The sequence below is a fragment of the Phyllobates terribilis genome, unplaced genomic scaffold (genome assembly GCF_046119375.1).
Source record: "Phyllobates terribilis strain yellow unplaced genomic scaffold, ASM4611937v1 Scaffold_8__6_contigs__length_399053987, whole genome shotgun sequence".
Classification (NCBI taxonomy): domain Eukaryota; kingdom Metazoa; phylum Chordata; class Amphibia; order Anura; family Dendrobatidae; genus Phyllobates; species Phyllobates terribilis.
In genome coordinates, this window is record NW_027362768.1 from 276,609,818 (window position 1) to 276,732,836 (window position 123,019).

The following is a 123,019-nucleotide window of genomic DNA, read 5'->3' on the forward strand; positions in this document are numbered from 1 at the left end:
GTTTTTGGTTGTCATTAAGATTTAAAAAGAGAAAACACAGTAGTTTGACAATAAATGGCTTCACCCAACCAATAACCATGAGTGGAGAATTTTTTATTTTGTTATCATTCATATTCTCTGAAACAAGGCCAAGAAAGCAAAAATTTTGCCAGGGTATGTAAACTTTTGAGCACAACTGTATAAAGCAGAAGACGGCTTGTGCGTAGCGGTACGGTCACTTTATTGAAGCAACGTGTTTCAGCACCATATAGCTGCTTACATTAGGCAATGTGAAACCTCCTGTATGAAGCTGAAACATGTAGCCTTAATAAAGTGACCGTACCTCTATCCATGAGCCGTCTTTTTTCCAGTAGCGCCCAGTGGTTCCTTGTTTTTCGTTCACACCCTGCATTACTCATCCCTGTTGCCATGGGGCATGACTGGCACAAGGAGGAGCAGCAGCCATCCACTCTTTACAAACTGTCACACAGAGTTCTGATAGTTTTAAGCACATCTCACCAAGGTGAGCAGTTCAGCTTACTTTCAGGGCTCGCTCACACGAGTGTATAAAACGGCCGAGTGCTAACCAATGTTTTTCGGATAGCACTCGGCCCAATGTTATCCTATGGGGCAGTGCCGACTAGCGCTTTTTTTTCTCATGCCAATTCGGCTTGAGAAAAAAATTGCCGCATGCAGCGAGTGCATCCTATCGGACCATGCGCACCCATACAAGACTATGGGTGCGTTTAAAACACTGGACTGCACTCGCATGTCATCCGAGTGCAGTCTGATGTACGTGCACAGAGACAATGGAGAAGATGGGGAGATTAAATTCTGTCGTCTCCACACATGTGATATGATTTTTTCATGTAAGGGAAGTGGATCACAGTAAACTGACAATGTGCTCAAACTCTGACAGAGCTTAGGCTGAGTGTCATTAGCATAATTGGCCCGATTCTCTAGCACGAGAAAACATACGATTGTCCGACAGTCCCTTGTGGGTCCCCACAGCCAGCCCCACTTAGGTCCCCACAACCAGCCCCACGTAGGTCCCCACAGCCAGCTCCACGGAGGACCCCACAGCCAGGCCCATGTTGGTCCCTACAGCCTGTCCCACGTAGGTTCCCAAAGCCAGACCCACATATGTTCCCACAGCAAGCCCCACAACCGGCCCCACGTAGGTCCCCACAGCCAGCCCCATGTAGGTCCCCACAGCCAGCCCCATGTAGGTTCTCACAGCCAGCTCCATGTATTTCCCCACAACTAGCCCCACACATTTCCCCACAGCAAGCCCCACATAGGTTCCCACAGCCAGCCCCACGTTGGTCCCCAGAGCAGCCCCATGTAGGTCCCCACAGCCAGCCCCACGTAAGTACCCAAAGCTAGCCCCACGTATTTCCCCACAGCCAGCCGTACGGAGATCCCCACAGCCAGCCCCATATAGGTCCCCACAACCAGCCCCATGTAGATTCCCACAGCCAGCCCCACGTAGGTCCCCAGAGCAGCCCCATGTAGGTCCCCACAGCCAGCCCCACATAAGTCCCCACGGCTAGCCCCACATATTTCCCCACAGCCAGCCCTATGGAGATCCCCACAGCCAGCCACATGTAAGTCCCCACAGCTAGCCCCATGTATTTCCCCACAGCTAGCCCCATGTATTTCTCCACAGCCAGCCCCACATAGGTCCCTACAGCCAGACACACATAAGTCCCAAAAGCTAGCCCATGTATTTCCCCACAGCTAGTCCCACATACAGTACAGACTAAAAGTTTGGACACACCTTCTCATTTAAAGATTTTTCTGTATTTTCATGACTATGAAAATTGTACATTCACACTGAAGGCATCAAAACTATGAATTAACACATGAGGAATTATATACTTAACAAAAAAGTGTGAAACAACTGAAAATATGTCTTATATTCTAGGTTCTTCAAAGTAGCCACCTTTTGCTTTGATGACTGCTTTGTGTCCAAACTTTTGGTCTGTACTGTACGTCCCCCAGCCAGCCCCACGTATTTCCCCCCAGCAAGCCCCACGTAGGTCCCCACAGCTAGCCCATATATTTCCTTTCCCCACAGCTAGCACCACGCAGGTCCCCACAGCCAGCCACACGTATCCCCAACGCTAACCCCACGTATTTCCCCACATATTTTTCATAGCCAACCCCATGTAGGCCCCCACAGCCAGCCACACGTAAGTCCCCACAGCCAAATACACGTAAGTCCCCAAAGCTAGCCCTATGTATTTCCCCACAGCTAGTCCAACATACGTCCCCACAGCCAGCCCCATGCATTTCCCTCCAGCACCCCCCCCCCACGTAGATCCCCACCGCTAGCCCCATGTATTTCCCCACAGCTAGCACCACTTACAGTCCTGCTCATTGTTGGCACCCATGAAGTTTAAGTACATACCGTAATGTGGAATATCTCCTGAAAAAAATGAATTAAGTGAAACAGTTTTTTGTATAGAGCACTCGTGTTAAATACAAAAGAGCAAATGATAAACAATAATTTGAAACCAAAAACAATGGGAGGGAAAAATAGAAAAACCTAAAGCCTGCTGTGACACTGGTATTGGCACCCTTTACATTAATTTAAAAGAGAGATCACTCTCTCTTTTAAATTGATTTTGTGATAAATCACAGAAGAATCACAAAAGAGATTCTTCTGTGATTAATTGTCGATGCCCATGTGACATGAATTATCCAATGAATGATGACTTCAGTGTTTTAAAAAGCCACATGGTTCCTTTGTCACAATGGTGAAGACAAAGGAGCTGTCTGAGGACATCAGAACTGCTATTATTAGCAAACACGAGACTTCCAAAGGGTATAAAGCCATCTCCAAAGACCTTGGTATCCCAGTTTCAACAGTGTGCAATGTTATTAAGAAGTTTACCAAGCATAGAACCGTCAAGAACCTCCCTGGACATGGGGGAAGGAGGAAAATTGACAAGAGATATCTTCAAAGGTTGGTGTAAATGGTGGGAAAACACCATGTCAAACATCCAAAGATGTGAAGGCCACCCTGGAACAGTCTGGGGTCATGGTTTCAACAAGTACCACACGCCGCACACTAAACCAAGCAGATCTTTATGGGTGAAGGCTAGGGAAGAAATCATTGCTGAAGAAAAGACATAAAAAGGAATGACTGATCTTTGCCAAAGAGTACCTTGACAAACCATAATCCTTCTGGGAAAATGTTCTGTGGACAGATGAAACAAAAATAGAGCTTTTTGGCAATGCAAAGCAACAGTTTGTTTACAGACGGCGCAATGAAGCTTATAAGGAAAAGAACACCTTACCAACAGTTAAGCATGATGGAGGGTCCATAATGCTGTGGAGTGGCTTTGCTGCGTCTGGTACTGAAGGCCTTGACCATATCACAGGAATCATGAAATCAGAGAATTATCAAGAGATTTTAGAGCGAAATGTCCTACCCAGTGTAAGAAAACTTAGCAAAGAACATATCCAAAAGTACACAGGAATGGTTGAAAAAGAAAAAAAATGAACCGTTTGAAAATGGCCAGAAATGAGTCCTGACCTTAACCCCTTTCAGACCTTGTCAGTAATAGTATGTAGCTGTGCCCTGGGATTTATGGACCAACTACGTATTATTACGCGCTGCGATCGCGCCCGCACACAAGCGGTGCGGGGTGATCGCCGCCGGGTGTCTGCTGATTGTCACAGCTGACACCCGATGCTATGTGCTGGGAGCGGTCCCACACCGCTCCCGGCACATTAACCCCTGCAATGCTGTGATCGAAGTCGATCGCAGCATTGCGGTGGCAAGGGGGGAGGTGATCGTTATACTCACCTCTCCTGCCGGCATCCAGCGATGTCTGCAGCGGCTTCCGGTTGTTGCCATGACGACCCGATGTCGTCATGACAACATCCGGGTCACCAGGAGGCAGGACGTTACTTTGGTCATGCGCAGTGCACGACCAAAGTAATGTCTCTCCTGTGTGCAGCGCTGACAGGCTGCATGGCATAGGCAGCCGATCAGGCTGCAAAAAGTGAAATTCCCATAGTGGGACAATGTGTAAAAGTAAAAAAAAAAAGTAGAAAAGTGAAAAAAAAAATAAAAAAATTTTTAAAAATATTAAAAAAATAATAAAAAAAAAAATCCCCCAAAAATAAAAATATATTGAACCCATAATATTTATTTATTATGAAAAAAAATAAACCAATAAAAGTACACATATTTGGTATCGCCGCGTCCGGAAAGAACTGACCTATAAAACTGTCCCACTAGTTAACCCCTTTAGTGAGCACGGTAAAAAGAATAAATAAAAAACGAGGAAAAAACAATGCTTTATCATCATACTGCCAAACAAAAAATGGAATAACACGCGATCAAAAAGACGAATGTAAATAAAAATGGTACCACTGAAAACGTCATCTTGTCCCGCAAAAAAAAAGATGCCAGACAGCTCCATCAGCCGAAAAATAAAAAAGTTATAGCTCTCAGAATAAAGCGATAGAAAAAAATTATTTTTTCTAGAAAATCGTTTTTATTGTGTAAAAGCGCCAAAACATAAAAAAACCTATATAAATGCGGTACCGCTGTAAACGTACTGACCCGAAGAATAACGATGCATTATCAATTTTAACACATGCGAAACAGAATAAAAAAAACGCAAAAAAACAATTCCTGAATTGTTGGCTTTTGTTTATTCGGCCTCCCAAAAATCAGAATAGAAAGCGATCAAAAAATGTCACATGCCCAAAAATGGTACCAATAAAAACGTCAACTTATCCCGCAAAAAACAAGCCATCACACGACCCTGTCGGCCAAAATATTGAAAAATTATAGCTCTCAAAATATGGTGATGCAAAAACTAGTCTTTGCAAAAAAGAGTCTTTTAGTGTGTGACAGCTGTCAATCATAAAAACCCGATATGAATCTGGTATCGCTGTAATCGCACCGACCCAAAGAATAAAGTCGTCTAATCACTTATACCACACGAGGAACGGTATAAAAAAATAAACTCTAGGGTTAGGGTTGTGCTAGGGTTAAGGTTGGGGTTAGGGTTGGGCTAGGATTAGGGTTGGGCTACGGTTAGGGTTGGGGCTAGGGTTAGGGTTGGGGTTGGGGTTGGGGCTAGGGTTGGGGTTGGGCTAGGGTTGGGGTTGCATTAGAGTTGGGGTTGGGATTTTTTCAAAAGTAAAGAAAAAAAAATGATGAAAATATGGCGACCATCTAGATAAGTTCCCTGAGGGGTCTAGTTTCCAAAATGGTGTCACTTGTGGGGGGTTTCCATTGTTTAGGCACATCAGGGGCTCTCCAAACGCAACATGGCGTCCGCTAATTATTCAAGCAAATTTTACATTCAAAAAGTCAAATGGCGCTCCTTCCCTTCTGAGCCCTGCCGTGTGCCCAAACAGTGTTTTTTCCCCACGCTCAGGGGAAATTGCAAAACAAATTTTGGGATCTATTTTTTCCTGTTACCCCTGCAAAAAATAAAAAAATTGGGGTCTAAAGTAAACATTTTTTGTAAAAAAAGTTAAATGTTCATTTTTTTCTTCACCATTCCCAAAATTCCTGTGAAGCACGTGAAGGGTTAATAAACTTCTTGAATGTGGTTTTGAGCACCTTGAGGGGTGCAGTTTTTAGAATGGTGTCACTTTTGGGTATTTTCTGTCATAAAGGCCCCTCAAAGTCACTTCAAATGTGATGTGGTCCCTAAAAAAATAGTTTTGTAAATTTTGTTGGAAAAATGAGAAATCACTGATCAACTTTTAACCCTTATAGCGCACTAATAACAAAAAATTTTGGTTCCAAAATTGTGCTGATGTAAAGTAGACATGTGGGAAGTGTTCTTTATTAACTATTTTGTGTGACATATCTCTCTGATTTAACGGAATAAAAATTCAAATTTTGAAAATTGTGAAATTTTCAAAATTTTCGCCAAATTCCAATTTTTTTCTCAAATAAACGCAAGTGATATCGAAAACATTTTACCACTATCATGAAGTACAATATGTCACGAAAAAAACAATCTCAGAATCAGGGGGATCCGTTGAAACGTCCCAGAGTAATTACCTCATAAAGTGACAGTGGTCAGAATTGTAAAAATTGGCCTGGTCATTAACGTGCAAACCACCCTGGGGGGTAAAGGGGTTAATCCCATTAAAAATCTTTGGGGTGACCTGAAATCTGCCATTGGGAAATAAAACCTTGCAAACTTTCAAGAGCTTGAACAAACTGCAAAGAAAGAGTGGGAGAACATTCCAGCTGAGAAGTGCAAGAAACATTTGGAGGCTCTCAGCAATGCCAAAGGGTGTGCAACCAAGTATTAATAGGGGTACCTTTATTGCTGCACATGCTATTTATTATGTTTCTCTTTGAAATTGCAAAGAAGCTAGCCCCACGTACATCCCCACAGTCAGTCCCTCTTGCTATGTCCACCATTCATTGGCAAACTAATAAGAAAAAAAAAAAAAAGCTTATACTCACCTAATGCATGCTGCCGTCCTGCGCAGCCTCGGTCTTTTCTTCTGTCTTGTGCAGCAGTGGATGCTGAATGGTGCGATGACGTCACTGCATCGCGCCGTCTGATGTCCCTTGCATGCCCCGTCTCCTTCAGTGCCCAGGCCAGAAGTGGCCTGCGTTCTGCTGGAGTTCCCAGGAGGAGCAGGGGGCTGATTAGAGTGAATACAATTGAGTGCAGGGAGGGAGCGACGGCCGGGGCGCTGGCAGAAACAGGAGTGAGCAGCGTCAGTGACTGACACTGCTCCCCTGTGTGCCTGCACTCCGGCCGTCGCTGTGCTGTAACAATGTCACTTTTTTCCCCAAAAGTTCTCCCTCCTCGGGGAGGCAGGAGGTAGCGCCATAGGCAGGTGCCTACCCTTCATCCCGGCCCTGCTAAAACATCTACAGTATGGAGCTTCGCTTTTTTGTCGTTTTCTTTTAGAATCAGTGGTGTGGACGGGTTATACAGAGCTCAGCATTGTGAGGACTAGCAAAGCTGCAGCAGATAAAACAGTGAATTTATCAAAACTATAGCAAAAAGCAGAGTTATTGATACATTGCTGGAATCATTGTCTCTGTCCCTAATTTATGCTGTTCTCAGATTGGGAAGAATAAACCTTGTGACAGATTCCTTTTAAAAAATGATGGCATAAAATAGGACCGATGATGTGACCCAAGCATCACCATGTTCTAGCTGGTGAGATCCCAGAAGCAATGTATATTATTGGGAAGCCATTTATAGTATATTGGTAGCAGAGCTATACCTAGCTATGATGAGGGCATGCCACATAAGAGGTATGACAACAGGGAACTTTGCTGGATGTAACTTCAGCAGAAGTATCACAGACATTTTCCCACTTTTCTGCAGCTAGGTAAGAACACTACGGTTGTCTTCTCCCGAGTCTGCAATGTTTGCCTACAGGGAGCAATCAATTACATCAACTGCACATCAAATTCTTTAAGGCATGGGAACCCAACATAGCAAACTATTTACATTGAATCCAAGCTATTAACAGGGTTTTCCATTTTCAGAAAACCTCTGTCTCAGGTACACTTTGTTTTAAAAATAAACTGTGCTTTGCTCTCCCTCACCTGGTCCAGTGCTGCATCTCCAATGCTGCTTTGGCGTCTTTTATTGTCTGCAGCGTTGATTACATGTCTTCGGCACTGCAGCCAATCATTCCATGTGTGTAGACGGCACGAGCCACTCACAGCCACTGAGCTCACCGATTGGCATCAGCGCTGCAGGCAATAGTATACATCGGGAGCAGCAGTTGAAGGAGACTCAACACTAACTCTGGCGAAGTGAGTAAAGTGCGTTTTTTTTTCAAAGTTGCGCCTGTCCCAATGATTTTTATGGAAATAAAAAAAACCTTTAAGAGTTTTCAACTTTTTTAAAATTGGTGACCACTTGGGGGGGGTCACTTCAATATTTACGCTGCTCTTTATACCATATAGTGGCTATGTGTGGTATTGCAGTTCATTCACATTCACTCGAGCTGCACACAGCCCCCAATAGACCTAATGATAATAATAATAGACCTAATGGATAGGCTGCCAATTTTATAAGACAGAACACTATAAATGCTAATTTCAGCTAAGTTTGCTTTTTTGTAAGTGTGACATGGGATCAGACTACAGGGAATTAGCATACAGCCTGATTCTGCGGATAATTTTACAGGACATCTGTGTGTAAACGTGCAGTATTTTGTCAAATAGGAAGAGAATTATTATTTTTTGTTGTATATTTTTTTGTTTGTGAATTTCCATTTCACGTGGAAAGAGAAACTAGTGGGTTAACATTGCTCACACCTTCCATTACAGACACCACTGCCGGTAGAGGCTTCGTATGAACATCAAAGTTCTTCTTATACCGAACGTCGGAGCAGAGAGGTAAAAACTTTTTTCACTTATGAGAGGTCACACTTTTTATCAATATCAGGACATCAGATGCTGGGGTGTGTCTGATGCTGATGACTAATGTTAGAGCCCCTTCCTCTACTTAGAAATACAGGTTTACAAAACATCACAGCAAATATTTCAAGAACGTGGAACCTTTCTAAAACCTGTGGTTGTTCAGCTGTCGAAAAACTACAAGCCCAAGCTTTCCATAACAGCCTGTAACTTTAATGGCATTCTGGTATTGGTAGTTTTTAACAATAACTGAGAACCAGTGGTCTCGAAGACATGACCATTTCAGCCCTGAATTTGTTGTTTCAAGGGCATTTACGTAGTGTGTCTAATGACACTTAGGCAGAAACAAAAAGCCATCATTTTTGGATTTTTTTCCCATATAACCATGATTATATATATGAATGTTCTATGCAATGTATTTAATTTACGCTTAAAAGTGTTTTCTGGGATCTTACATTATCCTTGTGAATAGGCAATCAATATGTGATCAATGCAGTTGCAATTTCTGGGATGCCCCCTGATAAATGGAAAGAAAGGGCAGGGTCGCTCTCTAGGGTGTCTGAACACTTCCACTATAATTCTAACATAGATTGCACAAGGCCCAGAACTCGCTGAGCTGTGCCCCCTAAACAGTGTGATGCCCCACAGTAGTATCATACTGTATGATGGCCACACAGTAGCCCCCACACTGTAGGATAGCCACACAGTAGCCCCCACAAAAGGAGCCCCGACCAAGTATTGAGTGCATTTACTGAACATACATTTCAGTAGGCCAACATTTTGGATTTTAAAAACATTTTTCAAGCTGTTGTTATAAAGTATTCTAATTTACTGAGATAATGACTTTTGTGTTTTCATTGGCTGTAATCCATAATCATCAACATTAACAGAAATAAACACTTGAAATAGATCACTCTGTTTGTAATGACTCTATATAATATATGAGTTTCACTTTTTGTATTGAAGAAGTGAAATAAATTAACCTTTTGATGATATTCTAATTTTGTGAGAAGCGCCTGTATTTTATCCTATACATAAGTGTCAAATCCTAGAAAACCCTTTGAATCTCCTTGTTACGCTTTCTCATGAATATAGTCAAATCAATTAAAGTACTGTATAATAATTGACAATGAAGACGGTGAGGCGACACAGTGGCAGCGTGGCAAAAGTTTCGCTAAGCCACGACGGGCCCAAATGAAACAAAGTTGTGCCGCAATTGGCCATGGCAGGAGGTAGAGTTTTGGCTGCACTGTTTGGTCCCACACTAACACTATTTAGGCACATCCTTAGGCCTACATAAAGCAGTAAAAAGAATATGAGGTGGCAATGTTTAACCTGTGTCATAAATTATTGTGAAATGGAAAGCAATGACTTTGTGTCTGCGTCAGTATATACGAGAAACGTGCAAAAGGGCAAATAAAACATATCACAGGTCTATATACTCCCCAGCAGATGATGCACTCAACCACCTAGAAAACCAGAGGTGTAAAACTGCACATGTAAGATCACAGTACAGGGAGGTACAAAGCTTAAATAAAACACAACATTTACATTTCATATCAAGTTGTAATTGAAAAAAAAAAAACCTATGGACATAAATTATAAAAGAATATATTTTACTAACCCGTTACAGGGATCAAATTACAGGAATTATAGAAGTAAATTGCCTGTAGTATATACACTGCTCAAAAAAATAAAGGGAACACTTAAACAACAGAATATAACTCCAAGTAAATCAAACTTCTGTGAAATCAAACTGTCCACTTAGGAAGCAAAACTGATTGACAATCAATTTCACATGCTGTTGTGCAAATGGAATAGACAATAGATGGAAATTATTGGCAATTATCAAGACACCCTCAATAAAGGAGTGGTTCTGCAGGTGGTGACCACAGACCACATCTCAGTAGCAATGCTTTCTGGTTGATGTTTTGGTCACTTTTGAATGTTGGTTGTGCTTTCACACTCGTGGTAGCATGAGACGGACTCTACAACCCACAGAAGTTGCTCAGGTAGTGCAGCTCATCCAGGATGGCACATCAATGCGAGCTGTGGCAAGAAGGTTTGCTGTGTCTGTCAGCGTAGTGTCCAGAGGCTGGAGGCGCTACCAGGAGACAGGCCAGTACACCAGGAGACATGGAGGGGGCCGTAGGAGGGCAACAACCCAGCAGCAGTACCGCTACCTCCGCCTTTGTGCAAGGAGAAACAGGAGGAGCACTGCCAGAGCACTGCAAAATGACCTCCAGCAGGCCACAAATGTGCATGTGTCTACACAAACGGTTAGAAACCGACTCCATGAGGGTGGTATGAGGGCCCGACGTCCACAGATGGGGGTTGTGCTCACAGCCCAACACCGTGCAGGATGCTTGGCATTTGCCACAGAACACCAGGATTGGCAAAATCACCACTGGCGCCCTGTGCTCTTCACAGATGAAAGCAGGTTCACGCTGAGCACATGTGACAGGCGTGACAGAGTCTGGAGAAGCCGTGGAGAGCGATCTGCTGCCTGCAACATCCTTCAGCATGACTGGTTTGACAGTCGGTCAGTAATGGTGTGGGGTGGCATTTTTTTTGAGGGCCGCACAGCCCTCCATGTGCTCGCCAGAGGTAGCCTGACTGCCATTAGGTACCGAGACCATATACTGGTGCGGTTGGCCCTGGGGTCCTCCTAATGCAGGACAATGCCAGACCTCATGTGGCTGGAGTGTGTCAGCAGTTCCTGCAAGATGAAGGCATTGAAGCTATGGACTGGCCCGCCCGTTCCCCAGACCTGAATCCGATTAAGCACATCTGGGATATCATGTCTCGCTCCATCCACCAACGTCAAGTTGCACCACAGACTGTCCAGGAGTTGGCGGATGCTTTAGTCCAGGTCTGGGAGGAGATCCCACAGGAGACCATCCGCAACCTCATCAGGAGCATGCCCAGGCGTTGTAGGGAGGTCATACAGGCACGTGGAGGCCACACACAATACTGAGCCTCATTTTGACTTGTTTTAAGGACATTACATCAAAGTTGGATCAGCCTGTAGTGTGTTTTTTTCCACTTTAATTTTGGGGGTGACTCCAAATCCAGGCCTCCATTGGTTATTAAATTTGATTTCCATTGATGATTTTTTTGTGATTTTGTTGTCAGCACATTCAACTTTGTACAGAACAAAGTATTCAATGAGAATATTTCATTCATTCAGATCTAGGATGTGTTATTTGAGTATTCCCTTTACTTTTTTGAGCAGTGTATTTCACTACTTTGGTTTTACAGAAAAATTATTTTTATTACATATGCTAATGACGGGTCCTCGGTGTAACCTTTAGCGTGGCCAAGGATGCAGTGCTTGTTCTATCCCCTCAGTTAGCATCTTCTGCACTTCCCCTTAGCTTGTTTGCCAGAGCAAGCGCTGCTTCAATTGAATCCATAACCCTGCACATCCCAAGTGCGCGCACACACAGTATCAGTGCACTGTTCTACCCACTCACTTAATATCCTCCATTGCAATCCATAGCTTGATTGACAGTGCTCGCTTGCCCAGGGTGAGTGCTGCTTGAGGGCATCCTCTCTGATACTGCAGGTGCCCAGCGAGAGCGCACATGAACAGAGTCAGTGCAGGAGCGTTCTCATCCCTCTCTCCTGTTTGCATCGGCCGCCCGCTACTGTGTGATCCTGTATACTTCAAAAGGCCAACAAGAGAGAAGGATGAGAGCGTGCCAGTACTGACACAATGTATGCATGCACTCACCGGGCACCTGCAATATCAGTGAGGATGTCCAGAGCCGGGGATTTAAAGGGAATCTGTCAGCAGATTTTTGCTATGTAATCTGAAGACAGCAGGAAATAGAGGCTAAAACATAGAATTCAGCGATGTGTCACTTGTCAAAGAGCGTGCTGTTGTTTACTAACTGTGAAGGATTTATCACTAAAAGATTAACATTGCTGGACTGCACTAGTCTGGCAACGCCCCCTCCCGTGATAAGCACCTCACTGTCTATGGATATTGTACACAGAGAGCCTGGTGTGGGCGGGGCTAGCTTTCTCAGCTCTGCTTCATTCTAAATCTAAAAGCTCTGATTGTGTCAGAACGGCTGCATCCTGTAATCTAAGAGACATATAGTTGGATTCAGGGTCTCTTTGCCTACATCAGGCTGCTCTCAGCTTTGGTAGCAAAAACCTGCTGACAGATTTCTTTTAACTCAAGACAGAGCTCTAGCAATTGAGAGCAGTCAATCAAGCTAAGGGGGAGAGCGGAGGAGGCTAAGTGAGTGGGTAGAATGGTGCACTGAGCATTTGGTCACATCAAAAAGTGCACCGAGGACCAGTCATTTGCATATGTTATAAAAAGGTTTCTATGTAAAACTAAAGCCTTGAGTCTATAGGACAGGTATTTTTTTTATAGGGTCTAAGTTCCCTATATGGCTGAAAAAGTGGTTACATTTGAAATTTGGGGCTGAAAGACTCCAATTAAATAACGAAAAAAAATACAGGTGATACATTTCCTTTAAGCTGGAAGCTGCAGAAAATAGCATCTTTGATTTTCAAAACGGACATATCCTCACATTATTTTTAAAGCAATCCTACTGTTACTAAATAAACGCTCAATCACTCTGTAGGCGAATGTAGATATACTGCATGTTGATGTAGTAACAGAATATCATGTAACCTGCACAGTTTGACTTTTTCCTTCACCTCTGCTGGTTTCTGCAAATGTATATTTTTCCCTCTGTGCTTGCTGGGTGGGCAGGATTTTTCTGGTGTCATGTAAATCTGCAAACAGCTGTCCCCCTCCCTTCATGCTAATTCGCTGAAGCATTGAGAAGCTGCAGCTGCATCCCCTTCCTCTCCCCTCCTCTCTTTCTTCTATTTACTGTTTTTCACGTCACACATTTTCTATTCAGTTAAGTAGGTTTTCGAACATTTATAGAAAGCAGACTCATTTACAGACAGATTTATTGTGATTGCCACATTTGGAATCGGGAAGGCTTTTCCTCCTTCCTGTGGATCAACAGAGCACCATAACTTGAATTAGATAGACTTGTGTTTTTTTTCAAAATATCCTCCCAAATGTCTTGTTTAGCTGTGTTTTTGAAAAAGCAAAGCAGACTTCTCATACTAAAAGAAATAATTTTTTTGATAATTCCCCCCCCCAGAATTATCAAACAAGTATCTCAAGAACGTCTGCAGAGCCAACACTTCGCCACTTTGACAGCTCACAATATCAAAAATCTGAGAGGTCCCAAAAAGTGGAGCAGCAGTATAAACCATTGCCTACTAATAGCACAGAGTCATATTACACTGGATCTAACCACTTACATCACACACAGCGTTCTCTCTCGTATGGGTCTCTTTACGAAAATGAGCAGCTCTATACTGAAGCCAACTCTATACAAGATTCAAAAAATGTCGGGTGGTCACAATACAAGCCTGCGGGGCCACTTTCTTGCCACACACCAGAACTGCAAAAACAACGGTTTTTGGGTTTTTCTGAAATTGAAAGTTTACCTCTTAAAATCGAACTGAGGGCATGTGGAACGCAAACAGAAAGGGAAATGTCAGCAAATGATACGGTGCCGTGCAAAGGAAGCCCACCGGAGTCTGGCAGTATAAAATCACAGGGCCCACCATTATTATCAGACACTAAATTACCAAATACTCAAGATCCATCATTCTTTCCACCAGAATCTGGCAACAAGTCTCCACCTGAATTTATGAAATGGGAACTGGAAAGGATACAAACCCCCTCCTCAAATTTTAGCAGCTCCCCCAAATCATATGCTCATTTAAGTGAGCCTAATCATAGTAATCTGAAGGATTTACATAACCCCAGAGCACCTGAGATCGTCCATAATGACACCGTAAGCTCACCAATGAAAAAATCCCCTAGGGTAGAATCTTCAGTATTAGAAAAGCCGGTATCTCAGCACTCCAAACTTGAGAAATCTCCTTCTAAAGGAATGATAGAACTAAACAACAGAGATGGCCCTTATGAAGAGGAAAGTCTACAACCATCACATCCACCATCATCAAGTTCTTCTCCAGAAAAGGCCGACAGTAACGAAGAACCAAAGTATCACCCAGGAAGGTCTCTGTATAAGCCAGCAGGTCCTCTTTCTTGTTTCAGGCCAGAGCCACAGAACCAAGTACTTGTGGCATGGTATAGTGGCACTGAAAGCCCGCTGTCCAAAGTTGTGCTAAAGCCAACTAGAACCGTCATCGAGACGTCCACAAATGTTACTTCAGAACCAGCAGAAAACAACTGCAACGATTCACATGATATGGATGCCCGAAAAGAGCCAACGTCTCAGAGTATCTTGGATGGGAGTGAATGTCCACCAGAAGCAAGAAGCAGGCCTCATACTCCATCGGAGAACAGGAAAACGGGTTCTGTGGAGCTACAAATAGCTTCAAAACATACCTTTCAGAAGGATTATCAGAGCCCCCCTTCTCCAGAGTATATCACCTATGACCTGAAGGAATTAGACTTGTCTGATGCTTGTGAGATGCTTCACAATGTAATAATGTCTCCTCGCTCTAAGTCACCTTCAGATGAAAAGTCATTCACTACAGGAATTATACATGTGCAGGACGGTGAATACTCGCCTGCTGATAGCAATTCAGAATACGAAGAGGACTGTGACATTGATCTGTACCTGAACACCATGGCCAATCACAAACAGGTAAGTGCCATAATGAAGCCTTCCACTGGCTGATATTGTTTGTGCAATACACATTTATTAAAGGGGTTGTCCAGGGCCCGTGACTTTTATATTAATGGCCTATTCTTAGGATAGGTCATCAATATCTGATCGGTGGGGGTGTGACACCTGGTACTCCCACTGAACAGCTGTTCTCGGTGCTGGATGGATGTGCTGAGTTGCGAAGCTGCACAGCGCCATCAATTGTATAGTGGCCGTGGCTAGGTACTGCACATCCACCTCATTGATTCGAAATAGCGTGTCGAAGTGCAGTACCTGACTGTAGCCACTATGCCGCTGATGGAGCTGTGTAGCTATACAATTGAGCACTTCTGGCTGCACCAGGAGCAGATGATCGGGGGGGGATGCTGGGCATCTGATTTTGGCAGTACTAAGTCTCTAATTTCTGCCATGAGAAAAGATAAATTATTTTGGCTTCAATGATGACGTCACAGTTTGAAGAGCAATCCCACATTAATACTATATGTTAAAGTGAACCTGAGTTGTTACTTTGTAATTATATTGCTTTATTCATTTTTCATGTGCCCCAAAATGTGCCAATGTACCTAAGAGAACTGTATTCTCAAAGCTTGTACTCTCCTGACTCAACATGCCCCCACAGTAGCTTAGAGCAGGTTTCTCAATGTGTGAGATGTAATGACACAGCTCTGATCTCCTGGTCTAACCTCCTGCATGAGTCAGTGTGGGGGAGGGGCAGTGCAGCTGAGTTTCCATGTGTCACATTACAAACCCTACTGAGAAATTTCCTCTAAGCTATGGTGGGGGTATGTTCTTCTGTCTTTTAAGTGAAGTGTTGCTGTCTGCTTATGCTTGGTCAACATCATACAGGGAGAAGTGAAAACTATCTGATAACTTTCTTAAGTCCAAATGAGTGGTAACGCATTAGGTGCTAAATACTTTGATTGCTAATATCTCTGCAACGAAGAGGTGAAATTAAAAACATTTTATTTCACTCTGCAGCCACTATTCCATTGTTTGTCCAGTTCAACATGACAAATTTAGTGAAAGGCTCTCTTTAAAGGGAATCTGTCACCACTTTGGAGTTATCAGACCTCTACTATGGGCATACAGAGTATAGAAAAGTAAATCTATACATACCTGTATGGCCCATAGTAGAGGTCTGAATGCAGAGAAATGTAGTTTTATCTTCTTGGTGTTTCACAGGCTTGGTGTCCTCCGGATGCCAAACTATCCCCGCCCATCTGCTTATTATTCCACCAAATCCCTGCCTATGTGCTCGTTTACCATATTTCCCCCCCTCCACGCACGTCACAGGGCCCTGTGACGTGCGCTTTTTTCCCTCACCTCCCGACGCATGCGCAAAGCGTGGCTCACAGGGAGCTCGCTTTGTTTTTTCCTGGGCCCGTTTGGCTGAGCACAATGCAGCAGTGCTCTATTGCGCAGGCGCTGTGATGTTACAGTGACTCGCCGGCGCCTGCGCAATAGAGCACCGCTGCACTGTGCTCAGCCAAACGGGCCCGGGAAAAAACAAAGCGTGCTCCCTGTGAGCCGCGCTTTTCGAATGCGCCGAGAGGTGAGGGAAAAAACCGCACGTCACAGCGCCCTGTGACGTGCGTGGAAGGGGGGAAATATGGTAAAAGTGGACATAGGCGGGGAATTGGTGGGATAATAAGCAGATGGGCGGGGATAGCTTGTGAAAAACCAAGAAGATAAAACTACATTTCTCTGCATTCAGACCTCTACTATGGGCCATACAGGCATGCATAGATTTACTTTTCTATACCCTGTATGCCCATAATAGAGGTCTGATAACTCCAAAGTGGTGACAGATTCCCTTTAACTCTGGAGTCATTTTTTTTTCCTGAAATGCATTCAGTTTGCCTAAAACTCATTTTCTCAATTTGGTCAACTATTTGGCTTTTGGATTTTTTATGTTTCACAAGTCAAAGCAAGCTGCAGAATTCTGTACACTGGCAAATCAGATGTGCTCTGTTATGACCAGTCTCAATTGCCTGTCTCTTCTTCTGAACGATATACAGTCATGGCTGAAAGTGTTGGCACCCTTGAAATTGTACCAGAAAATTAAGTATTTCTCCCAGAAAATTATTGCAATTACACGTTTTGTTATACACGTTTATTTCCTTTATGTGTATTGGAGCAACAGAAAAACAGAGAAAAAAAGACAAATTGGACATAATTTCACACAAAACCCCAAAAATGCTCTGGACAAAATTGTTGACACCCTCAACTTAATATTTGGTTGCATACCCTTTGGAATAAATAACTGAAATCAATTGCTTCCTATAACCATCCACAAGCTTCTTACACCTCTCACCTGGAATTTTGGACCACTCTTCTTTTGTAAACTGCTCCGGGTCTCTCATATTTGAAGGCGCCTTCTCCCAACAGAAATTTTAAGATCTCTCCACAGATGTTCAATGGGATTTAGATCGGGACTCATTGCTGCCACTTCAGAACTCTCCAGCGCTTTGTTTCCATCCATTTCTGGGTGCTTCTTGAAGTATGTTTGGGGTCATTGTCCTGCTGGAAGACCCATGACCTAGGACGCAAACCCAGCTTTCTGACACAGGACACTACATTGCGACCCAAAATCTGTTGGTTATCTTCAGATTTAATGTTGCCTTGCACACAGTCAAGGCACCCAGTGCCAGAGGCAGCAAAACAACCCCAAAACATCTTCAAACCTCCAACATATTTGACTGTAGGTAATGTGTTCTTTTCTTTGTAGGCCTCATTCCGTTTTCAGTAAACAGTAGAATGATATGTTTTACCAAAAATTTCTATCCTGGTCTCATCTGTCCACAAACGCTTTCCCAGAAGGATTTTAGCTTAATCACGTACATTTTGGCAAACTGCAGTCTAGCTTTTTATAACTCTGTCAGCAGCGGGGTCCTCCTGGGTCTCCTGCCATAGCATTTAATTTCATTCAAATGTCGACGGATAGTTAGCGCTGACACTCATGCACCCTGAGCCTGCAGGAGAGCTTGAATTTCTTTGGAACTTCATTGGATATGCTTATCCACCATCAGGACTATCCTGCGTTGCAACCTTTCATCAATTTTTAACCACCGTCCAGGGAGATTAGCTACAATGCCATGGGTTGTAATCTTCTTGATTATGTTGCGCACCATAGACAAAGGAACATCAAGATCTTTGGATACGGACTTGTAACCTTGAGATTGTTGATATTTTTCAACAATTTTGGTTCAAGTCCTCAGACAGTTCTCTTCTCCTCTTTCTGTTCTCCATGCTTAGTGTGGCGCACAGACACAATGCAAAGATTCACTCAACTTCTCCCCATTTTATCTGGTTACAGGTGTGATTTTCATATTGCCTACACCTGTTACTTGCCACAGGTGAGTTTGAATGGGCATCACATGCTTGAAACAAAGTTGTTTACCCACAATTTTGGAAAGGTGCCAATTTTGTCCAGCCCATTTTTCAGGTTTTGTGTGAAATTATGTTTGGTCAGTGTTTGTTTTTACCATCACAGTTTCGTTAGAGTTTCAGAAGTATTTCTCAGATGAAAAAAAGATGATTCAGGTTTTTCAAGCTTCTCAAATAAAACAGTCCATGAAAACGGACAGTACATGGATGACAACAGAGTGCTAACTTTTTCCTGAACTCATAGACTTGCATTGGCGAGTTTGATCTGAGACTTGGATCAAAATCGGTCCTGTCTCAGTGATTTTATATTTCTCACCAAGTCCGGAAGACAACATGGACATGTGAACAGCCCCACAGACTAGAATAGATACGAGTTCTAGCCATGAAAACACTGAGATCTTCTGAGAAAAACTCACGTCTGAATGCCCCTTAGGATTCTAGAGGAACTTGTAAAGCTTAGGTCTCATTCAGACGTCAGAGATTTCCATCCACTTCTAGCCCATGTCTCCGTTATCACATCAGTGTGAAATCAGTTCTTCATGACTGCACAAAAACCAAGACATCCAGGATTCTTCTATCCATTAGGATATGTGCACACAACTTTTTTTTTCAGAAAAGCCCTAAAAAATTACAAAAAGATTCAACATAATCACTGTAAGGTCAAAAAGACATTGCTGTGCATGTTTCATCTTTTGTAACTTCTTGTAACCACTTTGGGCTTCGGAAGCTGTGCAAGACGTGACCGGTCCATTCTCCTGGCGGCTTCTGCTTGGAAGCTGATTGTTATGTTATATATGGTATGTTAGAAAACAACGACAGCGGCAAAGCTGCTGCAAAGGACGTCCAGAGACGTCAGAAAGGACACTTTAGGGAACACACCTGGTTTTCCTGAAGGGTCTCCTGCGTGGATGACACAGGGATGGCAGTGCGGGCTGTCAGAGATCTTCACCGACCTGTTGACTTGAATGGTCAAATTTGATCCATAACTTAGATAAAAAAAGGAGGTGTGAACAGCCTCATAGACTATAATGGGTACGGGTCCTATCGGTGAAAAAGATACATAGAACTTGTATGCGGAAAACGGACGTCTGACTGAGAGAGAAAATACCGTGTGCCGGTCCGCACAGCAGGCGGGCGTGGAGCAGCTTATTACACTATGCTGTCAGTAAAATAGTCTAGTGCGGTGGTGACTTTTTCGATCAACATATAAGGTACAGTTCATCTGATGCACACAGACCCTGACTGTCACTGACTGCCATGTCCTGGGGCAGCAGAGCTAAGCCCTATGATTGTACCCACAGCCAGTGGTTTCCAGGTGCGGCTCACAACGCCCTGCCCGGGTGTCTGTAATAGGGTCCTCTGTGCCGCCATACAGACGTCAGGTCACCTGCATGGTCGGACAATGAGCCACCAGCCCCATAAGGAATAGCATGAAAGCAATGCCATGACTGATAACACTACAAGTCCCAGCAGCTCCTCCAAACTTCTGGTTAACCACAAGGCCTTGTGACACTACTGCCCCCATTATGGCCAGTATGCTGGGAGTTGTCGTCTCACAGGCGCTGCAGACGGGCTCTCTTCCTGCCCGGTATGTGCACGGTGTGGCAGCAGCTCCGGCACAGTGTGCCAGTTCCTGCAGTCAGCGTGCACTTCCTCTGCGACCTCCCTCCTCCTCCCCGCCGGTTCCTCCTTCCTCGCTCGGGTACTTTTCCTGTCCCCTCCCAGGAAGTTTGTAAAGAAAAAAAAAAATTATTGGAAACCCAGAAGGGAAAAGTTCCTAAAAACGACGAAGTTGAGGAGTTTACCGTGAAGCCATTAGAAGAGGCGGGAGCCGCGTCCGGGCGTGCGAGAGCGGGAGGAGACATGACGGTGAGACCGCACGGGGTGCAGCACCTCACCTGACGGCACCGGCCAGTACCGGGGCAGGGGCCGCACTGTGCACACGGCCGGGCACTGCATGTGGGTGACCGGGGACGCCTGCTGCATCACCTCTGTGCCACCTCTGTGCCCCCCACCCACCATGTCACCTCTGTGCCCCCTACCCACCATATCACCTCAGCATCACCTCCGTATTACCTCTGTGCCCCTTATTACCTCGGTTTACATCTGTGCTCCGCACCTATACGACCTCTGCACTCCCCCACCCACCATATCACTTCTGTGCCCCTTGTTACCTCTGCACCCCCCTCATATCGCCTCCTCTGCCCACCATATCACCTTGTCACCGCCTCTGCGGCCGGCCCCCCCCCATGTCACCGCCTCTGCGGCCGGCCCCCCCATGTCACCGCCTCTGCGGCCGCCCCCCCCCATGTCACCACCTCTGCGGCCGGCCCCCCCATGTCACCACCTCTGCGGCCGGCCCCCCCCATGTCACCACCTCTGCGGCCGGCCCCCCCCATGTCACTGCCTCTGCGGCCTCCCCTCCCCCCCCATGTCACCGCCTCTGCGCCCCCCCCCATGTCACCGCCTCTGCGCCCCCCCCCATGTCACCGCCTCTGCGGCCGGCCCCCCCATGTCACCACCTCTGCGGCCGGCCCCCCCATGTCACCACCTCTGCGGCCGGCCCCCCCATGTCACCACCTCTGCGGCCGGCCCCCCCATGTCACCACCTCTGCGGCCGGCCCCCCCATGTCACCACCTCTGCGGCCGGCCCCCCCGTGTCACCACCTCTGCGGCCGGCCCCCCCATGTCACCACCTCTGCGGCCGGCCCCCCCATGTCACCACCTCTGCGGCCCCCCCCATGTCACCACCTCTGCGGCCGGCCCCCCCCATGTCACCACCTCTGCGGCCGGCCCCCCCCATGTCACCACCTCTGCGGCCAGCCCCCCCCATGTCACCACCTCTGCGGCCCCCCCCATGTCACCACCTCTGCGGCCCCCCCCATGTCACCACCTCTGCGGCCCCCCCCATGTCACCGCCTCTGCGGCCTCCCCTCCCCCCCTATGTCACCGCCTCTGCGCCCCCCCCTATGTCACCGCCTCTGCGGCCCCCCATGTCACCACCTCTGTGCCCCCTGCGCCCCCCCCCCCCATGTCACCACCTTTGCTACCACCATTGCTCCACTTCTGCGCCCCCCTCACCATCGCCCATGCCCCTGCACTTGTGTATCCTCAGGGTAGCAGTGCTTCCCCCTCTGTGTGACATGCCACCACTACAGGTGTGCCAGCAGTGCAGTTACAGTATGTGTGGTGGTCACTGTAGTGGTCACACCCGGTCCCAATAGAGAAGAGAAGCCGTAAAGACCGGTGATAACTGGGGGCCCTGTTGGAGATTTTGCATCAGGAGCTTCATATTAATTCTTAATGACAAACCCTGCAGCCGCTATAATGGCGCCATACTGCCATATAGTTATCCAAAAACACATGAATAAAGGGGGTTGTCCGCTTTCAGAAAACCTTTGTCTCTTGCTGCAGTTTGTTATAAAAAAATAAAACTAACAAAAACTGTGCTTTACTCGAGGAGTCTCCTCCGCTGCTCCCGATCTGTTATTGTCTGCAGCGCTGACTTTCTCTGTACGGCACGGCAGCAGTCAGTGAGTTCAGCGGGTCTGCCCGAGCTGATTGGCTGCTGCACTGTGAATGGGTTGGCAGCGCCGCAGCCGATACTGGACAGCGGGAGCAGAGCTGGACCCGGGGAGGGTGAGTAATGAAGTTTTTTGGTTTATTTTTTACATTCACTTACATTATATACTCCTATGTAAATGAGACATAAATAAGTGTATATAGATTCAAACAAAGTTTATTATAGAATTATACAAATATAAAATGAACATTTAAAAGGGGTACACCTACAAAAATAAAAAGGTGAAGGGATATGTGGAGTAGCTATAGCTGCATATAGTTGCTGTGTATCAGTGCACATATGGTTGTGGCTGGATGAATCAAGGTATAATGGATACAACTGGAGGAACATCTGGCTGTATATGAATAAAGAGTATTTGCGCATTAGGCCACGGCCCCACTATCAGTATTCGGTCAGTATTTTTCTCAGGAGTGGGAGCCAAAACCATCTGAGGAACAATCAGAGAAAAGGTATAATAGAAACAAGTCACCAATTCTGCATTTATCACCCACTCCTGGTTTTGGCTTCCACTCATGAGAAAAAATACTGACCGAATACTGGTAGTGGGGCAGTGGCCTTACATGCAGAGAAATAAATGTATAGAGCTGAGTGGAAAAACAGCAAGTATACAGTGTGATCACATAAAAGTATTGAGAAACGATCGTCAAAGCCATCAGTGAAACGCGCGTTGGGCCCCTTCTCTGGGTGCTGGATGTTAATATATGTCTAACCTATGATATGCTGCATATTTATATATTTATGAGTGAAATTGCTGCTGGTGACTATACTGCACCATTTAAACAATTTTCCAAAACCTCATCTTTGCATCTTGTGACTATACCAGATATTTACATATCGGCACATGTCACTTTCTGTACTACTCCACATGGCTGTTACTCTGACCAATACTTCACACTTATATTTAATGTTTATTATATTTTAATATTGGTTTCACAATACTTTTATGTGATCACACCGTATACTTGCTGTTTTACACTCCGCTCTATGCATGTAATGCTTATACGCATGAATGTGAATACTATTTATTCATATGCAGCTAGATGTTCCTCCAGTTGTATCCATTATACCTTGATTCATCTGGCCACAACCATATGTGCACTGATACTCAGACAGCAACTGTATGTGCATTTACTTACCACTATGCAGCCATAGATACTCCACCTATCTCTTCACCTTCAGCTTTTCATTTCTATTTTTGTAGGTGTTCCCCCTTTAATGTTCATTTTATGTTTGTATAATTCTATAATAAACCTTGGTTGAATCTATATACACTTAGTTATGTCTCATTTGCATAGGAGTATATGTTTTTTCTGGACACATAACTATATTATTATTTTTTCTTATTGATTCACTTCCATTATGGTGCAATGTTATCGGCGGCGGAGTTCCGTCACTGGCGGCGGAGTTCCGTCACTGGCGGCGGAGTTCCGTCACTGGCGGCGGAGTTCCGTCACTGGCGGCGGAGTTCCTTTCCTGACAGACATCCTTGGGTCATGTGCTGTCACACTATACTAATGTTCGGCTGTTGTGCTAGTGCACACGGGAGATTTTTGATCCGTATGCAAAAAATGTCAGCGCTCAGTATTCTGGTCCGATTTACAGAACAGACTGGTGCATGTAAATAATAGGCAGCACCTGCAACCGTCCGCTATCTGGGCGAGCACACTGAGGCAGACATGTCCGCTGTTTATGAATGTGACTGGTCAGCAAAATTCAGTGCTTGTCTGAACTTAGCCGTAGGCTTTGTGCACTGACTGCATCCAAGAACGGGAAGAATTGTTGTTTTTCCCATCAAAATTAATGACTTCATTATTAATTACTGGGGTCTGTTGGGGGCTGCTGGTATTCATGGTATGACTGGCTGTGCTGTCTGTAAACTAACATCAGCCGTACATTTTATTTATTTTTTTGGGGGTGGGGTTGGGGGGGGCGAGGCGCTTTAGGAGGAAATGCTGCAACATTTCAGTGATATGACACTTCCTAGAAGTCAATAAACTTTCACATTGTCTGGCATTAGAGCATTTTCTATTTGTTACTACTACAATGACATGTAAAATTTGGGCACCCCTGCTCAAAACTACAGTCATTGTGAATAGTTAAGTAAGTTGAAGATTAAAGAAGTTGTCCACAAGTTGGACAACTCCTTCTCATACCCCACGTTTGGCCCCGATGAAACAAGAAAACCTATACTCACCTCCCGCGCTGGCATCGTTCCCGCTGTGTCGTCACTCGCTTTCCCGGGGGCTGCTGTGATGTTGTGACACGTGACCCCAGCGCCCAATCAGCGCTGGCCTCACTGTCCCCGCCTACATACAAATTGAACATGAAGAGGAAGTCAGAGATCAGCTGCAGCCCGGACTTTCTCTTTGTGTTCTGTTCGTACAAAGGCGGGGACAGTGATGCTAGCGCTGATTGGGCGCCGGGGTCACATGACACTGGAGCCCCGGGAAGAGCAATGGCGCCAGCACAGGAGGTGAGTATAGGTTTTAATATTTTATTTAGGTGAACATTTATTTCAAGAAGGGGTTGCCCAAGTAGTGGACAACCCCTTTAAATGATCTCTAAAAGGCCTAAAGTTAAAGATGACACATTTCCTTTTGTATTTTAGGCAAAAAAATATATATACCGTATTTTTCGGACTATAAGGCGCACCGGACCATAAGACGCACCTAGGTTTTAAAGGAGGAAATTAGGAAAAAAATATTTAAGCAAAAAATGTGGTCATGATGCCCTGTTATGGGAGAGGGGGGTCTGCTGCTGACACTGGTATTGGGGTAATGTCCCCCAGTTCTGTTAATATCCTCCATCCTGGTATATATGGTCCCTCCTTCCTGGTATAAGTGGCCCCCATCCCATCCTGGTATGCATGGCACCCCTTGATTCCCCCCCCCCCCCGTCCCGGTGTGCATGGCACCCCTTGAGCCCCCATCCTGGTATGTATAACACCTTCTGAGCCCCATCCTGGTATGTATGGCATCCTCTGAGCCCCCATCACGCTGCCTACAAAAAAAAAAAGAAACACTCATGCTCACCTCCTCTCTCCTCCAGCGCTGTCCCTCTCTGCTGCCGACACTCTCACTGTGTGAGCAGCGCATGGCGTCCCTGACATGCGCCCTCACACAGTATGAGACGCTGTGCTGGAATAGTCACTGCTTCCCACGCCGGCACTCTGTGCGTGGGGAGCAGTGACCATTCAGTCTCTTCATTAGCCGGCACACTGTACCGCAGCGCGGCTCCTGCTGCCGCTCTGTGGTCAGTGTGCCCGCTATTAAAGACCATGGATATTCACTACAACCCATGGGAGTGGGTTGTAGGGAATATTCATGAGCTTTAATAGCGGGAACACAGACCGCAGAGCGGCAGCAGGAGCCATGCTGCGGCTCCAGTGTGCCGGCCATTAAGAAAAATGAATATTCATTGCTCTCCACGCCCATGGGCTTGGGGAGCAGGGAATATTCATTTTCTTTAGTAGCGGGCACAGCGTAGGCTGCAGCAAGTGGCTGCTGCCTCCTGTGCCCCGCTGATCCACCGCTGCTGCTCCCCCACACCCACCACCATGCGGCCATACTTATAGTATTATATATAGTATTCGGGACTGTGATGAAAGCCGGCCGGTGGGTGCAGCTCTCTGGCGCCCCCTTACCTCTCAGGTCAGTCAAGGTACTGCACCTAGAGAAAGTAGTGCCAGGAAGCTGCAACCAGCGCAGGGAACACGGTAGTGTGTTATCCCTTCAACGTCACTAAACCGTAACGTCACTACACAGCACAACTCGCTAGCGCCCTCTTAGCCTCAGGTCAGTCAAGGAACTGCACCTAGGATAAGCGGTCGCCAGGGAGACTGTCCTGTAACCTACTGGGTATCGGGGCCCTCTGTAGTGAGGGCGGTATATATATCTTCCTTGGCCGCGCCAGGAATATATATATCTGAACCTCCGACCGTCACTACCAGCCTTCCCCAATCCCCAGTTGGTATGCTGCCACCAGTCCCTATTTTAGATATACGCCCAGTCCGTGAATGGGCCTATATCGGGTCAGGAACCAACCCTGGGTAGCGTTTTGGCTTGAGCCGAGCTCACACGGACGTGCGTTCGTTATGCAGAATAAAAGGCAGGCCCACAATTACTTGAGGTAATTGATTATAATAATACACTAGATACACGATATACAACTAAATATACACAGGTATAAGGTCAGGCTAAACTATACAACAATGGAATACAACACACAGAATCACCACAGCATATCAGTTACCGGTTTCTTGATTTTCTTGTGACGCAGGGAGAGGATTCTGCGGTCGCAGGCACGGTTCTTTGTTACAGGCTGAGGCCTACCACCGCATGGTCAAACTGCTCCTCCCCTTGGTGGCCTCAGCTGGTGCTCAGATGTTCAGCACACCACTCTTGGGTCAAGACTGACTTGTCTCTTGTCTGTCCTGCTATCTTACCTGCCCTGTCCCGCCCACTGCTGGTGAGGTCAGCTGACTCAGTCTCCACCCTCAGGTCTAACTTCGATCAGAAGCCCAAATTCTATGGAACCCAATAACTTCTTCTGGGATGGTCTCATGATACCCCCAGGGGTTCCCATGGATTCGGGCCGCCGTAACCGACCTTTTGATATCAATTATGATACCATACGGTCCTCAGGAATGGCTCCGCGCTATATCTTGGCTTCCAGAGCACGTACAAACGTCTACCGCGGAGGCTTGTGTGCGCAATGGCTCCGGGACGCCGTGATATTTTTTTATTGGCCCATCCCACGCAACATGCGTGTACTATTCATGTTTCTATATCTTATGCCTCCATGCTTGTGACAGACAAAGAAACTAGTCCTATGGGACAAATGGTCAGGTACAGATAGACGAAGCACCCCCCCCTGCTGGCTGTGTTTCCTCTCGAAGTCTTTGAAGCTCCTAGCATTCAAGTGTTAAGTAGGCTTCTTATCTTACAGGAGCCTGGATGGGGGGAAACTATCTAGTTGACGTTTTAACAGAAGGTCCCAAGGGTGGGGGCTGCTGAAGTGTGGCCATCCCTGGATATGATTTATCATTACCAAGATGGCGGCTACAGGTTCATCACACCTCCCCCTATACGAGGGCGCGAGGGGGTAGCACATTCCTGTGTTCCCCCGTGCGTCCTTCTGCACCCTCCCCTTGCCGGGATAACCCGTCAGCGTTACCGTGGTCACGGCCTCTTCTGTGGCGAATGGAGAAGTGGTACTGCTGGAGAGCGAGGCTCCAGCGTAGCAACCTGCCATTCGACCCAGAGACCGTGTGTAACCAGCTGAGGGGGTTGTGGTCCGTCTCCACGGTGAAATGGCTCCCGTACAAGTAGGGCTGCAGACGCTGCAGGGCCCATACAATTGCCAGGCATTCTTTTTCCACCGTGGAGTAAGCCACCTCCCGGGGCAGTAGCTTCCTGCTCAGGTACAAGACAGGATGTTCCTGGCCTGTCGTGTTGACCTGACTTAGCACAGCACCGAGGCCAAAGTCACTGGCGTCGGTCTGTACCACAAACGGCCGGTCGAAGTCGGCAGCTTGCAGTACAGGGGAGCTACTTAGGGCGGCCTTGAGTGCCCCGAAAGCTGTCTCGCAGGCGACTGTCCAGTCGACTGCGACGGGCAGCTTCTTCTTGGTGAGGTCCGTCAGGGGCTTGGCCAGGATGCTATAGTGTGGGACGAACCTCCTATAGTACCCGGCGGTCCCCAAGAAGGACATCACCTGCTTTTTGGTCCTAGGAGTGGGCCAGGATGCGATGGCATCCACTTTCCCCGGTTCTGGCTTCAGAACCCCCCCGCCTACCCGGTGACCCAGGTAGAGGACCTCACTCATGCCCAGCTGGCACTTTTCCGGCTTGATGGTCAAGCCTGCCCGGTGGATCCGACCGAGCACCTGCCGCAGGTGCTCTAGGTGATCCTCCCAAGTGGGACTGAAGACTGCAATATCGTCCAAGTACGCAGCCGCGTACCCTTCAAGTACCTCAAGCAGCGTATTGACCATCCGCTGAAAAGTGGCAGGGGCATTCTTCATGCCGAATGGCATCACTGTGGACTCGTACAGTCCAAAAGGGGTGATAAAGGCAGAGCGTTCCCTTGCCGCGGGGGTCAGAGGAATCTGCCAGTACCCCCGGCTCAGATCCATGATGGTCAGGTACTTAGCCCCGGCCATCCGATCGAGCAGGTCATCGATGCGTGGTATGGGGAACGCATCGGTGGCCGTTACAGCGTTGAGCCCCCGGTAGTCCACGCAGAACCGTGTAGTTCGGTCCTTCTTTGGTACGAGGACTACAGGCGAGGCCCACGCGCTGCTGGATGCCTGGATCACCCCCAGCTTCAGCATCTCGTCTATCTCTTGGCGCATGTTTCCCTGCACCTCGAAAGAGACCCGATATGCTGAACGCCGGATCGGCGGGTGATCGCCAGTGTCCACGTCGTGGACAGCCATCTCAGTCCTTCCGGGCAGGCTGCTGAACAGCCCCCGGAAGGGGTGCAGGGTGGTCCCCAGCTGGGACCGTTGGTCCTCCGTGAGCTGGTGGCCAACCCCCACATCCTCGATGGACCCACCCGCCTTGGCTTGGGTGAGCAGATCCAGGAGGGTTTCTACCTCTCCTTCCTCGGGAAGGTTGCACACTGGGTGGGCAGTCGCTTCCCGCTCATGATGAGCCTTCATCATGTTCACGTGGAAGGCCTTCCTCCTTCCACGGGCGTGATCCAGGGTGACCAGATAGGTGACGGCATTGAGTTTCTGGTGCACGAAGTAGGGACCTTCCCAGGCTGCCTGAAGCTTGTTCTGTGGTACGGGGACCAGTACCCACACCTTTTGACCCACCTGGTAGGTCCTCTCACAAGCATTCTGGTCGTACCACCGCTTCTGGTCGGCCTGGGCCTGGGCCATATTGTCCTGCACCAGCTTTGCCAAGGCCATCATCCTGTCCCGGTGGCGCACGACATACTCGATGACCGACACCTCGGGGGTGGCCAAATCCCCTTCCCATGCTTCCTTCACCAGAGCCAGGGGGCCCCGTACCCGTCGCCCGTACAGGAGCTCAAAGGGGGAGAACCCCGTTGAGGCCTGCGGAACCTCCCGGTAAGCAAATAGGAGGTGTGGGAGGTAACGCTCCCAGTCTCTCCCGTGGGAGTCGACCAACATCTTAAGCATCTGCTTTAAGGTGCCATTGAACCGCTCACACAGGCCATTAGTCTGTGGGTGATACGGGCTGGCCACCAGATGTTGCACCTGCATTTGCTTACAGAGGGACTCCACCAGCCGCGACATGAACTGGGTCCCTCGGTCGGTGAGCATTTCTTGGGGGAAACCCACTCTGGAGAAGATCTCCAGTAAGGCGGTAGCCACCTTGTCGGCCCGAATGGACGACAAAGCTACCGCTTCCGGGTACCGGGTGGCATAGTCCACTACCGTGAGTATGAAGCATTTCCCGGAGTGGCTGGGAGTGGACAGAGGTCCAATAAGATCCACAGCGACCCTCGAGAAAGGCTCTTCGATGATTGGCAGAGTTACCAGTGGGGCTTTGGGGCGCGGCCCCGCCTTCCCCACCCTCTGACAGGTGTCACACGAACGGCAGTAGGCACCCACCGCGGCTCCCATCCCAGGCCAGTAGAAATGCTGAGCTATCCTGGCCTTGGTTTTAGTGATCCCTAGGTGTCTGGCCATCGGAATCTCGTGTGCGATCCGCAACAATTCCGCCCTGAACGGATAGGGTACCACTAACTGTCGGTCCCTGGGCCACGCCTCCGGTGAACCCTGCTGGACCGTTACCCGGTACAGCCGTCCCTGGTCCCAGACCACCCGCTCGCAGTCTGACTCCATGGGAGGCTGTGCCGCCTGTTCCTTGAGAGCTTTCAGGCTGTCGTCTGCTTCCAACGCAGCCTGAAATTCCTGACTTGATGTGGCCAGAATCGACGAAACTGCCACATCCTCTGTCAGCCCCTCCGGGCATGTCACCTGGCCGCTGTCTGACCCGGCAGACACTTGGTCAGAAGTGGGGAAGCCGTCGGACCTCTGCAAGGCTCCTTGGGCTCCGGCGCTCCCACTCCTGGTGACAGCGGCTATGACCGTTGTGACCGTGGGTAGTGCCTGCTTCCCCTCTGTTTCTGACCAAGCCGCCCGATCAGGCAGGCTTCCTAGGCCTTTGGACATCTCGGATGTGGGGAACTCCTGCCCTGGGGTCTTACCTGGCGGCTCCTCTCTTGGGACACCCCCACCTCCCATGGCCTGTTCCTCCCCCTGCAGTGGGCCTATACTCAGCAGCCTGGATACCCCTGGGAGCCCTACACTGCCGGTAGCTGCCCCCCTCTCCATCCCTGAGCTTCCCTCTACAGAATCCTGCCCGCCCCCTCCCTCACCGGAGGACAAGAGGTCACGGCACGCCGGCTGAGCACCTCTGCGGGCATCCCCACACTCCCCACCTGCTTTCACTAACCCTGTTTGTGTTGTGTCTGTGCAGGTGTTACCCTCAGGTTTCACTCCCTCCTCCTCAGCAGGACACACACTACATACAACATGGTTGGCATTAGCAGCAGACAAATCAATACACTCTTGGGGGGCCGAACTTGGGGGTTCAGAGGGTACATACTGCGATACTAGACGCCCCAAGTCGGTCCCTAATAAAACATTTGCGGGAATATTTGGCGTTACTCCCACCTCCCGCATCCCCCTTCCAGCACCCCAGTCCAAATACACCATGGCAACGGGAAGTGCCGGCTCCACGCCTCCAACCCCGGAGACGGAAAGAGTCTTTCCTGGTACCAAGTCCTGGGGGGACACCACCTCAGGCCGTACCAGTGTTCGTTCAGCGCCCGTGTCCCGCAGTCCCATGACCGCAGAACGGCCTATGGTGACGGGTTGGATGTTGTCCAGGGACCTACCACCACCCCCTCCCACACACAAAACATTGGGCGCTCTCTGGGACTGGGATGGGGTCTTTTGGCGCTGGGGACACTCAGCCCTAAAGTGTCCTGGTTTGTTGCATAGATGACAACGTCTTACGTCTGGTCCTTGCCTGGAGAGGGCAACAGGGGGATACACCCCTTGTGTTCTAGGGGCCGGGGAAACAGGGGCATGACTGGGCTTACCCCCTCTCCAGGTGCTGCTGGCAGACTTCTTCAGCTCAGGCGCCCTGTTATTGGCATACTCGTCTGCCAGGGCGGCTGTAGCAGAAGCCCCTGTTGGTTTTCGGTCACGGAGGAACTGTCGGAGGTCCTCTGGGCAGTTCCACAAGAACTGCTCCGTGACGAACAGTTCCTGGACCTCCTGGCGGGTAGTAAGCGCTAGACCCGAGGTCCAGTGCTCTGCGGCTCTCAACAGCGCCCGCATATGATCGGTCCAGGTGTCCTTGGGGCCACGCAGCAGGCTCCGGAACTTCTGGCGGTACGACTCGGGAGTGAGGTTGTACTGCCGGATCAGGGCCCGCTTGATGCAGTCGTAGTTCTGTACCTCCCCGGCAGGTAAGTCCCCCAAGGCATCCAGGGACTTACCCCTCAAACGGGGGGTCAGGTATCTGGCCCACTGATCCCGGGCCAGATGGTGCTGAAGACAGGTCCGTTCAAATGCCACCAGAAAGGAGTCCAGGTCCCCATCCTTCTCCAGTAGAGGGAAGTCCTCAGCTCGGACTTTGGACGACTTGGTCTCCTGATGGGTTGGTTGCTCTAGCGGAAGCCCCCGCTGGGCCAGGTCCAGTTGGTGCTGGCGCTCCGCAGCTCGCTCTGCACGCTCCGCAACCTCCCGGCGCTCTGCAGCTTCACGCTCCGCAGCCTCCCGGCGCTCTGCAGCTTCACGCTCCGCAGCCTCCCGGCGCTCTGCAGCTTCACGCTCCGCAGCCCGCTCCGCAGCCCGCTCCGCAGCCCGCTCCGCACGCTCCTCCTCCGCTGCCTTCTCTGATGCTGCCAGGAGGGTTTTGTAGACGGCATCGCCATGAGACTGGAGACTTGCCATAGCCGCTTGTAAAAGGGCTTGTGATCTGGACAGGCTGGGCTGGGTAGGTGGTGGGCAGCCCACTGCGGGACCGTATACTGGGGACTGGCTCCCTGAGGTGCCCGGGCTGGACTCCTCCTCGCCATGAGTAACAATGTCCTCCCCTCCTGCCACACGGACCGTAGCATTAGCCTCTTGCAGGGTCTTGCTCCTGGTGCCGTCTGCCATCTTGGTAACCGACACCGCTGCAACCCTGAGTTTGCACACACCTTGTTATACTTTTAGCCTGACCGTCTAACGTTGGGCTGACCTTAAGACTCCAGCAGTGGAAGTTACCACTGGCAGTCTTTAGTGCCTGGGAGTAGGGGTCCCACAACACTATTATTCTGCAATCCCACCGCTCTGCCACCAATGTTATGAAAGCCGGCCGGTGGGTGCAGCTCTCTGGCGCCCCCTTACCTCTCAGGTCAGTCAAGGTACTGCACCTAGAGAAAGTAGTGCCAGGAAGCTGCAACCAGCGCAGGGAACACGGTAGTGTGTTATCCCTTCAACGTCACTAAACCGTAACGTCACTACACAGCACAACTCGCTAGCGCCCTCTTAGCCTCAGGTCAGTCAAGGAACTGCACCTAGGATAAGCGGTCGCCAGGGAGACTGTCCTGTAACCTACTGGGTATCGGGGCCCTCTGTAGTGAGGGCGGTATATATATCTTCCTTGGCCGCGCCAGGAATATATATATCTGAACCTCCGACCGTCACTACCAGCCTTCCCCAATCCCCAGTTGGTATGCTGCCACCAGTCCCTATTTTAGATATACGCCCAGTCCGTGAATGGGCCTATATCGGGTCAGGAACCAACCCTGGGTAGCGTTTTGGCTTGAGCCGAGCTCACACGGACGTGCGTTCGTTATGCAGAATAAAAGGCAGGCCCACAATTACTTGAGGTAATTGATTATAATAATACACTAGATACACGATATACAACTAAATATACACAGGTATAAGGTCAGGCTAAACTATACAACAATGGAATACAACACACAGAATCACCACAGCATATCAGTTACCGGTTTCTTGATTTTCTTGTGACGCAGGGAGAGGATTCTGCGGTCGCAGGCACGGTTCTTTGTTACAGGCTGAGGCCTACCACCGCATGGTCAAACTGCTCCTCCCCTTGGTGGCCTCAGCTGGTGCTCAGATGTTCAGCACACCACTCTTGGGTCAAGACTGACTTGTCTCTTGTCTGTCCTGCTATCTTACCTGCCCTGTCCCGCCCACTGCTGGTGAGGTCAGCTGACTCAGTCTCCACCCTCAGGTCTAACTTCGATCAGAAGCCCAAATTCTATGGAACCCAATAACTTCTTCTGGGATGGTCTCATGATACCCCCAGGGGTTCCCATGGATTCGGGCCGCCGTAACCGACCTTTTGATATCAATTATGATACCATACGGTCCTCAGGAATGGCTCCGCGCTATATCTTGGCTTCCAGAGCACGTACAAACGTCTACTGCGGAGGCTTGTGTGCGCAATGGCTCCGGGACGCCGTGATATTTTTTTATTGGCCCATCCCACGCAACATGCGTGTACTATTCATGTTTCTATATCTTATGCCTCCATGCTTGTGACAGACAAAGAAACTAGTCCTATGGGACAAATGGTCAGGTACAGATAGACGAAGCACCCCCCCCTGCTGGCTGTGTTTCCTCTCGAAGTCTTTGAAGCTCCTAGCATTCAAGTGTTAAGTAGGCTTCTTATCTTACAGGAGCCTGGATGGGGGGAAACTATCTAGTTGACGTTTTAACAGAAGGTCCCAAGGGTGGGGGCTGCTGAAGTGTGGCCATCCCTGGATATGATTTATCATTACCAAGATGGCGGCTACAGGTTCATCACAGGGACTATAAGACGCACCCCCCACTTTCCTCCTAAATTTTGGAGGAAAAAAAGTCAGTCTTATAGTCCAAAAAATACGGTATTTTCATCTGTTACTTTTTAAAAATGGAAAATGGGCTGATTCAAAAGTTTGGGCACCCTGCATGGTTAGTACCTAGCAGCACCCCCTTTTGAAATTATAACAGCTTGTAAACGCTTTTTGTAGCCAGACAAGAGTCTTTCAAATCTTGTTTGAGGGATTTTCATCCATTCTTCCTTGGAAAATTCTTCCAGTTCTGTGAGATTCCTGAGTCGTCTTGCATGCACTGATATTTTGAGGTCTAGCCACAGATTTTCAATTATGTTCAGATCAGGGGACTGTGAGGGCCATTGTAAAACCTTCAGCTTGCGCCTTTTGAGGTAGTCTATTGTGGATTTTGACGTGTGTTTAGGATCATTATCCATTTGTAGAAGCCATCCTCTTTTCAACTTCAGTATTTTACAGTTGGTGTTATGTTTGCACCAACAATTTGTTGAAACTTCATTGAATCCATTCTTCCCTCTACCCGTGAAATGTTCCCAGTGCCATTGGCTGCAACACAACCCCAAAGTATGATTGATCCACCCCCATGCTTAATGGTTGGCGAGATGTTCTTTTCCTGAAATTCTGTGCCCTTTTTTCTCCACACATACCTTTGATCATTGTGGCCAAAGAGTTCTATTTTAACCTCATCGGTCCACAGGTCTTGTTTCTCAAATGCATCAGTCTTATTTATATGTTCCTTTGCATACTTCAGACGCTGAATTTTATGGTGAGGACGCAGGAGAGGTTTTCTTCTGATGACACTTCCATGAAGGCCATATTTGTGCAGGTGTCTCTGAATAGTAGAACAATGTACCACAACTCCAGAGTCTGCTAAATCTTTCTGAAGGTCTTTTGCAGTCAAGCGAGGGTTCTGATTTGCCTCTCTAGCAATCCTACAAGCAGCTCTCACTGAAATTTTGCTTGGTCTTCCAGACCTTATCTTGACCTCCATTGTTCCTGTTAACTGCCATTTTGAACTGAGGAAAAGGCAACTTGAAAAGTCTTTTTATAGCCTTCTCCTGCTTTGTGGGCCTCCACCATTTTCATTTTTAGAGTGCTAGGCAGCTGCTTAGAAGAGCCCATGTCTGCTGTTTTTTTGGCACAGGATTAGAGGAGGCTGAGTTTTTATAAAGCCGGGAAATTTGCATCAGCAGGCTTTTCCTAATAATGATGGTGAACAAGACATAACTCTAACAGGCTAATTAAGGTCTGAAACCTTTATCTGAGCACACAAATCTCTAAGGGTGCCCAAATTTTTTCATCAGCCCATTTTCCTTTTTGTCATTTTTAAAATGTAAAAAATGACAATATATAATTGTTTTGCCTAAAATACAAAAGAAATGTCATCTTTAACTTTAGGCCTTTTAGAGGTCATTTCATCTTCAGCTTGCTTAACTGTTCACAATAATAGTAATTTTGACCAGGGGTGCATAAACTTTTACATGCCACAGTATACTATAATGGTCTTCAACCTGTTGCTTATCAGAAGGTACAAAACTACAACTCCGCATCTGGGGAATTGATAACGACTGGGGAGCCATAGGCTGCGGACAATCATTGTAACTGGAGATGGGTCACAGTGCTCTGCTCCGCTTGCTCCCAGCGTCCGCCCTGTGGGGCTCCATGGACATCAGTGACTGGGTCCTGAGCAAGAAATCATAAGGTGCTGGCTGTTTTTCCAGCAAAATCAGCTGTTTGTCCAGAGTCTCAGCAGCCCCCCTGTTAAAAGCATTGTCTGTGATGAAACAACCCCTTTATATAATTTGAGGAAGAGCTTGTTACAAATAGTAACAGACCGTCATCTAACTGGGGCAGTTTAATAGGAGTTCCTCCCTCATTCTGCCTGTCAATCTGTGCTGTCTGTATACTCTCCGCTGCTGTTCGCGGTCTTTGTTGTCGTCTGCAGCTCTGACGTCAGATCAACAGCACTGCAGCCAATCAGTGAAATGATGGCACGAGCCGCTTAACTGGCTGATTGCCTGCAGCGCTCAGCAATGCAGACAACAACAGACACTGGGCACAGTGGAGGGGACCCAGCGCTTGACATGGGTGGGTGAGTAAAGCACAGGGTTTTTTTGTTTTGTTTTTTTCAAACTGGAAATCCCCTTTTAGTTGACCTAAATGTAGCATTGTTTAGTAAAAAGATTTGGCCCAACCGGAGACAACAACAGATCCCGGTGCTGGTGTGTGCACCTACATGTCCTTTACCAGGCAGAGGAAGGGGGGACCCAGTGCCGGACCATTCACTGTAGTGTTAGAGGAGAGGACACCGTCTATGCATCTAAAGAGAGAAGTCATGGAGACTGACATCCAGCTGTAGGTTGTACGCTGCTTGTCATCCCCTTATTAATTGCCCCAAGGTGCTGCATAGAGTGAATAAAAAATATATCCACTTTCCTCCAGGACCGGTACTGACCCTCCGATCTCAGCACTGAGCCCCCTGCCACCACTGATCGGCTGCAGCCTTTACCTCTCCGTCCAAGTGGAAGAAACTGTTTTTTGTCAGGAGATCAGCAGAGACACAGGGCTGACAGCGGAGGAGCGGTGCTGGTCCAGGAAGTAAGGCTATGTTCACACATCATGTTTTTTTTTTTGCGTCAATTTTCTGCAGCAAAACCTGATCTCCCAAGGGGGGTTTGTTCAGGATTTTTCTTGGTGCGTTTTTTTTTTTGTATTTTTTTCAGCTTTTTTTTTCACTGTCCTTCTGTTTCTTTTTATGCATGTACATAAAGTTCAGTGAAAAAAAAACATTCTATTTTGGCATCAAAAATGCTGAAAAAAATTTATCTGCGTTTTTTTCACCACCCATTACTTCCTATGGATGAAAAAACGTTGAAAGTAGTGACATGCTCTATTTTCCAAAAAACCGTGCAAGGCACAAAATACGCAACAACAAAAAAAAAAAACCATGATGTGTGAACAGAGAATTCTGGTTTCCTATAGACTTTGCTGGTACTGCAAAAGGCAGCTGAAAATGCGCATAAAAAACTGCATGAAAAAAACAGTGAAAAAAACATGATGTATAAACATAGCCTATAGTTTATTTCTTAAATGCTTTATGCAGTTTTTTGTGTTTTTTTTCGGAGGAGTTGAGTGGGGGGAGGGGTCACTTCCTTTTTTTTTTTTTTTAATATATTCGCAGTCATTTGTTACACCACATCTTTAAAAATGTCACAAGCAGTTCATTAATTTTGCGGAAAGTAAAAAAAATCTTTTTAAATTAAAAAAAAAAAAAAAGTCAGTTTGCAAAAAGTTTCCAAAGTTGTGCAAAAAAATTTGTGGCGTACATAAAATTACTCCAGAGGAAAGACTGGAGTACATTTTCAGACTTTTCAAAAAGTTGCAAATGATGAATGAGGCTAATCCACCTAGTAAGCCCACAGCGGTGACCTAACCCCCCCCCCCCCAGAATAATACATGAAAAAGTGACTTTAAAAAAGACACATATGAAAAGATGAATTTGGCGCAAAAGTAATAAGGAATCAGTCCCACTGACTTAGAGGTTCCTTTATCAGACAATGGACACCGGACCAGTGCACAGAAGACAACTTTTTATCTTTTATGTCCATCACAGGCATAAAACTGATATTTGGGAGTGAACTCTAAAGACAACGTTCATAGACCATATAAATCAGTCCAGAAAGTAGTAATAGATATGTGACGTTTACCCCAGGGCTATGGACATCTGTGATGCTGGAATTATTTATGGCCTGACAGGTGTAGGATGCCATTATCAATTAATTACATTAATTAGCATTAATTATTGCCTCATCAGAATGCCATTAATAGTAAGGTGAGGTGTAATATGCACATTATTGCCCTTTTTATGATTAGTTATTTTCCTCCCCCTCTGTCCATGACTCAATGCTCTGCATGTTACTACTGGTATTATGTAATACTAGTATTTCCAGGCTCAGTAATACACGGTACAGCTGCCATTCATGGTTTTCGGCTGGTTATTGCTTTTTACTATGTCCGCCCATCCCTTGAGTTCAGTGTGTGCTGTTGCCCTGAGCGTCTCCCATTGTCATTGTGTCTCTCTGCTCTTCTTTCTCTACTGATGTTTGGTCGTGAATCGCGCCGTACGTGGTGTGTTAGCGACAGGTTGTGTAATTTGATTTATTATTCCTGTTTCTTGTGGTCCTGTTGTGTACACGGTCCCCTCACACACACCACTAGTCGGGATCCCTTTTCTGTGATGGTTGTACTGGGACTTAAGTGTCAATATGTCATCGACAGGAAAGTAATAACTTGGTAGACCACGCTACATTCATTAAAGGGTTTTCCCATGATCAAAAGTTAATTTTAATCTACAGATCTTGGAATAAGAATAATTTCCATAATTGAATGTGTTTAAATAAAATGTTCCTGTGCTGAGATAATCTGATAAATGTGCCCCTGCTGTGTAATGGCTGTGTCTGACTGTACAGGGACATAGTCTGATCATACCACAGCTCCTGGGCAGGGGAGGAAGAAAGCGTATACAGACATTACAGCACAGGATTGTAGCTGATTCTGTGAGGTAAAACATTGTTTAAAAATAGGCAGGAAATGTTTTACCTCACAAAAATAATCTGCTGTGATCCCATGCGGTGCTATCTGTATTCTCTCTTTTGCGTCCTCCCCTGCCCAGGAGCTGTGGTATGATCAGACCATGTTCCTGTACGGTCAGACACAGCCATTACACAGTACACAGCAGAGACACATTTATAAGATTATCTCAGCACAGGAACAATTTATTTAAACACATTCAATTATGGAACTTATTATTATTCCAAGATCTATTTATTAAAATGAACTTTTGTTCTTGGGAAAAGCCATTTCAAAGGGGTTTCCAGGAATGTAATACCTATTCTTCATGTACACCATCAGTATCAGATTGGCAGGAGATTGACCTGACTCACTGACTGCTCGTGGCACACCTCACTATATTGTATGGTGCCCGTGAATGGTACTGCATGCTCTAACACACAGGTGAATGGCAGATGGCTGGCAGTACGACACAATGGATGGCGCTGTGTCATCCTTATTTGGCTAACCTTTGGGGTGCCCGCCTATGCGTAGGATGGGTAATCAGTATCCAAGGCCAGGAAGCTCCCGTTAGATACTTTTTGATGATGCCGCTGTTGCTCTGTAACACTTTGCGCTGTATAATTACCATCTTACACATCCTGAACATGTCCTATAAACAAATCTTGCTATCGCACCATGACCATTGATACCTGAGCCCTGTAGTGTGTAGCGTCCTATTAACCAGCTGCATGCTGACAGTTTCTCTGATCATTCAGCGTCTCCTGTACACCAGTGAGGTATTGGGTGTCTGAAATGCTTATGCTCTCTATGGGGCAGTCTCACTTTTCGCCCGTCTCATGTGGTATTCACAGGGTGAAACCGAATCTGCTACATCCGTCGTATGTCTCTCTCTGCCCCCCTTTGCCCTCAAACCAACGGGACTGTGGCCAAGGGGCGGGTGTCACCAGCGTCCCTGCCATGCAGACAACAGCTCTGTAACTGGAGAAGGAAAGGGCTGGAGAGAGGGACAGAACCAAAAGTCAGATCAGACTCTCGTGTGCTGGTGAGATAGAAGAAAAAATAGAATATGAATCCCCTGAATGTATAGATGGACTGGAGGAAGTCTGTAGGACACGGCCTGCGCTGCTATGACTGGAGAATTGCCTTCCAAGAAGGACATCCTTCATTGAGCCACAGAGGTGGTGAGACGTGCCCATGTTGCCCAGTAATGCACCCTCCGAGAGAGGTGCCAGCTCAGACCTGGAGGTATGGAGTCCTCCTCCAAGGACCGTGTCTGTACGGCTGTGGTGTTGCATCCCTTTCCTGTTCGGTCTCTGTTGTACACATACATAGTCGTATTAACCCCTTCCACTCTTTTTGTACTACTGAATGTTCAGTTGCAGTCCATGTGTGTTTTTTCTCAACAGCCCGACCTGCTGAACTTCAAGAAGGGCTGGATGTCCTTGCTGGATGCAAATGGAGAGGTGAGTGTGGATCTGTAGATCTGTGTGCTATGCCTTTTATTACGTGGTCAGTAGTGGTGTGAGCGGAGCTCAGTTGTGGCTATAGTCTCGAGTCACCATAGCCAAGTGCACATAGGTTTGGCCATGTAAATGAAATGTGTACATATGGGCCAACATTTGTGGCCAGGCATTGCATACTGTGTCCTCTGACCTGTAAGAGAATGTTTATTCTTTCATGTTCTGTTTGCTGTATCCCTGGAGCCGTTGTTTTTCAGGCCATTTACCTGCTGCCGGTGTTATCCAGGTGTATATAATGTTAGTTACCAGCCTGATATACAGGGTATTACAGCGCAGACCTGTCCGGATCAGTGGATGCATATAATTACACCTGGTGCAAATCTGTGGCTGCCGGACGGGAGCCATGAGATTCTCCTCCTACCTCCCGGCATCCACAGCTCTTCTTTTATTTAGCCGCCCTGGTTCAATGTCACATGTGCTTTATGCCGCAACAACAATGTCGCACCAGGCCAGCAAATAATAAAGCCTCAAGGTAGCAGTCGCTTCTCGTAGCTCCTGTCTATCTGACCCAGCCGCTGGACCAGGTACTGTGAATCGATTGGCACTAAGTCTACATATAATCATACTGAGGATGTAAATGACTTTCTTCTTCCTTCCTCTTAGTGGAAGAAGCACTGGTTTGTCCTGACTGATTCCAGCCTTAGATATTACAGAGACTCCAATGCTGAAGAGGTGAGGATCTAGTTTCCGACTGCGCCATTTTCTGTTTTTGATGTAAAGTGTTAATGTATTAAAAGAATTATCCAGCCTTACGGTACAAGTCTGCAGTCCATCTATGTGACTGAAGACTTGTGAATCTTCACAGCATGCATGCTGCGAGGATTCTCCAGTGCCGGCGGCGGACGTATGGCCGCAAGTATGTGATTTGTATACATGCGGTCACTTGCCAACTAGACATGCGCAGCCTTGCTCATTGCAAGTGCATTGAGTGAGGCTGGACACGTCTAGTTGGAATGTTATTATTATTATTTATTATTATAGCGCCATTTATTCCATGGCACTTTACATGTGAAAAAGGGGTATACATACAAGAACAATTACAATAATCTTGAACACAATGTGACTGCAACTGGTACAGGAGGAGCGAGGACCCTGCCCGTGAGGGCTCACAGTCTACAAGCGATGGGTGAGGATACCGTAGGTGAGGGTAGAGCTGGTCGTGCAGCGGTATGGTGGAGTGGTGGTTACTGCAGGTTGTAGGCTTGTCGGAAGAGGTGGGTCTTCAGGCTCTTTTTGAAGGTTTCCACTGTCGACGAGAGTCTGATGTGTTGGGGTAGAGCGTTCCAGAGTTTGGGGTGAAGCACGGGAGAAATCTTGTATGCGATTGTGGGAGGAGGAGATTAGAGGGGAGTAGAGAAGGAGATCTTGTGAGGATCGGAGGTTGCGTGCGGGTATGTAGCGGGAGACTAGGTCAGTGATATATGGAGGAGACAGGTTGTGGATGGCTTTGTATGTCATGGTTAGGGTTTTGAACTGGAGTCTCTGGGCAATGGGGAGCCAGTGAAGGGATTGACAGAGAGGAGAGGCCGGGGAATAGCAGGGGGACAGGTGCATTAGTCGGGCAGCAGAGTTTAGGATGGATTTGGAGGGGTGCGAGAGTGTTGGAAGGGAGGCCACAGAGCAGAAGGTTGCAGTAGTCAAGGCGGGAGATAATGAGGCGTGCACTAGTGTTTTTGCAGATTCATGGTTGAGGAATGTGCGGATCCGGGAGATATTTTTTGAGTTGGAGTTAGCAGGAAGTGGAAAGGGCTTGGATATGTGGTTTGAAGGAGAGTTCAGAGTCCAGGGTTACCCCAAGGCAGCGAGCCTGAGGGACTGGGGAGAGTGGGCAGCCATTGACGTTGATAGATAGGTCAGTTAGGGGGGTTGAATGAGATGGCGGAAAGATGATGAATTCTGTTTTGTCCATGTTAAGTTTTAGAAATCTAGCAGAGAAGGATGAAATAGCAGACAGACATTGTGGGATTTTGGTTAGTAAGGAGGTGATATCGGGTCCAGAGAGGTAGATCAGCATAGAGGTGATACTGAAAGCCATGAGACTCTATGAGCTGTCCCAGGCCTAAGGTGTAGATGGAGAAGAGCAGGGGTCCTAGAACTGAACCTTGGGGGACACCGACAGATAGGGGGCGAGATGAGGATGGTCTGTGAGTGAGAGACACTGAATGTCCTGTCGGTTAGGGATGAGGAGATCCAGGATAGGGCCAAGTCTGTGATGCCGAGAGATGAGAGAGTTTGTACTAAGAGGGAATGGTCCACTGTGTCGAAGGCAGATGACAGGTCTAGGAGGAGGAGGACAGAGTAGTGTCTCTTAGATTGGTGACTTTAGTCAGTGCAGTTTCAGTGGAGTGGTGCGGTTGGAAACCAGATTGTAGGCGGTCAAAGAGGTAGCAGGAAGAGAGGTGGGAGGACAGCTCAGAATGGATGTGTTGTTCCAGTAGTTTTGAGGCATAGGGGAGAAGTGATATGGGGTGCTAGCTAGACAGAGAGGATGGATCAAGGGAGAGCTTTTTGAGGATTGGTGTGATTGAGGCATGTTTGAAGCATGAGGGGAAGACACCAGTTGTTAGTGACAGGTTGAAGAGATGGGCTAGGGCTGGGATGAAGATAGTGTTAAGGTTTGGGATGAGGTGGGACGGGGTTGGGTCAAGTTTACAGGTGGTGAGGTGTGATTTGGAGAGTAAAGAGGAAAGTTGATCTTCCGTAATGGTGGAGAATGTGGTTTTGGAGGAGGAGGGTTGAGTAGGTGTGGGGAGGGGCTGTGGGGACTTTAGTCAAAAGCTTTGTCTGATGGTGTCAATCTTCTGCTTGAAGAATGAGGCAAAGTCTTCGGCTGAAATATGAGGAGAGGGAGGAGGCACTGGGGGACGGAGGAGAGAATTGAAGGTGTTGAATAGTTGTTTGGGGTTGTGAGACAGGGAGGATATGAGAGATGAGAAGTATGTTGTTTTTTTTTTCTGCAGTGAGTGTGGACTTGAAGGTAGTGAGGGACTGTTTGAATGCGATGAAGTGCTCATTGGAGTGGGACCTCACCGGAATGTCACTGGAAGTATGTAAATCACATACTTGCGGTCTCATGACCGCCAGCACCAGGTGCCAGAGCATTCTGACAGCACGCAGTGCACGTACTGTGAGGATTCACAAGTCTGCAGTCATGTAGTTGACTGCAGCATTGTACGCAAAGGCTGGAACAACCCCTTTTAAATGATAGAAGTATTTTTCATTTGGCCATATTCACTTGTCATTCACTGGTGCTCGAGCTGTCAGAGCATTTTATATAAGATGTTGCTGTAGACATATTTGTGGGATCTTTTAACCTCTGTTTGTCTGGTATGAAATATCAGTGATGACATTGTGATGGATAGCGCTGTATGCACTATAAGGAAATTATAGTGTTTAATGGTGCGTGATACTTGGTTACATCATGGACTGTATGAATCTTAGTATAATTGTGGAAATTACCCCCAGGAATCAGCTATAAGTGACTGAACCGTGGATGGGCACTTTGGGCCATCGTGTATGGGATATACCTATCTAACAGTTGAGGATGCTCAGTGAGGATTGCCCCTCCATCCATTCAAGATTCACTGCAGAGTTATTTAAAATGGACTTTGTAATCAGACACTCAAGTGAAATGGTTTCTGACGGGTGAATACATTCATATTGCTTGTTTTATTCATCTGTAAATTGGCAAACATAGAAAGCAATTACATGAATGGGAATGCCATAATTTTAACCATGCCCAGGTTACCTTTTTTATATGTACATTGGAGCAGCTTGCCTGGTTTAGGCACAAAGAAATGCTCCGCCGGGATGCAAAGTGCAACATGAGATGCACAGCTTCAATCTACACAATCAAAAATAACTCCCCTACCCTGATTACTCTGTGCGGAAAATACCCTCCTCCACTTTGAAATTGCAACACAAAGAAAATCATGGAATAATGTAAATCACAGAATGGCTAGATATGTTGCTCATCGGCAAATGATGAAAAACTGGAAACACCGATTTCAAAACATCTTGATTTATTCAGTATCAAGTATGAGCATCACACTCGGAGATCCCCTCACTTACACGTCTTGGCTGCTATCAATGAGGTTATTAAAGAAGCCCTCCCATGAACTTTCCCCTCTAAATAAGAGTATATGTGTATGTAGTATCAGTGTGATTATGTACTCGCCTACCGCCGCCTTCTCCAGCATCCATCACAGCTCTGCTCCTTTTCTCAGTGACATCACTGCTTTGCAGGCTCTCCAGATCACACTGTGCTCTGCGTGACCCAGAAGTGACTTTTACAATGTAAGTCCATGGAGCGTTAGAGCGAGGTGACAGGCTTACACTGTAACAGAGACTACTGACTCACACATAAAGTGACCCGGAGTATCTGAAGAGCTCTGACGTCACCCAGAAGAGGAGCAGAGCTGTGCTGGATGCTGGAGAAGACGGCGGTAGGTCAGTACATTAACAGATTGACACGACATTATAATCACATATACCCAGAATTAAAGAAAACAGGTCATTGGAGGGTTTCCTTAATGGATGTCTGGGAAATGTTTTGCCACGCTGAATTCACTTGGGTAAATCATCTAGATCCTCTGCTGGCAGCTCATTGCAATTGACGACCAATGACGTCTCAGATGTGTTCGATGGGAGACTCTGCAGGCCATGGTAGCATGTTTAGGCTAATGTGTGCATAGGTAGAAATCTGCCTATCAGTGGTGGTTATACAGAGCTCATGAATATGAAGAACTACATAGCAGCAGGTTTACTAGTCTTCTAGTGATGATATCCAGCTGATAAAACTGTGGTTTTATGAAAACTACTGTGAGCAGCCCAGTAAGTGACATATCGCTGGAATCGGGGGTCTCTGCCTCTACATCATGCTATTCTCAGATTAGGTGGCAAAAACCCAGTGACAGATTTCTTTTTAAGTTCTTCATTGTATGTTTCATGGATCATTACTCTAGAAGGGAAAGGGACGTAGGTTGCTTCCTTCATTAAAGGAGGAGTTGTCCCGGCCTTAGACTACAAGTCTGCTGTCACTCTATGTGACTGCGGACTTGTGAGCCCTCGCATCGCGCGCACTTTGAGAATTCTTCTCTGCCAGCGCCGGGAGCGCAAGTGTGTGATTTGATTGCTTCCGACCACATTTCGACTAGACGTGTACAGCCTCGATCAATTTATTGAATTGTGTGAGGTCGCACACATCTAGTTGGCACGTAACTGCATGTATGCAAATCGCATACTTGCGGTCACGCGCCTGCCGCTCACAGTGTCGACACAGCAGAGTCCTCACAGCTCGCTGTGCACGCCATATGAGGATTCACAAGTCTGCAGTCGCATAAAGTGGCTGCAGACTTGTACCCTAAAGCCGAACAACCCATTTAACATGCTCATTGTCCTTGGGCCTTCTGGAGCTTGCCTTACTGACAACAAGTACGAGTGACATGCCATTGAGGGTACTGTAAAATGCAGCATTTTTTTACGCATGAGTGAGAACATCCATTTGCGCTGCGTTTCTTCCACATGGAAAATTTGCAATGTGTACATTCAGCATTAGTGTGAAATGCTGTCCCCCAGCCCCTGGCATGGATTGTTGGCAGCGTGCCACCACCACTAACAGGCCCATCCATATACATCTGTATCCAGCTCATATGCAGGAGCACTGACACCTAAGGAAATATGTCTAGAAGCTACTTTGTATAATTGTAGGAAACAAAAATGTGTCCTTGGCTGTATAATAACTGTTGGTTTGTGTCCGGATCACTTCTGGGAGGCATTTGTGCAAGTTTTGAAGAATTCATCAATCAGGGATAAAAAAGAGTAAAACAAACAGTCATTATGGACGTCGGCCAAGTTGTAATGTAAGAAACATAGAAATGAAGGGTTATGTGCAGGTTACATTACAGTGGAGAAATACTGTATGTTCTGGGCTCCTCCAAGTTCTTTCCAAAGTGGAGCAGAAATAAGTAGGAAACCACTGAGGTTTTCTGTAACGTGGTCAGAGGTCATCATACACAAATAGTTTTCCTAGAAAAAAAACAGATATTACATTTAATGAGTTTGCATTAGAAAATGCAGAATTTTTAGCGTTTGCTGTAACTACATTATGCTCCAACCATCTGCTCTTTCTGGTGCATATTTCCCCATTTGAAGAGGAAGGAATTTTGGTAAAAGAACAATTTTATAATGGGGTTTTGTCATGCTAGGTATGGGAAGAACCCAACATACAACGACTGGAAAAGGGTGAGTGGAGACCCCTAGGCAGATCTGACAACACAGTGACTCCCCTATCGTCCCTAAATGGGTTCCGCACCTATCGCCAAGCAGGATAGCCCTGGCTGACCCTAGAACTAGGCCCTATGTAGGCAGGGGGAAGGTGAGCACTAGTCAGCCCCCACTGCAACTAAAGACAAACAAGGGAAACAGACAAGGGGATACACTTAGCTTTGAGAAGACACCAGAGAGATCACAACTACAATCCACAAAGGAACTCTATGGAGAATCTAGCCGACTGCTAGAATTCCAGAGCTGGACAGAGGAATTAACTTTATCACCAGCACCTCTCTGGAGAAACTGAGTGTATTTAAAGATCCAGCAAGGGTGTGTTAATTAGCAGCAGAAGGTGGAGATCACCGTTGGGTCCTAGAGAGGGAGGGATGATGAAAGGATCAAGAGTGTCTGCAAGGCAAAGCTCAGCAACCTTCTACCGCTGAATCCAGAATGACTGTCAGTCAAACCAGATACACCCGTGACGGGTTTTGATACAAGTACACTGTCTACAGCAGCACCACCGTTAAATGTGGGGGAGGCTGTGCCCAGGATTTCAGGTTTATTGGGTCTGTGTGATATATATACTGAAGGATCTGCTTTTATTGTGACTATATTTAGGGTTGAGTTTATTAGTCAGTTATGTGGTGTTTCGATCACCATCTACCAGTCGCTTAACACTATATAGCTGTAACATTCCTGCACTATATTACAGTTTTCTGACTCATCCCTTGGCTGCGTTATTGCTGACCATTTTGTGCAGGGCTTTGTGTGTAGATCAGCACACAGATAGCAGCTTTATAAGAAAAGAAAACGTGAATGCATGTGGGGAGCAATGGTGCAAGTTTTAACATATTTTCCTCTACTCCTCAGGCAGATGAATTAGATGGGGAGATTGATCTCCGAACTTGTACTGACGTGCCGGAGTTTGCTGTACAGAGGAATTATGGCTTCCAGATTCATGTGAGCTGAACACGAAATGATTTGCAGAAATTACATGTTTATATGTCAGTGTGTTGTAGTATTTTATGTGTGTGATATTTGATCTAGAAGAAAAACGGATATGGGCAATGTTTGGTAATGGACAATGGTAGCAAAAACTGTCTGCACCACCTGTCTTTTGGCCAATGCCTTTTTATGACAGTAGTCTAAGACTCTATGCAATCAAGGCTTTATCTGACTTGTATTAACATTACACATTGCTGAATGTTATAGCTGGTACTTGTGGAATAAAAGGATATTTTATATTACTACGTCTCTGGCAAAGGAAAGGTAAGCTCCAGATAACATTCCTGTACTGCCTGCAGTAAGACGACGCTTCAGGTCTCCTGTCACTTTTTTTTTTTTTTTTTTGAGCCTTTATATAAGGGACGAACATATAGTACGGTATTTGATACACTGCCAATTTTGTAAATTTTCCTACCTACAAAGAATGGAGAGGTCTGTAACTTTTATTGTAGGTACACTTCAACTGTGAGGGACAGAATCTAAAATAAAAATCCAGAAAATCACATTGTATGATTTATACATATAACTAATTTGCATTTTATTGCATGAAATAAGTATTTGATACAATAGAAAAGCAGAACTTAATATTTGGTACAGAAACCTTTGTTTGCAATTACAGAGGTCAGACGTTTCCTGTAGCTCTTGACCAGGTTTGCACACACTGCAGAAGGGATTTTGTCCCGCTCCTCCACACAGATCTTCTCCAGATTTTTCAGGTTTCGGGGCTGTCGCTGGGAAACATTGAGTTTCAGCTCCTTCCAAGATTTTCTATTGGGTTCAGGTCTGGAGACTGACTAGGCCACTCCAAGACCTAGAAATGCTTCTTACAGAGCCACTCCTTAGTTGCACTGGTTGATGGTATCGGGTCATTGTCATGCTGGAAGACCCAGCCACGACCCATCTTCAATGCTCTTACTGAGGGGAGGAGGTTGTTGGCAAAAATCTCGCGATACATGACCCCATCCATCCTCCCTTTGTTACGGTGTAGTTGTCCTGTCCCTTATGCTGAAAAGCATCCTCAAAGTATGTTGTTTCCCCCACCATGCTTCACGAATAGAACATTGTTCTTGGGGTTGTAGTCATCCTTCTTCTTCTTCCAAACATGGCGAGTGGAGTTGATAACAAAAGTTCTATATTGGTCTCATCTGACCACATGACCTTCTCCCATGCCTCCTCTGGATCATCCAAAGGGTCATTGACGAACTTCAAACAGGCCTGGACATGTGCTGGTGTGAGCAGGGGGACCTTGCATGCCCTGCAGGATTTTAATCCGTGACGGTGTAGTGTTACTAACGGTAGTGTTTGAGACTGTGCAATTGCAATTTTAATTATGTAAGAATCATACAATGTGATTTTCTGGATTTTTTTTTTTTAGATTCTGTCTCTCACAGTTGAAGTGTACCTATGATAAAAAATTACAGACCTATCCATTCTTTGTAGGTGGGAAGACTTGCAAAATTGGCAATGTATCAAATACTTATTTTCCCCTCTGTATATACTTTGCATGTCACAGGGCATATAGTACTTATGACCTACACTTAGGATATCTATCAATGTCAAATTCAGCTTTGCTGGATGTAAACATTGAATGAAGTTGAACAGCTAAGCTCTGTTCATTGGGTAGTGGCCGCTGCTGAGGACTGCAGATCAGCTCCTGTTCTATTAAATAGGCCAGAGTTCTTAGATCAGCTGATCGGTGGGGTGCCAGGTGTTCACTCCTCAGTGATCTGACATGAATGTCATATTGTAAGGATAGTTCACCATTATTATTTTTCTAGACAAGCCATGTTTTTTTTTTAATCCTCTTATTCTTCTAGACAAATGAAGGTGTATTCACACTTTCTGCCATGACATCTGGTATAAGGAGAAACTGGATCGAAGCACTGAGAAAAAATGTCCACCCAGTTTCCATCCCTGATGTGACCAAGTAAGCTGCTGTTACACTTCTGATAACCAAAAAGAACATTGGAAGAGACTTAGAACAATTTAGATCTATACGGGGTCCAAGTTATCATGTGACTTTTACTCAGTCTGGATGGCCTCTTAGGTTGGGGATACATGCCCCCTCTCTTCTCAAGACTAAGTAATTATTTAAGTCCTTCCTCACAACTACTTTGTAAAGTGGTAGTAGTACGTCCCTGTGATATGAGTCCATGTTTAAGAAAAAAAAAAAAAGTATACCGCATGTAAAATGGTCCTAAATGATGAGCTTGTGTGCAGCATGGCCTCACACGGAGCGATCTTATAACTCTTGTGTGTGAGGAATGGAGAGCTCTGTGTCCAGAAAAGCGAAGCTCTGACCACCATAAAGGAAAGAAGGGCTTGTGCAGCACCTCTCTCCTGTCTAATCTGACATGGCTGCTGCACACCAGGTGAGATAGTTGTCCCTGCAAAAATCCTACATCCAGGAGTTTGTCTCTTATTCTACAGGTCATATGCCCAATACTTGATCAGAACTTGATCAGAACAGATTGATTTTATCCTTTTCGTTTATATCTGTTTATTCCAAAATAGTTGAAAACCTCTTTAACTAGTATATATTTCATAAATAGATTAGGCAAAAGGTCTATAAGACAAGGGAGTTACTACTGAACCCTTTGGCTATGTTTACACATTGCTTTTTTGCTGCTTTTTCTACCGCCAAAACCTGATCTCTTGGCAGTGAAAAAAAAGCTTCAGGCTAAAAGCATGTTTTGCTTTTTTTTTTTTTTTTTTTTTTGCTGCTTTTCTTGCTACGTTTTTCACATGAACACTATAAGGTGTTAAGTCACCAATGCAAGACATATGTGACACCATAACATATATATATTTTTTTAAAAAGGCACTGTGATCAAATTGTTTGATGGAAAAGGTTTTTTACGTCTGAAAAAAATAGTGACACTTTTCTGAACAAAACAGCTGGATTCGTGTATGAAACGTGTCTGTGAACTAAGGTTATATGAGTCCATGAAAAAATACACAATTGCAAAAGTAAAAACAGCAGAGAAAGGTGAATCTGTCGGGCATAGTTTACCTGACACATTGGCAGTGCATTGAGTTGGTCAGGCTTTGTTTACTTTAACACACCACTAATTTAAGGGGGTTGTCCACTACTTGGGACAACCCCTTCTCATTCCTCATGTTTTGTTTTAACAATTTTGCAATAGAGATTGATTTTATCTATTCACGTGGGCTGGATTCCCTACTACCTTGTAATCTTCTGTGTGGTCACTGATAGGAAATCCCACTTTACCAAAAATCCCAGAAAGAGCAGAGGATTAAATGATTAAATCACAGGTTATATGAGCCTTTTCTCACAGACTATATCAGTCTGCCCCGCTTCCCCTGCCTATAACATGGTCAGTGCAGATTGGGCTGTTTTCATGCTGAAGGTTCCCTTTAAGGAGTTCTGTTGTTGATAGTGGCACTGCGGTCTGTACATTATACCTGACGCTTCTGCACATTTCTCTTTTTCAGGCTGTCGGAAAGCAACAAGGAGAATACATTTGTTCCCACGCGGCAGAGTCATAGACCAGATGAACTCCGGCTTGGCTCAGAAGTCCGAGCCAGGAAAGTGGAGCTGGCAGGATCTCGCCAAGGTTCCTTTGATTATGTGGAGTTGTCTCCTCTGTCCCCCGGAGAAGAGCGGGGTCAGAGGTCAGAGGAGCGCAGGCGCTGGTTTGAAGCGCCCCCTGGAGGAGATGCCTCTTCTACACGTCGTATCGCACAGACACCACTCACAGAGGAGCAAAAGCAACGGCTCAGTGACGATATTGAGGCTAAATGGAGGGAGCTGGAGAGGCTGCCACTGCGAGACACAAAGCAGACGTCCCTTACGTGTCTACTAGGTGGGAGCAGAAACCGGACTGGTGGAGAAAGCACAGCGGCCCTCGAGAAACAGGTACCTACAGTGCTGTTATTTTATTTCTACTTTAATGCATTTCGTTGTGTCTTGAAGCTTGTATTGTGCAATGCAATAACATGGCTTCAGGCGACACGTGAGGAGATGAGAAATTTAGGGAGAGAAGCTGGAATTGGTCTCCTGGTGGAAACTGTGGTCTCTTCTGGTAAGGAACCTACTGACTGAGCACGAGATAATGTAGGAGAACCTGCCGAGGTCCAATAACACCGGGCCAAGAAGGCTTCCTGCCTTGGGCCAAACAAGCCAGAAAAATGTGTCTGTAAGAGGCTACAAGACTCCATATTGAGGCTAATGGCACCTGCAGGGAGAACACACATCTGATCGTATTCTTAGGGTGGATAGTCATTAGTTATGTCACACACTTTAGCATGTTTTCAGACACAAGATTAAAATATATTTATGCTATTTTAGGCTTTCTGATTGTTCTGTTGCAGTTACATACATCAGGCTCAGTCTTTATTGGCTCCATCACTTTTTACAGTATCCATAAGAAACAGTCTGTTTCTTTCAGATGTTTGGGTTTTTTTTGTTAGGTGTCATCCTAGTCACATTTATATTTTTTTTTTCTCACTGAAGCAGGTAGACTGAACCTTTCTTTTTCTTTATCTTTATTTTTTATTATTTATTTTTTATCATTGACTCTGAAGAACGCAGTAGGTCTTCTGTGTGTCCTTTGTTTTACAGGATCCCCATAGACTTTAATGGCCAAGCCTGATCGGCAAAAGAGATGAGAATAGGACCTTCTCTGAGCCTCATGGGCCGGAGACACCAATCCATTTTTTTTTTAACTGATGTGTATGGATCAGTGAAACTCTAGGGGTCCATGTGCTGTCTGAGGACAAGAAAAAACAAAAACTCAGTACTAGGAAATGTGATCACTGCCTAAGTGGCATTGGGGTACCATTGACTTATGAAGGGTCCAAGTGACAATAATGGGGCCAGACAGAAGCGATCTTTGACGCCAGTGTAGATGGAGCTATACTTTATCAGTAGTTGAAGGGCTTTATGGTGATGAATTACTTTGCATTGCTGATATTTAGATCCAGAGTTTAAAGATGCAGTTGGAGAAGGCGAAGAAGGAAATGGAGACTCAGAGGGGAGCGGGCGAGGGGTCTTTACCTCAGAATTATATATCTCAGGTAAGTTTCCCATAGATAGCATGGCTAACATAGTGTGCCACAGGAATATTATTTCTTACATTTGCTGCTGGTATATGGTTAGAATATGTCTTAGATTAGTATTAAAATGATTTCCCACTAAACACATTTATCACTTATTGATGGAATAGGCTATAAATCTGCTATGTGATCGCTGGGACCCTACAAATCTTGAAGAATGGATCTCAAAGTCCTCTCTGTGGTTAAAACAATGTTTCTCGTGTGACCGCCACTCTATTCTTTTCTATGGGGCTGGTGGAACAGCGATGTCATAGAAGTGAATAGAGTAGGGTCTGCCTGTCTGACCACTTTCTCCATTGCCACAATGGGGTCCCAGTATACGTACCATCCAGTAGTCATGCATTAAAGGGAATATGTCAGCAGGATTTTACTATGTAATCTGAGAGCAACATGATGTAGGGACAGAGACTCTAATTCCAGCAATGTGTCACTTACTGGGCTGTGTGTTGCTGTTTTAATACAATTGTCAGTACAGGACTAGGTGTTGGGTGCCTCCTAGTCATTCCTCTCTGTATATCCCCGCCCCCACAGCAGCTTTCTGTCTATATACAGTGTACACAGAAAGTGGCCAATCAGTGGTGTGGGCGGGGTTATACACAGCTCAGCATTTAGAGCTCTGCAGCAGAGAAAACAGTGATTCTATCAAAAGGACAACAAGCAGCCAAGCAAGTGATACATGACTGGAATCCGTCTCATTCCCTACATCATGCTGCTCTCAGATTACATGTCAAAAAAATGGTGACAGATTCCCTTTAATCACCGATCCTTCTAATGTATTTAGCAGACCGTGTCCTAATAGAGAATGTTTCAGCAGTGTCACTCTACACTTTATTTGCAGCAATTTTCTGTATTGCACCAAATTTAAGAGGGGGAACATGGCAGATCAAATCTGGCACACCAAGGCAAACTTTTTTTTTTTTTTCTTCATCTTAACCACATCATGGCAGGCATAAACTTTTTTTTTTTTTTTTTCCTCTCGTTATTTTCTGTACATCCATAAGAAGTTGTCACAGCAATTATAAAATACAAATAGTTCATGATTTGGCACTTGTCCTCCTCCTGATATGATTCATTTGCTCAGTACTCGTGGCTAATGATAAACTATTATAGATCACTTTTGTCTGAATATTCAAAGAAATTCATTTGGACAAGTAGAATCTAGTAGAAGAGTTTTGTTTCCAGAAAGGATAGAAAGTGTCCTGTGCCTTGTCATTGTCTAATGGCCATTCCCTGTTTATCTTTCCCATCATCCACACTGCACAGAAATGCCCTCCGGCTGTTCTTGTAGGTAACAGCGCCACCTAAAGGCAGAAATAAGAAAAATGTGGAAAGGAGAAAAAGACTAAAACGTTCAGTAAAAGTTCTCACTTCTATACAGCTTTCTCATAAAACATGAATAAATGTGACAAAATAGAGTAGAGATGCCAAAATCTCTGGACTGAAGTGGAACCTGGCTGCGATCGAGCAGTCCTGCTCAGATTCATGTTGCTCGAGATTTGGGCAGCAGGAGTCATATGAAAGGGTCTCTTTAAGGCTGCGTTCCCACTATGCGTTTTTCAAGCGTTTTTGCCGCGGAATTTCCGCAGCGAAAACGCTTAAAAAATGCTTGGTAATACATGCCCCATGGTCCCCAATGATAATCCGCATGTGCTGTGCACATGCTGCGGAAATTTCCGCTGCGGATTATCATTGCGGAAAAATCCGCAACATGTCCAGTAATTTTGCGGACACGCAGCGTAATCCCCGCCATTGACTTGCACTGAAACGCTTAATGTCCGTGTCAGCACATTTGCACAGACGGATATTCTATGTGCGGATGGTACCTGGGTTTGGAGAAGAGGAGACTCTCCTCCAGACCCAAGTACCATAGAATCTGTAAAAAAAAGAATTTTAAAATAAAAAATAAAGATTATACTTACCTTCCGATGTCCCCCGGCCTCCTCAGCGATGCGTGCGGTGTGTTGGGCGGCTCGCAGTGGTGTGAGGACCTGACGTCATTGAGTCATGTGACAGGTCACGCGACCACTGACGTTGGCGGTCGCGTGACCTGTCACATGACTCAATGACGTCATCGCAGGTCCTTCACACCACCGCGAGAGACCGGGGAGACCGGACGCATCTGAGAAGGAGATCGCGGGCCATTGGAAGGTAAGTATAATCTTTATTTTTTATTTTTCTCCATTCTTATTCTTTTTTTTAACTATTACTTGGTCACACTATATAAATTCATGCCGGTTGCATGGATTTATATAGTGTGACCAAGTTGTCAAGCACTTTTCCAAGTGATGCTAAAATCGCTTGGAAAAAACGCTTGACAAACGCTTCTACCTGGCAGGAAAAAGGCATGTAAAATCCGCATGCGTTTTTCCTGCCAGGAAGAAGCGGAAAAAATATGCAGCATTTCTGCATCGTGGGCACTTAGCCTAATTATGACAATTCGCATCCAAACTTCCAACATTTCCTTGATTTCAGGACTCTGTGATGCATGTACATCATGTATAACCGCAATAATGTTGTAAGCACACCTTCTCCTTTACTCTGTATTGCAGGAGGCATGTGAGCACAGCCTGTCTCAGATGGAGAACTCACACAAGCAGCTCTTGTCCGAACTCCAGAGACACCATGAATGGGAGATCCAGAGACTGCGGCAGGAGAAGGATCAGCTGTTAGCAGAGGAAACTGCAGCCACGGCATCTGGTATGGCGAGGCCAGGAAGCCATGTTCTTTATTCTAGTACAATAAATCTTACATGTGGATGTTTGTTCAGGGGGAATTTCTTAACCCTAATCTATTTGACAGGAGTTGTCAGAGGTCATCTGCAAAGTAATGAAATTACTTCTGTTGTCAAACGCCAATCAATATGGAATTGATAGCACCTATTGTAAAATCGCTGCATGTACACACCTGCTACATAGGTGTCTGCAAGCATCGAAAGAATCAGATTGCGGCTGGAGGTTTCCAGAATTCTAGTGTAAAATTTTATTAACGCGGGAGAAACCCACACCGTTATATACAGACGAATGGTGCAATTGTTTGTATTCTTTTTATAGAGTGGCTCCATCACACACTATAGCTTATGTCAGGGCAACTGGAGCCAGATCTCCAGACTGATGTCTGACATGCGTTACTAATTCTGAAGGTAAGATGTATAGATTTTTAGTATCCTCTTTGCTTTTCCACAGTGATTGAAGCCATACGGGCTGCTCACAAGGAAGAGCTACAAAGAGAAGTGGAGAAGGCTCGGACATTCCAACACGGCGGCTCCTCAACAAATGAGATGCTCCGGCGGCAGCACCAGTATGCACTTTTGTTTTTGATTTAAAATATACATTGGACACATCACAATTTTACACTATGACCTGAACACTGGGTGTAGAGAAGACGCCATTACCAAATTTAGAGCATAAGTATGACTTTATACCATAAAGTGTGATGGACAGAAGACTGTGTGAAACCATAAAATAATACAGCCATATAGGAGAAGATCATCTGAGCACTAGCAACCATGTGAAAGGGATCCTCCCTAAGATGTCGTAAGGGAAAAAAATAGGGGCGCTATGTTGCTTAGATGGGTTGTTCTTTTTTATTTTATTTTGGGCATGTTCACATATTGCGTTTTTTGCCTTGGTTTTCCACACTTTTTTGCCACAAAAAAGTTTTACCGTCCCAGCAAAGTGAATAAACTTTCTGAAGTGTCATGTGCTGGCTGCTTACTTTTTCCTTGCAGTTTCATATCTGCAGCTTGTCTATTCTTTAAGCTTTTTATCATCATTTTTCACCCTTTCAAATGAATGGGGAAAGAATGCAACAAAAAGTCATGCAAAAAAATGCATCAAAAGTGTGCGTATTTTACAAAGCGTTTTTAGTGCAGAAGGGAGTGTGAGTGGACTTTTAATGCAGAAATCTCTGTGGCAAATACTTCATCTGTGCACATACCTTCAGGGAATGCTGCAAATACTGAAGTGTTGCGTAAAATGTGCACGTTTTTGCGTTCATTTTCAATGCATTTTTTTTCCCATTTATTTGAATGAGTAAAAAACGCAAGAAAAAAAAAATGCTGAAAGAATTGACAAGGAACTATGTGACATCTCATTCACTTTGCTGGTTCAGTAAAACACTGCGTGTTGTGTTTTTTTTTCTGGAAAAACGTAATGTGTGAACATACCCATGTACCACAAGAAATATTTCTTTTTGGACACACCAATGGCTCATCCATGCATGTTTAGCGTGTTTTGCCAAGTGATGCATTATGGTATCAAAATGTCCTGAAGGTTGCTTACAGGTTTTCTATTTTTTTCTTTCTTCTCTGGGCAGGTCTGATATGGAAGCACTAAGGCGGGAGCTGCAGACTTTGTCAGAACGTTACTCACAGAAGTGCTTAGAGATTGGAGCACTGAACCAGGCTGCATCAGAGCGAGATAGAGAACTGCAAAAATACCAGCTAGAAGTAAAGGAGCTGCTGAGGCAGAATCAGGCAAGTGTTAGTCATTAAACAATATTTCCCATCACAATGTATTATATTCTATTGCCTAATCAGAATCCCAAGACTAAGGGCTCTCCCCCAATTGTGATTAAATCGGACGAATGCAATCCAATAAAAAATCTGATTGCATTCGTACCAATTTAATCCTATGATGGTGTGCTCAGTGGTGCTTTTTTTTCCAGCTCCAATCGGAGCGCAGTCGGACTGAAAAAAAAATCCCAGCATGCTGGATTCAGATCGCACACACCCATAGAAGCATGGGCGCGTGTAAAACCTCGCACTGCACTCTGATATCACCCGAGTGCAGTGCGATTCCCGCCGACGCCAGCAACAGAGGAGATGGACAAATTACTTTCTCCGTCCCCTTTGCAGATGTGCTGCGATCCTCTCCATGCGAGAGGATCGGAGCACCGAGCTCTGACACTCGGCTCCCACTCGCAGCAGAGCATATCGTATGGGATGCTATATGCTAGTGGGACCTCGGCCATCGACTGAAATCTGCAAGTTCTCAAGATTTGTGGACATGTCAGCTATTTGATTCATAATGCAATATCCTAACCAATCATGTCTATAAATGATAAACCTGGTAGAAAACTTATCATTGGTCAGTTATTACATGACCACCTTGAGGATCCTATTTTTGTCTCGGCTGTCAGTTCATGTGTATGAAATAAGGAGAGCCCCATCCCAATACGATGTTCACATCACGACCTGGTCCATGCTGTGCACTATGTTGCAGATTTCTACCGGAAATCACTGAAAAATACTGTTTCTCTATTGCTTCATGGGTGTATGCTGCTGCCACTAGGCAAAAAAAGTTGTCCTCTTCAGCAGGTTATACCCACCAACTGGCAAGGAGCTAATCTGTTTTAGCTTGGTGTCAGTAGGAGGTGGTCACTGGTCTGCTCCCAGACCTGTTTCTTCCTTTTAGGGCTTGTTGTGTTTTTATTAATCTTTTGCTTGCAGATTCAGCTTGTGACTATGGGTCAAAAGAGTGTAACAGCTCACTCTGATTTCCCACCTAGAGAATGAGAGAACAGTGTGGTCTGATCCACATCGTACCCTCTTGTGTCTACGTGGCAGGATCATACACCCCTAACACATAAAGGGTGTTTCGGGGTGGCACGGAGGACTGTACTTGCCACCAAACCTCAGCCCAGTCGTTCGCCATAGCGTGCTTGGGGAAGACGGACCAATCACAGTGACCCCTGGACTCGGGCTTCCTGAAGACTATCTTCCAGCCTGTCAAGGATTCTGGATCCTTCACCGGACCGGTACTCCTTGCCTCCTCACACTATCCTTCCCTGCTTGGGTATATAACTGGGGGCTCCTGGGCTCACCTATGCAGGTCTCATTGTTCTCTGTGGTCACTCTCCACTTGAGTCTCTAAATCAAAAACAGGCTCCACCTGGGCCAAGCTCCTTTGTCATGGCATCCTTTCAGTGACCCCACCAAAAGAACTGGCTGATCTCGCCAATCAAATTGCTCACTCAGCTAAATAACTCCTCACCGCTTCTCTTGATGCTGCAGGTTGCTGGGCGCTACCTTCCAGCAACATCGTGGCCACTCGCAGAGTCCTTTGGATCAAGGCCTGGAAAGCCTATGTGGCCTCCAAAAAATTCCTCACCAGTCTCCCCTTCCAGGGTCTACGCGTGTTCGGGACCAGACTGGATCAAATTATCTCCGATACTACCGGAGGGAAGAGTACCTCCCTTCCCCAGCAGGGACCCAAGCATCCCAAGCCAGAAAACTCATCCTGCAGTTTCGCTCCTTTTACGAATTTTCAATTGCTGGGGTATCCAACTGTTAGGACTGCTCCCCTGCACCGCAGGAGGAGAAGAGACGCTCCTCTTTAAGCCAGCTCCTTCTTGGCCGCCGCGTGGCAGTCAAAGCAAGCCTTCCCGATCTAGGTCGAACAGATTTTTCCTTCTTCGTGACCTGGCAGGGCTGTGGAGTCGGTGTAAAATGGACCGACTCAGACTCCTAAAATATATAATAAATTGAGTGCAGTAGTTCAATGCAGGATGCGTTGTAAATGTTTTCAAAGGAATTTGGGAAAGTTATGAAATGTCCTATTAATGTCTGTTCTGTTCCTGATCTAAGGATCTCTGCTTTTAGTTGAGGTGAATCTGTGCTGCACTTTATGTACATGCTCAGTAGTGAGGCAGTGCTGTGGAGTCTGAGTCGGTGGTTTGGCTTACCGACTCCTCAGCCCTACCACTTGGGGACTCCCCCAGGGTGGGCGGCCATCTGCTCCTATTCAGATACCCGTGGCTTTCCGTAGTTGACGATGCCTGGATCAGAGAGGTCATCTCCACGGTCACAAAATAGAGTTGTCGGCTCTCCCATGCTATCGCTTCTTCGGGATCCCTCTCTGGTTCCTGTTTTCTTTCAGGCAATTACCTCCCTCCTCCAGTCAAGTGTCATTGTCCCTGATCCACCTTAGGAATGCTTCTAATCAAACCTGTTTGTGGCGCCAAAAAAAGGATGGTTCTGTCAACACTATTTTGGACCTCAAATTTCTGAACAAGCGAGTGCAGCTTCGCCGTTTCAGGATGGAGTCCCTCCGCTCCGTGATTGCCTCTATGGAATTGGCGGAGTTTCTCTTTTCGGTGGTCATTCAGGATGCCTGCCTTCACATCCCAATCTCGCCAAAGGTTCCTCTGTTTGGCAGTTCAGGATTCCAACTTCCAATTCACGGCGCTCCCCTTTGGCATAGCATCTGCCCCCAGGGTCTTCAAGAAGGTCATGATGGCTGTCATGGCTTTCCTTCACCCCAGTGGAATTCTATTCATTCCCTACCTAGACAACCTTCTGACCAAAGCTCCTTCCTAACAGTATTACTGTGAGAGTCTCCATCTGGCTCTCAAGACTCTGTCTCGCCTGGGCTGACTCGTCAACAGGGCAAAGTCATCTCTAACCCTGGCCCAACGCCTAATGTTTCTAGGCATGCTTTTTGATGCCGCACGCGCCAGAGTTTTCCTTCACGAAGAAAAGGTCTCTTCCTTTCTTCTGAGGATTCGCTCTTTCAGATGCCCATTGCCCTGCCCGCTTCGGATCTGCATGAGTGTGCTGGGCAAGATGGTAGCAGCTATGGAAGCAGTTCCCTTCGTGCAGTTTCACACTCACCCACTTCAGCTTTCTCTTATATCATGTTTGGACAAGAAGATTTCCTCCCCATCCTCTTTCTCGTATAAGTAAAACAGTCACTTTCCTTGTGGTTTCTCACTCCTCTCGTCTGCCGTGGGATATCATTCCTCCTGTTAAACTCTCAGATCGTGACTGGTCAGTATTTCACCAGGTCATGGACCAAGGTTGCTGAGCAGCTCTGGAACCTCACTGAACATCTTTGAAATCAAGTCCATCTATCTCACCCTCCGACACTTGCAGGACCTCCTATTGGGCAATCCAGTGCGCATTGTCAGACACTGCCATGGCTGTCGCATGCATCAGTCGCCTAGGCAGAACTCAAATCAAATTTGTCATGTCAGAAGTCTCTCGAATCCTTGCATAGGTGAACAGGGGGTACCCGCGATGTCTGCAGTCTACATTCCCGGAGTGGACAACTGGGCCTCCGATTTTGTAAGTCGCCAGGGCCTCTCCTCGGGCAAGTGGTCACTGAATCCATCGGTGTTCAGACAGATCTGTCAAAGGTGGGGCAAACCAGACTCCCTCGCGGTTGGCTCCGATGGCTTGGTTCTCCAGTGGTTGGAGTACTGCCTGGCATATCTTTTTCCACTTCTGCTGCTGATTCCCAGGCTCATCAAGAAGACCAAAGTGGAGGGAATACCAGTCATCCTCGTGGCTCCCAACTGACCCAGAAGAGCCTGGTACGCAGAAGTGGTCAACCTCATTGCAGGCATCCTGTGGTTTCTTCCAAATCATCCAGACCTCTTTTCTTAGGGTCCCATCTTCCACCAGATTTTGGAGTCTCTCATCAATTTAACGGCATGGCTATTGAAGCCACAGTCCTAAAAGACGGAAGCTTCTCCGACCAGGTTATCCAGACCATGATCAAAGCAAGGAAGCCCTCTTGCGTCTATCATCACACTTGGAAGTCGTTCTTTCACTGGTGCGAAGCCCAGGCTAATCCTATGTCAATCTCTCTCCTTTCCCTTCTGGTTTTTCTTCCGTCAGGTCTCGAGTCTGGTCTGTCTCTGAGCTCCCTTAAGGGTCAGGTCTTTGCTCTTTCTATCTTGTTTCAGAGAAATCTTGCTTCCCTCTCCCAACTCGGGTAGGAACAGAATGAGCGACGCCTGTAACAAGGCCCAGAACGCTCTGCAGGGTCCCCCCTTTTGAGCCTCTTCAGTTCACCTTTCTCTTTGCTTTCCTGGAAGGTAGCCTTACTTGTGGTAATCACCTCCATCAGGCACGTCTTGTAACTGGTAGCCTTATCATTCTGTTCTCCCTTCCTTGTCCTCCATTAGGACAATGTGGTGCTGTGTCCAGTTCTTTCTTTCTTCCCAAGGTGGTGTCTCCCTTGCACCTTAATTAGGACATCGTCCTTCCATCTTTCTGTCCATCTCCAGCTCGCCCCCGGGAACAGTCCCTTCACAAGTTGGATCACGTTCGAGCCCTGTGTCTCTATCTTTCCATAACAGCATCACTCAGACTCCTTGTTCGGACAGACAGCCCCGCCCCAGGGTCCAGGCTTACTCCACACGTGCAGTGGGGCCTTCTGGGCCATTCATTATCAGGCCTCTCCGTCACAACCCTGCAAGCCTGCCACATGGGCTTTAGTGCATACCTTCTCAAGGTTCTACAGAGTGCATACCTATGTCTCGGCTGATGCGACCGTGTGTAGGAAAATTCTGCTAGCTGCAGTCGCCTGGGCTTAGACCTCTTCTGGGCCTTACTCCATTTTCCACCCTTGGGATTGCTTTAGGACATCCTATGGTCTCCTTTGTCCCCTAATGAAGCGATGGATAAAAGAAGGTTTTGGAGACTCATCGTAAAATCTATTTCTCAGTCTTCATTGGGGGACACAGGCACAACAGGGCGGGTTCTATGTTGGACTTCTTCAAGTTGTTGTTGCTTCTCCTACTGCTTTCTCTAGCTTTGTGCCAGTTGGTGGGTGTAACCTGCTGAGGAGGAGCCAACCTTTATTGCTTAGTGTCAGCAGCATACACCCATGGTTTCCTTCGTCCCCTACTGAAGGTTTAGAGAAAGATTTTACGGGAAATCTGAGAAAGATCTTCTCATTCAGAGGTTTCCCCGACAGTCATTCATGTGAGTGAGGAAAGCAGAGTCTAATATGTGAACCTTTGGCCTCAGAAGCCACTGAAAAAGTTCTCAATCTATCTTTTAAACCATACAGAATAGTGTGGTAGACATTGTGTACAGTCCACCAATACAAGTCTTTTAGGTTTGCAGAGTTGTTACCTAATCCTCTAGGTAGAAAAATTTTCAGGTTGTCCATGTGTTTACTATCTTTATATCCTGGGAATTATAGATGACTGGAAAGGCCGATAAAGAATTGCTTGGGGTTTTTAAAGGATTCATCAATTGCATTGCTGCATTTTAATATATAAAGCAACTGTGTCCTTGTCGTTTTTTAGGACTAATAATAATAATAATAAGGCTCATTTACTGATATTTATCAGTGACCATTTCTGGGAATCACAGTAACCAATCTCTGGGCTGAACTCCTCAATGATGCCTGCAAAGTACGATAGATAAATTGACTTACTAATTCTACGCCATACTTTTTTTTGCAAATTTCCTCATGCAGTGTAAGTAAACTTGTTGTTTTTGTTTTTTAATTATGTATCCTTTGTTTTAATATTAGGAATTAAATAACCGGCTTTCAGAAGAAATCTCAAAATTGCGGACCTTTATGGCTGGTAATGGGCCAAGTGAGGGACGGTTACAAGCAGGAGAGAGGAACAGTGCTGAGCTGGAGGTGACTGATGCACTCGCATGGGTTGAAGGATCATGTTTTTTGTTTTTCATACTTCAGTTTATGGTGGAGATTTGTTATACTCCTGAATTAGTTTGCCTTAAAAAATACACTTACGTTTCAATCTTTTGGAGGTGAGGGTTAATGAAAAATTAACCCCTTCCTGCACCATAGTGCTATGTAGTACCCACAAGCTAGTGAAGTTAGTTCATTTGTTTGTTTGTTTTGCTGTGTTTCTGGAGAAAAAACTTTCCATAAACCGCTAGTTTGATTGGAGAGATGGAAGTCCTTTTTGGTTTTTGGAGAGTTTCTGCTTCAAATACTTCACAAAAAAACCTCATCATGAATACACCCTTAGGCAATTGTACACGATGAGTTTTTTTAAATCCGTATTTGTAAACCAAAATCAGGAGTGGAACAATCAGAGGAAAAGTATAATAGAAACACGTCACCACTTCTGTATTTTTTTTACTTACAAATATCGAGCTAAAAAACTCACCAAATACTCATGTGTGAACGTGGCCTTATGGTGTACTGACGCATCGGTATCTGAAATATGAACGGAAACCAGTGTCTATGGAAAAATAAGAGAGATGGTTTTTCAAATGCTGAGAAGGGCGAAAAACAAAAGCCACACAGGTTCAGGAAGTATTAAATTTGGACAACATCCCTAATGGGTTAAAAGGGAGTCTCACTCCAGTAGTTGTACTTTGACACATGAATAATGTGTGGGCTGTAAGACATCACCAATCATTTATCCAGTGCAGGTTGTAAAATGACAGAAATGAAAATGGTTTGTTTGATGCTTTCTATGGGCAACCGAAAATGAGAAGTCTTTCAGATCATAATGTAGGGCATAGAAATGTGCTGTATGCCGGCCGCCACATACCCTGACGTAAATATAATTCACAATCCGTAGGCTGAGTGTGCAGAAAAAGTCTTTTAGAAGCCGCCCAAAGAATGAGCATGTCAGTTCTTTTAACAGAACTGTGAAGCATTTTAAAAAAAAAAAAAGTGTGATTTAAGATGGAACATGTACACAGCAGTATCATTCTGACATTGCTGTGTATTATGGTCATTTAATGGATCGCCTTTTCAGGAAGATTCTGGGCGTAATCCGAATGAAAAAAATGCCGTGTGCACATAGCCTTATACGTTATAACATGGATTTGTGTTTTTGTTTTTAGAAAGAAAGCATGTCTTGTCCCTATTACTGAGTCAATAGAAAACTTCAAGTCACACTGCCTGCTCATGTGCTTCTGTTACAGGTTCCCTGGGGGGGAAAAACACGTGGTTAAGTCTGCAGTTTGTCCATTTCTGCTGCAGATTTCACCGCAGTGAAATGTGCTGGAAATCCAAACCGTTTCCACCTCAAAATTTGTGCAAGTCGCAGTGGATTCTGTCGACGCAGGATTTCTACTAGTCCATAGCGGGATCAGTCTTGTGTTCACGTCCCCCTAAAAAATGCCATCCTCCTCTTCTCTGCCCCACCCCTCCCCCCAGCAGTCAGCGCCTGGCCCCTCTCCCTCATCAAATTAGCTGCCTGTGTCAACTCGATCCCATAGCTGTTGTGGTCCATTTACAGCCTACATCCTTCTTGTAAATGACCTTGCTGTGTTCAGCTGCTGCTCCCGCTCTTGTTTGTCCTTCTTTGTGGCCTTAATATTCCAGGACTGGTTGCTGACTGTATAAAAAGTTGATCGCCATTTTAATTGACCACAATATTTTTTCCCTGGATCATAATGCCAAATCTGGCCCGCGGAGTGTTTAGATTTGGCCTGCGACACCAGAACCATCACCCCTATGTGGGGCCCATTATACTATATGGAGGACTATGTGGGGCCCATTATACTGTATGGAGGACTATGTGGGGCCCATTATACTGTATGGAGGACTATGTGGGGCCCATTATACTGTATGGAGGACTATGTGGGGGCCATTATACTGTATGGAGGATATGTGGGGGCCATTATACTGTATGGAGGACTATGTGGGGGCCATTATACTGTATGGAGGACTATGTGGGGGCCATTATACTGTATGGAGGACTATGTGGGGGCCATTATACTGTATGGAGGACTATGTGGGGGCCATTATACTGTATGGAGGACTATGTGGGGGCCATTATACTGTATGGAGGACTATGTGGGGGCCATTATACTGTATGGAGGGCTATGTGGGGGCCATTATACTGTATGGAGGGCTATGTGGGGGCCATTATTCTGTATGGAGGGCTATGTGGGGGCCATTATTCTGTATGGAGGGCTATGTGGGGACCATTATTCTGTATGGAGGGCTATGTGGGGCCCATTATACTCTATGGAGGACTATGTGATGTGGGGCCATTATTCTGTATGGAGGACTATGTGATGTGGGGCCATTATTCTGTATGGAGGACTATGTGGGGTCCATTATACTGTATACTGGTTGGCCTGTGACTTTGTCCAAGTCTTCCATTTTGTCCCTCTTGTGTGTTTAAGTTTAACATCCCTGACATAGATAAAACAAATGACTAAAGTATTTTAGGGTTTTATTTTATAATGATAGAAAGAAATAATAATAAAATGTTTTTCCTTATCCCAGGGTGTCTGTTAAAGCAAATGTCATTATGGTACAATTGACCACGTTTCACTGTGTAGTTACATAGCATACAACATGTAAAAATAACTTCTGCTAACACTTTAGTGTTCCATATTGGACACAATTGTCCAATCAGAAAGATGTACATTTTTTTTAATATATAAATATATATAATACACACACATGGCGTCAAGTGTTGGCACTCTTGAAATTGTTCCAGAAAATTCAGTATTTCTCCCAGAAAGTTAATGCAATTACACATGTTTTGTTATACACATGTTTATTTCCTTTGTGTGTATTTGAACAACACAAAAAAACTGAGGGGGAAAAAAGCAAACTGGACATAATTTCTCACAAGTCTCCAAAAATAAGCTGGACAAAATCGTTGACACCCTCAACTTGAGATTTAGTTGCACACCTTTTGGAATTAATAACTCCATCAAACGCTTCCTATAGCAATCAACAAGCTTCTTACACCTCTCAACTGGAATTTTGGCCCACTCTTCTTTTGTAAACAACTGTTCCGGGTCTCATATTTGAAGGCGCCTTCTCCCGACAGCAATTTTAAGATCTCTCCACAGGTGTTCAATGAGATTTAGATCGGGACTCATTGCTGCCACTTCAGAACTCTCCAGCGCTTTGTTTCCATCCATTTCTGGGTGTTCTTGAAGTATGTTTGGGGTCATAGTCCTGCTGGAATATATAATAGAAACTTGCCACTCAGAAAGATGGAAGCTTAAATGTATTTAATCTTTAATGGCAGTCCTATTGGACACTGTCCTTTTCCCCTTTTCTTCCTGTGCAGTCGGAGTACACTGATGAAGGTCATTTGAGACTTAAACGTCTGTTTTTGTACTTATTGCTAGACTGCCATTAAAGATGAAATACATTTAAGCTTCCAGTCTTCTGAGTGCCAGGTTTCTATTATATATTGTTGGCTTTGGACCCTACTTGAGTACCTGTCCCAGGGCTACTGTGATTTCTCTTCTAAAATTGTCCTGCTGGAAGATCCATGACCTAGGATGCAAATCCAACTTTCTGACACTGGGCACTACATTGCCACCCAAAATTCTTTGGTAATCTTCAGATTTCATGATGCCTTACAATCAAGGCACCCAGTGCCAGAGGCAGCAAAACGACCCGAAAACCACTATATTTGACTGTAGGGACTGTGTTCTTTTCTTTGTAGGCCTCATTCCATTTTCGGTAAACAGTAGAATGATATGTTTTACCAAACAGCTGGTCACATCTGTCCACAAGACGCTCTCCCAGAAGGATTTGAGCTTACTTGCATACATTTTGTCAAACTGCAGTCCTAGCTTTTTTTATGTCTTTGTGTTAGCAGTGGGGTCTCCTGCCATAGTGTTTCATTTCATTCAACGGTCGATGGATAGTTTGCTCTGACACTGATGCACCCTGAGCCTGCAGGACAGCTTGAATTTCTTTGGAACTTGATTGAGGCTGCTTATCCTCCATCCGGACAATCCTGCGTTGCAACCTTTCATCAATTATTCTCTGTCATCCACAGAGATTAGCTACAGTGCCATGGGTTGTAAATTTCTTCATTTATGTTGCGCACCGTGGACAAAGGAACATTGAGATCTCTTTTTTAAAAAATTTTTTTTCCTTTTAAAGAGTTTTCTGTTTGTACCTCTAACCGAAGTGCTTCAATTTTAGGTTTTACTTCGAGTGAAAGAGAATGAGTTGGAGTATTTAAGAAAAGAAATCTCCTGTCTCCGTGAGGACGTCCAGAACATGCAGAAAGTAAGACTTTCAATTATGGAAATGTTACTGTTGTAAAATCAGTAATAGACACAGGTGCCAGAAAGAAATACTTATCTCGATAGTGATTTAAAAAGGAAAATTATCTATATATCTGCCTATTGCATATAAACACTGTAGAACAATGCGGGGCTCCTGTACCTGTAATATATTAAAAATGCTTGTTGTGCGTTTTATACATATTTGTGCTCAGAGCTTGTATTGTATACTTCTTTCTTTCTCTATGTAGTCGTGAGAAATTTGTCATACCAGACGACATAAGTCAGTGTCAGATCTGATCTGGGTCTGCTTACACCAAGCTGCTCTTGTATGCCATGGAGGTCCCTAGTGCCAGCTCCCATAGAGCCATGGGCATGGTCACTGCTTCCATTTACTACATGGCGCTCACTGAGCACTGTGAAGCCCGGAAAAAATGAAGTTGGAAGCGGTGATAAACCGACCTGCTCCTGACAGACTACAGGAGAAATAATAGGGTATCTCGGCATTGTCAAAATATCACTACACACTCTGGACCTAAACCACAAGCAGACATAAGACAACTGGTGGTTGTTAAAGAAAATGTAACACATGTTTTCTGCTAATTAAAACAAGATTTCATATTAATAGCTCTGGGAGACACAAGACTGTGGGTATACGCCCCACCACTAGGAGGCTCATCGCCAGGTAAAAATAAAGTGTTGACTCTGCCTGGTGGGCTATATCCTTTCGTCAGACGCGAAACAGCTAAGTTTTAGCCTAGTTTCTGAAAAACACCACTCTACCTGTATCGGGTCTTCTGTGCGAATTTTTTTTTCTCCTTTAATTTTTTCTGGTGTCCTCATTCCAGGAAGCACACACCTTGCACTCCACAGTAATATACTTCATTGCATACTCCATTCACCCATCCACGTGCTGGTGTCCACGTGATAGTGAGGTCACCCCTTGGTTGACCTTGTGGGCGTCTGAAGATATCGAATGGGTGAGCATAATTCTCCTGTATGTCCTCCTCACCTTCCCCTCCATGGGTTTTGATTGTTATGCCTCCTGGGGTTCTCCTTCATCTTTAATCCCCCCTGGCCCACCCTTCTCTACTGTTTTAAGCCCCTTTAGCTGTTCGTTTTTTTTCTATTTAAGCATTTTCTTGATGCTTTTTGTGACTATTTCCAGGGTTCCACCACATTTCTGCATCATTCCATGGGATCTTCAGTGGTCACAGAAGTCCCAGTGGTCCTCCCCTCACCCACTTAATGACTACCACGCCAGGGGTGCCACACGGCTTGGTAGCTTTACTGCTAGGTCTGAGACCCAATGACCTTTGCAGTAGACCCTCTTGTCTCTTCAGGGGCAGAGTTATTTCTCCTCCATCTTCTCCCTCCTCTTTCTCTGCTTTCCCTCGTTCTCTAGTGGGTCAAGGAGGAGAGCATCACGGTGATCCTCATAACGCTGGGCTGGGCATGGCCCTCCGACCTTATCTAGTTGGTCACAGACGTTCCATGGCCTCTTCCTTCTCTTCACGACCTTCTTTCACAATGTCCTCCTGTTTAACTCACCGCTACTGAGGTAAACGGGCTGAGGGCTTGTAAGCTGCAATCTGCCATGGCTGGCTGATGTGAAGAGGGCCTTCCATCATATGGTTTTCTTCACTTCTAGAATCCCTTCCTTTCTTCAGTCTGGTATGAGTGTAGGCCTCAGCCTTGCCTCCCCAAAAGGACACTTTTTCTGCTTTTTCCATACTTTTTCACCATATGCTGGATTTTTACAAGCTGTTTAAGACCTTCATTTTGGGGTTGGCACATTGCGCCCCTCCACACAGGCATCCGGTGAGACCTCGGTACCTCATCCTTGACTTGACTGCACTCCAGGAGTCTCCGTTTCAGCCTCTCCATAGGGTTCTTTACATGGAGGGAGACTTTTCTCATGACCGCCATGCTGAGCTCAGTGCTCTTTCCAGCAGGGCTGCCTTCCTTGTTCTCCGTCAGGACAAGGTGGTCTTTTGCCCCTTAAATTTCTTCCAAACTTTTTCTTCCACATCAATGAGAACATCGCCCTCTCCTCTTTTTGTCTATCTCTAGTTCATGCCCGGTAGCCTTCTCTCCGCCATCATGTCCAAATGGCCCTTAACAGACCCAATTTTTCAGTTACGGAAGCCTTCCTGTGTTCGATTATCTCTTCCTGATCCCTGATGGGCCAAACAAGGGCCTGTCAGCCTCCAAGACAACCATGTCCAAATGGTTTTGGGAAGGCTATAGTTGAAGCCTAAGACACATCTCTGGCCTTTTGTTTTATAGCTAATCCATCTAGAGTGGTGGGTCCATCTGGGCGTCAGGCCTCTGTGTTTCGGGCCTGCAAGGCTATCACCTTGGCATCTGTTCACACCTTTCTCAAACTCTACAAGATGCTAGCTTGGGGTGTTGGATACTAAAGGCTTCTGTCTGCTAAGCAGCCGGTCTCCTGGTGTTTTTTTCCTACACTTTTGGGAGTGCTTGAATACCTCCCACAGTCCTGTGTCTCCCAATGCTATTAACGAGAAAAATGGATTTTTATACTGGGAAGCGAGCACTGTCAACAGAGGCGCAGGGGAAGGACCCCCATATGCAAATAAGGAGGCGTAACGGTGCACCAGCCTTTTGGCCACGGCAAGCCTCCTCATTTGCTTATAAATTAAACGCTATTTTCTCAGGCATTGTACCAGTAACAGGCACAGTGCTAGTATGGTTGTTATAGGTGCAAAGTCCCCTACAACAATGTATAGCCCTTTTAAAAATTAATTTTGGGGATGGCGATCTCCCTTTTAACCTTCTGTTTTAATGCAAATCTTGTAATGATTGTGGCTGCACCATTTTAAAAATTGTTAGTATCTCTGTATGTAAAGCATAATTGGCAAACTCTGGATATTGCGGAAATTTTTAATTTAACAATATGTGGCCAATTTTCTGTTTGGGGTAAAACTTGTCATATAAGTATATCATCCCAATATGAAAATAAAATCCTTTTGTCATCCCTTCTAGGATAAGAGATATGCATCAGAAAAATACAAAGATATTTATGTAGAACTTAATAACATCAAATCTCGGTCAGAGCGCGAGATCGACCAGCTGAAAGAACACTTACGGCTTGCCATGGCCGCTCTACGAGAAGAGGCAGCAATGCGCAACAGCGTAGGAGAGTAACGGTGAGAGATCTGATACATGGACAATACACCCACGCCGTACACATCATGTAGGCCACTGTTTGCAGATTCACCAAGGACACTTTCTTTAGCATCTGTTGTCTCAATGGAGACCTGTGGATATATTCGGAGTAGGCTGTCATTGAGCATACTGCAGATGTAGACATGGCCTATTTCGTGATGTTTTTGTGTCAGTATACCGTGTGACTGCATCCTCATCCCCATATTTATATATATATATATATATATATATATATATATATATATATATATATATATATACATAATATATACATATACAGTACAGACCAAAAGTTTGGCCACACCTTCTCATTTAAAGATTTTTCTGTATTTTCATGACTATGAAAATTGTACATTCACACTGAAGGCATCAAAACTATGAATTAACACATGTGGAATTATATACTTAACAAAAAAGTGTGAAACAACTGAAAATATGTCTTATATTCTAGGTTCTTCAAAGTAGCCACCTTTTGCTTTGATGACTGCTTTGCACACTCTTGGCCAGGGGCCCTCAAACTCCAGCCCGCGGGCCACATGCGGCCCGCGGAGGACTTTTATCCGGCCCGCCGGGCTATGGGCGGAGGAGAGGAGAGCGGTGCCATTGCCCGCCCTTCCCCCCGCTTGCTCAGGGCCCCGGCAGGCGGATACTTACCTCTCCCCGTGCCTCCGCAGATCTGCTGTCTTCCTGCTCTGCGCTTCCTGTGACGTCTCAGGTCAGAGGGTGCGGTGACTTCTTTACACCGCGCCCTCCCGAGTGCCGTCACAGGCAGCGCAGAGCGGGACGCCGCCGCCGCGATGCTGGAATCCAGACCAGAGTAGAGCAGCGGCAGCAAGTGAGAAGTGAGGGGAGTATTGGATTTTTTTTTTTTTAATGTATGGAGGCATAGGTCATTATATGGGGGGGTGACATCCTGCAAGGGGTATAATATGGGGGGATGACATCCTGCATGGGGCATGATATGGGGGGTGACATCCTGCATGGGGCATTATATGGGGGGGTGACATGCTGCATGTGGCATTATATTTGTGGGGATGACATGCTGCATGTGGCATTATATGGGGGGGGGGTGACATGCTGCATGGGGCATTATATGGGGGGGTGACATGCTGCATGGGGCATTATATGGGGGGAGACATCCTGCATGGGGCATTATATGGGGGGGTGACATGCTGCATGTGGCATTATATTTGTGGGGATGACATGCTGCATGTGGCATTATATGGGGGGGTGACATGCTGCATGGGACATTATATGGGGGGGGTGACATCCTGCATGGGGCACTATATGGGGGGAGACATCCTGCATGGGGCATTATATGGGGGGGTGACATGCTGCATGGGGCATTATATGGGGGGGTGACATGCTGCATGTGGCGTTATAAATACAGGGGAGTGATATCCTGCATGGGGCATTATATGGGGGGTGACATCCTGCATGGGGCATTATATGGGGGGGGTGACATCCTGCATGAGGCATTATATGGGGGGATGACATCCTGCATGAGGCATTATATGGGGGGATGACATCCTGCATGGGGCATTATATGGGGGGAAAGGGACATCCTGCATGGGGCATTATATGGGGGGAAAGGGACATCCTGCATGGGGCATTATAGGGGGGGGTGACATGCTGCATGGGGCATAATATGGGGGGGTGACATGCTGCATGGGGCATAATATGGGGGGGGGTGACATGCTGCATGGGGCATTATAAGGGGGGGAACAGCCTGCATGGGGCATTATAAGGGGTGGAACAGCCTGCCTATTTGGAACATTTACCTGCCCATTGAGGACCTATTCTGCCTATTCGGGATATTTACCTGCCTATTGGGGACATTTACCTGCCTATCGGGGATATTTACCTGCCTATTGAGGACCTATGCTGCCTATTGGGTACAGTTACCTACCTATTGAAATACAGGTTGATTTAACTTTTTGTTCTTCATTTTAAATATTGCATTTGTTCCTGTATTGTTTTTTTTACTACAAAATAAGATACGTGCTGTGTGCATAGTAATTTGTTCATAGTTTTTTTTTTTTAAAACTATATTCCGGCCCTCCAATGGTCTGAGGGACCGTGAACTGGTCCCCTGTTTAAAAAGTTTGAGTACCCCTGCTCTTGGCATTCTCTTGATGAGCTTCAAGAGGTAGTCACCGGAAATGGTCTTCCAACGATCTTGAAGGAGTTCCCAGAGATGCTTAGCACTTGTTGGCCCTTTTTGCCTTCACTCTGCGGTCCAGCTCACCCCAAACCATCTCGATTGGGTTCAGGTCTGGTGACTGTGGAGGCCAGGTCATCTGGTGTAGCACCCAATCACTCTCCTTCTTGGTCAAATAGCCCTTACACAGACTGAAGGTGTGTTTGGGGTCATTGTCCTTTTGAAAAATAAATGATGGTCCAACTAAACGCAAATCGGATGGAATAGCATGCCGCTGCAAGATGCTGTGGTAGCCATGCTGGTTCAGTATGCCTTCAATTTTGAATAAATCCCCAACAGTGTCACCAGCAAAGCACCCCCACACCATCACACCTCCTCCTCCATGCTTCACGGTGGGAACCAGGCATGTAGAGTCCATCCGTTCACCTTTTCTGTGTCGCACAAAGACATGGTGGTTGGAACCAAAGATCTCAAATTTGGACTCATCAGACCAAAGCACAGATTTCCACTGGTCTCATGTCTATTCCTTGTGTTCTTTAGACCAAACAAGTCTCTTCTGCTTGTTGCCTGTTCTTAGCAGTGGTTTCCTACCAGCTATATTACCATGAAGGCCTGCTGCACAAAGTCTCCTCTTAACAGTTGTTGAAGAGATGTGTCTGCTGCTAGAACTCTGTGTGCATTGACCTGGTCTCTAATCTGAGCTGCTGTTAACCTGCGATTTCTGAGGATGGTGTCTCAGCTAAACTTATCCTCAGAAGCAGAGGTGACTCTTGGTCTTCCTTTCCTGGGGCGGTCCTCATGGGAGACAGTTTCTTTGTAGCGCTTGATGGTTGTTGCAACTGCACTTGGGGACACTTTCAAAGTTTGCCCAATTTTCAGACTGACTGACCTTCATTTCTTAAAGTAATGATGGCCACTTGTTTTTCTTTGCTTAGCTGCTTTTTTCTTGCCATAATACAAATTCTAAAAGTCTATTCAGTAGGACTATCAGCTGTGTATCCACCAGACTTCTGCACAACACAACTGATGGTCCCAACCCCATTTATAAGGCAAGAAATCCCACATATTAAACCTGACAGGGCACACCTGTGAAGTGAAGACCATTTCCGGTAACTACCTCTTGAAACTCATCAAGAGAATGCCAAGAGTGTGCAAAGCAGTCATCAAAGCAAAAGGTGGCTACTTTGAAGAACCTAGAATATAAGACATATTTTCAGTTGTTTCACACTTTTTTTGTTAAGTATATAATTCCACATGTGTTAATTCATAGTTTTGATGCCTTCAGTGTGAATGTACAATTTTCACAGTCATGAAAATGCAGAAAAATCTTTAAATGAGAAGGTGTGTCCAAACTTTTGGTCTGTACTGTATGTATATATATATATATATATATATATATATATATATATATATATATATATATATATATGTATATGTATATATGTGTGTGTATGTATATGTATATATATATATATATGTATATATATATATATGTATATGTGTGTGTATATATATATATATATATATATATTTTATATTACTCATTCATTTTATGTATACCAATAACTTATTGCGTGCTTTATGCAGGTTAATGCACTGACTCTTAATCCGGGGATGGATATCACTCACTCCGACAAGTGACATCGCAGAGTCTCCACCTTTCGCCACAGAACTGCTCCGTTTTATATGTGAATCACAGAATTTTATACAACTCCTTGTTATTAATGTTGTTAATATGTTATTATAAATGGGGATTCCTCCAACCTTCTAGACAGTGGTACAAGGTCATATAGCTCAAATTGAGGTGTCCACGGGTCTGGAGCATTGTAACATATCCTACCTATTACTGTTACGTATGGGGAAGCGACTGTATGTAGAGTCCACCTACGTGGATAAGCGAGCTGGGAGTGTACGTGTGCGGGGAGTGGTGGGTAAGTGCACTAAATGTGAGCAGTGCCAGATATATATATTGCACATCTGTACAAGGCTATTCTGTAATATATATAATATATTATGGAGTAGCCCAGTGTAGATGTGCATTGTAAGGCTGGGGGCAATGTATGGATGCTGGATGCAGTAGTGCGCCCAGTATGTGTGGATTTATACTCGTTCATATTAGTGAACACTGTATGATGATTTTGAAAGGCGTAATTCAGTGCTAGATACGTGGAGCAATGTGAAGATTTGACACATGATTGAGTACTGTGGACGCCCACAACTATAGAAAAGTACATATGCAGTTAGCATTAAATAATCCACTGTTCTTCAAACTGTATTTGCGCTATATTTTTTTTTTTTTTAAGACTATTCAGTTCAGTTAAAGGGATTGTCAACCTTTTAGGAACATTTTTGTGCTGAAATACATGTATTTAGGGTTAAAAAACAAACAAACAATAGGATTCCTGTTGTACCGTTTTGGCTTTTATGGGCACTTTGTTCAACTTTGATGTGGTCTATTGTCCTAAATCATCGGAGAGGAGGTAAAAAAAAAAGACCGCTAAAAGTTACAAGCTTCCTGTCCAATGTCAGAGCGATCTCACTGACGGATTCTCCGTTAATTCATTCTGCAGCTAGCAATACACGGTGCAAAATTTTTAATCGCATCCTATTGCATAAAGTATTTTTTGCACCAAAATACATGCAGTTAAGTTTTAAAAAAAAAAAAAAGTCCAAAAAGGTGGACAACAGCTTTAGTCTGGCCAACATATATTGTGATCTCAACGGTTTATCGCCTCAGCCATTCACTATACTTTGTGCCTTTACTGTTTTTAGTAAATGAATATGAATAGCACTGCGCAATTTATTAAATATCTGTAAAATGTATAATGGCATCATCCTGCATGATCCGCGACTCATGGGTTCATTATACCTAGATATGGAGCACGTGTATATAGTGCAAGAGAGATGGCATCTGCTTGCTCTTTGGGGGCTGTCAGATCTCCGCTTTCATTCTCATAGACCACTGTTTGTATCTTAACCAGTTTTAATAGGCTAACTAACTTTTTCAATAACTGCTGGAACCAAATAAAACACCATTTACTTCTTTCCCCACAAGATGCAGAGATGATGCTCTAGTAGCCCCTATGTCTTGAGTAACTTCAGGACAGTCTGTGCCAGCCACTTGTAATCAATGATAGCGGGCATGATGCCATTGGTCCTATACGTGACCGATGTGGCCAGTGATGGACTCTGCTGGTCACATGCCAGCCACTTGTAAGCAAAGCCCAGGGGCACCTCTGCGGTGTCAGCGCTGTAATGGTGGGGAGAGATGAGGAGACTATAGAGTTTATTTTTTATTTTCTAACATATTTTTTTAAAGTGCAGGATAACCCTTTTAATGTCAGGTATTGAGAATGTGCCCGTACTACACACAACGTAATATTGGAATAAACCGCCACGGCCAGTCCGTGCATTGCAATCTGATCTCGGACAGATTTGTATGGATGTCTGTATGAGCCTTAAGTGGTAGCAGCATTATCCTATGTGATAAGTTTGATACAGAATAAACGTGAAGCCGTTCAAGGGAACAAACATAGTCCGTGCGAGGGGCTGGATACTACAGAGTGGGGGGGGGGATATTAAAGGGGTATTCCCATGATAAGGAATGGCTTATCTCTTGATCATGCCATTACTTCATGATTGGTGGGTGTCCGACATCTCAACAGCCACCGTTGATCTGAATGAAGCTCCTTCATCTGATTTCCACAGATAAAAGCAATACTTTACTGTGAGAGAAAAAGGCCATGTTACGATTTCAAGAAGAGTAATTGGACAGTAGAGCCACATGAATAAGGTAACGGTAAAGCTCCATTGTGTAGATGATCTGTCCTTCATTATGATTATTGCGGTCAAAGCCCAACTAACTAGGAAGCAATGGCTTATCCCATCAACATGCCGTTACTGCTAATGGAGGGGAACCTCCATTCACACGAGTTCTGAAACCTCAGCTTCCAGCATGGAATACTGGGGGTTGTAGTTTCACAACAGCTGGAGTCCTGGATCTGTATCAGATTATTTTGAATATTAAATTTTACAACACTGGATCACATAATGGACTTTAAAGGGACTGTGCGGGACGTAACAGCCGATGATCTAACCACCATCATTAGGTGATTGGTGGGGGTCTGAAACCCAGCACTCCCACCCATCAGCTGAAATCAGGTCAGATAGAAGCAATGTAAGGGGGGGAACGCAGCAGCCACTGCCAAGTCCGGTGCTTTACGTCCCATTCACTCCATCTGATTGCTGGAAGTGCCGGGTGTCGGACCGCCAACGATATCGTATTGATGTCCTATCCAAAAGATAATTTAACAATTGTTAAGCCTCGGAAACCCATTTAAACCTATACAGCAAATATTTGAGAGACGGGCAGAGACGTCAGCGATGTTCCTATTTAAGCGCTCCTTCACACTTCAACATTTTTAAATAGTTCTAAGCACTACCATGTAATAAACTTCTTTTTTTTTTTTATAGTGTTTTTATGTGGGATTTTATTTTGTAACCTTTTAAAACATTTTTTTTCTTGCATTTTTTTAACGCTTAAAGAGAAACCTATGGGAAAAAATGCCATAAAAACATTCTATCCGGAGCAGGCTGTGTTTTGGAAACCAAGCCACAAAACCGATGTGTGCGTAGACGTTTCAATAACCTGCTTTAGAATAGAAATTGCCATTTGGTTACATTAAATTAGATTAAAAAAAAACAAAAAAAACCCCAAACATTTAAAACTCCTAATGCCGCACAGGACACCTCATAACTATATATAAATCCAGCTGTTTATAGATTCCGGTCTGTAAAATAATGCAGTTAATTCCATGAATCTGGTTTCCAGTACTGTAACTCCTGTTTCAATAACAGAAGTCTAAAAATAATGCTCTATTTTACATGACAGTAATGCAGAATATTTAATAATCCGGCATCTATTGATGTTGGATGAAAGGAATTGTGTTATGTACTTTACATCTAAAGGTCAGAGACCATTACTCTGTCATTATTTAAAAACCTTGTTAGGATTTTGATTTTAGATTTTCAGCCTTTTTATACTTTCTAGATGATGACCTTACCAGATTAGCATTTTTATTAGATAAAGGATGTGCTTTAATTTATCGATTTTACTGATTGTCATAATGATAAACTCCATTTACTGGACCGATGCGCAGCAAAATCCAAACCCAGGTCACCAGGGAACCCAGAACTACTATACTTTGGTCTCTTACAACTTTCTTGTCCGACACAAAGGGGTTACCTTTTTGTTTTTAAACTTTTTTTTTTTTTTTTACTTTTTGTAAGATTAGCAGGACTAAGATGGTGCTTGTAAATAAAGTGGCTGAATTTATAGGCTTCTTTACTAGATCTGAAGCAACAGGCGAGAAGGTGCGAGTCTAGTAAATCTGTTGTACATCATATTTTTTTTGTATTGTTTTACAAACTTTGTAATGTTTCATATACCTGGAAGTTATTTTTTTTTTTATGCGATCTCCTGTGAAACAGCAAGGAAACTGATTGATTGTGTCTTCCTCGTTCTTGTCTTCACCTTCCAAGATTGCACTGGATTAGGAATAAGATGTCTTAATTGCTTTTCTCTTGGAAGACTGAATGACTATGTTGCTGTTGTGCCTTTTAATAAAGGGGTTGGTAATTGTGGCTTGTGATATCCCCGGATTGATAGCCATAAAAAGCCCTAAACTTGCTCTTTACCACTCCCTACATCCCCAAATGTCTAAAGGTTGTCACTCAGTTTTAATAAAGGATTTATCTATTGTATTCATTTGGTGTTTGTTTTTGTTTTTTAATGGTTTTTTTTACACTATCTCTAGGATTGGTTTCTTTCTGGCTGTTGAGAACTACAATGCCCACAATGCCATAGTGGAGCTCGACGCATATTAGTCACTTGATTAATAAAGATCTTAAATAGTTGCTGACCTTCTTAACTGTATAATCCTTTCCTGAAGGAGTCCATGCTAAGGGCAGATGCTTGCATCAAAGCTCTGCAGCCAGTAAAGCAAAATGTATTTGCATTTTTTCAGTCTATAAAATGACATCATGATTGTAGCATATACAGTCATGGCCAAAAGTATTGAGAATGAGACAAATAGTAATTTTTTCCAAAGTTTACTGCTTCATTTTTTGTAATGGCAATTTGCATATACTCCTGAATGTCAAAGAGTGATCAGCTTAACAGCAATTACTGTACTTGCAAAGTCAATATTTGCCCAGAAAATGAACTTTAACCCCCAAAACACATTTCAACATCATTGCAGTCCTGCCTTAAAAGGAGCAGCTAACATCGTTTTAGTGATTGATCGCCAGCCCTGTCCTCATCAACACCCACACCTGTGTTAATGGATCAATCAGTCATGATTAAGTAAGAATGACATCACTGGACACTTTAAAAGGAGGCTGGTTCTTGGTATCATTGTTTCTCTTCAGTTAACCATGGTTATCTCTAAAGAAACACGTGCAGCCATCATTGCACTGCACAAAAATGGCCTAACAGGGAAGAGTATCGCAGCTACAAAGATTGCACCTCAGTCAACAATCTATCGCATCATCAAGAGCTTCAAGGAGAGAGCTTCCATTGTTGTCAAAAAGGTTCCAGGGCGCCCAAGAAAGACCAGCAAGCGCCAGGACCGTATCTTAAAACTGTTTCAGCTGCGGGATCGGACTACCAGCAGTGCCGAGCTTGCTCAGGAATGGCAGCAGGCTGGTGTGAGTGCTTCTGCACGCACTGTGAGGCGGAGACTCTTTGAGCAAGGGCTGGTTTCAAGGAGGGCAGCAAAGAAGCCACTTCTCTCCAGAAAAAACATCAGGGACCGACTGATATTCTGCAAAAGGTACAGGGAGTGGACTGCTGAGGACTGGGGCAAAGTCATTTTCTCTGATGAATCCCCTTTTCGATTGTTTGGGACATCTGGAAAACAGCTTATTCGGAGAAGAAGAGGTGAGCGCTACCACCAGTCTTGTCTCATGCCAACTGTAAAGCATCCTGAAACCATTCATGTGTGGGGTTGCTTCTCAGCCAAGGGAATCGGCTCACTCACAGTCTTGCCTAAAAACACAGCCATGAATAAAGAATGGTACCAGAATGTCCTCCAAGAGCAACTTCTCCCAACCGTCCAAGAGCAGTTTGGCGCCCAACAATGCCTTTTCCAGCATGATGGAGCACCTTGCCATAAAGCAAAGGTGATAACTAAATGGCTCATGGAACAAAACATAGAGATTTTGGGTCCATGGCGTGGAAACTCCCCAGATCTTAATCCCAGTGAGAACTTGTGGTCAATCATCAAGAGACGGGTGGACAAACAAAAACCAACAAATTCTGGCAAAATGCAAGCATTGATTATGCAAGAATGGACTGCTATCAGTCAGGATTTGGTCCAAAAGTTGATTGAGAGCATGCCAGGGAGAATTACAGAGGTCTTGAAGAAGAAGGGACAACACTGCAAATATTGACTTGCTGCATTAACTCATTCTAACTGTCAATATAACCTATTGGTACTCATAATATAATTGCAATTATATTTCTGTATGTGGTATAAACATCAGACCAACACTAATAAAAACCAGAGGCCACCAGATCATGTGAAAATATGATTTTGGTGTCATTCTCAAAACTTTTGGCCATGACTGTACTATATATACAGTGGGGGAGATTTATTAAGCCAAATGCAGCAGAATTTTGGTGTAGTTTGAGGTAAGGAACCGTCCTGCAGATCAAAATTGTTTTAGACTCTCTTGTTACTTTGCAACTCAAGCAGGAGAGAGGGTGTGAGCCCCTTGCAGTCCAAAAGTTCGGAATAATATACCTTTTTTCTTGTTGCTTTGGAGGTCTAAATGGGCCCCTGTGTGGCTGCACAGGTTGAACCAATGGTATGTCCGCCCATGGTGTGGCATTAAGATTTGTCTGTGTGCCAATATTTTGGCACAAATCTTTGTTCAGCAGGTGACTAAAAGTATCTAAATCAACTAGGCTCCGATTCCCCAAAAAAGTGGCTTAAAAGCATTGAAAAATTGCAAAATTTTGCCACAACTGTGTTGTGCCAAAATTTTGCGGCTTTTGGCGTTTTCACGCGAGTCTATTTAATTGACTCACACATATAGTGCCATTAATTCCACAGCGCTTTACAGACATTAGCAGTACTGTCCACACTGGGGCTCACAATTGGTATGTCTTTGAACTGTGGGAGGAAACTAGAACACCTGGAGGAAACCCAGACAAACACTGGGAACATACAAACTCTTTGCAGATGTTGTCCTTGGTGGGATTTGAACCCAGGACCCCAGTGCTGCAAAGCAACAGTGCTAACCACTGAGCCACCGTGCTGCCCAGCTTCTCCCAGCTATGCTAAAATGGACTGGGTACGACGCCACAGCTCATCTAATTCCTGCTTCAGCTTAGCTTTCCGGACACCAGAAATCTCACTCCAGTACGCCACTCGTCAGACGCTCTAGATTCATGAAGAGGCGTGCACCTCTTTTGAATCCTGACCAGCATGAACAACGTCAGTCTCGATAAATTGGGCTGATAGAGACATATTCATCATTGAATTTGCACCTTTTTTGTTTTTCATTTGTGCCTCTTTTAAAGTCTATTTTATGTGTTCGCCTGGTTTTTATGTTCATCGTTGTAAGCGGAGTTTAGGTTTTCCAGATGTTTTCTACTGATTCATCATTTGCAACATTTAAAATGTACTACAGTCCCCACTTTTTTTTACATTTTGCTAAACAATGACCTTTTCTGCTTAAAAGGTAGCAAAAAGGGTCAGAGAAAAAAGATGTTATTTTACTTAATGCAATATTCAGGAACGGAGATCGCCATTTTGAAGAATTTTGTAAAAAAAAAAACAAATAAAAACACAACCTGCAATGAATATCACGCAACTAAGGCCACGTTCCACTTCTATGATATTGATGACTTAGACCCCCACCAATCTGATATTTATTATAACAACTGGCAATCCAATGGATCCGCTGTCATCAGCTCCGTCATTTGGTGGTGGGTCAATGTAGACAGTTGTGAAGTGGAGCACTGCTCCGTCAACTGTTTTTAGTGGTTGTTGTTGGGTACTGCAGATCAGTTCCATGTCATTTGTATACTTTCTTGTTGACTTTAAAATCGTTTGGGCTGATCATACACTGTTAAAAATTATGCTGGTAGCACCAAAGGAATAAATGTATAGTTACCCTACCTGGTGTCCTACATTTGTTTCTTGGTCAGAAGTGTGTTCCTTCCCTCCTGCTCCAAACATGAGTATTGAATGGGGTATGCAGGGGTAAGTCTAAACCAAGCCTCCCCTGCTTTTCCAATGCTGTCGAATAGGAAAGTGAATGAAGGCTTGGGAGTGACACTCTGCATGCCACTGCGGTGGTCATCTTTGTAGTTAGGAAAGGAATGCTGATCTCTTCAAAGAGGGAGGATAAATTCCCACAATAAATATTTGGTCAGTTTTTGATGATGCAGATTTACTGCACCAGTCAGCTTCTTCAACCTTCTTACATTTTTTTTTTTTTTTTTTTTTATTTCATTTCTTGGTGATTTTTTTTTTTTTTTTTAAATCCTTATCACATTTTTGGTATAGGAAATAGGAAACTTTTCTTTTTGCTGAGTTACTTAACCTTATCAATCAAATTGTATCAAAGCGTTGTGCTGATTTACATGTGTTTTTACCAGGTTTTCTCTTCAGAAATGCCCTAAAAAAACACATGGGGGTTTTTATTAGCAGAGTTTCCACATCTCACTCAAGTCCATGGGTAAAATCTATAAATATAATGCTTATCCACAGCAAGAGAAATTGACATGCTGTGATTTGGAAATATAAGGGGTAATGTTTTTGTTTATGGAGAGTGACAAGTCGGCATAAGGGGACCAATAAGCCATGCAATGCTTTTATGTGGTTCTAGCAGTATAGTGTCCAGACCCTACATGTATCGATCATGCAATGTACAATTGTTACTACAAGGCACTAGTCTTTGCTGGTCCTAAGGTTCCTATTTGCTTAATTAAAAAAAAAAAAAAAAAGTTCCTGTAAAAGTTATCCAAATGATGATGTTATGTATTCAGTTCTTTTTTTCACCCAATTGCTTCCAAAATGTTTCCCGAGCATCACCTACCTACACGTTGTATATATGCTAACTTATACTCCTGTTCATTTCTTTCAGTTTTGCTTTAGATCTTTGTGCTCAGTGTAGGTAAGGATGTGGCTTCCCTATCGTTTATATAGCTTCCTATTGCTGGGTGTCCATATTCAGGACCCGGTCTTGCATGGCCCTTATTCACATTGACGTCACTTTGACACATAGTAAGGTTTTAATACTAGAGGTTAGAACTGTCCTGATTGGGTACACCTTGGTGCTGGTAGGATGGCTTTTACACTTTTTTTGATCAAAAAACGTATTTACCAAGTACCCTTTGTTATTTATATGCACCATGGTTTTTTACTTACAGCAGGGTATATGTTCATTTTGGTTCTCTCTTAGGTTTTGTCTGTTTACTGGCCAGTGTGAACAGGCTCCTACATGTTGCATGTATACCAACTTATACAGAAACCATTAAACAGCAATCTGCAATTAAAACTGAAAGAGTGGCGTATAAGTGCATAACTGCATCTATGCTTGTAGCTTAAAGTATTCTTCTGGAGCTTTTCACAACATATAAGTTATAGTTATGAGCGCACGTTTAACCCTTTAAACGAGCACGTTTGGCTACTCGCCGAGTAGTTTCGGCGTGCTCGGCCCTTCAGTCTCAGCCGCGGCGGCTGCATTTGTCGTGGCTGTTACAAAGCTGTGAAACGTTTAGGGATTGCCTGTTTGTCAGGCAATCCCTACATGTGTAACAGCCGCGACGGCTGAAACTAAAATGCAGAGCACGCTGAAACTACTTGTCGAATACCCGAGCGTGCTCGTTTAAAGGAGCATGCTCGCTCATCACTAATTTAACATCCCCATAGCCCCCCAAATACCAGAAGGAGGCCAATAGTGTGTTCTTTTGTCCTCCGTCACACTGGTATGCATTTATGATATGCGGTATACTGGTGTAGATACATCACAGAAAAAAAAGAGCTGGCATAATGTACGTAAGCCAGATTTCTCTAGTCGTCTTTCCAGCTCAGTGTTACATTGATTTGGTTGTGGAGCCAGTGGTATGGTCATTTCTCCAAAGTGTCCCAGGAGCCGTTTTTCAACACAACAAAGCAAGGCTGCATGCTGCCATGGCCTGCAGAATCTCCGGACTTGTCTCCCATTGAGCACATCTGGAACGTCATTGGTCAGCAAATGAAAAAGGAGCTGCCAGCAGTGGATCTTCATAATTTGCCAAAATACATTCAGTGTGGCAGAACATTCCTCAGACAAACATTAATGACCTCAGCCAAGGTGGTAAGTGCGGGGATTTCTGTGCATGGTGCTCATACTCGATACTGAATAAATAGTTCAGATGTTTAAAAAAAAAAGAATGTTTCCATTCTTTCATCATTTGCATATCAGTAAAATGTCTATCCATCCAGTTATTTCCATAATTCTACGACTTTTTTTTTTTTATTCTTCATGTTGCCATTTCAATGTTGTGGAGTGTATATGGCATTTCTGCAGTATTTTTACTTAAAGCAATGATGGGAACAAATTATATACCAAACTAAACAGTGTCCTTCAATTTGTTAAAGCACGTCTCTCTGCTAAAGGTTGAATTTGTGATGTAGTAACTATTTTCATCCCACTTAAGAATTCGTTCAGACGAATGTGTCCGTGTGAAAAAACATCGCAGCAGCACTAATCTCAAATGAGACCCTCCTAATCTACGGGTGTGATAAAAAAAAAATTGGATCTCATGGGTATTATCAGATATTTTACGGATACATTGCACTTTTTTACATTGGAAACTATTTAGTCTTGGATTTTTTTTTCAATGTTTATGTATAAAAATAGATGTAAAATACAAACTTATGGCAGACACCTGAATCACATACGGATGACAATAGAGATAAAATTCGAATATATATTTTCGGATAACAATCAGATGATTTTTCATACGCTTATCTGAACCCAGCCTAAAAGACTGGTGGTCATCAGCAGTTGAGTACTCAGTTTTTAGGACTCGTTAAGAGAGCGTATATTAGGTCAGTGTGCAGACCATGTGCTTAAAAAACAGCACACTGACCAAATAATAATCTGTGTGCCAGTGTAAGCACAATTTTTCAAAAAGACCAATAACCCATTTGAAAAATATTGCAGCAAAGACTTGCTTGGTCCATTTTTCAGACCAAAGCAAATACATAGCAATAGCTGTCAACTGCTACACCCGTACACTACACTGTGTGCATGAATGTGTGTACAAAAAAACCCTTGTAGAAAACACAAATTATGGTTGTTTTTTTACAGGCCAAAGAAAATGGCAGATAAAAATGTCTAAAGGAAGCTTAGATTTGTTCTGTCAGCGTGACTCCATTAGAAGTAAGTTCACAAGCAGGAACTTCATTGCAGAAATTTGTGATATTGAAAAATCAATTGCAAACATCAAAATTGGGTTTTCTTCAGCCGAATTTAATCACATATGGTTCTTGCATCAGGACCAAAAAGTTCATGTATACAATAGTTTGTGGTTTTGAAAAGTGTACGCTTTAAAGTGCAAAAAAAACATATCCAGATGTAAACTGCTATACATGTACCAAAAAACACATTTTGACATACGTCTGCATAACAGATGGCTATGGGTGTGAAACACAGAGCTGTAATTGGAGTTTAAGCTTTGCAACATTGCTGTGCCAAAAAAACATACTGTGGCCATAACATGTCAACGCAGCCTTAGTGCTCAATTTTAGTGTTTATTCAGGAAGGTATGGATACTGTTGTATGAGAAAGCAGTATGCGAAACCATAGAATTTATACTGAGCTCATAAACTGCTCTGTGTGCTCTCTCAGGAAGGAGCACTTCTGCCTATTGAGCAGCACACTGCAGAGCGGCTTTTTTGAGCTATCATTGTGGGTTCCTTTTTGAGTACTGATAATGTAATAGATGTTGTAGAAGTGTTTCACAAGACTACAAGATCTTCACAGATTACACAACACACCAAGATAGAAAAACTACTTTTCTGCCCTATTCCCACAAAATACTCCTTCCCCATTCCTTCAAGATGACTGAACCATCATTGTAAATAAGCCCCTGTACTTTGTGTCACCCCCACCTCATGGTACAGTTATATGAAAAAGTTTTGACACCCCTATTAATCTTAAGCTTAATGTTTTCTTAAAATTGGTGTTTTTGCAACAGCTATTTCAGTTTGATATATGTAATAACTGTTGGACACAGTAATGTTTCTGCCTTGAAATGAGGTTTATTGTACTAACAGAAAATGTGCAATCTGCATTCAAACAAAATTTGACAGGTGCATAAGTATGGGCACCCTTATCATTTTCTTGTTTTAAATACTCCTACCTACTTTTTACTGACTTACTAAAGCACTTTTTTTGGTTTTGTAACCTCATTGAGCTTTGAACTTCATAGCCAGGTGTATGCAATCATGAGAAAAGCTACTTAAAGTGGCCACTTGCAAGTTGTTCTCCTGTTTGAATCTTCTCTGAAGAGTGGCATCATGGGCTCCTCAAAACAACTGTCAAATGATCTGAAAACAAAGATTATTCAACATAGTTGTTCAGGGGAAGGATACAAAAAGCTGTCTCAGAGATTTAACCTGTCAGTTTCCACTGTGAGGAACATAGTAAGGAAATGGAAGAACACCGGGACAGTTCTTGTTAAGGCCAGAAGTGGCAGGCCAAGAAAAACATCAGAAAGGCAGAGAAGAAGAATGGTGAGATCAGTCAAGGGCAATCCTCAGACCACCTCTAGAGAGCTGCAGCATCAACTTGCTGCAGATGGTGTCACTGTGCATCGGTCAACTATACAACGCACTTTGCACAAGGAGAAGCTGTATGGGAGAGTGATGCGAAAGAAGCCGTTTCTGCAAGCACGCCTGAGGTATGCAAAAGCACATTTGGAGAAGCCAATTTCTTTTTGGAAGAAGGTCCTGTGGACTGATGAAACCAAGATTGAGTTGTTTGGTCATACAAAAAGGCGTTATGCATGGCGGCAAAAAAACACAGCATTCCAAGAAAAACACTTGCTACCCACAGTAAAATTTGGTGGAGGTTCCATCATGCTTTGGGGCTGTGTGGCCAATGCCGGCATCGGGAATCTTGTTAAAGTTGAGGGACGCATGGATTCCACTCAGTATCAGCAGATTCTTGACAATAATGTTCAAGAATCAGTGACAAAGTTGAAGTTACGCAGGGGATGGATCTTTCAGCAAGACAATGATCCAAAACACCGCTCCAAATCTACTCCGGCATTCATGCAGAGGAACAATTACAATTTTCTGGAATGGCCATCCCAGTCCCCAGACCTGAATATCATTGAACATCTGTGGTATCATTTGAAGAGGGCTGTCCATGCTCGGCGACCATCAAACTTAACTGAACTGGAATTGTTTTGTAAAGAGGAATGGTCAAAAATATCTTCATCCAGGATCCAGGAACTCATTAAAAGCTACAGGAAGCGACTAGAGGCTGTTATTTTTGCAAAAGGAGGATCTACTAAATATTAATGTCACTTTTCTGGTGAGGTGCCCATACTTATGCACCTGTCAAATTTTGTTTGAATGCAGATTGCACATTTTCTGTTAGTACAATAAACCTCATTTCAAGGCAGAAACATTACTGTGTCCAACAGTTATTACATATATCAAACTGAAATAGCTGTTGCAAAAACACCAATTTTTATAAAACATTAAGCTTAAGATTAATAGGGGTGCCCAAACTTTTTCATATAACTGTAGATTGTAAGCTCTTATGAGCAGGGTCGTCATTATTTTTGCTTTAATTATTGTATCATCTTTAACTATGTTACTTATGACTGTTGTATATGAACCTCTGAATTGTAAAGTGCTGCGGAATATGTTTGCGCTATATAAAAGATTATTATTAAATACAAAAGTTTAATGTTCTTAAGGATTACTACATCTGTATTCATGCTAACAGACAGCACACTACTTTATTAAAGAGAATCTGTCAAGTCAAAGAACGCTAATAACCTGCAGATATGGTGTTAATAGCGTTCTAAAGCTGTGCAGTCTCTCAGGAGCCACTGGCTTATAGTCAGAGGTGTGGTTTCAGCCACCGCTAAGTACATAGTGAGCAGTGCAGTAACCATGCCCCGGCACTGACTGAAAGCTGACTTAAAAGTGCATCAGTCAATGAAGAGACAGTTGCCAATCAGTGCCAGGGCATGGTTACAGCTGCCGCTCATTATGTACTGAGTGGTGACTGAAGCCTCACCTCTATGATTGAAAGCCAAGAGGAATAAAGTTAATTTCCTTCCAGCTTTCAGTGTGGCAGTCGCACAACTTTTGAATGCTCTTTCTAGCCCTTTGTGTGATGTAACCTCATTTAAAATGTGGGAGATTTATTAAAAAGAACATTTGTCTTTGTTTTCCATTGCAACCAATCACAGCACTGCTTTTATTTATAATTTTACTGCTGAAAAATTAAAGCTGTGCTTTGAATCTGACACTGCACCCCACAACAGCCTTGTGCTGGAGCTTCAGAAGCAAGGACTAGGAGCCACCATATCGAGACAGGTAAAAGCCTGGCTACATCTCTGATCTGGAATGGTTTTTATAACCCCCTTTCAAAGGAACTTCTGGGCCCAATGGTTCTCGCTAGAGACGTATGGAGGACTTGCTCCAAGAAATTCAAGTTGGCTTCCACAAATCCTTCCTAACTTCCTTTTTATTTCACCAGAACTTCTCAGATAGCCTGACTCCTTCAAAAACAGGAAGACTGGCCCATTCTGGCCTGTTTAACTTTGTAGATATAACTAATCATAAAACTAGTACACTATATTTCTATGATGAGCTAAAATCTAAATCATCTATACATACGCTCCCCTTATTCCACTATATGATAATCAGACACTTTGTTTCATCCCTTTTTCATAGTCTACAGCTTGCTATCCAAACAATCTTTGAAAGACTTTGTTGAAATGGCTCAACAACAAGTGCATTAATAACCGATATTATTATTATTGTTATATGGAGCTTTACATGTGAAAAGGGGTATACATAATAAAAAACAAGTACAATAATCATGAACAATACCAGACACCAACTGATACAGAACCCTGCCCGCGAGGGCTCACAATCTACAGGTGATGGGTGAGGATACAGTAGGTGAGGGTAGAGCTGGTCGTGCAGCGATGTGGTGGAGCGAAGGTTACTGCAGGTTGTAGGCTTGTCGGAAGAGGTGGGTCTTCAGGTTCCTTTTAGAGGTTTCCACAATAAGCGAGAGTCTGATATGTTGGGGTAGAGAGTTCCAGAGTAGGGGGGATGCATGGGAGAAATCTTGTGTGTGATTGTGGGAAGAGCAGATAAGAGGGGAGTAGAGAAGGAGATCTTGTGATATCTATAACATCATACAATATCCTGATACAAGCTCCCTGACTAGACACTCATACACACGTGGTCAAAATTGTTGGTACCCCTCGTTTAATGAAAGAAAAACCAACAATGGTCCCGGAAATAACTTGAATCTGACAAAAGTAATAATTAATAATCTTTAAAAATGAACAAATGAAAGTCAGACATTGCTTTTCAACCCTGCTTCCACAGAATTTTATAAAAAATTAAACTTATGATATAGGCCTGGACAGAAATGATGGTACTCTTCTTAACTTAATATTTTGTTGAACAACCTTTTGAGGCAATCACTGCAATCAAACGATTCCTGTAACTGTCAATGAGACTTCTGCACCTCTCAACAGGTATTTTGGCCCATTCCTCATGAGCAAACTGCTCCAGTTGTCTTGTGTTTGAAGGTTGCCATTTTTCAGACGGCATGTTTCAGCTCTTTTCAAAGATGCTCAATAGGATTTAGGTCAGGGCTCATAGAAGGTGACTTCAGAATAGTCCAATGTTTTCCTCTTAGCCATTCTTGGGTGTTTTTAGCTGTGTGTTTTGGATCATTATCCTGTTGCAAGACCCATGACCTGCGACTGAGACCAAGCTTTCTGAAACTGGGCAGCACATTTCTCTCTAGAATCTCTTGATAGTCTTGAGATTTAATTGTGCCCTGCACAGATTCAAGACACCCTGTGCCAGATGCAGCACAGCAGCCCCAGAACATAACAGAGCCTCCTCCATATTTCACAGTAGAGACAGTGTTCTTTTCTTGATATGCTTCATTTTTCCATCAGTGAACATAGAGCTAATGTGCCGTGCCAAAAAAGTCCATTTTTATCTCATCTGTCCATAGGACATTCTCCCAGAAGCTTTGTGGCTTGTCAACATGTAGTTTGGCAAATTCCAGTCTGGCTTTTTTATGATTTTTTTTCAACAATGGTGTTCTCCTTGGTCGTCTCCCATGAAGTCCACTTTGGATCAAACAACGACGGATGGTGCGATCTGACACGGATGTTCCTTGAGCTTGAAGTTCACCTTTAATCTCTTTAGAAGTTTTCCTGAGCTCTTTTGTTACCATTCATATTATCTGTCCCTTTGATTTGTCATCAATGTTCCTCCTGCGGACACGTCCAGGGAGGTTGGCTACAGTCCCATGGATCTTAAATTTCTGAATAATATCTGCAACTGTAGTCACAGGAACATCAAGCTGCTTTGAGATGGCCTTATAACCTTTACCTTTAACATGCGCGTCTATCATTTTCTTTCTAATATCCTGAGACAACTCTTTCCTTTGCTTCCTCTGATCAATCACTGCAATCAAACGATTCCTGTAACTGTCAATGAGACTTCAGCACCACCTCAGTTGTCTCGTGTTGGAAGGTTGCCTTTTCCAGATTCCAGAGGAATTTTGAGTGTGGTACACACCATGACACCAAACAGCACAGTGAGTATCTGTAGCCCTATATACAGGCCCACTGACTGATTACAAGATTGTAGACGGCTGTGATGCTAATTAGTGGACACAACTTGATTTAACATGTCCCTTTTGTCACATTATTTTCAGGGGTACCATCATTTCTGTCCAGGCCTATTTCATGAGTTTAATTGTTTTTTTTTAATTCTGTGGAAGCAGGGTTGAAAAGCAATGTCTGACTTTCATTTGTTCATTTTCATAGATTTTTAATTTATTATTACTTTTGTCAGATTCAAATTATTTCTGTGACCATTGTGGATTTTTCTTTCACTAAACAAGGGGTACAAACAATTTTGACCATGTGTGTATATGCTCAAATGGGAAGAATATTTAGGTAGCACTCTAGCAGACGCAGAATGGAGGTCTATTTGGTCTAGAGCGGCCAATTCGGCATCTTACATCACATATAAAGAGAACCAATATGAAATTCTCCACTTCTAGTATCACATTCCTGAATTTCCACACAAAATACATTCATCTCCCCTCTTTGCTGGAGATGTGCCTTATCAGAGGGGTCCATTTTTCATTTATTTTGGGTTTGCAGCCTCATAAAGTAATTTTAGACAAACGTGAAATCTCTGATTAAGCAGGTTTTTGACTTACAGGTATCTCTAGAACCCCAGCTTTTTTTTTTATTAAATATCTTTCCAGAGAACATTTCTAGGAGGACCACCAGGCTACTCCTACATATATTGACAACTGCTCGGTGCCTGATAGCCTATCATTGGAAGCAAACTCCCCCCCATATCTATATATGATATTTATGCTAGGACTAAATATATCAGGAATTTTGAATACTCTACTGATCTGAATGATAACATAGTTGAGAGGTTTAACCTTGTTTGGTCCCTTTGGGATACTTTTTGGGCCCTGCTCAATAGTTAATATAATATATGAGTTTTTCTTTACAATAGGTCATCTACTCCTCTCTGCTTTCCATCCCTTCTACCCGCCTTAATTTCCTCATCTCATTGTCTAATTATCAGTCTGTTGTACATGCCCCGTTTTTACGGTCTCTCTCTCTCTCTACATATAATCTGTTTATTATAGTGCTTTGACACAATTAATTCAGAAGACTTGTTTAATGTTTTTTTCATTGAAATTACGCAATTACATTTTTCTGATGTTTAATTTTCTGCTAAAAAATTAAAATATTTTCAATAAAGATTACAATGTAAAAAAAATAACTGGTTAAGGGACAGGAAATAAAGAGTCGTTACAAATGGAACATTCTCTAAAAGAGATAAAGTCAACAGTGGGGGCCACAAGAATTTGTGTTAGGACCAATTGTTTTTAATCTCTTTATTAATGACCTTGTGGAAGAGATTGAGAGCAAAGTGTAAGTCTTTGCTGATGACACAAAACTATGTAGGATAATAAAAACTGAGGTTGATTGTATATTACAGAACAATCTAGATAAGATGTCTGCATGGTCAAACACATGGCAGATGAAGTCTAATGTTCATAAATATAAAGTAATACACCTTGGCGATGGTAATTGTATTTCTGCATATATATAGAGAAAGGCTCACGCCGAAAAGCGCGTCGGGGCACGCGCACAACGTGGCAGTTCCAGACTTGCACCCTTTGAAGTAACATACGGATTGTTAGTATCACTTAATCTCCTTGATATATTCACCTATATGTGATAATCTGGTAGATAATATGATAGTTATGTGTGAGATTTGGTCAACGTATAGTCTGGATACTTACCACCTTGTGCACTTTAGTTGGTTTTAATTATGTATCTGCTCAGTGCTCTCATCTCTATTGATCTGTATAATTATAATTAATAAAGTATTTATATTTGTTTAAATATGACCTTCTGTCGTTCATTTTGGCCTTATGGCCATCCACCCTCCCCTCTTTTGTCTAATTATAGAACGATTGGTCCATTTATTAGTCCAGATAGTGGCAAAGATATGGATATTTATATGGTACTTACCCACATGGTTTTGCTACTTTCTTCTCTAAGTTATTGTTTATTGACACAAAACTATGTAGGATAATAAAAACTGAGGTTGATTGCATATTACAGAACAATCTAGATAAGATGTCTGCATGGTCAAACACATGGCAGATGAAGTCTAATCTTCATCAATGCAAAGTAATACACCTCGGTGACAGTAATTGTATTTCTGCATATATATTACATGGAAATATACTAGGAATGACAGAACAGTAGATGGACTCTGGTATTCTGGTTTCAAGTAATCCAAGCAGCAATACTCCATGTCAGCCATGAGCTGCAAAAGCAAACAATATTTTAGGGTGTTTTAAAAAGAGAAAAAAAATCCTGTGATCCCAATGTATTGTTACCCCTCTATAGATCACTTATAAGGCCACTAGAATATGAGATCCAGTTTTGGGCTCCATATTTTATATTGTTAGCGTCAGTTCAAAGATGGGCACCTAGTTTATTAAACAGAATGGAATGCCTTTCCTTTACTGAGAGGTTGGAAAAGTTGGGCTTGTTTACCTTAGCAAAAGACGCCTCAGAGGACATCTAATTTATAAGTATAAATATATGTGTGGTCAATACATAGGACCGGCATATGACTTATTCCTTCCAAGGACTGTACAAAGGACCAGGGGGTATCCATTACGTGTGAAGGAAAGAAGGTTCCGGCAGTTAAAAAGGAAGGGTTCTTTACGGTTACAGCATTCAAAGTGTGGAATGCCCGACCACAAGAGGTAGTAATGGCAGACACTATATCAATATTTAAAAGTGAGCTGGATGATTTGCTGACAACTGTCTTTTTTTGAACTTATTATTATTATTTATTATTATAGCGCCATTAATTCCATGGCGCTTTACATGTGGTAACTATGAATGATTCTTATATTCAACAAAAATATATTTTCTTGTAGACCATTTCATATCCCATCCATCAATGGAAGATCATTGTCTGTAACTTATGTGCCTTCCAGTGTCTCACATTGGCCAAATATAGGCTTGATTCCTACACAACACATATCCAACTTTGTCATTGTACTCCCCAGCACGTAGTTCCTGTGATGAACTTTTCCCTAACAAATTAGACCAGGGGTCTCAAACTCAGCCTGGTAAATGGGCCGCACATAGAAATAATCTGAATATGAAGAAGGGCCGCATTCTTTGTGGGAGAAGATGACATTTTCAGTGAGACCATTATTTTTCTATATGACTTTTTAATAATCATTTATTTCATCTTTGGCATGTTTTTTATTCTTTATAATGGTGTTTAACATATGGGATATGGTACAAGTCTTCTTTTTACTTCAGTTTTTACATTTAACAAACAATGTTTTCTTTTTTTATGTCCCCCCCCAATCGGCCCCATACAGTAATATTGTTTTACAATTAGCACCCTATAGTAATTCTGGCCCTTACCTTGTAATAATGTCCCCGATCCTGTAACAATGTCCATAAGCATGTAATAATGTTCTTCATCCTGTAATAATGTGTCCAATTCTGTAATATTGTCCTTAGTCCTGTAATAATGGTCTCCGTCCTGTATTAGTAATAATGTCCCCCGTCCTGTAATATTGGTCCCCATCCTATAATAATGTTGCCTATCCTGGAATATTGTCCCCTGTCCTGCAGCAATGGTCCTCATCTTGTAATAATATCCCACATCTTGGTCCCCATCTTATAATAATGTCCTCCATCCTATAATAATGTCTCTCGTCCTGCAATAATGTCCCTTGCCCTGCAATAATGGTCCCCTTCTTATAGTAATGTCCCCATCCTGGTCCCATCTTATAGTAATGTCCTCATCCTGGTCCCATCTTATAGTAATATAATCTTGTAGTAATATCCCCTTCTCGTAGTAATGACCTCATCTTTTAGTAATATCCCAAATCCTGGTGTTCTTCTTGTAATAATGTCCCCATCCTTCCCCCTTCTTATAGTAATGTCCCCATCCTTCCCCCATTCTTATAGTAATGTCCCCATCCCGGCGCCCTTCTTGTAGTAATGTCCTCATTCTGGTGTGCTTCTTGTAGTAATGTCCCCATCCTGGTGCCCTTCCTGTAGTAATGTCCTCATACTGGCTCCTGGTGCCCTTTTTATAGTAATGTCCCCATCCTGCCCCCTTCTTATAGTAATGTCCCCATCCTGCCCCCCTTCTTATAGTAATGTCCCCATCCCGGCGCCCTTCTTGTAGTAATGTCCTCATTGTGGTGCGCTTCTTATAGTAATGTCCCCATCCTGGTGCCCTTCCTGTAGTAATGTCCTCATCCTGGCTCCTGGCGCCCTTCTTATAGTAATGTCCCCATCCTTACGCCCTTCTTGTAGTAATGTCCCCATTCTGGTGCCATTCTTGTAGTAATGTCCCCATCCTAGCGGCTTTCTTGTAGTAATATCTCCATCCTGGTTCTCATCTTGTAATAATGCCCCATCCTGGTCCCCTTCTTGTGGTAATTTCCCCATCCTGGTTCCTCTCTTGTAGTAATGTCCCGATCTTAGCGCCCTTCTTGTAGTAATGTCTCCCTCCTGGTGCCCTTCTTGTAGTAATGTCCTTATCCTGCCCCCCTTCTTATAGTAATGTCCCCATCCTGCCCCCCTTCTTATAGTAATGTCCCCATCTTTACGCCCTTCTTGTAGTAATGTCCCGATCCCAGCGCCCTTCTTGTAGTAATGTCTCCATCCTGGTGCCATTCTTGTAGTAATGTCCCCATCCTGGTCTCCTTCTTGTAACAATGTCCCCCATTCTGTTGCTCTTTACATGCATATAAAAAAAAATGTTTCTCACCTGACCTCGTTTCCTCGCCGAATGGCGGCCACTTCCTTTTCCATAGCAGTAACATCATGCGCGGCCGTGACGGAGACGCTGACATCAGCTATTTGGCTCTGATTGGCTAGTGGCTGGCATTGGTATTGTGGTGCAGAGAACTGGCTTCTGTACCGCAATACATTTCACTTGAATGTGTTTCCAAGGGCGCACATTCAGTTGAAAAAGAAGCGCTCATGTCAGTGGCCCCCTGACTCTCTGGACGTGATTGTTTCAGGAGTCCGAGGGAAGCACAATGGAGTCTCGATGGCCACATGCGGGCTGCGTGTTTGAGATCCCTGATTTAGATCATGTGCCTTCTATTTATAGTTAATAAATAATAGTTTACACATAGCAGCTAGGCTGACGGCTATGGTAAATCATCATCGTGAAATGGGAACCCTTCTTCACATATGTCTAGTCTTGAGGGGATATCATTTTGGTGATACAGTGTTTTCTTGTTTTAATAACATCATTTGTACAACCCTGTAGTTAAGATGCCTCCATTCCCAACCAATGTATCTGAAGAATCACAGATTTCATAAATGTATCAAAACTGCATGAGAGCTGCATGTGATTTTAAAAAAAAAAATTGGTATTTTTAATAATGTAATAAAGTGCATGAATTTGCAAGTTTTTAAATATGATGCAAATTGCATCAAATTTATCAAAATGACACTAGTGGTATGTTAGGTCATGTTCCTGAATATTGTAAATAAAAAATTTCTTGTGTGCAGAAAATCCACTATGTTTAACAAGCTAAGTAGATGTGAGTTCCTGAAAACTCACGCCTACTGTGTATTTAAAGGGAATGACCTATTGCCTAATCAGGTTTTTAAATTAAATTTTTTCTTTAATATTTGTCAATGTATTCTTTTATATAGCACAGTCTGTAATAAAAGTAAAAAATAGAAATCTTGCAATATTCATTCTGGCCACTAGGGCTTGTTTAGGCTCATACTTCCTTTTGTTTCAGGAAATATCACATGGACATCAGCCACAATCCGGACCCAATCTTTTGTATTAAAGAGTCTAAGGAGCGTGTGCAAAGGAGATAGTGAAGGGAGAGGGATCAGGAACAGCTGCGACTTCTCATAGTGTGGTTGCTGGATCCTGTGTTATCAGCTGTGTGTAGAGGTGTCCACTGTCATTGTAACTGCTTCTGATAATAAGGAGCTTGCTGTAAACTCTTCCCGAAAGGACTGGAAGTGTGAGTCTACAAAAAGCTCCCCAGTGGCCAGTGTGAAAACTGCAAGATTACTCATTTTATCTTATTTTTTAAATAAAGATTGTGATGTGAAAAAAACAATTGACAATTGTTTGTTTTAAAAAAACAAACAAACCCTGATTTAAACAATAGGTAATTTTCTGATGATGGCGCCCTGTAAAGTTGGTGCAGAACTGCTTTTTTTCTTGTTTTTTTTTGCCATAGACTTCTATTAGGAGTCTTAAAAAAAAACAAGTAAAATCACAATTGTGTTTTTATCTGTGGAACCACAATGTTTCTGCACTAAAAAAACACTGCAACGAATCCTCACCTAAAATCCATAGGAAAAATGTATTAAAAACACAATAAAACAGAATAAACTGAGCAGATTGTGCATTTTGGTGCAGACTCCTGTGGAGAACATGTGGAAAAAGTACAACTGAAAAAAACACAGAGGAAAAAAATTGAACTTTTCCGCACGTGGGAACTTGGCCTGAAGACACTTTTCTCTATCTTAGGGCTAACTCATATTAGTGTATATAAAAAAGCTCCGATGTTCCTCCTGAAAAGTTGGATGACTGGAATCCGTATGGTTCAACTTATGTCATGCGAATGCTGTGCAAGTGTGCAATTTTTTCCTCATCTAGCATCTGTATGGCATGGATATACAATCCGTATGCAATGTGTTTTTAACATCATCTTTTACATACTGTACTTCTGTATGTCATTTAAAGCTAGTTTACAAACTAATAAAGCAATCTTATACACAGATATAGATAGATGTCCTGTAGACCTATAATTTCACAAGCCCCCTACATATAATAAACGTTCACCCTTTAGTGCTTTTAATATGGCAATAAAGGGTGTTAGCCTTCTTAAACCTATTAAATAATTTAAAAAAATGATGTGGGGTCCCCCGATATTTTTTGATAACCAGCCAAGGTAAAGCAGAGAGCTGGGGGCTGATATTATCAGACTGGAAAGGTTCCCAGGCTAACAATACCAGCCCACAGCCATCCCAAAATTGGTCCATCAGATTAGATGCTCCAATTCTGGCGCTTGGTCCAGCTTTTCCCGATTGCCTGGTGAGTTGGCAATTGGGGTAATGGTTTTGGGGTTGATGTCAGCTGTGTAATATCAGCTGGCATCAAGCTCAGCAGTTAGTAATGGAGAGGTGTCTATCAGACACCCCCATTACTAACCCAGTAAGTTATAAGAAAAAAACACACCCACAAATATTTTATTTTAAAAAAGACCCCCGACTCTAGCTCTGTTTCTGCTTCACCAAATTATGTAAAAAACAAAACCCACCCAGGGATTCCGACATAGTCCACCGAATCCGAGGTAGTCCATAAATGAGAACCTGAAAGACATAAAAAGAAAGAAGTAAAGAAATGAAAACAAGAAACACTCCCGCATTCATCAATTTATTATTAAAAAATAATCCCCGCAGCTCTGACATAACGCATGGTATTCCCATGACGTCCAACGATTCTGTACTGCAACCTATGGAGTGTAGTCCTGAGAGCGATGCTTCATAGGTTACTCCCGGTCATGTCTCACGCTCAATGACGTCAGTAACGTCATTGCATGGTTGCAGTACAGAATCACAGCTGCTGGCTCCCGCGAGACCTGCCGGCTCTGAGCAGCGATGACATTAGTAACTACACCGCTTATCAGAGTCACCGAGTCACACTGGCCTCTATGAGAGTTGGCAACTCTGATAACGATTCTCGCATCCACTTTTTTTCTCAGTCCAATTACAGCTGAGGAAAAACTCGCAGATGAGCACTACCTCATTTAATAACATTGGTCAGAGTGCAATGTGATGTGTTCTCGCATTGCACTCCTCCGTATTATACGCCAGTGTGAGCGAGTCCTTACAAATAACTACACACTTCATAACCAGGAGAGATTTACTAAGCAAAAAGTGTCTACATTTTGGTTGAAAATGCACAAAAAAAATTCCCCATATATTTATTTTGAAAAACATCTAGAAAAAGAGACATGAAAGTCAAGAGTCATAAAATAAATGTAATAACGTTATTATACTTGTTGTCTCTTCTTAGCCATGCACATTAAATTAAAATTTTGGGCAGGATGTTTAAAACCATGTCTTTTTTTGACAGACACAAATGTGCCATAGGCTAAGTGCACACTAAGCGGTTTTAATGCGTTTCCGTGGCGTTTTTTCCACTGCGGAAATGTTTGTTAATAGGTATGCAAGCTATAGCAATGGTAATCCTGTTGTGCTGTGCACATGATGCGGAAATTTCCGCTCAGGATTGCCATTGCCGTAAAAAACCGCAGCATCACCATTGTTCGGGTGTTTGCGGTGAATTGAACTGCAGCAAAACCACAGGTATAGTACTTATACCTGTGAATTTGCTGCATTTCAATTAATACCAATAGGCGCAAATTTGTGGCGGAAAAGCGCTGCGGGTGGTACCTGGGTTGGGAGAGGAGGACGACTACTACTCCTCTCATCCGACCACCGCTCCCGCTGATAACAGCAAGAGTGGCGCGGCTAGGGCGAGCAGTAGTCTCCACAGCCGAGCCGGCGTGCCCGCGGTAAAAAAAAAGAAACAAAAAGTAAAATAAAAAACTTTATACTCACTTGTCCAGAGCTCCCCGGTGTCCTCCTGATCCTCGGTCCCTACGATGCTCTTCTCTCAGCGGCCGGCAGTACACTGCGGGGAGCAGGCTTGCTCCCAGCAGTGTACTGTGCTGCCAGCTGATCGCTCACGTGACCTCACCGTGGGAACATTCTCAAGAATGTTCGCATGGTCGTGAACTCAACGGGGCTCATCAGATGATCTTCAGCTGATGAACCCCAATGACCTCCTGCAGCAGCATGTATACTGACAGGAGTGATTTTACACCCCTGTCAGTATACATTGCTGTCTTCTACAGCAGTGACATCAGTGATTGCTGATGTCACTGCTGTAGAAGTGACCGGGATCGCCAAGGGACAATCGTTGGCGTAATCATGGACTACGTTGTTGACGGCGGACAGGTGAGGGATATTGTTGTTTGTTTCTTTTACTTTTTTTTCAGAAGATCGATGGCTTCGAGGACAGAGTGCAATAATTTTTTTTTTAAAACCGTGTGTTTTTTATTTAATTAAAATTATTTATTCTGGCCGTGTATTTATTGAAAAGGCGGCTATAACTTTATTACACGGTTAATAATGGGGGCGTCTTATAGACGCCCATTCATTACTAACCTGGGCTTCACGTCAGCCAATACAAGGCTGATGTGAACCCCAACCCTATCGCTATAGGGCAGTGGGAAGAGCGAAGGCTAAGTGCCAGATTTGGCGCATCTTATGCATGCGCCATTTTTAGGACTGCTGAGGGGTGATATTATTAGCCGCGGATTGGGCTAGCATTCATGGCCCCTTCCCTGGCTATTAATGTCAGCCCACAGCTATCTGCTTAGTCTTTGCTAGTTAGATTTTATAGGGGGACCCCACATCAACTTTTTTCTGGGGTCCCCCTGTAATCTAGCCAGTAAAGTCTAAACAAACAGCTGTGGGCTGATATTAATAGCCAGGGAACATTTTTGGCTAATGGCCCCTTCCCCGGCTACTAATATCAGCCCCCAGCGGTCGGCTTTCCCTCTGCCGGTTATAAAAATGACGTGGGAGCCCACGCCATTTTTTTTTTAAACTTTAGGCTCTGTGCCAATGATCCGGACGTAGCAGCGCTTTGGACGCATATTTTTTGCTGCGTCCAAAATGTTGCATTCTATTGAACGTAGGTAAATCCGCATGTGTTCACTGAACCATGCGTATTTACCGCATTCTATACTTTCTAGTGGTCAAATTTCAGTTGGCAACAAACTGAACTTTTTGCACAATAAATTTATTTTTTCTGCATGAAATCTTGGAGTGCCAAATCTATTTTTCTTACTTCTGGAGTGGTATCCTATTTATGCACCCTCTAAGAGAGTGCCACGGAGCCTTTTTTCTACTCTTAACAAAAGTGCGGCATTAGAACACCGCGAATGATCCGGACGTAGCAGCGCTTTGGACGCATATTTTTTGCTGCGTCCAAAATGTTGCATTCTATTGAACGTAGGTAAATCCGCATGTGTTCACTGAACCTTGCGTATTTACCGCATTCTATACTTTCTAGTGGTCAAATTTCTGTTGGCAACAAACTGAACTTTTTGCACAATAAATTTATTTTTTCTGCATGAAATCTTGGAGTGCCAAATCTATTTTTCTTACTTCTGGAGTGGTATCCTATTTATGCACCCTCTAAGAGAGTGCCACGCAGCCTTTTTTTACTCTTAACAAAAGTGCGGCATTAGAACACCGCGTTTTGGACGCAGAAAAAATGTGCTGCGTCCAAAGCGCTGCTGAGTGCTGATCGGGGGGACATAGGGGCTAAGGAAACAACTGTGAATTGTTATTAATGGCCAGGGACCATGTTTGCAAATGGCACCTTCCTAGGCTAAAAATAGCAGCTTACCGCTGCCGCATAAATTACATGAATGGGAATGCTAATGACATTGGGTGAATGGGATCAGCTGACACCCAGCTCTTTTGTTTGGTGATGACAAGGTGTCAATCAGACCCTTTCATGACCAAACCTACTTAAAGTAAAGTAAAGAGTTAAATAAACACACAGACACAGACCAAACACTTCATTTGAAATACAGCAGACACATTCTTTGATCATTTAAAATTAACCAATATACTCACCCCAGTTCTGAGGGTAATCCAAGGGTTTAAGCAATGTCCCACCAAATAACTTTATTTAGCTCCAAAAAGCATTCATTGATGTACAAAAACGCTTAAAAAAACCCGCATCAAAAACACATGTTTTTTCCTGCCAAGGAGATGCAGAAACGCTCAGGAAATTTCTGCTTCAAATCCTGATCGTGTGCACATAGCCATAAAGCTTTGATAAGACTTCAAGGCTGTGTGCCCACGATGAGATTTTGGTGAATTTTTGATGCTGCATATTTTCGTTGTGTCTAAGTACAGCAAAAGTGGATGGGATTTATAGAAATCTCATGCCCTCTGTGCTTCTTTTTTAGAGCTTTAGATTTTTCCACGTATGAGAAAAACAGACCGATTATTCTGATCAGACTCTGACCAGAATGTGGTACGAGTGTCATCCGATTTTATTTATGTGGAGAAATTTAAAAAACAAAAATTCTCCACCTTCTTCATTCTGACATTCCGTGAAAATCGAACCGGATTCGGGTGTCATCCGAGTGCAGTTTTATTTTTTCATGGACCCATTGACTTGCATTGTCGATTTAAAATTAGACATGTCCCAATGATTTTCCGCAGACCTCTCAGTCTACGCAAAATCATCGACATGTGAATGGTCCCACAGGCTATTTATGAAAATCACGGATAACACTTGTAAGCAAAAAACAGACGTCAGAAGGAGCCCGTGCTCAGCATAAACTGATCTGTGGTGCGTGTTTCAAACCCGCAACATGTCAATTTTTGTTGTGGGTACTCTGAGTTTTATGTGCAGATTTTCCCCACAGACTTGCATTACATGTGGAAAATTTGCAAGTAAAAAACGTGCCTGCGTTTTTAGTGTGTTTCTGCACTGGAAACACATCAAGAACAGGTGTAATCCACACATGACTATATGAATAAAGCTTTGTCAAAGCCAAATACCAGGAGCTATCAAAAAGAAAGCAGCTTTGTATAAAACATGACATATCAATAAGAGACAAAAAACGCAGCGTCAAAAATGTGAAATTAATGCATGTAAAAAATGCAATGAAAAAGGCAACTAACCTAATTTATTTAATAGGTGCAGAAATTCTGCAACAGCAAAAGCTCACATAGTGTGAACGTAGCTCAAAAGTTTTAAAAATAAAAAGATCCTGTCTGGTTTTATTTTTTTCTTACACCAAAATCAGGAGGAGGGTGCGTGCACTAGATAAGCATTAGATGGTGGAGCTTCGGTGGTACGACACAACAGTATGAAAATTAATTCTGCTTACTAATTTAGTAACTCTTCCCCAATGTGTTAATTAAGCTGGAACATGGAATTACATATGGTGTCAACAGCCACAATCAAATAGCAAAGAACGTTTTCTTCTTCCAACTAGAACACATCAATAAAAAGGATTTTCCTAATTTTTTCTCCAAATCATCTCTACAGAATTTTTTCAGTACATTTTGAAAGTTTTTTTTTTCCATTTTAGGCAGGAAGTGTTTAATGAATTCTGCAACATATGATGAGAACAGATAATGAATATCAGAACAAACACACACTAGGCGTGCCAGAATAAAAACATCGGGCTTAAATTGCAAATACTACCCCAAATTTATCTGATTGGGCCAAATGTCTGGATACATTTGGTGCAACCCATTAGGCAGGTTACACAATTTACTCTTTTTTTCCTACCTTGTGGCTGGAGAATATTTTCAACATTATTTTATGATAAGAAAAATAAAGTACATTTTGATGAAATGTTATGCATTTTATGACTCCTTTAACCGCCTCCTTTTTCTAGCCACACTTGAAAGCCGGTGTAAATAGTATAAAAAGCACTTTAAAAAAATTAAAAACACAAGAAAAATGTGCTACAGTCTAACGCAGTTGGTGAAGTAAATCCCATAGTGGCTGCTGCTGTCAAATGTTACATAACTGCTCAAATAAATAATCTGATACCACAAATGTTGATTGAATGGTTACATTATTACAGGAATCATGCAATGTCTAGAATAAAAATGGTTACAGGTATGTAGAGTTGCAGACAGAGTTGGCAGAAGCATGTGATGAAGATTAAGGAGCTGTAAGTGATCCCTGCTGCAGAAAGGGGGGATACTGTAGATGAGATGTCTGCAAGTTATTTCTGTCCACACTAGAAGTAGCAGCACTGCAGCTGTGGCACATACACAGTGTATACATATATACACAGGCTCCTCTGTGTGATCGCTTCAGGTGATTGCACTGTACTAAACTTGTCTTGTTTTCAATGGAGAAGGGAGAGGAAAAAAAATAGTAGCAACTCCCTCCAAGCAAGATGGCGATCCGAGCTGCTATGCTCTTGGCAAGACAATTTATAAAGGTTTGACATCCTTAAAATCGTCTTAATCCCTTTGTGTTTAGTCATGGACCAGAGAGGCCGAGATTATACAGCAGCCATTCTGTATGTGGTCAAATATATAGTCCTAATCCCCCGCCATAATCGTGTAACATGTGCCGTGCAGTGCACACACACAGCAGGGGCTCCACCAGGCTCTGTGCCCCCCATACCCACACCCAGAAGACACAAGCCTCATTACTAGTCAGCTTTCATTCAGAGATTGCTTTTATTAGGACATTTTATATTAAATAGGTGTCAATATTGTATGAAGAGCAATGGGTGCAAAAAAAACAAAAATGTGGTGGCAAGACCCAGCTTCACAGCTAGGCATCTTAGGGGGGGGGGGGTCATGTGTGAGACCCCTCAGTAATGGGGCAGGTGAAATAACCCCATAATGTGCACTGATCTTTATTATCAATGAGGTCAGAGCCCCCCTAATATTAGAGCTGTCCCTCGTGCCCCTGAGTGTGGGCACAGCTGCAGAGTGCTGGGGGTACACGGGGTATTGGGGGGTGTCCCTGGGGGGCTCCTGCTGGGGGTCCCCTGCTCTGTCCCCCGCTTTCCTGGCTGCAGCACAGTAATGGCAGCCTATGCACATCACAAAAGTCAGCTGGAAAGTTTTGCCAAGAAGCTGAGAAACACTGTGTGGGAGGGTGCCGGCCGGGGATTTTTGGGGTGCTGGTGTGCGGAGTGTTGGGGGGCACCCCATGCTGTTGCCGTGTCCCCCAGGAGGGCTGCAGACCCTCCCACCTCTCCCTGATGGACACACTGTGCTCTCAGGGCTGTGTGTTAGTTGGGGTCGCTTTTGCCCCCCTCAGTGAGGACAGGGCTGGGGCCAGCAGTCGGTTTATGGCCCCCAGACATGGCTCAGGGTTACACCTACACCCTGCCACAGTCTCACGCCGAACGGGGCCCCAGGGTCTGCTCCACAGGGGCCAGAAAGGACGAAATGACTGCGATTCCTGCAGCACCACGGCGGTTTTCGGGGCTCTCCCGGGGGCTGTGCGATGTCCCGGGACTGGGAGACAAGAGGGGAGGAAAGACCAAAGACTGGGCTCCCGAGGGCTCCGGCTGGGAGAATGGCAGAGCCTCCGGGGGCTCAGGGAATGGACACTTTGTGTGCGGGAAGAAACACAGATAGCAGCAGAGCGGCGCCATGTCTGCCTCTTCCCGCCCGCAGCCGCCAGTCTTCAACTCGGTCCGACCCCAGCAAATAAAAGGCGGGAACCGGCGGGAGGGGCCAGCAGAGGGAGGGAAGGTGCTGAGGAGAGAGCGCCTGCGACTGTCACTGAGCGGCGGAGAGACGGCGAACAAACAGCTGAGGGGACAGAGACTGCTGGAGGCAAAATCTCACACCTAACCTGACAGCAAAATACCGGACTGACACATTTCTCCTGGGAGGGAGAGAGAACTGCGAGAGGCTGACTGACAGGTGGAAAGTGAGGACTTGTGACACAAAGGAGAAGCAATCCTGACATTACTCCTGGGAATACTTGGCTGAGAGGAAAGTGTCCTCACCCATAGTCTTCTCCCCAACTAGTGCCTGGAGAGGACAGCTGGGAACTCAAGTTCTCCACAAAGTTTGAGACACCTGAATTAGTAGAGAAGATGGCAGAGAACTCCGCGTCCACCCCCGCGGCCAAGCCCAAGAGGTCCAGGGCAAGCAAAAAATCCACCGACCACCCGAAGTACTCGGATATGATTGTGGCAGCTGTCCAGGCAGAGAAGAGCAAGTCCGGCTCCTCTCGTCAGTCCATCCAGAAGTACATCAAGAACCACTACAAAGTGGGGGAGAACGCTGACTCCCAGATCAAACTGTCCATCAAGAGGCTGGTGACCTCCAACGTCCTCAAACAGACCAAGGGCGTGGGCGCCTCCGGCTCCTTCAGGTTGGCCAAGGGAGATGAACCCAAGAAACCAGCCAAGAAAGCCAAGAAAGAAGTGAAAAAAGTGGCTTCTCCCAAGAAAGCAGCAGCAAAGCCTAAGAAAGCTGCCAAGTCTCCAGCCAAAGCCAAGAAGGCCAAAGCTCCAGAGAAAAAGGCAAAGAAGGTGACCAAGAAGAAGCCAGCCCCCTCCCCTAAGAAAGCCAAGAAGACAAAGACTGTGAAAGCCAAACCTGTCAAGGCATCTAAGGTGAAGAAGGCCAAGCCGGCCAAACCCAAGGCTAAGGCCAGCCCAAAGAAGTCTACAAGGAAGAAGTGAGCGCCGCTGGACAGCTCCCGACAAGTCGTGTACATAGTTTTATAACCTAACTTTTTTTCTCCTCCTGTGCAACTTTCTTAAGATGATCCGCTTCCCTGTAATTCCTGAGGACAATACCTTTATTTATGGACATTTTTTTTTAATTAGATTTTTTTTGTGTGTGTGTGGGGGGTGGGGAAGTAAAAAGTTTGATGGCATTATTATTTGTTTTATCTGCACTAATTTTATACCTTTAATTTATAGGCTGTAGTCACTGGTAATCCAGGTCTCCATCAGTAGAGGTTTCCCACTGTGTGTAGGCTGTATACATCCCATGTGTGATCTGTAGCGGTGACATTGCTGGAATTATAGCCATATCATGTAATACACGTCTGTTCTCCGCAGCCAACATGTCAACAATTAATTTACTGTTTTGTTTAGGTTTTTTTTTTTTTTTAGTTCGGTTTGTTCCATCCCCAAGTAAATCATAACTATTTAGTGAGAGATTTGGGATCTAGTAGAAGTCTTTATTATGTCAGCATTGTTCCCCGTCCGTTATGTCTATAGTGGATATGTAATGTCAGCACCAGGCTGGCAATACCGAGAACAGATCCTCTGCTGGATCTCTGCTCCACCATGCTGTACTATATCATTACCCGTGTAATCATTGACAATGAACCGTGTGATGCCGACTGTTTCTCTTCTACTACAGAACAATTGCACTTTTCCAATTTCAGCTCAACTCTATTACCAGATCACAGATCCGTCACGAACGCTTTACTAGAGGATAAGTCTTTGTTTTGTTTTGTTTTTTGCATTGATTTTTTTTAATGTATAAAGGCAGGAGGCTATACCAGGTCTTTTCTTCAGTACATGATTTATTAATTATGGACTTAATGGGAGGATTATTTTGTCCTTAGCATTGACATGTGATTGCTTTGTAGTTTAGCATTGACAAAATCCTAAACTTTGTATTCATGAATTTCAAAATAAAAAAAGACATGAACCTCATCTGTTGTGTAAGTTATTAATGCTGTGATATTGGTGGGCAGGTTTGTTACAGTAAAATTCATTTAATCTGAAGGATTGCCACTGCATGACAATCTAGAGTAATGATATAGTAAGTGCAAAACTACAACTCCCAGCATGCCATGTCAGCCTGCCCTGGACTACAGTCTCACAAGAGTCAATGCTTATAAAACAGGGATTTATATGCAAATTGTAGTTGTTCTCATTTTTTTTTACTTTAATATTTTATTTCTTTATACTCCTGTTTCCACTCTTGCAAGTAAATTCTTTATATTTTTTTATGTTCATCCAAAGAAACACTCTAGGCTAATAGCACTTTTCAGTTCCAGGTAATGCTGGATTGAGGGAATTTTACTGCACACATTTATCCTGATAACATGAACCACATGCTAAACATAGATTATAATGCTTTCACACTAGATTTTACAGTCTACTAAAATCTAAAACTGCCCAGTTATTTTGTTAAAGGGCTATCCTTACTACTGAACAAGCTCTTATTAACAGGAATGGAAAGATGGGTAAAAAACAACTTGTCTCCTGGTCTGGCATCGATTCTCTACCCATCCCATCTCCTGGCATCAGTTGAGACGTCACGTGAATGCTGCAGCCACTGATTGACTGCAGCGCTCATGTGACGTCCTCACCAGATGTTGATGCCATGAGCCTGGTGTCAGATGCAGCGATGAGTACGGACAAGCAGCGTCTTTTTTATTATTTTTTTTACGTATCTGGACCTAATAATTAACCTTTACACGCATTAACCCTTTTCTTGTTAATCTGACTCAATTTCACAGTAATAATATTTTATTCCCACTGTTCCTACTTCTTTACAAACTTTCAAGAAGCTGCAATAGGCCACTTCCACGCAGTATTTTCAATGAGTATTTTGTAAGCCAAAATCAAGAGTGCTGAATGAAAATATTTGTACCCATTCTCAGATTTAGTTTACAATGCTAATGCAAAATACTGATGTAGGAAAAAAAAAGTGTAAAAATGGCCGAGGGCTGAGCTCAAACTTTGAGTTTTGGTGCAGCCAAAAGTCACACGGCTCAGGGAAAACTCACCTTAAAGGGGTTGTCAGGGACTTTAACATTGACGGCCTATTCTTAGTATAGGACATTAATGTCTGATGGGTGGGAGTGTGACAACTGGCACTCCCGCTGATCAGCTGTACTTGGTGCAGGAAGCAGAAAATTGCTCAGTTGCGGAGATGCGCAGCTCCATCAACAGAATAGTGGCTGTGGGCAGGAATTGCACATCCACCTGCTATTGATTCGAATAGGGGGCGTATGTGCAGTACCCAGCTGTGGCCACTATAAAGCTAGTGGAGCTGTGCTGTTGAGCTCCGTAACTGAGCAATTCCAGCTGGCACTGGGAACAGCTCATCGGCGGGGGGTGCCAGGGGTCATATTCCCACCCATTATACATTGATGACCTATACTAAGGTTAGGCCATGAATGTTAAAGTCCCAGATAACAGCCTTAATTATAAAAGGAAATGTAATTACCGTATGGTGGCAGCACACATCGGTGACTTTAATTGGTGTCAATAACAGAAGATTCTTTAACAAATATGACGTGCGGCAATTTTTAAATATAAATGTGAAAGCACAAAAAGGCAGCTTGAAAACTACAGCAAACAAACTCAATTTAAAGATCTCCCATACATATTAATGTCAGCCGAACCTGCCAATATCAGCGAGTGCGACCGACAGTCTAATGTCTATGTAGGCTCTGTACAATTGAATTTCAGGGGCGTTAAAAAGGGGATATCTGGGACTTTGTGAAAAACAAAAAATGTGCCCAAGCACTAACAGGCAGATAGTTGCTATCAATAAAAGTTAGGACCCACTGAGCGGTTTGCTGTGACGTGGCAGTGGGCTTCATACAGTCTGGTCAAAATGTTAAACTAAGAGCCTCATGTTCAGTTTTATAGATTTTTCCCAAGAGGCATTAGATCAACGTATGATGATTTTTTGGAGGTGCTGTCCATGCTCTTTTGTGCACCGCATATTCTTTCCCCTTTCTTGGACCAGCACTCCTCCCATTTGGCACTGGTGATTTTTATTAGCAGGAGACTGCAAAGGGGGGTCCAGCCTGTTTTTGCTCTCACATGAGAGCTTGAGGGAAGGTAGTTTTTTATGCTCCTTTCACTTGGTGTTGGTGCTGTGTGGCAGCCATTGTTGCTGTGGCTTTGTGCTTGGTGGGCAGTGCAGTCTGGAGTCATGGGGTCTCAGTTTTTCAGCAGGGGCGCTGAGAGGCACCAGGTCAGACGCCCTACTGATGCATTGTTGCTGCGGCGGTGGTCAGCGCACAACGCCGCTCCTTTAAGGCAATAAAAGTTAGGACCCACTGAGAGGTTTGCTGTGACGTGGCAGTGGGCTTCATACAGTCTGATCAGAATGTTTAACTAAGAGGCTCATGTTCAGTTATATACATTTTTGCCCAGAGGCATTAGATCAATATATGATTTTTTGGAGGTGCGGTCCATGGTCTCTTTTCATGCAACCTACCTGTTGTGCCTGGCGTCGTTCTTCCCCGGCACAGAGCGATCACATCGACAGAGTGGCGGCTTCTTTTCTGCTCCGCTCTGTCGACAGGGAGGGACTTCCAACATCATTCTGATTGACAGTCGGCTCCCCCAGTTAGGCAGCGGGAATCCGGCTGTTAATCAGAATGACGTTGAAGTCCCGCCCCGTCAACAGAGCGGAACGGAAAACAAGCTGTCGCTTTGCCGACATGACGTCAACAGAGGCAACCGAATCCACAGCAGGAGCGTTTTGTGATACCGGGCACAACAGGCCTGCCTGTAAAGGCCCCGTCACACATAACGAGATCGCTAGCGAGATCGTTGATACGTCACGGGTTTTGTCGCGATCTCGTTATGTCTGACAGGTAGCAACGATCAGACCCCTGCTGTGAGATCGCTGATCGTTACAAAGCTTCCTGGACCATTCCTGGGTCGTTGTGCTCCCGCTGGGCAGTGTGCATCGCTGTATTTTACACCTTATCAACGACCGCGTTAGCGATTCAGAACTGAGACACGTAGGCGTACATAAATTGGACTTTTCCGTGCCCCTCGTCCCCGATTGGTGGTCGCTACAGCGTTCTCATTTTCCGCCGTGCATAAAGAAGGGAACAGAATAGCAATTCCATCCTTTGTTTCTGACCTCGTGCTGGATTGCAGATCCTAGCAGAATTCTCCGGGCTGTTGATATCCGTTCATTCGACTGAGTCCTGATTTTGCGGATCGTTGTAGCGTCCAAGGCCGCCCAATCAGAACGCAGTAGCGTCCACCAATCGGAGATGAAGGGGCGCGGAAAAGTAATTTTATGCACTCCTTTGTGACACAGTACAGTCCCTATTAAGGTGTGGATCGTTGAAATAGCTGCTGTGTGAAAGCGTCCCAACGACCGCCGAGATCGTTAGTTAGATCGCTGGGGCGGCCGAAATCGTTGGGAAGTTCTGCATGTTTGACAGCTCCGAGTCCCCAGCGATCACGAAACGACTCTCCAGCGATCCCAAAACCGTGACGTAATAACGATCTCGCTAGCGATCTCGTTATGTGTGACGGGGCCTTTAGTGTTTAGACATATTTTTGGTTTTTCACAAAGTTCCGGATTTTGCCAATTCAGGACAGCCAATCCTTTGGTTTCTCCGGAGATAACCCACTATCAGACATGTCGGGCGGCAACTCACATATAGAACAGGAGCACTTGGCCAAATAATCTCTCCTCAGTTTGGGAGAGATGGCTGTCGGCTGCACCTATTGTTGGGCCAACAGCGATCTAATGTGTATGGCGGGGTTAAGGCCATTTATTGATGAGTGTAATATGGCTGCATATTAGTGTCTGTATTACAACTGCTAAACTTGTATCCCTAGTAGTGTTGAGCATTCCGATACTGAAATATCGGGTATCGGCCGATATTCACTGTATCGGAATTCCGATACTTAATTCCGATACTTTTATAATATCGAATACCGGAATCGGAAGTTCCCATAATGCCTGCGCTCTGCAGTGTCTGTGAAGGATGACAAGCTGGATGGCAGCGCTCAGCTGCGATCCAGCTTGTCATCAGAATGCCATCCCAGCGTGGGAGAATTCTCCTGATTGTTTAAAAGCCGGCGCGCGGTAAAAAGCCGCCGGCTTTTAAACAATCACGCAGCCCCATACTGCTTCCCCGCAGCCTCCCACCCCGATCCTCCGCTCCCCTCGCCACCTCCAATCCCAATCGTAAATTAGGACCGGGCGGGGAGCGCAGCACCAAGGAGTGAAGGACCCGGGCGGGGAAGCCGGCAGTGAAAAGACTTCACCGCCGGCTTTCCCGTTCTGTGCTGCGCTTTCCCGCCGGTTATTTCAAATGAACAGCTGAGGTATCAGGTGATGCCGATCAGCTGTTCATTTGAAGTCGCCGCGGTGCCCTCAGAGGGTTCATGTGAGTTCATGCTTGACTGCATGAACTCACATGAACTTTCCCACGGCCGCACAGATCAGCCTCACCTCCCAGACGATCAGCCCATCATGATTAGTGTGTGTGCGGGGTGTGTGTGCGGGGTGTGTGTGCGATGTTTGTGCGGGTGTGTGCGTGCAGGCAGACATAGGCCGATGTGACACTACTACTCCCATCGGCCTATGTCTGTCCTCCGTCCACTCGTGCCAGCAGGATCAGCTCGATGGGAGGAGTAGTTCCCATCAGCCTGATCCTGCTATATAAATTGCCCTACTGTGCCCCAATAAATGTTAAATACATGTCATTGGTGGCCAGTGGTTACCTAAAAGAAATTAGTTCATACATTACCTGTCCCCGCCGATCGCCACCTAAAATAAAGTAAAAAATAAAAAACTACACCTATACTCACCTAGACACCTAATTCCCCGAAGCCATCGATCTCCTGTAATAAAATATAAAATAATAAACCACAACCTTATCCTTACCCCTCCGTAGCAGTCCACGAGTGTCCCACGAAGATCTCCAGTTCAGAGCAGCCACATAGAATGTGACCGCTCTGAACCGCTGCCGCCGCTAGAATGACGGGGCCGTAAGGGTTCACCGGAGTTCAGGCAGCGCTGCTCCGGTTAGCTCCTTTACGGCACTGCTGTATCGTGAGAAATTCCCACGGTACAGCACTGCCGTAAAGGAGGTCTCCGGAGCTGCGCTGCCTGAATGCACTCCGGTGACCTCAGTCAGTGGCTCCCGCTGCCGGGAGCGGACGTGTTCCCGGCAGCGTGAGCTTACAGCAGCCATGCACAGCTGTCACCATCTCCAGATGTGACAGCTGTGCATGGGAGATCAGCGCAGGAACGTGGACAGGTAACTATTATTTTTAGTAAACTAAGAATTAAATAAAATGGTGTTTTATTTCAAATAAATTATTTTTTTCTGGGTGTAGTGTTTTTTTTCTTTTTAACACTTTGTAGGTTAGTAATGGGGGTGTCATATAGACGGCCATCATTACTAACCTGGGCTTCATGGCAGCTGGCGCTGACATGAACCCCACCACTATTACCCCCTGCCACCGCACCAGGGCAGCGTGGAAGAGCGAGGCTAAGTGCCAGAATTGACGCATCCTATGGATGCGCCATTTCTGGGGCGGCTGACGGCTGGTGTTTCTAGCCTGGGAGGGGGCCAATATTCATGGCACCCTTCCTGAGCTATTAATATCAGCCCCCAGCTGTCTGCCTAGCCTTTGCTAGCTATTAAAATAGGGGGGACCCCACGTCATTTTTTTTGGGGGGGTCCCCCATTTTAATAGCTAGTAAAGGCTAGGTATTCAGCTGGGGGCTGATATTAGTAGCCTGGGAAGCTCCGTGGGTTTTACCCCCTTCCCAGGCTTCAAACATCTGCCCCAGCCGTCTGCTTAACCTCCGCTAGAGACTAAAATTATGGGGGATCCCACGCCATTTTTTTTTTAAATAAATCCTTTATTTTAACACTAAATGACATTTGAGGACTTAATAAAGATGCAGTCCCTAAATTATTATTTATTTTTTAATAAATTTTTCCCAAAACTTTTGACGTGGGCTTCGCCATATTTTTGTATGCCAGCCAGGTACAGCATCCAGCTTCTATGAACGCGCCATTTTCCGGGGCGGCCGCGGACTGCAATTTTCAGCGGGGGGGGGGGGCAGAAAGCTTGGGCCTCCCTGCGCTGCAGATTCCATCCCCCAGCTGCCTAGTTGTACCTGGCTGGACACAAAAATACGGAGAAGCTCCACGTTTTTTTTTTTTTAATTATTTCATGAAATTCATGGAATAATTAAGAAAAAAAGGGTTTCCCTATATTGTTGAGTCTGGCCAGGTACAAATAGGCAGCTGGTGGTTGGGGGCAGCCCGTTCCTGCCTGCTGTACCTGGCTGGACACAAATATAGTGTGAAGCCCCACGTCAATTTTTTTTTAATTATTTCAGGAAATTCATGAAATAATTAAAAAAAAATTATGTGGGGCTTCGCCCTATATTTGTGTCCAGCCAGGTACAGCAGGCAGGAACGGGCTGCCCCCAACCACCAGCTGCCTATTTGTACCTAGCCGGACACAACAATATAGGGAAGCCCTTTTTTTCTTAATTATTCCATGAATTTCATGAAATAATTAAAAAAAAAAATGTGTGGCGCTTCGCCCTATTTTTGTGTCCAGCCAGGTACAACTAGGTAGCTGGGGGCTGGAATCTGCAGCGCAGGGAGACCCAAGCTTTCTGGGCCCCACCCGCTGCAAATTGCAGTCCGCAGCCGCCCCGGAAAATGGCGCGTTCATAGAAGCGCCATCTTCTGGCGCTGTACCCAACTCATCCAGGGCCCTGGTGCGGTGGCTCACTGGGTAATAAAGGGGTTAAGGCCAGCTTGGCATTATCAGCTGGCCCTAAGCCCGAAATTCATGGGGTCACGCCAATATTAGACATGACCGCCATGAATTTCTAGTAAAGTATTTAAAAAAAACACAAACACCCAGAAAAAAGTCCTTTAATTGAAATAAAGACACAATTCTTTATTGTTCTAAATTAAACCATACTTACCGCCACGCCCATTCCAGCTGAAGCCAACGATCTCCTGCAATAAAAGTAAAATAATAAAGCAACCTCATCCTTACCTTTCCATGGTTCCCAGGACAGCTTCAGCTCTGCTACATCGAGATGACAGGCTGGACCGCAGCAGAACGCTGCCATCCAGCCTGTCATCCCGCGGACACTGAGAAGCGCAGGCATGCTTGCGCTCCTCAGTGTCTCTCTGTGACGTCATCCAGATGAGCCGAGGTCATGTCCAATGAACTCAGCTCACCTCATGCACGTCACTGACAGCGTGGGAAAATTCTCCTGCACTCAGCGCTTCAGCGTGAGAATTCTCCCACGCTGTCAGTGACGTGCATGAGGTGCGCCGAGTTCATTGGACATGACCTCACCTCATGCACGTCACTGACAGCGTGGGAAAATTCTCACGCTGAAGCGCTGAGTGCAGGAGAATTCTCCCACGCTGTCAGTGACGTACATGAGGTGAGCCGAGTTCATTGTCGGCTCATCTGGATGCCGTCACAGCCAGACACTGAGGAGTGGAAGTATGCCTGCGCTTCTCAGTGTCTGCGGGATGACAGGCTGGATGGCAGCGTTCTGCTGCGGTCCAGCCTGTCATCTCGATGTAGCAGAGCTGGAGCCGTCGTGGGAGCCATGGAAAGGTAAGGATGAGGTTGCTTTATTATTTTTCTTTTATTGCAGGAGATCGTTGGCTTCAGCTGGAATGGGCGTGATGGTAAGTATGGTTTAATTTAGAACAATAAAGAATTGTGTGTTTATTTCAATTAAAGGACTTTTTTCTGGGTGTTTGTGTTTTTTTTAAATACTTTACTAGAAATTCATGGTGGTCATGTCTAATATTGGTGTGACCCCATGAATTTCGGGCTTAGGGCCAGCTGATAATGCCAAGCTGGCCTTAACCCCTTTATTACCCAGTGAGCCACCGCACCAGGGCCCTGGATGAGTTGGGTACAGCGCCAGAAGATGGCGCTTCTATGAACGCGCCATTTTCCAGGGCGGCTGCGGACTGCAATTTGCAGCGGGTGGGGCCCAGAAAGCTTGGGCCTCCCTGCGCTGCAGATTCCAGCCCCCAGCTGCCTAGTTGTACCTGGCTGGACACAAAAATAGGGCGAAGCTCCACGTTTTTTTTTTTTAAATTCATGAAATTCATGGAATAATTAAGAAAAAAAGGGCTTCCCTATATTGTTGTGTCCGGCTAGGTACAAATAGGCAGCTGGTGGTTGGGGGCAGCCCGTTCCTGCCTGCTGTACCTGACTGGACACAAATATATGGCGAAGCCCCACATCAATTTTTTTTAATTATTTCATGAATTTCCTGAAATGATTTAAAAAAAATTGACGTGGGGCTTCGCACTATATTTGTGTCCAGCCAGGTACAGCAGGCAGGAACAGGCTGCCCCCAACCACCAGCTGCCTATTTGTACCTGGCCGGACACAACAATATAGGGAAGCCCTTTTTTAAAAAAATTATTTCATGAAATAATTTAAAAAAAATTGACGTGGGGCTTCGCACTATATTTGTGTCCAGCCAGGTACAGCAGGCAGGAATGGGCTGCCCCCAACCACCAGCTGCCTATTTGTACCTGGTTGGACACAACAATATAGGGAAGCCCTTTTTTTCTTAATTATTCCATGAATTTCATGAAATAATTAAAAAAAAAAATGCGTGGGGCTTCGCCCTATTTTTGTGCCCAGCCAGATACAACTAGGCAGCTGGGGGCTGGAATCCGCAGCGCAGGGAGACCCAAGCTTTCTGGGCCACCCCCGCTGCAAATTGCAGTCCGCAGCCGCCCCAGAAAATGGCGCGTTCATAGAAGCGCCATCTTCTGGCGCTGTACCCAACTCATCCAGGGCCCTGGTGCGGTGGCTCACTGGGTAATAAAGGGGTTAAGGCCAGCTTGGCATTATCAGCTGGCCCTAAGCCCAAAATTCATGGGGTCACGCCAATATTAGACATGACCACCATGAATTTCTAGTAAAGTATTTAAAAAAACACAACACCCAGAAAAAAGTCCTTTAATTGAAATAAACACACAATTCTTTATTGTTCTAAATTAAACCATACTTACCACCACGCCCATTCCAGCTGAAGCCAACGATCTCCTGCAATAAAAGTAAAATAATAAAGCAACATCATCCTTACCTTTCCATGGCTCCCACGACAGCTTCAGCTCTGCTACATCGAGATGACAGGCTGGACCGCAGCAGAACGCTGCCATCCATCCTGTCATCCCGCAGACACTGAGAAGCGCAGGCATACTTCCACTCCTCAGTGTCTCTCTGTGACGGCATCCAGATGAGCCGAGGTCATGTCCAATGAACTCAGCTCACCTCATGCACGTCACTGACAGCGTGGGAAAATTCTCCTGCACTCAGCACTTCAGCGTGAGAATTTTCCCACGCTGTCAGTGACGTGCATGAGGTGAGCTGAGTTCATTGGACATGACCTCACCTCATGTATGTCACTGACAGCGTGGGAGAATTCTCACGCTGAAGCGCTGAGTGCAGGAGAATTTTCCCACGCTGTCAGTGACGTGCATGAGGTGAGCTGAGTTCATTGGACATGAACTCGGCTCATCTGGATGACGTCACAGAGAGACACTGAGGAGCGCAAGCATGCCTGCGCTTCTCAGTGTCTGCGGGATGACAGGATGGATGGCAGCTTTCTGCTGCGGTCCAGCCTGTCATCTCGATGTAGCAGAGCTGGAGCTGTCCTGGGAACCATCGAAAGGTAAGGATGAGGTTGCTTTATTATTTTTCTTTTATTGCAGGAGATCGTTGGCTTCAGCTGGAATGGGCGTGATGGTAAGTATGGTTTAATTTAGAACAATAAAGAATTGTGTCTTTATTTCAATTAAAGGACTTTACTCTGGGTGTTTGTGTTTTCTTTTAACTTTGACTATGGGGTTAGTAATGGGGGTGTCTTATAGACGCCTCTCCATTACTAACCTGGGCTTGATGTCAGCTGGCATTATAAGCTGACATCAACCCCAACCCCATTACCCCCTGCCACCGCACCAGGGCAGCGTGGAAGAGCGAGGCTAAGTGCCAGAATTGGCGCATCCTATGGATGCGCCATTTCTGGGGCGGCTGACGGCTGGTGTTTCTAGCCTGGGAGGGGGCCAATATTCATGGCACCCTTCCTGGGCTATTAATATCAGTCCCCAGCTGTCTGCCTAGCCTGTGCTAGCTATTAAATTAGGGGGGACCCCACGTCATTTTTTTGGGGGGGTTCCCCCATTTTAATAGCTAGTAAAGGCTAGGTATTCAGCTGGGGGCTGATATTAGTAGCCTGGGAAGCTCCGTGGGTATTACCCCCTTCCCAGGCTTCAAACATTTGCCCCAGCTGTCTGCTTAACCTCCGCTAGAGCCTAAAATTAAGGGGAACCCCACACCAATTTTTTTTTAAATAAATCCTTTATTTTAACACTAAATGACAAGTACAGTAATCAACACTGTCACTGTACTTCATATATATGTGACTGACATGTTTCTATCTATCTAATCTATGTGTGATTCTCTATTCCTTCTATTCTAAATTGTCGGGTACAGATGCTGAATTGCCGGCCGGCTTTCTTAAAGAGACGGTGCATGAAAACACTATTATTTTTTTAAATAAATCCTTTACACTAAATGACAAGTACAGTAAGCAACACTATCACTGTACTTCATATATATGTGACTGACATGTTTCTATCTATCTAATCTATGTGTGAAGCTCTATTCTGTCTGTTATAAATTGTCGGGTACAGATGCTGAATTGCCGGCCGGCTTTTTTAAAGAGACGGTGCACGAAAACACTAATATTTTTTTTAATAAATCCTTTACACTAAATGACAAGTTCTGTAAGCAACACTGTCACTGTACTTCTTATATATGTGACTGACATGTTTCTATCTATCTAATCTATGTGTGAAGCTCTATTCTGTCTGTTATAAATTGTCGGGTACCGCTGCTGAATTGCCGGCCGGCTTTTTTAAAGAGACGGTGCACGAAAACACTAATATTTTTTTTTATAAATCCTTTACACTAAATGACAAGTACAGTAAGCAACACTGTCACTGTACTTCATATATATGTGACTGACATGTTTCTATCTATCTAATCTATGTGTGAAGCTCTATTCTTTCTGTTGTAAATTGTCGGGTACCGGTGTATGCCGCTGATGAATTGCCGGCTTTTCATGTCATTCTACATTATTCTTAGTTGTTTTACTTCATGTAGAATTAACCTACAAGGAAAGAAAGGGTTTATTTTCATTCCGATATTTGTGTCCCATTGACTTGCATTGGTTTCCGGTATCGGAATCGGCGATATCCGATACTTTTTGGGTATCGGCCCGATCCAATCCGATACGATATTTCCTGATATCGGAAGGTATCGCTCAACACTAGTGTTGAGCATTCCGATACTGTAATATCGGGTATCGGCCGATATTCGCGGTATCGGAATTCCGATACTTAATTCCGATACTTTTACAATATCGGATACCGGAATCGGAAGTTCCCATAATGCCTGCGCTCTGTAGTGTCTGTGAAGGATGACAAGTTGGATGGCAGCGCGATCCAGCCTGTCATCAGAATGCCATCCCAGCGGGGGAGAATTCTCCTGATTGTTTAAAAGCCGGCGGGCGGTATAAAGCCGCCGGCTTTTAAACAATCACACAGCCCCATACTGCTTCCCCGCAGCCTCCCACCCCGATCCTCCGCTCCCCTCGCCACCTCCCATCCCGATCGTAAGTTAGGACCGGGCGGGGAGCGCAGCTCCAAGGAGCGGGGAGTGAAGGACCCGGGCGGGGAAGCCGGCAGTGAAAAGACTTCACCGCCGGCTTTCCCGTTCTGTGCTTTCCCGCCGGTTATTTCAAATGAACAGCTGAGGTATCAGGTGATGCCGATCAGCTGTTCATTTGAAGTCGCCGCGGTGCCCTCAGAGGGTTCATGTGAGTTCATGCTTGACTGCATGAACTCACATGAACTTTCCCACGGCCGCACAGGTCAGCCTCACCTCCCAGACCCGTCATGATTAGTGTGTGTGCGGGGTGTGTGCGCGATGTTTGTGCGGGTGTGCGCGGTGTCTGTGCGATGTGTGCGGGGTGTGTGTGCGGGGTGTCTGTGCGATGTGTGCGGGTGTGTGCGTGCAGGCAGACATAGGCCGATGTGACACTACTACTCCCATCGGCCTATGTCTGTCCCCCGTCCACTCCTGCCAGCAGGATCAGCTCAATGGGAGCAGTAGTTCCCATCAGACTGATCCTGCTATTTAAATTGCCCTACTGTGTCCCCAATAAATGTTAAATACACGTCATTGGTGGCCAGTGGTTACCTAAAAGAAATTAGTTCATACATTACCTGTCCCCGCCGATCGCCACCTAAAATAAAGTAAAAAATAAAAAACTACACCTATACTCACCAAGACACCTAATTCCCCGAAGCCATCGATCTCCTGTAATAAAATATAAAATAATAAACCACAACCTTATCCTTACCCCTCCGTAGTAGTCCACGAGTGTCCCACGAAGATCTCCAGTTCAGAGCAGCCACATAGAATGTGACCGCTCTGAACCGCTGCCGCCGCTAGAATGACGGGGCCGTAAAGCAGCCCCGTCATTGCATAAGCGGGTTCACCGGAGTTCAGGCAGCGCTGCTCCGGTTAGCTGCTTTACGGCCCTGCTGTATAGTGAGAAATTCCCACGGTACAGCAGTGCCGTAAAGGAGGTCTCCGGAGCTGCGCTGACTGAATGCACTCCGGTGACCTCAGTCAGTGGCTCCCGCTGCCGGGAGCGGACGTGTTCCCGGCAGCGTGAGCTTACAGCAGCCATGCACAGCTGTCACCATCTCCAGATGTGACAGCTGTGCATGGGAGATCAGCGCAGGAACGTGGACAGGTAACTATTATTTTTAGTAAACTAAGAATTAAATAAAATTGTGTGTTTTATTTCAAATAAATTATTTTTTTCTGGGTGTAGTGTGTGTTTTTTCTTTTTAACACTTTGTAGGTTAGTAATGGGGGTGTCTTATAGACGCCCATCATTACTAACCTGGGCTTCATGGCAGCTGGCGCTGACATGAACCCCACCACTATTACCCCCTGCCACCGCACCAGGGCAGCGTGGAAGAGCGAGGCTAAGTGCCAGAGTTGGCGCATCCTATGGATGCGCCATTTCTGGGGCGGCTGACGACTGGTGTTTCTAGCCTGGGAGGGGGCCAATATTCATGGCACCCTTCCTGGGCTATTAATATCAGCCCCCAGCTGTCTGCCTAGCCTTTGCTAGCTATTAAAATAGGGGGGACCCCACGTCATTTTTTTTGGGGGGGTCCCCCATTTTAATAGCTAGTAAAGGCTAGGTATTCAGCTGGGGGCTGATATTAGTAGCCTGGGAAGCTCCGTGGGTTTTACCCCCTTCCCAGGCTTCAAACATCTGCCCCAGCCGTCTGCTTAACCTCCGCTAGAGACTAAAATTATGGGGGATCCCACGCCATTTTTTTTTTAAATAAATCCATTATTTTAACACTAAATGACATTTGAGGAGTTAATAAAGATGCAGTCCCTAAATTATTATTTATTTTTTAATTAATTTTTCCCAAAACTTTTGACGTGGGCTTCGCCATATTTTTGTATGCCAGCCAGGTACAGCATCCAGCTTCTATGAACGCGCCATTTTCCGGGGCGGCTGCGGACTGCAATTTTCAGCGGGGGGCAGAAAGCTTGGGCCTCCCTGCGCTGCAGATTCCATCCCCCAGCTGCCTAGTTGTACCTGGCTGGACACAAAAATAGGGAGAAGCTCCACGTTTTTTTTTTTTTAATTATTTCATGAAATTCATGGAATAATTAAGAAAAAAAGGGCTTCCCTATATTGTTGTGTCCAACCAGGTATAAATAGGCAGCTGGTGGTTGGGGGCAGCCCGTTCCTGCCTGCTGTACCTGGCTGGACCCAAATATAGTGCAAAGCCCCACGTCAATTTTTTTTAAATTATTTCAGGAAATTCATGAAATAATTAAAAAAAAATTATGTGGGGCTTCGCCCTATATTTGTGTCCAGTCAGGTACAGCAGGCAGGAACGGGCTGCCCCCAACCACCAGCTGACTATTTGTACCTAGCCGGACACAACAATATAGGGAAGCCCTTTTTTTCTTAATTATTCCATGAATTTCATGAAATAATTAAAAAAAAAAAATACGTGGGGCTTCGCCCTATTTTTGTGTCCAGCCGGGTACAACAAGGCAGCTGGGGGCTGGAATCCGCAGCGCAGGGAGGCCCAAGCTTTCCGGGCCCCACCCGCTGCAAATTGCAGTCCGCAGCCGCCCCGGAAAATGGCGCGTTCATAGAAGCGCCATCTTCTGGCGCTGTACCCAACTCATCCAGGGCCCTGGTGCGGTGGCTCACTGGGTAATAAAGGGGTTAAGGCCAGCTTGGCATTATCAGCTGGCCCTAAGCCCGAAATTCATGGGGTCACGCCAATATTAGACATGACCACCATGAATTTCTAGTAAAGTATTTAAAAAAAACACAAACACCCAGAAAAAAGTCCTTTAATTGAAATAAAGACACAATTCTTTATTGTTCTAAATTAAACCATACTTACAGTCACGCCCATTCCAGCTGAAGCCAACGATCTCCTGCAATAAAAGTAAAATAATAAAGCAACCTCATCCTTACCTTTCCATGGTTCCCAGGACAGCTTCAGCTCTGCTACATCGAGATGACAGGCTGGACCGCAGCAGAACGCTGCCATCCAGCCTGTCATCCCGCAGACACTGAGAAGCGCAGGCATGCTTGCGCTCCTCAGTGTCTCGCTGTGACGGCATCCAGATGAGCGGAGGTCATGTCCAATGAACTCAGCTCACCTCATGCACGTCACTGACAGCGTGGGAAAATTCTCCTGCACTCAGCGCTTCAGCGTGAGAATTTTCCCACGCTGTCAGTGACGTGCATGAGGTGCGCCGAGTTCATTGGACATGACCTCACCTCATGCACGTCACTGACAGCGTGGGAAAATTCTCACGCTGAAGCGCTGAGTGCAGGAGAATTCTCCCACGCTGTCAGTGACGTACATGAGGTGAGCCGAGTTCATTGTCGGCTCATCTGGATGCCGTCACAGCCAGACACTGAGGAGTGGAAGTATGCCTGCGCTTCTCAGTGTCTGCGGGATGACAGGCTGGATGGCAGCGTTCTGCTGCGGTCCAGCCTGTCATCTCGATGTAGCAGAGCTGGAGCCGTCGTGGGAGCCATGGAAAGGTAAGGATGAGGTTGGTTTATTATTTTTCTTTTATTGCAGGAGATCGTTGGCTTCAGCTGGAATGGGCGTGATGGTAAGTATGGTTTAATTTAGAACAATAAAGAATTGTGTGTTTATTTCAATTAAAGGACTTTTTTCTGGGTGTTTGTGTTTTTTTTAAATACTTTACTAGAAATTCATGGTGGTCATGTCTAATATTGGCGTGACCCCATGAATTTCGGGCTTAGGGCCAGCTGATAATGCCAAGCTGGCCTTAACCCCTTTATTACCCAGTGAGCCACCGCACCAGGGCCCTGGATGAGTTGGGTACAGCGCCAGAAGATGGCGCTTCTATGAACGCGCCATTTTCCGGGGCGGCTGCGGACTGCAATTTGCAGCGGGTGGGGCCCAGAAAGCTTGGGCCTCCCTGCGCTGCAGATTCCAGCCCCCAGCTGCCTAGTTGTACCTGGCTGGACACAAAAATAGGGCGAAGCTCCACGTTTTTTTTTTTAAATTCATGAAATTCATGGAATAATTAAGAAAAAAAGGGCTTCCCTATATTGTTGTGTCCGGCTAGGTACAAATAGGCAGCTGGTGGTTGGGGGCAGCCCGTTCCTGCCTGCTGTACCTGACTGGACACAAATATAGGGCGAAGCCCCACATCAATTTTTTTTAATTATTTCATGAATTTCCTGAAATGATTTAAAAAAAATTGACGTGGGGCTTCGCACTATATTTGTGTCCAGCCAGGTACAGCAGGCAGGAACGGGCTGCCCCCAACCACCAGCTGCCTATTTGTACCTGGTTGGACACAACAATATAGGGAAGCCCTTTTTTTCTTAATTATTTCATGAATTTCATGAAATAATTAAAAAAAAAAATACTTGAAGCTTCTCCCTATTTTTGTGTCCAGCCAGGTACAACTAGGCAGCTGGGGGATGGAATCTGCAGCGCAGGGAGGCCCAAGCTTTCTGCCCCCCCCCCCCGCTGAAAATTGCAGTCCGCAGCCACCCCGGAAAATGGCGCGTTCATAGAAGCTGGATGCTGTACCTGGCTGGCATACAAAAATATGGCGAAGCCCACGTCAAAAGTTTTGGGAAAAATTAATTAAAAAATAAATAATAATTTAGGGACTGCATCTTTATTAACTCCTCAAATGTAATTTAGTGTTAAAATAAAGGATTTATTTTAAAAAAAATTGACGTGGGGCTTCGCCCTATATTTGTGTCC

The 123,019-nt window shown here is 44.7% G+C and overlaps 2 protein-coding genes across 4 annotated transcripts; both read left to right on the top strand.

Moving 5' to 3' along the window:
• The first annotated feature begins 20,033 nt into the window (after positions 1-20,033).
• TRIOBP (TRIO and F-actin binding protein) lies at positions 20,034-78,152 on the top strand. 3 transcript variants are annotated; one of them, XM_073644270.1, is made up of 14 exons: positions 20,034-20,313; positions 39,823-39,903; positions 40,564-40,632; positions 47,101-47,190; positions 49,053-49,162; positions 50,692-51,115; positions 52,177-52,275; positions 54,864-55,011; positions 55,497-55,611; positions 56,629-56,788; positions 62,586-62,699; positions 66,954-67,040; positions 70,046-70,209; positions 73,977-78,152. In XM_073644270.1, exons 1-13 carry the CDS (start codon positions 20,035-20,037, stop codon positions 70,205-70,207), a joined length of 1,938 nt encoding a protein of 645 aa, XP_073500371.1. In that variant the 5' UTR covers position 20,034; the 3' UTR covers positions 70,208-70,209; positions 73,977-78,152. The 3 variants fall into 3 exon arrangements, with proteins under 3 accessions (XP_073500371.1, XP_073500372.1, XP_073500373.1); XM_073644271.1 differs by having other exon boundaries at positions 39,847-39,903; XM_073644272.1 differs by lacking the exon at positions 20,034-20,313 and adding an exon at positions 39,383-39,685 and having other exon boundaries at positions 39,847-39,903.
• A 26,399-nt stretch (positions 78,153-104,551) lies between these two features.
• Positions 104,552-106,532, top strand: H1-0 (H1.0 linker histone). Its single transcript, XM_073644273.1, has one exon. It carries the CDS (start codon positions 104,949-104,951, stop codon positions 105,540-105,542), a length of 594 nt encoding a protein of 197 aa, XP_073500374.1. The 5' UTR covers positions 104,552-104,948; the 3' UTR covers positions 105,543-106,532.
• The last annotated feature ends 16,487 nt before the right edge of the window (positions 106,533-123,019 follow it).

Coding starts and splice junctions, on each gene's coding strand:
- H1-0 (XM_073644273.1), top strand. CDS start 104,949: ATGGCAGAGAACTCCGCGTCCACCCCCGCGGCCAAGCCCAAGAGGTCC.
- TRIOBP (XM_073644270.1), top strand. CDS start 20,035: ATGTGCACGGTGTGGCAGCAGCTCCGGCACAGTGTGCCAGTTCCTGCA. Junction 52,276..54,863: donor CTCAGAATTATATATCTCAG/GTAAGTTTCCCA, acceptor TCTGTATTGCAG/GAGGCATGTGAGCACAGCCT. Junction 62,700..66,953: donor GGAACAGTGCTGAGCTGGAG/GTGACTGATGCA, acceptor CTTCAATTTTAG/GTTTTACTTCGAGTGAAAGA.